At 36.6% G+C, this 144,179-nt stretch overlaps 8 protein-coding genes and 3 pseudogenes across 8 annotated transcripts; 6 read left to right on the plus strand and 5 right to left on the minus strand.

The window, feature by feature from the left end:
- Window positions 1-21,566: 21,566 nt before the first annotated feature.
- LOC113338234 (putative disease resistance protein RGA4) lies at window positions 21,567-24,255 on the plus strand. The gene is made up of 2 exons (XM_026583688.1): window positions 21,567-22,595; window positions 22,690-24,255. The coding sequence occupies exons 1-2, from the start codon at window positions 21,628-21,630 to the stop codon at window positions 24,227-24,229; spliced, it is 2,508 nt and encodes an 835-aa protein (XP_026439473.1). The 5' UTR covers window positions 21,567-21,627; the 3' UTR covers window positions 24,230-24,255.
- A 12,434-nt stretch (window positions 24,256-36,689) lies between these two features.
- On the minus strand, window positions 36,690-39,664 carry LOC113338313 (peptidyl-prolyl cis-trans isomerase FKBP16-4, chloroplastic-like). The gene is made up of 10 exons (XM_026583756.1): window positions 39,527-39,664; window positions 39,308-39,442; window positions 38,855-38,910; window positions 38,698-38,753; window positions 38,298-38,355; window positions 37,978-38,052; window positions 37,589-37,678; window positions 37,336-37,413; window positions 37,167-37,207; window positions 36,690-37,048 (listed from the first exon to the last, which is right to left on the minus strand). Exons 1-10 carry the CDS (start codon window positions 39,588-39,590, stop codon window positions 37,021-37,023), a joined length of 681 nt encoding a protein of 226 aa, XP_026439541.1. The 5' UTR covers window positions 39,591-39,664; the 3' UTR covers window positions 36,690-37,020.
- LOC113338533 lies at window positions 39,622-43,004 on the minus strand (annotated as a pseudogene).
- Window positions 43,005-43,856: 852 nt separating this feature from the next.
- LOC113338534 lies at window positions 43,857-45,802 on the plus strand (annotated as a pseudogene).
- Window positions 45,803-46,843: 1,041 nt separating this feature from the next.
- LOC113339080 (putative leucine-rich repeat-containing protein DDB_G0290503) lies at window positions 46,844-48,821 on the minus strand. The gene is made up of 2 exons (XM_026584480.1): window positions 47,596-48,821; window positions 46,844-47,456 (listed from the first exon to the last, which is right to left on the minus strand). Exons 1-2 carry the CDS (start codon window positions 48,439-48,441, stop codon window positions 47,001-47,003), a joined length of 1,302 nt encoding a protein of 433 aa, XP_026440265.1. The 5' UTR covers window positions 48,442-48,821; the 3' UTR covers window positions 46,844-47,000.
- Window positions 48,822-48,993: 172 nt separating this feature from the next.
- LOC113339081 (17.3 kDa class II heat shock protein-like) lies at window positions 48,994-49,686 on the plus strand. The gene has a single exon (XM_026584481.1). The coding sequence runs from the start codon at window positions 49,153-49,155 to the stop codon at window positions 49,618-49,620; it is 468 nt and encodes a 155-aa protein (XP_026440266.1). The 5' UTR covers window positions 48,994-49,152; the 3' UTR covers window positions 49,621-49,686.
- Window positions 49,687-70,014: 20,328 nt separating this feature from the next.
- On the minus strand, window positions 70,015-71,130 carry LOC113338535. The gene is made up of 3 exons (XM_026583934.1): window positions 70,824-71,130; window positions 70,596-70,742; window positions 70,015-70,454 (listed from the first exon to the last, which is right to left on the minus strand). The coding sequence occupies exons 1-3, from the start codon at window positions 71,128-71,130 to the stop codon at window positions 70,015-70,017; spliced, it is 894 nt and encodes a 297-aa protein (XP_026439719.1).
- Window positions 71,131-76,897: 5,767 nt separating this feature from the next.
- LOC113338837 (F-box protein CPR1-like) lies at window positions 76,898-79,546 on the minus strand. Its single transcript, XM_026584232.1, has 3 exons — window positions 79,359-79,546; window positions 79,104-79,237; window positions 76,898-78,628 (listed from the first exon to the last, which is right to left on the minus strand). Exon 3 carries the CDS (start codon window positions 78,557-78,559, stop codon window positions 77,342-77,344), a length of 1,218 nt encoding a protein of 405 aa, XP_026440017.1. The 5' UTR covers window positions 78,560-78,628; window positions 79,104-79,237; window positions 79,359-79,546; the 3' UTR covers window positions 76,898-77,341.
- Window positions 79,547-93,246: 13,700 nt separating this feature from the next.
- Window positions 93,247-94,695, plus strand: LOC113338536 (annotated as a pseudogene).
- Window positions 94,696-96,034: 1,339 nt separating this feature from the next.
- Window positions 96,035-101,404, plus strand: LOC113338537 (17.6 kDa class II heat shock protein-like). The gene is made up of 4 exons (XM_026583936.1): window positions 96,035-96,175; window positions 99,405-99,417; window positions 99,893-99,897; window positions 101,072-101,404. Exons 1-4 carry the CDS (start codon window positions 96,035-96,037, stop codon window positions 101,402-101,404), a joined length of 492 nt encoding a protein of 163 aa, XP_026439721.1.
- A 6,614-nt stretch (window positions 101,405-108,018) lies between these two features.
- Window positions 108,019-108,696, plus strand: LOC113338538 (F-box/kelch-repeat protein At3g06240-like). Its single transcript, XM_026583937.1, has one exon. The coding sequence runs from the start codon at window positions 108,019-108,021 to the stop codon at window positions 108,694-108,696; it is 678 nt and encodes a 225-aa protein (XP_026439722.1).
- Window positions 108,697-144,179: the final 35,483 nt, after the last annotated feature.

Below are 144,179 nucleotides of genomic sequence, written 5' to 3' on the forward strand. Positions count from 1 at the left end.
GGGATATTTGTTTGATATTCTACTTCACATCCTACCATTACTTTTACGAAATCAACTGTTGATGGCTCTTGATTCAAGTAGAGTCACGTCTCCATCTTCAAGTACTGGAATCTAAGCAAATGGGTCCTTGGAAAATGAAATCACAGCGTTTGCGTGCTTCGACACTAAGATCGACCAGACAAATCTCATACTCGACGTTTTTTTCTTCAAGGCAAGCCATCACATGAGCAGTATTTGTTGCAAAAGCTTCTCCATATAGCTTCAGGGGGTGGCAAGACAAATAGTCGTACGTTTTTTAAAAAGATGACTTATTTCCTCTCTAATCCTGCTTTTCTAGATCAGATGAGAATTTGGTGGGTTAACTTTGACTTTTTATGGCAGACTTAGTTATATTCTTGCGAAGAAATTACAAGGGCTAGATTTTTTTTATTAAGAAGTGGGAAGGGAGACTTGTGGATTTTTGCAAGATGAAATAGATAAGTTGGAGACTCTAATTGAGGTTTATGACTTGCTCGAGGAAATTAATAATTTGAATGAGGAAAATTTTGCAGTTAGAGAAAGGACTATAATTAATCATAAAGAATCTTCCTTAAATCTTTTTAGGAAATGGTTTGCAAGATCCAAGGGGTAGTGGCTCGCTGATGAAGAAAGGAACTCAAAGTTTTTTTCATAAAAATGCATCCTACAATCATAGAGTTAATTCGATTATAATTCTCTCTTAGTTGAGGGAGTTATGTGCCATGACATAGACATTATAAATGAGGAGGCAAAGAGATTCTATATGGATGTGTTTACAGAGAGAGCAAGTCAGACCAATTTTTGATGACCTTGAAATGCAGAAGATTAATGTGCAACAGAGCATTTTGGTGGAAAAACCCTTTAAGGAGGATGAGGTAAAGAATGTGATAGGGAGTTTTGGCAGATACAAGTCGCCGGGACCGGATGGATATACAATGGAGTTTTTCATGGCTGTATGGGATATCATTAAGCCGGAGCTAACGACAGTTTTGAAGGAGTTTGAGCGAACAAGCAACATTGATTGGAGATTGAACTACACAAACATCATCCTTATACCTAAATATGAAGGAGTTGTTAGCATGCACGATTTCAGGCCTATTAGCTTGATAGGGGGCATTTACAAAATCATCTCAAAGCTCTAGGAAGATAGGCTAAAAAAGGTACTTCCTTCTTTTATTCAAGAATTTCAGGGAACTTTTGTCGATAACAGGAAAATCACATATGGAATACTAATTGCATTCGAGCTAATTGATTCTCGAGAAAAGGAAGGTAAGCCTAGTTTGGTATTGAAGGTGGAGTTGGAAAAAGCGTTTGATAACGTTAACTGGGGATGCCTAGACTACACAATGTCCATATTCGGCTTTGGAAATATTTGGAGGAGTTGGATTAAGTGGTGTCTATCATCTACCAGGTTTTCAATGACGATCAATGGTACTGCATCAAATCTTTTTAGAATCTCAAAAGGCGTCAAACAAGGCGATCCAATGTCCCCATTTCTCTTCATTATGGTTGTGGAAGTGTTGTCTATTTTTGTTAGAGCAATGCTCGGACAAACTCTCAAGCATTGCTATCTCAAGCTTGTTTTTCAATGTTAATGATCAAAACTATAAGTCTTGATTTCTAGTCTACTTATAACTATGTCTCAGACTAGGATATATTGTGTAGTTGAGCTTTAGACTTCACGACGTTCATCAATTGAAGACGAAGAACTACTAAGGAGAGCTTGTGGAACTTCATCAACAAAAAGTATGTGGAGACTGAAACTCATCTATCACTCGGAAAGTCTATTTCTATTCTATCTCCTATATATTCGATTATACACATTTGATATTTCGAGCTGAGTTTAACTCGCGTACATATTTCTCGAAATATGTGCTGGTAAGCTTTCGCTTCAACCAAGTTCATCTTATATTCTTGAAGAAAGTCAAAAGATGATCATATGAAAATTACCTGGTAGCATCTTACATGATTTGTGTGATACAATTATTTGATGTAGACTTGGAATGTTTCGTAATGATTATTTCAATAACTTGAAAATTTCTTTGATGCTAATAGTTCGTGAAAACAAATATTGTCATCCTATATGAATGTTTCAATGATTGAAATAGAGTTTAGAACGCTTAACCATAATTGGGTTATACACATAGTATGCGTACTTGCATATATGTTGATCCAAGGCCGGTTTAGTATGCATGCCCGTATGCATACTGGCAAGGTCAGGTGAAGTCCGGGAGCCTTGGTATGCATACCCGTGTGCATACTGGCGAATTCAGTTGAAGTCCGGGAACTTTTATACGCGTACCCATACGCGTACTAATTCAATCGTTGTTTTGGATGTGTGGTAGTATGCGTACATGTATGCGTACTGTCAAACACAGTTTAAGTACGATTACTTAAGTATGCGCACCCGTTTGCATACTTGATTAGGTTAAAGTTATGTAATCGGTTGTGACATGAACTAATACATTTATGTAATAAGGAATGCAATCACTTGCAAACCGTGGCTATAATGTTCATGAATTGATTCTAATGAATCAAACTGATTTTGCTTCAATTGTGTTCTTGTATACTTCTATGCAAATATAGCAATTGAACAACTCTATAACTAGTTTCATTTGAGTCATTTGAACTAGTTGTGATTAAGATGAATAAGGTTGATATGAAAGTGTTCATATGGCTAACTTCGGTTAACTATTGTTGAGCCAACCTAGTGTACACGTTTAAGTATGGCTACCCATATCTAAATGAAGGTACATTTCATTTGTGTGTAACAAGCTAAGTTCATCTAACGGTAGAAAGATATTTCTTTGGTGTCAAGCAAACTTAGCTTGGCTCTTAGATCAGGTTTCATCTAACGGTGAATATTGATTGCTTTGTTCCGAAACTATCAAACCCTGATTTGAAGACTATATAACGGAGAACTCTAGCAATTGGGAAACCTAATCCCCACACCTTTTGTGTAATACTAGTTGCGACTAGAGTCGATTCTCTTTTAACCTTAGGTTTATTCCAAAACCCTGTAGGTTAACGACTTGAAGACTTCATTAGGATTGTGAAGCCAGACCCAATTATTTTCTATGTAGTTGCGTGTTTTGGTCTTACTTCTACTATCGTGATTGAGTATTATCTTTGCTAATATTGTCTTGAGATTTATCTCCGATAGGTAAGATTAAAAGAAGTCACAAACATATTCGTCTCATCGTTTGTGATTCCACAACATCTTGTTTCGCTTCCATTCGATTAAGATTATTATGAGGTGATTGATAATACTAGGTTGTTTTCGGGAATATAAGTCCGGATTATCAATTGGTTCCTGTGCACTTTAATTTATCATAAGATGGAACAAAACTCATAGGTATTTCTATGGGAGACAAATTTATCTATCTTAATAGACTTTTCTGTGTGAGACAGATTGGTTTATCAAGTCTTCGACTTTGGGTCGTAGCAACTCTTGGTTGTGGGTGAGATCAGCTAGGGAAATCAAGTGTGTAGAATCCTTCTGGGGTTCAGATACGTAAGGAGCGAAAATATACCTTGATCAGTGTGAGATTGGTTAGGGCTCAACTACATTCCAGTCCGAAGTTTATTGGTAGTATGCTAGTGTTTGTAGCGGCTTAATACAATATGGTGTTCAAAGATGGACTAGGTCCCGAGGTTTTTCTGCATTTGTGGTTTCTTGTTAACAAAATTCTGGTGTCTGTGTTATCTGACCTTTGGTTTGTGATAGCATCCAAGTTATTTCTCTTATTCAATCGGGCTCGCAAATTCCTATTTGTTTGATTGCAGATTGGATTGAGAAATTGAGATATAACTCTTTGATATAGTTTTCTAAAGATTGAGTCTGACTATCTAGTTGATTCTCTTGAAAGAATATTAGAGTTTGTCTACTCAGATTGCCGAACGAAATATTGAGTGTGGTTGTCGTAACCCCTCTTTTTCAATTTTGATTAAGAAGGCATCCTTAATGCAATTATTTTCTGGTTTCAAGCTATCACATGATGCACCTGAAATTAATCATTTATAATTTTCAAACGATCTCCTCGTATTCCTTGATGATGATGCAAATCAAGTAAGAATTTCATAAATGTTCTCCTCGCTTTTGAACTTATCTCGGGGTTAAAGGTAAATTTTTCACAAAAGCGCTTTGGTAGCCGTAGGGAATGCAGAAAATGTGGATGTGAGTGCTGAATTTTTTTTTTCCTATTGTTCCATAACTTCATTCCCAATGAAGTATCTCGGAATGCCATTGGGAAGTAATTCAAGTCTGTAGGGGTTTGGGATGTGATATTGCAAAAGTTTCAGAAAAAGTTGAGCATTTGGCAGCGAAAGTATCTTTTAAGGGGGAGTGGAGTGGGATGGGGTGGGGAGGGGGTTTCAACTCACGCTTATACAAAGTATTATGTGCAGTTTACCGACATATTACTGGTCACTTTTTCAAGTGCCATCCTCGGTAGAGAAGCAAATAGAAATAATAATGCACCAATTTCTTTTGGGTACCTTGAATCATGAACTGAAAAAGGGTTGGGTTGGCTGGAAGAAGATAAATCTGCCTAAGGAAGAGGGTGAAGTGATAATAAAGAAGCTAAGACTTATGAACACAGCCTTGCATGCTAAGTGGATTTGGAGATATGAAAATGAGAAAAACGCATAGTGGAGGAGAATCATACACCACAAGTTTGGAGGAAATAGTAGGGCATTATATCTTAATCCAACAGAATAAGCTGTAAGTAAGAGCTTATGGGTTGGCATTCTCAAATGTACTGATGAAGTGAGACAGAATTCTACATTGCAAGTTAATTCAGGGAACATGATTCTTTTTTGGAAGGATCCATGGTTGAATGGGCAAAAATTAAGTTCTTTGTTTCCAAATCTTTATAATATCAGTAGATTACAGGATGATATCATTGATGATATTTTGGAGAGAAACAATGGCGACATGAATTGGGATTTTGCTTGTTGTATACTTCTAAAAGAAAAGGAAATTAATGATATCGCTCATCTTCTGAATATGATTTCTACATTCTGAAAAAGTGGGGGTACAACAACCACACCCAATATTTGGATGAGCAATCTGTATGGACAAACTCTAATATATTATAAGAGAATCAACTAGATTCAATCTTAATAAAGTATATTAAAGAGTTATATCTCTCTTTCTCGATTCAATTCTTACTCAAGCAAATAGAAATCTGCGACTCTAATTGAATACAAGAGAAATCACTTGAACGGTACCAAAGACCAATGTTCAAGTATCAATCAATGTAAATCAACAACCAAAAGTTGGATTCAAATGAACAACCTGTGATATTTCAATTATATAACAAAATATAATGAGCAAAAGAAATAACACAGACACCAGAAGTTTTGTTAACGAGGAAAACGCAAATGCAGAAAAACCCCGGGACCTAATCCAGACTGAACACACACTGTTTTATGCCGCTACAGACACTAGCCTACTACAAACTAACTTCGGTCTGGACTGTAGTTGAACCCCAATCAATCTCACACTGATCCAAGTTACAGTTGCGCTCCTTACGTCTCTGATCCCAGCAGGATACTACACACTTGATTCCCTTAGCTGATCTCACCCACAACTAAGAGTTTCTACGACCCAAAGTCGAAGACTTTAATAAACAAATTTGTATCATACAGAAAAAGTCTGCGATAATAGATAAATCTGTCGCCCACATAAATACCTACGAGTTTTGTTCCTTCTTTTGATAAATCAAGGTGAACATGAACCAATTGATAAACCGGACTTATATTCCCGAAGAACAGCTCAGTATTATCAATCATCTCACAATAATCTTAATCGACGCGACGAAAGAAGATATTTTGGAATCACAAACGATGAGACGAAGATGTTTGTGATTACTTTTATATCTTACCTATCGGAGATATCAAATCAAGCCAATCGTTACGATTGTACTCAATACGATAGAATCAGCAAGATCAGATCTCACAACTACGAGAAAGTAGTAGCGGTCTGGATTCACAATCCCAATGAAGTCTTCAAGTTGTTAACCTACAGGGTCTCGAGAAGAAATCTAAGGTTAAAGGAGAATCGACTCTAGCTTATAAAACTTATATCACACATGAGGTGTGGGGATTAGGTTTCCCAGTTTCTAGAGTTTTCCCTTATATAGTATTTCAAATCAGGGTTTGCAATCAATGTTAGCTTAGTAACAAAGCATTCAATATTCACCGTTAGATGAAAACCTGATTAGATTCAAGCTAATATCTTTCAACCGTTAGATCGAAAACTTAGCTTGTTACACACAAATGAAATGCACGATTTTAGGTTTTTCTAACCGTACCCAAACATGTACATTCGTTGGTTCAACAATAGTTAACCAAATGGTTAGCTATATGAGCACTTTCATATAAGCCATATTCTTCTTTACGATAACTAGTTCAAATGACTCAAATGAACTAGTTAGAGAGTTGTTCAATTGCTTAGATCTTATAGAAGTATACAAGACACAATCGAAGCAAAAACGATTTGATTCACTCGAATCGATTCATGAACTTTATAGCCACTGTTTGCAAACTTGCATTCCTTAGTTTATATAAGTATAAGTTTCACGAATGATTGTTTTTAGAAAATAACCAACCTAAGTACGCGGACTAGGTACGCGAACTTAAGTACCCGGAATAAGTTTGTAAATGGTTTACAAACTCTAGCAGATTTTCTCGGGAAGAGAACCTCCAACAGTTCACGGACTGGGTTCGTGGACTCTGTTCCAGTTTTCCTGATCAACAAAGTACGCATACTTTGGTTCAATGAATAAGGACTTATACATATATGTGTTACCACACAATGCTTATATCCAACAATGGTTATATATTCTAAGCTCTCATTTCAATCATTAAAACATTCTTAGAGGACGTTAGATAGTTGTTGTTCACAAACTATATTTCGTCAGAGCCATTTTCAAGTAATTGAAACATAATATGACTTTCGTCACTTGGTAAAGATGAACTTGGCCAAAGCGAAAGCTTACCAACACATATTTCGAGAAATAGATAAGCGAGATAAACTCGGCTCGAAATAACAAATGTGTATAATCAAATTCTATATAGCAAAACGACTTTTGTCTCAAGATATGAGATAGAGTAGGTAGACTTTTGAGTGATAGATAAGTTCAAGTCTCCACATACCTTTTAGTCAACGAAGTTCCTTCAGTTCCTTGAGTAGTTCTTCGTCTTATATGATGATCGCCATGGAGTTCTTGAGCTCAACTACACTTTTATCCTAGTCTGAAACTTAGCTATAGTAGACTAGAAATCAAGACTTATAGTTTTGATGATCACTAACATTGAAAAACATGCTTGAGATAGCAACGCATGCGAGTTCGATTGAGCAGTGCTCTAACAATCTCCCCCATTGTCAATTTTTGTGACAAAACTATTAATACATATGGAATACAAAAATAGATAAATAAACTTTTGTAGCTCCTATTCCACATGCCTAATATTCAACATTACTCTAAATCTTCGTCACTTCCAAGTACTTCAATGATTCCAAAGGTTGTAAGTTTAGCATCATCTTTGTTGAAAATCCGTATCTATAACAATGAGAAAACAAGAATTCTCAATCATTGTTACATAGTGTCATAGTATTATTATACAGCATAAAAGTTCAATTGTATCACAACTTCGACAACAATATTATGGTGATATATATCATTCCCCCTTAGTCAATACTCCATCTCACATGGAAACCACTCTCCCTTACATAATGATCCGAAAACCATATGTATTTGTAGTGTGAACTACACATTAATTCTCCCCCTTTTTGTCAATAAAATTGGTAAAGGTACGAAAACGGGATCCTAATGAAAATTTCCATAGAGACATTTCATGACCAAAAGAAAGCACATATCAACTTATTTAGATGCACTCATAAAGCTGAAGCTAAATGCTTTCATCAAGGAGTTTATAAAGATACAAGATAACCCCTATAATATTCCACAGCCACACTCCCCACAAAGATTTGGCAATTAAGCACAAGTTCAATTAACAACTCTCCTCCATAAAATGTCATTCATGAAAGAACAACAAGAGCGACCTTAATTTCATAAGAAAAGAAGGATTTATTTGGACATAACAAATCACATACGAATATGAATTTGAATCCAAATAATACTCAATTAAATTAACCACAAGAAAACCCATGATTAATCTAATCGGACATGCTCAACATAAGAGAACTTACGGAGCCGCACAATATATACATAAAATATGGATCAGGGAAGATCAATACTGTGGAATAGACAATGATTCATTCTATTTTCCATCACTATTTACACAATGACATACAATAGACATAATCCTCGTAAACAAAAGTTCATCCTATCTTCCATCAATAATGACATAATAGGCTTCAAACTTTTGTAATGTCAAAAGCTCATCCATTATTTTATCAATACATGCATATCGACATACGAAAGACTTCACTTTTGACAAGTATTAAAACTTCTCATGGATGTAATACTTTTAGTATGAAGTAAAAACATTCAAAGCTAAATAAAAAGTTATTACAACCCTTAGAGTATCACTTAACAAAAGAAGTTTAACAAAAGAAGGAACTAATCTTGGTTGCGATTATATTTCTCAGCAATATTACACACATGTTCAGTTAATTCAGGATGAATTCCCAACACGTAACTCAGTTGTTCCTGTAGGCACTCGATTCTTTCATTAAGAACATTGTCTTCTGAAAGGACTGGCTTCTTCATCTTGTTGATGTCTGTCTGGGATAGAGGAGAAGCATAACCAGTGCAGGTGAACCTTAAATTGACTGCAGATTCTACTGATAAGGCATGGGAAACCTAGATTCTTTTTCTGTGAAACCATATGAATCATCTGACGAATAATCAGACCATAGAAATCAACCTCTTCACCCGAGATAAGATAGCAAACCATCTCAGCAAGGGTTCTGCTCCATAGATTCTTATAAAGTGTACTTGGAATCAGATTTGCAACAACCAATTTACTGAAGACCTTCAAATGAAAGCTAATGCTGTCAACAGACAACTTAATTGCCTCCAGACCAAGATTCACTTCTATTTAGAAGTAATTCAGGTAGCTGACCCTGAGTTGGTCTGTGATTCTCAGGTTAAGGAATTGCAAATGAGCGATCAAGTGATAAGTTCAACAAGTATGCAATCACTTCACTATTTACCTCAAATTGTATCCCTTCAACCATTGTTTTGAAGCAACAACTGACTTTATTGGCAGCATGCGAGTTAGCATAAACTGGCAAGTCATCTCAGGATAAGAAGACCGAAGACCATCATGAATATAACCCCACCCATGTTGTTCCATAAACTGGTGAAACTCAGGTTCGCTAACAGTACGATCATAAACCCTTTCTATGACAAACTTCCCTTTAAGAAACTTGACATATTTATTCCTAGCAAGAAGACTAGTTAAGCTAATTTGAGGAGCAGGGTCAAAAAAGGCTGTAAAACGTCTAAACCAATTTCATCATCTTCAAACTCATTATCACTGTCTAAATTTCGATTGGGTTTAGAACTTGAACTTTCACCACGGCTTAATCTTTTCCTAGAAGCCATTTTTGAACAAAAATACAACAGAGAGGATGAACAACTTACTTGGTTCGTGAACTATTGTTGATGGTGGATTTCAAAACTGGTGAGCAAAGTAAGAAACGTTCTTGACCCAACATGCAAAAGCTTCTTCTGGTTCTAATGGTACAAACCAATCAAAAATTAGTTATGAAAAGAGAAGGAAGTGAAAAAAAGGTACATGAACAGATAGGTTTCTCAATCGTACTCGAACTGTGAAAAGAGAAGGTGAAGAGAACGGAGAGAAAAGTTTTCTCTCTTAATGTGACAAACGGTGGAACTCGAACAGAATATGTTCGAACTGGAACAATAATTATTCATATGAGTTCAGAGTTTGTGAACTACATGTGTAAAGCAGGAGCTCGTTTGTTTTGTGAGTTATTGTAGAACTATGTACAAGGATGTTCGGAGCAAGGCTCAACAACACTTTTTCCCGCAGTTCACAAGAACATCATTTTGCACACCATGACACCAAGAGAGGGTTTCTTTCCAACAACTTTCACATTTTCTAGTAGCGAGAGACACCCAAGGAACTGTCTTTATAAGACTATCACAGAACTTCAAGAGATTCCCAAAAAAAAAGAGTTTGTGATTTCTTGTTTTCCAACTTATAAAAGATATTTTCTGCAGATAGTTTATATTACTATGAAGGGAAACTCTTTTGATAAAAGAGACGTCATATCTTCTTCACGAAGGAATGTAATACTACTATCTTGATACGAAGTATCAGTGATTGAGCGATGAATTGATTCATGCTTTGAGGTGATATGCTCAGAAGTCTAAGATTTAAACTCCTTTTGTAACACGTCTAGTTTGTTACCACTAATTGGTTTACACAGAAGAGGAGTATTGCACTCACTGATTAGTAAATCAATATTAACTTCAATATAAATATTATTCATCATAACTTGATTTAGCTTGTCAAGAGAATCTTGTTCTTTGTGGAGATATGAATCAACATCATAAGATAAGCTTTCAAGTTTCTTGTCAATTCCTGAAAAAAATTCAACGGATTTTAGACCTGGTGGAGGTTTGGACAGAATTTCTTCTAAGTATTTAATTAAATCAGACATGGAAGCAACTTATGGAACCCCTAGATCTGGTGGTGCATTTATTGAGATAGCACTGCTGTCCATAGAGTCATATCGCTACAAACACAGACTTGTAAGGTCTTTAGCGTGTTTGACTGCTCTGATACCAATTGAAAAAGTGGGGGTACAACAACCACACCCAATATTTGGATTAGCAATCTTTATGGACAAACTCTAATATATTTATAAGAGAATCAATTAGACTCAATCTTAATAAAGTATATTAGAGAGTTATATCTCTCTTTCTCGATTCAATTCTTACTCAAGAAAATAGAATATACGAGTCTAATTGAATACAAGAGAAATCACTTGAACGGTACCAAAGACCAATGTTCAAGTATCAATCAATGTAAATCAACAACCAAAGGTTGGATATTCTAATTGATTGATTCAAACGCACAACCTGTGATATTTCAATTATATAACAAAATATAATGCGGAAAAGAAAAAACACATACACCAAAAGTTTTGTTAACGAGGAAACCGCAAATGCAGAAAAACCTCGGGACCTAGTCCAGATTGAACACACACTGTATTAAGACGCTACAGATACTAGCTTACTACAAACTAACTTCGGTATGGACTGTAGTTGAACCCAAATCAATCTCACACTGATCCAAGGTACAGTTGTGCTCCTTACGTCTCTGATCCCAGCAGGATACTATACACTTGATTCCCTTAGCTAATCTCACCCACAACTAAGAGTTGCTACGACCCAAAGTCGAAGACTTTAATTAACAAATCAGTATTACACAGAAAAGTCTACGATAATAGATAAATCTGTCTCCCACATAAATACCTACGAGTTTAGTTCTGTCTTTTGATAATCAAGGTGAACATGAACCAGTTGATAAACCAGACTTATATTCCCGAAGAACAGCTCAGTATTATCAATCACCTCACCATAATCTTAATCGACGCGGCGAAAGAAGATATTGTGGAATCACAAACAATGAGACGAAGATGTTTGTGATTACTATTATATCTTGCCTATCAGAGATATCAATCTCAAGCCAATCGTTACAATTGTACTCAATACGATAGAATCAGCAAGATCAGATCTCACAACTACGAGAAAGTAGTAGCGGTATGGCTTCACAATCCCAATGAGGTCTTCAAGTCGTTAACCTACAGAGTCTCGAGAAGAAACCTAAGGTTAAAGGAGAATCGACTCTAGCTTATACAACTAGTATCACACAGGAGGTGTGGGGATTAGGTTTCCCAGTTGTTAGAGTTCTCCCTTATATAGTCTTTCAAATCAGGGTTTGCAATCAATGTTAGCTTAGTAACAAAGCATTCAATATTCACCGTTAGATGAAAACCTGATTAGATTCAAGCTAATATCTTTCAACCGTTAGATCGAAAACTTAGCTTGTTACACATAAATGAAATGCACTATTTTAGGTTTGTGTAACCGTACCCAAACATGTACATTCGTTGGTTCAACAATAGTTAATCAAATGGTTAGCCATATGAGCACTTTCATATCAACCATATTCTTCTTTACCATAACTAGTTCAAATGACTCAAATGAACTAGTTAGAGAGTTGTTCAATTGCTTAGATATTATATAAGTATTCAAGACACAATCGAAGCAAAAATAATTTGATTAACTAGAATCGATTCATGAACTTTATAAACACGGTTTGCAAACTTGTATTCCTTAGTTTATATAAGTATAAGTTCACGAATAATCGTTTTTAGAAAATAACCGACCTTATTAGCGGACTAGGTACGCGGACTGGTTTCGCGGACTAGGTTCCGGTTTTCCTGATCAACAAAGTACGCATACTTTGGTTCAAGGAATAAGGACTTATACATATATGTGTAACCACACAATGCTTATATCCAACAATGGTTATATATTCTAAACTCTCATTTCAATCATTGAAACATTCTTAGAGGACGTTATATAGTTTTTGTTCACAAACTATTTTTCGTCAAAGCTATTTTTAAGTAATTGAAACATAATATGACTTTCGTCACTAGGTAAAGATGAACTTGGCCTAAGCGAAAGCTTACCAACACATATTTCGAGAAATAGATAAGCGAGATAAACTCGGTTCGAAATAGAAAATGTGTATGATCAAAGTATATATAGCAAAACGACTTTTATCTCAAGATAAGAGATAAAGTAGATAGACTTTTGAGTGATAGATAAGTTCAAGTCTCCACATACCCTTTAGTCGATGAAGTCTCACCAGTTCCTTGAGTAGTTTTTCGTCTTTTATAATGATCGCCATGGAGTTCTTGAGCTCAACTACACTTTTTATCCTAGTCCGAGACTTAGCTATTGTAGACTAGAAATCAAGACTTATAGTTTTTATCACTAACATTGACAAACATGTTTGAGATAGAAACGCAGGCGAGTTCGGCCGAGCAGTGCTCTAACACATTCAATTATAGAATTGATGGGGATGACCAAAGAATTTGGCAGCAAGGTAGACAGAGTTTTTCAGTTGCAGAATGTTACAAGATGCTGGGGATAGATGGTTTATTATTATTTTCACGCAAGAGATTATGAACTCTAAAATACCGCACAAGATAATATTTTTTTTGGACGTTGTTTTACGTTGCATCCGCTACAATGGATGCCTATAAAAATTCTATTTGGGGTTAATGGTTGTATACTTTGTAAGAAGAAAGATGAGTCTAACCATCATTTATTTTACATTGTGAAACAATTAGAGGTGTTTGACTTTTTCTTTTCTGAACAGTTACAAATTACAATGGGTTTTTCAAGAGTCAGTTAGACAAACGATTTGTGAATGGAAACGAAGGAAGACTAAAATCTTTAATGTCCGAAACAACATATGGAATATTATACCGTTTGCAGTGTGGTGGACAGTCTGGATCGAGAGATATTCAAGGCTTTTCAATGGAAAATAAAAAACTCAAGATGAATTGATTGACAATGTCAAGATTTTTATTTATAATTGGTGTGCGGGTATAAATATTTTTCAGGGTATCTCTTTAGACACCTTATTGTAACTGGGAAGCGATCATGCAGTAGTATTTTTTTTTTCTTTCTTAGTAGCTCTATTATAATTGAGCTTGTTTTGTATTTTTTTCCGTTTTCTTGGTAAGGAATTGATTCTTTTCAATATATTGATCCCTTCTTGAGTCAAAAAAATAGAAAAATAAAAAAAAATAAGAATTTGACTAAAAGATGCTATATATTTGTAAGTGGAACATACAAAATGAGAAGATAAGTTTGAGTTTGATCATCTGCGCACAAATGTTCGATTTAGGAATTTTCTACGACAAATACGAATTTTCAACCTGTTACTTTGAACAACAACAGCAAAAAAAAAAAAAAAAAAAAAAAAAAAAAAACCAGAGAAAATGGAAACTCAACATGCCTCTATTAGGTCTGAGATGATCATGCACGACTCTGTTGTGTGTTTTTTCTCATGCACATATATATGTTACCACCAAAAAACTGTTGGTTTTTAATTTACAAAATTGTCCATGGCCTGTTTAATAATTACCACTAGTTAACATATAAAACGAAGTCAACCCGTATTTTCTATTTTTTTATTTATCAAATAACCAACACATAGGATGAAAAATGGAGACCGATTCTAAAACGGAGAATTACATCGAAGACGATATGCACAAATTGCTGAATATAAGTCTAATATATATTCTTGGGGAATGGGAAATAGTTTCATCCAGAAAGAATCAAATGATTTTAAGAGGATTATTATGAAGCAATCTGGGGATTTTAAAAAGATTAAGATGAAGGAATCAGTCGATTTTAGAGACATACTATCAAAGGAATCAACGGATTTTAAAACGATAATCAAGAAAAAAATTAGAGGATATGAATCAGACGATGAATATAGCATTAGTTATGTTAGGAGTTGGTGTTGCAACGTATGTGGTTAAGACAATCAAAGATATCGTCAGACCCTCAAAACCCTAGTCCAGTCTCGCGGTACCAATATGAACAGAAAAACTTTAATAATGTAAATGGTAATGAATTTACATTATTGTTTTAAGATTTTATTAGGGTTTTAGGTGTTTTTGATATGGTAATGAATTTCGGATTAACCAGGGGTACTGCTGATAATAATGTAAATGGTAATTGGGGCTACGGTTTTTGATATTGTTTTTTGGTTCAAGGTTACGTGACTTTTGCATGTCCCATGCTTTCAACTGTCATAGATTTAAAGGTCGTATTTGCAATCTTGAACCTCCTTAAAGTTCAAGACTGCTGATGGGAGTACCATTTTGCTTGGGGGTGTACCAACCTAAAGACAATTAATTTTTCGGTCCGCGAGTTATAATTCCAAAAGTGTCACTATCCATATACAAAAGCTCCAACAAAATAAATTGTTCACAAAAACCCCATTTAATATAAACTGTCTATATTACTCTTCTAGTTTAAATCACCCCAACAAAAACAAAAATCAACCACACTTTAATTCTTATTATATTGTCACTCCCAACAAGAAATAAACAACCACCAATAAGCACCGCCGCCACCGATAACCACCGCCACCACTTCCGACCACCGCCGCCACCGCCACCACCTCCGACCACCACCTCCGCCGCCGCCACTGACCACTACCGCCGCCCGACCACCGCCGCTCCGCCACCACCGACCACCGCCGCCGCCACCACCGACCACCGCCGCCGCCACCACCGTCCACCGCCGCCGCCACCGCCACCGCCGCCGCCACCGCCGCCACCACCGCCGCCCACCGCCGCCCACCGCCGCCACCACCGACCACCACCGCCGCCACCACCGACCACCACCGCCGCCACCGACCACCACCGCTCCGCCACCGACCACCACCGCTCCGTCGCTCCGTCGCCGCCGCCCGCCGCCGCCACCGATACTGCGCAATTGCACCACCACTGCCAGCCACCCTACCATCCAGCACCACCATTGTCGACCACCACCGCCACCACCTCCGACCACCACCACCACCCCACCACCGATACTACGTAATTGCACCACCAATACCAGCCACCCTACCATCTAGCACCACCACTGTCGACCACCGCCGACCAAAACAAGCACCACGACCGCCCACCACCACCACCTCCCAAAAATACGATGAAACCGATTTTGGTTTCATCATAAATACGATGAAACCGATTTTGGTTTCATCTTGGTTTCGTGAGAAATCACCTGCAAGAAATTTTTTAAGAGGTATTATACATCTTCATGGATAGAAATACATTGTTGATATACGATGAAACCGATTTTGGTTTCATCATAAATAAGATGAAATCATAATTGGTTTCTGCGCTTCAACAGCAATACCACCAGTTATGTCTCAAGACCCATTACTCAGCTTCACCTGGTATATCTTTCTATCTAGGTTTACATGCAATTCCTCATTGTATTGCAGCACTTCATTGCACCTGCAACTACAAATTCACTTCAAATCCCATACCCACTGCATTACTGCCTTTCATTTTAGTTCAAGCTCATACCTGAACACCACAAATGCTCCATCTCAGGCTCAGTTTGATCTTCAACTGGACCTGCAATATCCATATTAATTCAACCAGAGCAACACCAGTTCCTCCATGGATTCTGATTATCACCAGCTGCAGTTCATAATCACCACCAACATAGGCATCTCAGTTCTTCTCTACACTCTCAACCTGCAACTGTACTTAAAAACCATTCTCAAGCATCAGCTCAAACCATTCTTCATAGTAAATTCTCAATAGACAATCCAAAATCAAGTTGATCACCAATCCAAAGACAACCTAAAAAAAGTTTCAGCGCCTCACATATAGCCACAATCTTGCAAATTCATCGTCTAAAGTCTGAACTATCAAACTAACAAGACTAGCTAGTGCATCAATTTTATTTCTAAAAAGACATTTTGGATTGTGCTTACCCACTCTCGTGCCGGAGCAACGTTATTCTCTAAATAATAATGCGACGACTCAATTGTCCGAAGAATCCCAGGCACTCCATTACCAGGTTGACCAAACGCATCATCCGTAATCTTATCATCTCCACTTTTATGTCCAAAATTGACATCCAACAGAGCAAGTATCCCACTCCTGAGCCTATATACATATACAAAAACTAACCATTTTCAGGTCTTTTCTTCAATTTCATGTAACAAATCCTAGCATACATCTAATCCATTATCAAACAAAACAACAATTCAAACTCATAAACAAAATTCAATTTAAGTAAGGATAAGATTAGATGGAACCAATTTTTGGTTTCATCATAAATACGATGGAACCAATTTTTGGTTTCATCATAAATACGATGGAACCAATTTTTGGTTTCATCATAAATAAGATGAAATCATAATTGATTTCCTCAGAATTCAACTGCAAGAAAAATTACAAACCATGGTTCATTCTGTTTGACCACACCAATATCAATAACCTGTGTTGGCTTATAAAAAGAATAACTTGAAATTTGGTGTGAAGACCAATTTTGACAAATCCAGTTTCAATTCATACCAATTTTCAATTTCATTTTCAGTTGTTTGTAACGATGTTGCTTGTTATTACTGGTGGTGAAGAAGGAGGGTGGTGGTAAAAATTGAAGAAGGAGAAGTTAAAGTAAATTTAGGGCATGAAATTGAAGAAAAAGTTAAAGTAAATTTTGGTTGGTTTTTATAACCTGACTCATATTTAGATGTAGAGATCCAATTGCAGTCGTTCTGGATGACTGTGAGAATCGAGAAGGACTAGGTGGCACTCGAAATGGGCTGGCTGGCACACGAACTGGGCTGCCCGGGAGTTTTTCAGAAGCAGTACTTGCTTCTGGTAAGGATGCTGAATCTAATGCAAAAAAAAAAAAGTGAAGTATTGGGTAGAGGATTTAAAGAGTCTGAATTGACGTAAGTTGAGTTGAATAGTAAAAACCAACCAAAATATCTTGTAACAATGCAACAGAAGTGTAACCTAGTGTAATTAACGATCCTATTATTGGAATTTCATCATGATAGATTCAAGGTTTTCGGCGGAGTATAATAAACAAGATGACACAAAGTGTGTTTTGCCTGTGACCCAACCAACCCAAACTCTGAAAGTTTGTCTTGAGTGTTCACAGTGGAACCATATCCATTTGCACATTTTTACTTGTAATTTTTGAATCCTAGTCGGAAGCTCATTTCACAATGAAAGCATGTTTGGCCTATAAAATGTCCTACACCACAGGTTGAATCAGCGACAACAACTCATGCATACAAGACGAAAGTAACACCATAAAAGGAAAAAAACAGTTTTGACTCATTGGCAATGTGCTCCATGGCAAGGTTAACTTCAGATATATCCTTCTTTTTCTCAAACCACCATGGACAAATCATACTGAAACACAGAATGAAAATCCCAGCTACTGTCATCACTAGCGTTTCGGGTGGTTGCCGAAGACCATTGTAATTTGAACTCACCAAATTTTTCTTCTTTCGGGGGACTACTCAATTAAAGATATGTCTTTTCTCCAAGCCCTATGTGGCAAAACTCCTGCCAAGAACACATAAAATATACCAGCAACCATATTATGTGCTCCAAAACTAAAACAATGAAATCGAAAACTGAACCCTCCTGACGATAATGTTTCATCGGGCGCCGCCTAATATGATTGAAAAGAGCAACAAAGTAACCGATTCAAGATGTTGTGATCCTAGAGGTTATAAGACTAGTTCAAATTGAATAATAGTCACCAAGCTCTAACTGGTATATCAATTGCTGTGTGGAATTTGGTAAATCTAGAAACTCTAAAGCTTAAAAATTTACCACCACTATGTGAAATGAAAATAAAAATCCAAAAAACCAAATCAAACAGACACCAAACCTAGCTCAAATCCTTGATCTGTCTCCCTCTCTAAGCAAATTGAACAGTACAAAAACTATTCCTTTTATTCATTTCTACAAACTCAAACATGAAATTAGGATGAACCCAATGGAATAAAAATCTTACCTTAATCAAAATCATGCCAACAGCTTAGAATAAATGATGGTACACAATCAAATTCAATTCGATTCAATACAAGCCAAACTCTTGATTGGAAATCTTGAGACGATTTGTGTCTGTAAAGGTATTTTTAGGTGGGATATGATTGATCCAATTCCTCGGACCCTTGTTAGGAACATCACCACTTCGTCATCCCTTCCTTGGAAATTGATCTCAATCATCAATTCGTCACCAACCTGTCTCTGTTCTTCTTGTTCTTCAATTGCAGTTACAGTCGCAACCCTAATTTCAACAACTTCTTCATCTAATCTTACAGAAACATCGCAACATCACCAGATCCACCTGTGTTTCTTTCTGAATTTGAAGATGAAACTAGTAGGGTTTTGATTATAGTTCCTGTGAGGTGGAGAGGAGTTGGGGATAGTGGTGTTTACGGTGGTGGTAATGGTGTTGGTGGTGAAGGAATTGAACGAGGCAGAGGAGGGTGGTGGTAGTGGTGAGATACGAAGGTGCAGTAGTGTGGTCGGGGGAGAATAAAGTTGCTGCTGGTGTTCGTGGAGATCTATTGTTGCTGCTGGTGGTGATTGTGGTGCGGAGAAGGAGACGAAGAAAGAAATGAGAGAAGAAGAAGAGAATGTTAAAAGGGTATTTTTGGCTTTTTTTTAACAAAAATTAAATTTACTCATTATATTTTGATACGGGGTTTTTGTGTCACTTTTTAATCAAATGGTTTTTATTTATTAAAAATAATATGGCTGGATTTTTTGTACCACAAGTTTGATCACCTTGGTGTTCTATGACTAGTTTTGTTAATTTTTTGTCTTATTTGTATATTGGTACACCCCAAACGATATAGTACCCCGTTAACAGCCTTGCTTAAAGTTAGTAGGTGAATCTTTGTTTGCTTTATGGTACTTATCTGTCGTGACTAACTATTTAATCTTTTCCAAAGTCATACGGCAAAGTGGACATCAAGAAAGAAAAGACTTCCCACGCTTCTTTTGTCTTATCAAAATCTAGAGGAGGACTAAGTATGTGATCGAGGTAATCTTTGGCTGAAAACTAAGTTTGCTTAATTAAACCCATTACGGTTTTGATATCTTGTGCATTCATGCACAAGATAAGAGCTAATCATTGATATTGGAAATGATAAAAATCAATACTCCCTCCGTCTCCATTATAAAGGCGGAGAACTAAAAATTTTTAGTCCCTATAGATAGGCATAAAACCAATTCCAATGTGGTTTGTTCCATATTTACCCTTATTGAAGAACATGATATTAACAAACTTAGTTAATGCCTTTAATGATTCCCAAGAACAATTACACTTTTCAATGGATAAAAACTCTTAATAAATTGATATTTTCCGTATTTCCTAGATAAATATATTGGAATTGATGGGGTAAATCAGGGAGCATAAGGAAAATTTATAAAAACCAAAAACTTTCTTATTCTAAGAGAATTCCACTTTTCCGCCTATATATAGGGAACGAAGGGAGTAAAATAATACTCTCTACGTCCCCAATATATAGGGGGAATTGTAAAAATTTGTAGTCCCATTAGATAGGCGGACTTTAAATTCCAAGATGGGTTTTTTCATATAGTACCCTGATTTATTATAGGTAGTTATTATTATAATTAAGTTAATGTCTCTAATGTTGGAAATTGTACAAAGAGTGAAACAAGAAAGAGGATGGAAATGTAGGAAATCAAAAAACTTTCTTATTCTAAGAGAAACTCACTTCTCCGCCTATATACTGAGGAGGGAGGGAGTATGAGAAATGATGTATCTTGCATTGGAGAAGGTAAAGTTTGTACTTGTATAGAGAAAATTTTAAAAAATCCACGAATATTTGCTTTCTCCAATGCAAGATACATCATTTCTCATATTGTTTTATTGATTTTTATCATTTCCAATGTCAATGATTGGATCTTATCTTGTACATGGATGCACGAGATAACAAAACCCATCACATTACAAGCGTGCATGAATATGGCTATCATGTATATTATTATTATTAATACTGCAATTAATCGAGTTAATTAAGCAAGTTGCACTTCATGCCCTGCATGAATATTGCTATCTTATATTTAAGCTTAAATAAGAACTGTTAAACCAATCACATGGCTCGTGGCAGGCAGCTGAAAAAGGATTGTCAATCCTTTCTGTTGGCTTGTCAACCTTGTATATTTTCTCTTAACAGTTGAATTGGCGTTAGCCACTGCTTGTAGTGGTACAAAGAGGTTTGGAGTTTGATGAATACAAAGAAAATACAATAAAAAAGGGTTAAGACTTAAGATGATCTTTTGATTTAGAACATTTTTTACAAAACTTATGCCATTTCCTATAAGTTTCTTGAAAGTAACATTCTAACAGACAATATTCGGATCTATTATTTTGCATTTAGATTCCTCAAGGTGTTGCAACTTGCAAACTTAAAAGTAAAATTGCCCCTTAGGCTCTCCAGTCTCCATGGATCAACAAAGACTTCTAAAAACTAAATAATTGAGTATTCCTATTCTTTAGAAGTATCTACTTCTAATGTGCTAGCTTAACACAAAGAAGTAATCCTAATCCCACTGATTTTCTTGTGGGGTTTTCTCCATAGGACTTTTCCGGAGATGTAGCATTAAGTTGTCTGCGATAACTACATGCATGGTTGATGGGTCCCCTTCCATGGCATATGGTCGAATACACCCTGGAGAAATCGGCTAGATGGTGTTAAAATGTGTTAAAATGATCAAGTAATCGTAACTTCACATTCACATGACCTAGGCTAGCTAGACAATAAAAATTCAAAGTTTATTGTAACTTGACAATTTAACATGGCCTCTAGGAAGTCAACGTTCAAAGTTTATCGCCATGCAACTTGACATGTCCGGCTAGTCAAAGTTCAAAGATTCTTTTGCAACAGCTCCACCATTCTCCAAGGTGCTCACTTTGCATTCGAATCTGTTCCAAAGAGAAGGACAAATATAATTCCTCTCCTTCATACTGTTATCAGAGATTAGAAATGGCTGAAATTCTTGTAAGCGCTCTAAGCGAGGCCTTAATTGCCAAGCTGGTTGCCTTTGCCTCTGATAGGATTTCTCTTGATTGGGGTGTCCGAGATGAAATGTCAACACTTCAAAGAACTTTACGCAATATTCAAGCTGTGTTAACTGATGCAGAGAGGCAACAAGTAGAGAAAGACACAGTCAAGTGTTGGCTGGAAAATCTTAAAGATGTAGCCTGTGAAGCCGAAGATTTACTAGATAAATTTGAATACAAAGCTCTAGCACATAGACTGGAAATCGAAGTTTGCAAACAAGATAAGCTAAAAAATTTCTTCTCAGTGTCAATTCCACTTGGATTTCGTCGGAAGATGGCTCATAAAATTAAAAACCTTAGGGAAATGTTGGATCAAGTGTCAATGAATAAAGACAGATTCAGTTTTGATGTTTCTAACGGTTCTAGTGGTAGTAGTAGTCATAGAAACCGAGAAACTCACTCGCTCGTCGACGCTTCAATGTTTGTTGGAAGAGAAAAGGATATATCAAGGATAATTAATTTGTTGCTGGACAAGTCATCCAGTAACCAACATACTTATCGATTTGTTCTCATTGTTGCAATGGGAGGGGTTGGGAAAATTACACTGGCTAAAGTAATTTATGACGATGATATTGTAAAACACCACTTCGAGATAAGAATGTGGGTATGTGTATCAGAAAACTCAAACCAGAAGCAGGTGGTCAATCAGCTTTTAGAATCCATTCATGAAGAGAGAAAAGAACTTTCAAGTTTGGATGTCATGATCAAAATTCTCCAAGAAAAGCTCATTAAAAAAAGATATTTGATAGTCCTCGACGATATGTGGAACAATGAGTACAATGAATGGGATGATATGCTCACTACTTTGTCTCTCATTGGCGCTCAAGGCAGCAAAGTCATCATTACTACAAGAAGTAATGAAGTCGCGTCCACAACGAGTTCGTTATACAGGTAACAAATCTTATTTCTTCGTGTCATAGATGATTCGTCTCGTGTAGATTCTAATATTTTTATCCTTATCGACGCCTGTAATTTTTATCACTAGGTATAGTTTGGACTGCTTGTCTGAGGAAGAGTGTTGGAGTATGTTGGAGAAAATAGTTTTCGGTCACGATGGAGTAGAGAAGACCACAAACTTTGTAAATATCGGAATGAACATCGCCAAAAAGTGTGGAGGAGTGCCATTAGCAACAAAGTTTCTTGGGAGTTTGATGTACTCCAAAAGGAGTGAACGTGAGTGGCTATCGATCGAAAACAACAACATATGGGATCTACCCGAAAGCGAATTGAAGATTGCAAGGGTATTGAAGTTGAGCTATGATCGTCTTGAACCACATTTAAAACAATGCTTTAGATATTGCTCTCTTTTCCCAAAAGATCACATCATGAACAGAGAAAATATTATTCGACTCTGGATGGCAGAAGGGTTCATTAGCTCTTCAAGACCAAATGTTCAAATGGAAGACGTGGGTGATAGTTATTTTAACAGTTTGTTGAGCAATTCGTTCTTCCAGGAGGAGACGAAAAATGAGTTTGGAATCGTAAAATCATGTAAAATGCATGATTTTGTACACGATCTCGCACAATCTGTTGCTAAGACTGAATGCTCAATAATAACTTCTAGCAAGATGGTTGGAGAGGAAATCAGTAGATATCGCCGTGTGAATTTGGTACTTGGGAATGAGTTCTCACGACTGCCAAAGCCGTTGCGTAAAGTAAAGAAACTGCGGACATTCATATCCACTGCACGAAATTCTATTGACAATACCTCCGCATTGCACATTTTCAAAAGCTTCAGTTGCGTACGTGTACTGGACTTGAGCTATAGTCGGATCAATGATGTACCATTATCAATTGGCAAGTTAAAACACTTGAGGTATCTCAGTCTCTCAGACTCCAAGTCAAGAGAATTACCAAACTCTATTACTACTCTTTATAATCTGCAGACATTGATTCTAAAAGATTGTTATGAGCTTAAAGATCTTCCTCAGGACATGAAAAAGTTAATTAAGCTAAGACATCTTATAATCAACGTAGGATGTGGTTTTTGGAACATTCCTCCGATGCCAGAAAAGGTAAGCTCTTTAAGTTCCCTCACTTGCTTACCGGTATTTGTTGTTGGAGATGGATCTCTATTTGGTATTAAAGAGTTGGGAGGCCTAAATCTCCTTGGTGGTAAATTAAAAATTCTTCATTTGAAAAATGTCCGCCATAGAGAAGAAGCCGAAGGAGGGCGTCTAAAAGAAAAACCGAACATTTTAAGCTTGAAATTGCATTGGAGGGATGGTGAAAGCTTTAGTGATGTCTATAAAAAAAGAATAGCTCTTATTGATGATTCTGAAGTCAAGGATTATGGCCATGATTTTGGAGTGTTAGAAGGCCTGGAACCTCATCGAAACCTTAAAAGATTTGGAATCTACAACTACCTTGGTTCAACGTTCCCCACTTGGGTGACGAGCTTGAAGAATTCACTTCCCAATTTGGTGCATGTCGTTCTAAAAAACTGCAAGAAATGTGAATATCTTCCCCCGCTCGGAATACTTCCTTTTCTTAAGGTTCTAAGAATAGAAGATTTGAATCTGTGAGAAGTATTGGAAATGAGTTGTACGGTAATAGTGATGGCCGTGTGTCTTCTTTTCCTTGTCTGGAAGATCTCTCTATAATTTGCATGGATCACTTGGTAGAATGGTCAGATGCAGTTTCATCGTCTTCAAGTACTTCAAGTTTTCCTCGCCTCGAGCGGTTGAAAGTCACTTATTGCCCCAAGTTTACCTGCATGCCAACCCAATTTCCATCTCTGAAAGCAGTTTATTTTTGTAGATGCAAAGGGAAATCGATTAGTTCATTGGTGGAAAGCAATCTGTCATCTCTTATCAACATCTATATCAAGTTATGGGACGAGCTTGTGTTTCTTCCTCAAGCATTGCTTAGAGGAAGTGACATTCTTTACTTTCTTCAAGTTGAGAGTTGTGAGTCATTTCAAGGATTTACTCCCGACCGGAATCTTGAGGACGGAGAGGACGATGATGTGAAAGCAATTCGAAATCAAGTCATTACTAACAATTCTCTACATGTGTTGAAAATCTGTCACCTTAGAAGCCAAAAGTGTATGCTAAGCAGTATAGGATATCTCGCCAAACTTGAAACTCTGGATATTGGTCCATTTACAGAAGCGCCGGACTTCTTTCCGTTTCCAGGTGCCAATGTTGACGAAGAAGAAACTGTAATTGGCGGCTACTTTCCATCACTTCGCGAATTATCTATAACTGGATGGTCCACAGTTAGTTTGCCGGATCACATTCAACACATCACTTCCTTGCAGACACTAGAGATATGTTGTTTTGATTCTCTGGTGGCTCTGCCAGAGTGGTTGGGTGACTATGCTTCACTCAGGGAGTTGGTAATATCAGAGTGCACTAATCTCAAGTTTCTTCCTTCAAAGGAGCAGATGCAACGCCTCGCCTCCCTAAAACAACTGTGTGTTTTTAAGAGTCCAATTATGAAGGAAAGATGCATAAAAGGAGGAGAAGAGTTTTACAAGATATCCCACCTTCCTCCAATCAGATTCTGAATTCCCATGTCTTATTAGTTGATTATATATATTCGATGAATTCTTATTAGTTCCGAATCAAAATTCTAGTTTTGTTTTCATTTTGCACTACTTGGACAACTAACAAAAGCATTTGCATTAAACTCTGTTGCGAGTACACAGCATCTGATTATTCTCATCAGATTCCAGATTTTTAGCATTATTTTGTGTCGGACATTATTAGCACCTATGCTGCTGACATGCCGTATTCCATGGAATCCATAATATGCTTGTAGTAATGGATATGTACCGAAGACACGGCACAAAATTGGCTAAGAGCAGTTCCTATGGACTCAACAAGTTTGATGAAAAACTGCGCGGCTGCACCAAACACGCTGGCGTGTGATCCAAAACCGCCAGTTTTTCCTTCACACGCCAGCGTCTGAAGTGAATCCTCCAGCGTGTGATTCAAAACTGCCAACGGCTAAATCTGGACGGCAGAAAAGTCTTGTTATCCAACGGTTAGAATTTTGAGTTCTATAAATACTCTTCATTTCAACTCCAAATTCACACATTCTACACCTCTAGTCTTCTTTACTCTTCTTCTATGAGCTTAAAAAAAATTCTTCAATTCAACAAATTTGTCGAAAGAAGATGTCTTCGGCGATCTCCGTATACTGAAGAAGAAGAAGATGAATATATTTTCAGAAACTATGTTTTTTTATTTACTCAACTTGCTTCAGCAAAATATCAATGGGTGAATTTCTCGGCGGTTATTCACGACGGGTTCTTTAATGACACCCGTAATCCGAGTCGTCGTGCTATATACGTGTTATGTACCATAGTGGTGAGTAGAGGATGTCCCCATATCATATCTTTGGTAGTGTTTAGTAAAGACAATTAGTAGTTAATACTGTGCCTCAGATGGCAATGCCCTTCTCCAAATGCTCAAGGTTGCACATTCAGGGGATGGATTGCTTGGAGTTCATGGTTATATTCTTAAGGTGGGTCAGCTGACTAGTATCACTGCAACTTTCGACTCACATTTAATTGGTCTACCAACTGCAGAATATGTATATGCTAGCCGATTACATGTGATTAAACCAAGTTTGCATGTCACTGCAATTTCTGTTTTCACATTCCTCACAATATTCACAAATGAGGTGACGAGATATGTTGAGTTTCTCGAGCTATTCAGAGTTACAGTATGGCTTGCAGTCAATGGTTCTATTCGTATTTCACCTCTGGGAGCTAAAGTAATGTTGAGGAAGCTAGTTTATCTCCTTATATCTGAGGCCAGGACTGCGTTTTCAACTGTTAATATTTTTAGTTCGAAAGGTGTTCTGTCTCTGGGAATGATTAATGTTGGTATTCGTATAGTAACTGTGTGGATAGTACTGGTAATTGTGGATTTCAGGCAACTTATACCAAGGGTAGTCACCAATGTACAAGTGCAGAGTGGAGCTCATGCAAATGGCACATACCAAAAACTACTGGAAATTCCAATCTCCTTGGAGTCGGGTGATATGTTAACCAATTTCTGTAGGCTTTGGTGTGAAGTGGATCCGCAGGCAGTGTGCGGCTTGGAAGGGAGTCGCTTGCGGCTTGGAAAAGATACGCTGGCGACGTGCATCTTGGAAGGGAGTCGCTTGCGGATTGGAAGGGAAGCGCTTGCGGCTTGGAAGGGAATCGCTTGCGGCTTGGAAGGGAGCCGCTGGAAGCATGCGGCTTTGTCTAAATTAGGGTTTGATATGCCGAAACTCTAATTAGCGCCCTTTACTAGAATCGCTGTAGAATTCCCGTACGGACTCGGATCTTGACGGTCTGTCCCTCTATTCTGATCGGAAAAGAATTCTCTATCTCCTTACTCGGGAATATTTAGGTTTTGGGCTCGTTTAGGGGTGAAAACAGCCCGACAGTAAAACTCAGGAAGAATTCAAGAGGGATGTCGGCATGGCCAAAGTTAGGTTTTGGTGGCACAAGCCAAAGAATTTAGCGTTGTGGCCAAAAAAGTCGTCACAAGTCTTTTAGTTCGGTGGAGGATTTGGACGGCTGAGATTTGCATCTCAGAAGGAAGGGTAGCCGTTGATTGTGGCTACCTTCCGTTTGGCAGCCATCGGCATGGAGGCGTGGTCGGCATGGCTTTGTCATGTTTTAGGCGCGACCAAATTAGGGTTTTGGCATAAACCGTGGAATTTTGCATTGGGCCAGAAGTTTCCACGCGTTTGGTGGCGAACTTGTACGGCTGAGATTTGCATCTCAGAGGGAAGGGTAATCATTGATTGTTGCAACCCTCTGTTTTGGCAGCCATCGGCATGGAGGCATGGCCGACATGGCTTTGGCATGTCGTTGGCATGGAGGTGCGGCTGGCATGGTTGGGCATTTGGCGCGTGAGGTTGGCTGGCATGCCGTTGGCATGGTGGTGCGGCTGGCATAGTTGGCATGCCTTTGGCGCGGAGGTGTGGCTGGCATGCCGTTGGCACAGTGGTACGGTTGGCATGGTTGGAATGCCTTTGGCGCGGAGGTGTGGCTGGCGTGGTTGGCATGTCGTTGGCACGGTGGTGCGGCTGGCATGGTTGGCATGCATTTGGCGCGGAGATGTGGCTGGCATGCCGTTGGCACGGTGGTGCGGATGGCATGGTTGGCATGCCTTTGGCGCGGAGATGTGGCTGGCATGTCTTTGGCACGGTGGTGCGGATGGCATGGTTGGCATGCCTTTGGCACAAAGGTGTGGCTGGCATGCCGTTGGCACGGTGGTGCGGCTGGCATGGATGGCATGCCTTTGGCGCGGAGATGTGGCTGGCATGGTTGGAATGTCGTTGGCACGGTGGTGTGGTTGGCATGGTTGGCATTCCTTTGGCGCGGATATGTGGATGACATGGTTGGCATGTCGTTGACACGGTGGTGCGGCTGGCATGGTTGGCATGCCTTTGGCGCGGAGGTGTGGTTGACATGTCGTTGGCACGGTGTTGCGGCTGGCATGGTTGGCATGCCTTTGGCGCGGTGACGTGGCTAAGTCCATTTAGGTGTGGAAATTAGGGTTTAGTGCGTCGGAACCCTAGTTAGAATATACGGCATGCGCGGTTGGCACGCTTGGCCAGCATGCGTGACTGGCATGTGCGGAGATGATGCTAGTCAGTACTGAGGGTTCTGTCGTGGAACATAGCATATATGTATAAAAAAAAGGTACCCTGGTAAATTTCTCGTAGACGTATTGAAAGGCTCAATAAATGTGCTAGTGGAGATATTGGTACTCAAGGCTCCGTTTCCTTACAGAGTGACGCCAATATTAAGAATTTAGGGTTTGGTGTACGAAGGTGATGTCGGTCAATATTAAGGGTTCTACCATGGAACATGACACATATATATATGTAAAAAAAAAGGTAACCTGGTAATTCTTACCCAGGCGTGTTGAATGATTCAATAAATGCGCTAGTGGTCCTAGTGACGTCATGTCAGATGTAAGGTTTTACGATTTTAACCCTAAGCTAAAAACCACCATAAAAATTATGTCTCCTGCTTAGCATGGAACAAGAGCATTGTTGCGAGGTAAGCATAAGATGGTGACAGGCGAGGACAAAATCGAAATGACAAGTCGTGAAAAGATGGTCAAGAAAACCCGACTAAACTTTTTCGAGAGGTAAGGAGAGTTCGTGATTCTCGTGTTGGCGGCCTTGCATAGATTCTACTTGTGGTGTTGCTGGCTAGACCGTGAAGTGGTGAGATGTAGATTTTCGTCTTGGAATAGGAGCCGCAGGCGTTGGTCGGCTTGGAATGGGAGCCGCAGGCGTTGGGCGGCTTGGAATGGGAGCCGTATGCGTTGGTCGGCTTGGAATGGGAGCCGCAGGAGTTGGTCGGCTTAGAATGGGAGCCGCAGGCGTTGTTCGGCTTGGAATGGAGGAAACTGGCTTCGATCAGCGGAATGGTGGAAACTGTCTTCAGTCCGCAGAACGGTGTAAACTGGTTTCAGAACTTCGGCTACCAAACGATGGTGATGACGCTGGAACTTCGGTTATCAAATGGTAGTGATGGCGGCAACTTTGTCGAAATTAGGGTTTGGGATGCCAAAACCCTAATTAGCGCTCCTTACTAAAATCCTTATAGAATTCTCGTATGAACTCGGATTTTGACGGTCTGAACCTCCATATGACCGTAAAAGAATTTCCTATCTCCTTCCGCGAGAATATTTAGGTTTTGAGCTCGTTTAGGAGGTGACAACGGTCGGACAGTGAAACTCAGGAGGGACGTTGCGGGCCTGGGGTAGCATAGTCGCGCCGAGTCATCTGTTCCCGTTCATAGAGCAAGAAAGGAACTTTATTCTGTGCAGAACTCTAGAAACTCCGCCCGTATGAAAAGAGGTATTGACATTCTTCTGTTTTATGTTCCTCGTTTGTATCCGCGCTTTCGTCTGCAGTGTCTCTCTAGTGGATTCCAAAATTTACCAAACTCCATTGCATTCTTGGGACGTATGGATGGAATATATGCTCAACAACGATCATGTCGTTGTTAATCTTGGAGATTTTGGTTGCGGTATCGGTCTATCCTCGGCTTGAGGTTGTCCAGTGCCTGGACCTTCTGATCGTGATGATGATGTGTTGTGAATGCTTGTATGGTCGAAAACTTCTGGTGCCCCCGGATGAAATAGGGAGACGATCCGTTGCCGATGTGCTGCTATCAAGTCTTCCAGGACTTTGATCCAAGCGACATCCTTCGAACAATCTTCTGAATCTTGGACTATCGTATGGAATGAGATGTGGTAAGAAGTCCCCAGTTATACTTCGGTTTGATCCGATGGCATGGATGAATATGTGAATGTATCTTTCTGGCATGCTCTTGAAGTCTTTGGTGTACATGTACGGCTCCGTGTTGAGAAATTCCTGCGGCTCGTGAAACTTCGACAATGACGATGTTGAAGTCAAAAATAACCTGGTTGAGGGGAGTGAAAGCGTCTCATGATGGTAGTCCCTATGTGTATCATATTTTCATTGCATCGCCTTGAATCCACGTCCACGTTATTTGATACAAGCTTATCGTACTCTTCTGGATGTAACGCTGGGATGCTCAAGATATGGCATGGACGAAATATTCTGGATAGCGAAGATGTAGGAATGAGAGAGTTATGTTGTTTATCATGGATCGCTCTATTTCTTCAAGAAAATGTTTCAGTCGCGTCTCTGGAGTTATCTCATGAGTCTTTGATGGTCGTTTCCTCTGAGCAGGCTTGGGATCCTCCGCGGCCTCATAAAGTTTTGAAGGCATATTCTAGACAGAGAGGTGATGATATTCTTGCGCTGCACCCTCGAATAGTAGATGACCTTGTTGCGGCTATGGCCTTTTGGTTGACTGTTTCTTCTGAGCTTTGACAGTGAAGGGATTCCGTGTATATCCTCAGTCCTCAAGTATAGTTTACATGTTTCCATATTTGTAGTGATTGCTGCTGTGGTGAAGTTCTGGGTATCAACAAATGAGCGACAACAATTCTTGGTAGCATATGTAATCAGAAGAGACTACATTGTCGTGGTAACAAAGTAGGTTGGATGGAATTGTATGGCATCCGTGGAAGTAAAAGGATTGGATGGAGTTGTACGGGCATCCGTGGAAGTAAAATAATTGGCTGGATGCGTAAGCGAGCAAACTGTCCATGACTACGAAGATTGGTTGGCTGTGATCATGATCCTTGACATGGGGATCATGGTGGTACGACCCTTTGCAGGAAGAAGCGTTGTTAAAGCAGCTTCGGCTCTTGGAGAAGATGTTGAAACTTAAGAAGCCGAACGCTGAAGCCTCGTCTTCGGATTCTGGAGAAGCTTATGGAGAGAACGCTGAAACGGAGCGGGTGCTGGAGCGAGCGTTGAAGCGGATCGTATGTCGGAGTGATCGTTGAAGCAGAGTCGTTGCTGGAGGATGTTGAAGCGGAGCGGATGCGTTAATCAGTGTGCTGTCAAACTGGATACCCTTGAAGCGAACAATGGTTAGGAGTCCCCAGGTCCATCCATCAATCTTGCTTTCCAGGAGAGGTTGGGGTTTGGGAACGGCTTCTCTGGTTGGAAACAGCTGCTTCCCTGATGCAGTGCGGTTGAGGGCTGCAAATATGCCTTGACGTTGCGCCTTGGGGAAATATAGAATCTCACATAAATGTTTCATCATAGACTGCACGATTTTGCGGGCGAAGTCCCCAGAAATCATGCATATCCTGACTGGAAAAGAGTCTTTCTGAACTCAAGGGGGGTTTCTGATTTTTCTTTGCTTCGATTTTGGAGAAGTCGTTCCTGATCTTTTCGTGTAATGAAATTGGATTTTTGATTCCCTTCTACTGGGCGTTCAAGAGCAACGCTGGAAGGAAGCAAGTTGCTGGCGCAGGGAAGATGAAAGCTGTTGTAAAGATGCAAGCTGTTAGCGCTGGAAAGGATGCAAGATGCTGGCGCTAGAAATATGCAAGCTGGTGTAAAGATGCAAGTTGTTAGCGCTGGAAGGATGCAAGATGCTGGCGCTGTAAAGATGCAAGTTATAGCGCTGGATCAGCTTGGAATGGGCGCTGTCTTGGCGTGGACGCTGGCTTCGCATGGATGTTGGCTTGGATTTGGTATGGCGCGGACTGTCCGCTGGGCATGGCGCGGACTGTTGGCTTGGCACGACGCTGGCTTGGCGTGGCGCGGACTTGTTTTTGCGGTCCTAGTTGCCTTTTTCCATACGTATCTCAAATAAGAAATCATTTACTTATTCAAATTCCAAAAGTTTTATGCGTATGAAAGGGGTTGGCTCTCCTTTTTATCTCGTATATTTGTTCTCACGTCCTGGTGTTAGCGGTAGCAATAAAGTGGGCAAGCATATTCCAGCTATGTACTCCAGCGTTTCTCTTTCAATTTGTTTTCTTGTGTTGGTGCAAACCCTAGCCATAGGTATGCCCTCCACAAATCTGTAGAAATATTGTTCTTCTGAACTGGTGTAAACCCTAGTCGTGGGTATGCCTTTCATAAACTTGTAGAAACACTTCGTCATAAACAATTCCTCTTCGAATATCACTGTAGTAACGTCGGCTACCTCATGAATAATGGCGGGTAATCATTATTATGCAAAGTAGGCACGTATGGGTAGGTGACTTTTTTTTGTTCTTTGAAAGGAAAACAAAGCGCTTGGTTTATGGTTTTGATTTTCTGGATTTTTGGGTTGATAGACAAGTATTACCCCTGTGGGTTTTGGATTATTATTTGGAATGAACTGTTTTAGAATATTGATGTTTTTGGGTATGAATATAAGTGGCATGAGTACCCCAGGGAAGTCATGGAATTGTGAATGTTGTATGATAGTAGAAAGCATGAAACACGGGAAAAATATGGCTATCGGTTTTTTATCTCCCCTGTGAAGATTTGAAGTAGTAGACCATGTATTTTGTATAGCAAGACTTACTCGGTTTTTCGGATCTCCTGATGAAAAGGAATCTCCCGGTTGTAAGACCGAGTTTTGTGGGAAGCACCGCCGTGACTGTGGAAAGTCCCCAGTCATCCCTTGTCGTGTCATGACTGGTAACCGGGCCGTCTGGTAACTGAGCCGTCGATTCCTGGGCGGGTCATTTGGATTCTACCGTCCTGACGTCTGGGTCGAAATATGAGATCGAGGATTGAAAGTTTACATTGTAACTGAAAGATCAATCTCCCACTGTGGTCGCCAATTGTTTGAGGGTGAAAACGGTTTCTGCTGATTTCAGTAATTTCGGGTGTGTGGGTGAGAAAAGAGTCTAAACCCTAAACAATGTACTACAAGGGAGTAATTTAGATTCAAGATATCAATCTGTACAAATCCGGCCTAAATCAAGAAATGGTCGTTCTAGACTTGCTTCGGTCACAAAGATGAGGAGAAGAGTTGGTTTTGGGGAGGGAAGCGAAAAGAGTGTTGAGACCAGAATAGTTGATCCTAGAAGAGTAATTTTTTTGTAACTTGCATCAGAAAGTGGGAAGCTAACAGATGGGAAAGCTAGCAAACGTTTTCTGAGTGTTGTATGCTCCTGACCAGAACTTATTGTTCGGTGGAAATAGGTAAGACCTATTTATACAAGTCGAAGTGAAACGTACTCTGGTCTCGTAAGAAATGGAAAACGGATGAGTAAATGGGAGGAGGTGGTAACCGGTAACGCCTGGAATTGATGTTCCATAAAAGAAAGCGGTTTACCATTACTCCCTATATTTACTAACCGCCTCATCCTTATGACATTGTCTTGTAATGGGCGTAGCGTACGCCGCACGTTGTAAACCGCCAAACCAATACCCAATGAGCATCCCCCATTTTGTGACATGTGTTGATGTATCGAGTGTTTTGATGGAAAACATGTAGCATGTTACTGTTGTTTGGCAACTTGAGCTTGGGAGACTTGCCGGCTCGGTGGTGACCTTCGACGGTCGAGATTTTGCATCTTGAGAGGAAGGGTTGTCGTTGATTATTGCAACCCTTCGTTTGGTAGCCAGTGGCATGGATTTAATATGGCCTAGTTTAGGCGTGGCCAAAAGATAGGGTTTTGGCATTGTTTGGGCGCGACCAAAACTAGGGCTTGGCGTCGAGGCAAAATGTTGCCCTGCATTAGCTGGTAACCTTGGACGGCTAATATCTGCGTCTTAGATGGAAATGTGGACATCGATTGTTGCAAGCCTTCGTTTTGGAATACGTGAAGGGAAGGCCGGCATGGTATGGTTTAGGCGCAGCAAGGTGGCTGGCACGGCATGTCATTGGCACATGTGGCATGGTCGGCATGCCTTGGCGCGGTTTAGGCGTAGCCAAAACTAGGGTTTTGGCGTTGGGCCATAGGTTACCATGCGTTGGTTGGTGACCTTGGACCGCTAAGATTTGCATCTAAGATGGAAGGGAGTCCGTTGATTGTCGCACGCCTTCGTTTTGGCAGCCGTGAGGGGAAGGCCAGCATGGTATGGTTTAGGCGCGACAAGGTGGCTGGCACGGCATGAATTGGCACATGTGGCATGGTCGGCATGCCTTGGCGCGGTTTAGGCGTGGCCAAACCTGGGTTTTGGCGTGGGGCCAAAGGTTGTACCATGCGTTGGTTGGTGACCTTGGACGGTTAAGATTTGCATCTAAGATGCAAGGATTGCCGTTGATTGTCGCACTCCTTCGTTTTGGCAGTCGTAAAGGGAAGGCCGGCATGGTATGGTTTAGGCGCGGCAAGGTGGCTGGCACGACATGAATTGGCACATGTGGCATGATCGGCATGCCTTGGCGCGGTTTAGGCGTGGCCAAAACTAGGGTTTTGGCGTTGGGCCAAAGGTTACCATGCGTTGGCTGGCGACCTTAGTCGGCTAAGATTTGCATCTAAGATGGAAGGGTGGTCGTTGATTGTCGCACGCCTTCATTTTGGCAGTCGTAAAGGGAAGTCCGGCATGGTATGGTTTAGGCACGTCAAGGTGGCTGGCACGGCATGTCATTGGGACATGTGGCATAGTCGGCATGCCTTGTTGCGGTTTAGGCGTTGCCAAAACTAGGGTTTGGTGTTGGGCCAAAGGTTACCATGCGTTGGATGGTGACCTTGGACGGCTAAGATCTGCATCTCAGATGGAATGGTGGTCGTTGATTGTTGCAACCCTTCGTTTTGGCAGCCAGCGGCATGTAGCGGGGCCGACATAGCTTTGGCATGGAATCGTGGATGGCATGGTTTTCCATTGGCACGGTGGCGCGGATGGCATGGTTGGCATGCCTTGGCGCGGAGGTGTGGCTGGCACGGCATGCCATTGGCACATGTGGTGTGGCTGGCATGGTTGGCATGCCTTGGCGCGGAGACGTGTCTGGCATGGTTTGTCATTGGCACGGTGGTGCGGCTGGCACGGCTTGCCGTTGGCACGGTGGCGCGGCTGGCATGGTTGGCATGACTTGGCGCGGATATGTGGATGGCACGGCGGCTCGACTGGCATGGTTGGCATGCTTTGGCGCGGAGACGTGGCTGGCATGATTTTCCATTGGCACGGTGGTGCGGCTGGCATGGTTGGCATGCCTTGGCGCGGAGACGTGGCTGGCATGGTTTGCCATTGGCACAGTGGTGCAGCTGGCATGGTTGGCATTCCTTGGCGCGGAGACGTGGCTGGCATGGTTTGTCATTGGCACAGTGGTGTAAGAATATAGAGTTTGGTGTACGAAGGTGATGTCGGTCAATACTAAGGGTTCTACCGTGGAACATGACACATATATATGTAAGAAAAAGGTACCCTGTTAATTCTTACGTAGGCGTGTTGAATGATTCAATAAATGCGCTAGTAGTTCTAGTGACGTCATCTCAGATGTAAGGTTTTACGATTTTAACCCTAAGCTAAAAACCACCATCAACAGTTGGTTTGTGTTACGAAAATTATAATCGGTAGTCAAAATGATAATTTCGTTATGTTAATTATCTACCGATTGTGATAGTTGCCCTAAATTCGAAATTTTCAAAAACCAATGGAATTTTAAAATTCTCTATTTGCACAATCGGTAGTTTCGTGATGTTTATTATCTACCGATTGTACAAGTTGTCCTAAATTCGAAATTTTCAAAAACCAATGAAATTTTGAATTTCTCTATATTCGAAATTTTCAAAAACCAATGGAGTTTTGAATTTCTCTATTTGCACAATCGGTAGTTTCGTGATGTTTATAATCCATTTTGAATTTCTCTATTTGCACAATCGGTAGTTTCGTGATGTTTATTGCCTACCGATTGTACAATCGGTAGTCTAGTGACGTTCATTTATCTACCGATTGTGGTAGTTGCCCTAAATTCTACCGATCGTGGTAGTTGTCCTAAATTCGAAATTTTCAAAAACCAATGAAATTTTGGATTTCTCTATTTGCACAATCGGTAGTTTCGTGATGTTTATTATCTATCGTGATGTTATTTATCTACCGATTGTGGTAGTAGCCCAAGTCCAAATTTTTAAAAACCAATGAAATTTTAGATTTCTCAAAAAAGAGATGAACATAGTCACAATCGGTAGATAAAAAAACTAAACTATCGATTATGAAGGGCCATATAAGTATTTTCAACCTATTTTGTCTAAACTACCGATTATGAAGGGACATATAAGTATTTTCAACCTATTTTGTCTTATTACGTCGCACCTAATTCTTTTAAGGCCCTAATTCTTTTAAGGTCGTCCCTAATGATGCCAGGAAAATAAATAACAAAAAAAAGGTTGAAACCTCTTCTATTTTTTGTGTTAAAAATAACACAACAAATACTATTCTGCTATTTGTATGCCTGATATGTAGCTGCTAACTTGGAAGTTGATAACTGGTTACTATCATCATTCACAGAGATGGAAGTATAGATGCTTTTATACCCTTGTTTCAAAAAAACTTGCTTCTTTCAAACAAATTTGCTTTTCCCTCTAAATTGAAAATCAATGTTTAAAGATGAAATAATGATCGGTACCGATGTTTTGTAAAACTGATTTCACGGATTACAAACCTGTTTAAGTTTGAAGAGTAAATGGTACTGCATGAGATCATGCTAATACTAATGCAATGTATCCTATCAGGCGTTTGCCGTCATGTCATATTTGAAATTACCAATGAATAAATCGCAAGATTGTACGGTGCATACCTGAATATTACCGATATACAATACTACTTCAATCACTGAATTTTGCTGATTTAAAATACTACTTCAACCAGTTTCAAACCAAAGAAAAAAACTTGGTTGATCATTTACAGATGAACAGAACTTCTTGTGCCTCAAGTCCTGATACAATATGTACGTAATGACGGACCTGATAGTAGTAGAGACTAATACGAGAACCTTATCCAATAACCAATAACCAAAGCCCTTTTTCCAGTAGCAAGTACCAGGTAGGGCAGAGATAATATCTCGTAAAAATTATCATCCTTCGATAATTTTTACAGCAGACCTGCAGAAAGAAAGATAATAATTGACAGTTAGTTAATCCTTCTAAAACACGAAGAGAAAGCACTGTTGGCATTTGAACACCTTACTCTTCCATTTTACTGCTCAGATTCGAAACTTACCCGAATGGGCTTTGCTTGATAGACAGTAATTCAATGTCCAACTGCATATCAAAGTAGAAATTTCAAGTTATATGATAAACATTCAGCACGCAGAGTCTTGTTTCTTTTATATTTTTCAACTAAATGATGATAGAATGTTTGGGAACAAATGAATAGAAAAGCATGTTACTTCGATTGTTGCATTTGGAGGAATCTCTTGGACCCCTTTGCTTCCATAAGCTAGTTCAGGAGGAACTATCACCACTCTCTGTGAAACGTAACATATTTACAGAAAACGGATTTCAAGTAATCAGAACTCCTAGTTTGAACAAAGAAAAGAAATAAATTGGTAAAACGACAGACTTATGTAGTAATGCTATCTATATTCGCTATATTGAAGATCATGACACGGACGAACAGAATTCATGCTTGACATATCTAACCTGGCCTCCAACTCGCATGCCTTCAGTACCAAGATCTAACCCTTTAAGTACGTTTCCTCTCTCAGAATTACCAACATCAAATCCATATGGCTGCAAAGGACAAATATAACACCTTAAGGTTACAGAACAGTCTCATATTGTTTATTTATATACGCTGCAGCCAATTGCTCAAGTCTTTAAACACTAAGGTATATGAAAAAATTGAGTCATGGGGTGGTGGACTTGCATCTTTTTTACAAAAACCACAGAGATTAATTGTTAAATTTAATCAATAGCTCGAACATTTTGGTGATGAGTATACAGAACTTGGAAGGATTATAGCTGAGCAACTACAATCTAAAGGTAAAACTCTAACGGAGATGGCCGAAAGTGTCATTATTCAAACCTACCGTTCCCCCACCGACTCCAAGTCCTTGTCTGCTAGTCATAAAAGTTATTGCTTTCCACTTGGCTACGTAATGGACCTACATATCATGGATAAATGACATATACATTACTTACAAGCAGTCATAGGGTGAATGCAAAACAAAATTAGAAACCTACTCTTGATGGATATCTGAACTACTCTCACAGAAGAGTATCATTAGAAGGTTTTAACCTACACATAAGCCCATGTTGCACATATCATCCTTAACTAATAACAGGTAAGAACTGATGTTAACGTAAATTAAAACCATATCATGGAAATCTAAGTGGCATACAACCATACTGCAACTCGTGATCCTTTCACAGCTGTCGCTCCTTCTCCAACCTTCAAATCATAGTACCTGATTTGAAGGATATCACAATTAGAAATCGCGCAATGCCAAAAGTTTGAGACTAATCTCTATTTTACAATGTGAAAACATAAACAAACCAAGGTAACAGTTTTATAGAGATGGTTGAGATTCTACTCCACACACCCATATATCCAAAGTCAAAATATTAGGTGATATAAAGATTTCAGATGCTCGTTCTTGCACTGCTTTGAGTTGCATATGAAATGCAGATATGTACATTGCTATTTGGATTTATGGACAGACGCACTGATCTCAAAGTGAGGTACTTGTTTTGATAGAGGAAGAGCAAATGAAGTCTAAGTGAGCAAAATTTAAGTCTGGCATACTAACTTGAGACCGTTTGGGAGTGTAGTAAATTCACTCTCAGGTATTTTTGATCCTCTAAGCTGCCATAAACAAAAGAAGGGAAAAGTCAAAATTGTTTAGAGAATTCTGAACTCCACTAATAACAGTGCAAAGGGATCTAAGAGTAACAAATAGAACTTACAGCTCTTCTACTTGTGCTTACAGCCTCGGCCGCTTCGCAAATGTATACACTCGCAACTGATGCAAGAACCACAGGCAATGAGTGAAAGTTTAGCCTCAGTTATCGCCAATGTGAAACAAGTAGAAATCCAAATTTACATTCTAATACGAGAGAAATGAGTTCCCAAAAGAAAGCACCCACATTTGGCAAATACCATGATCAGAATTCAAATACACAAATTAAAGACGGGGAGATCTGAAATCCGATCCCTATAATTCACTCTCAAAGTGTGTTGGGTAGCCAATTTACACATACGAACAAAATTTACCATTCTTAATCTACAACCTACACAATTCACGCGAATTAATCACTGCAGGAACTAAAGCTTCCATGAATTTAAGTATTCAACGTTTGATGGTCGAATTAGGCTTCCTAAGTTGCAACATTTCTTTTTAGAGTGACAGAGTTACGAACCTGCTGCAAGAACACAACTCATCAAATCCCTCCTTCCATTGGATTGCAGAGGAAGAGTAGATAGTTTCACTGAATCATCGATTGAACATCGACATGTTGCCCATGATGAATTTCGATTAATGGGTGTTCTTCTCCCTATCAATTCAAAATGAAAGAATCATCTTGGGTCTTCTGATCACACAAATCCATTAAAATAACAAACAGAGAAGTATTTCTTACTTGAAACTGGATTGAAGGAGGAGACGAGACCTTGTCTACAGGAAGGGAGTATTGAGAGTTCCATTTTTCTCAGTGACCGTTATGGGTATCAGTTATTAGATGAAGAAGAGGAGAACCAAAATGTTATTTTTCTTTAGATTTATGGATAACATTTGCAAGAAATCCCAACCACACATTTGGTCTGCAATCGAGATATAAATGCGCCCACCATAACAAGAACACTCCCCAAAAGAGAGTCATATGTCCCATTGACCAAAAAGATTGTCTCGAGAAAAAGAAAAAGAAAAAAATACCCATATGTTTCTCAGATGCTTGTCCTTGGTTCCATTTCACAAGGTATTGAATCTCATACAAATTACCCTTTCTATGTGGAAACGGTATGGCGGATTCGTATATCGCGTTCATTTTTCCTCCGAATGGCTCAAGTATTAAGAATGTATTTGCTTCTAATTCAAGAACCCTTTTCCAAATGCCTGACAAGCCGTTTTCTGGAATGGGTTTTTGTACATAATCAGATTTGGCTTTGAAAGGCAATGTATCAGGGTGAGTTCTGTTCAGCAATGTCTCTATATTTGGAGTAAAAGAGAGCTTTAAGACTGATCCAATCCAATTCGTTTCGGTGCAGTCGTTTGCCGTTAATCCGAGCTCGGGGAAGCTTTTTTGCATTATCCTGAGCAGATCTCGAGTACCACCAAGGTACAATGAGTTGAATACAACTTGAACTGTTTTCTGTCCGTTCCAGTTTCCGGGCTGTATGACGGCTCTAATGAATAGATCTTCGGGAAGTTTATCTGCAATCTGTTGTCATTTTACAATAACTTTTGCTGCACCTTGTTCCAATGTTCTTGTAGGTGAAAAAACAGTGACTATTTCTGGAACAGGTACTAATTTGATTTTCCATGCAAGAATGATTCCGAAACTCGCCCCACTTCCACCTCTAATTGCCCAAAATAGATTCTCACTCATTGATTTCCCGTTGAGTAATCTTCCATTCACGTCAAGTATGAAAGCATCAATAATATTATCAGCAGCGGTACCATATTTCCTCACCAAAGCTCCGATCCCACCTCCACTAAAGTGTCCACCAACAGTGGCCGGCTTAAGGGCAAGGCAGTCTAGGCAGCTGCCTAGAGCCCCAAATTATAGGGGGCCCAAATTTTTTTCTTTTCATTTTACTATTATCAATATGTGACATTTATAAGTGTTACACTTATTTAAATTACAGATATTTGTTTACAGTTACAGTTGTTGCTAAATCTTTAATAACAGCTATAAGCATCACTCAAATTTCAATTTTCGAAACCAACAATCCATTATAGGGTATTTTTATACCAAATTACAGGCTGAGAACCCAAAATCTAATAAAAAAAATGCTGAATTTTTTTTTTGCGACCGAGTCCAAGTTATAATGTTAAGCTTCTTATAATTTAAATATCCAGCTCTCCCCTGATTTGTGAACTCATAAAACAGCCCCACAAAATTTGTTTGCCTAGAACACCCCAAATATATAAGCCCATTGGATCAGAAATCTTTACAATTACATGACTCCATATGTTTCGAGTAATCCGCGAGCTTCGTATGTCAACTATAGAGATCTTGATTTGGGTAAGAATGAGCTTCCAAACATGAGTTATATGAAAGCTGCTAGCTCATGGGGAACCAAGTATTTCAAAGGAAATTACAAAAAATTAGCAATGGCTAAGAAACAAGTTGATCCACAAAATTTCTTTAATGATGAACAAAGTATTCCACCCTATTCTGTACCAAGCTGTTGTTACTAAAGGAGTATGATTTTACTTGTGAATTAATAATTTTGAAATATTTCCAATGTATCATTTCAACAAAGCTGAATGAGAACTATTTGAACTGTTGGGATATACTCGAGTCAGATTTACATGCAATGAATCAGATCGAGACAAGTTGGATCAAAAAAATGAAACAGCCTATTAGTCTCCGGTTGACTGAAAGTTGACCGGCCCATTGCTGTCACTCTTGGAGTGGTGTAACTTGTCTTTAGCAATGTGCCTTGAAACAGATAATAATATCTTGAAGACTGCAACAATGCATGCCTACCACGTAATGTAGTTGGGCAGGAAATGAAAAGCATGAGCTAGCTCCACTTGTACATTTTCTACACGCGTCACTTGCACTTTTGGTTCCTCTCTTCCATAAAACCATTCTTTAGTTGCTGCTTAGCTAGAGATAATACAGAGAGCTAGCAACTATGCCTTCGACTACTAGTACTGTTGCGTTAATCTCTAAGAATTTTTTCATCAAAAAAGCTGTAATCCCATCCATATGTTCTTTTTCTTCATCAAATCCAACCACAACTGCTAAAAATTACTTACTCTACTCGATCTCTACTGCAAGAAACAAATATAGCGAGAAACTTAGCTCGTTGTCATGTATGTTCTCCAAGTCGACGTTTTCGTCGCCGATACCGCCGGAGTTTCCGACGCCACAACAAATACCAGAGCAAGAAGATCCTAGTTCATTTCCAAAAGAGATGCCAGAGATTCATACACCAGTACCAGAAATAGATCCCATACCGCCAGAAAAGGTACCTGATCATCCTCCGGAGTTTTCACCTGGGCCGGATCTACCAAGTCCTGATATTCCAAGACCACCGGTTCCATCTCCACCAGGCCCTGATATTCCGTTACCACCACCAGATACTTTGCCGCCTCCACCATTTCCTGATATTCCGTTGCAACCACCAGATATTTTGCCAACACCGCCAGATGATTTGCCGCCACCAAGGCCTCCGGGTTTCGTGCCACCACCTTCCACACCACCTGATATTCTGCCACCCATGGGTCTCTACTGAGTTTTTTCTTTTTATTGTTTATCAAATAATAAATGCAGATAATGTAAATATTTTGGAATGGCAAGTATCATTCTCTTTTCATTTGCTGTAGACAACACCCATTGTAGGACATATCCCAGAAGGGAACCCAAGAGTCTTACTTTTCTCAGCAATCCTATATGCAAGTTCTCCTACAGTTGCACCACTCTGAACCCATGCAGTTTGAGTACTAACATCGACAGAAATCGAGCGAAAATTCACAAGATCAATAACAATGAAAGCGGAACTCGACTTCAAAGACAGACCTTCATAATCATGACCTCCACTTCTGACTCTGATTTGTAAGCCATTTTGCTTGCAACAAAGTAGAGCCTTTGTAATCTCTTGTTCACTCTTAGGTGTAAGTATGGCAGTTGGCTTTTGTGCATTGGTTGAATTGAGCAACCTAAGGTGCTGGGTAGAGTATGAGTACAAAAAAGATGAATATGAAGGTATTTTTGGAGTGTGGATTTGTGATGAAAATGGATGAGGTTTTGAAGACATACATTTAAGAAAAGTATTCTTAGCATTGAATCCTACTAATGGAGTTGATAAACTAGTAGTAATTCTCCAAGAACTCGAAACTAAGAAGAGAAGAATAAGTAAGAGATCTAAGCTTCTTGCTAAACCCATTCTGTGTGTTCTTGTGTTCAAGGATTTTGATCAATGTGCAATAATATATATTTTCAAGAAATTTGTCACTAGTGAGTTAGTTTTGTGTTGCATACAAGACACTTGTATGGTCAAAGCAGATAAGGTAATTGCATGCCAGCAGTTCAGTCTTTTTCGGGGGTTTGCAAAGACTCAATTGGCAATCACGGAGAATGCAAATTAACATAGATTTAGGAAATGTATATTTATTGAGAGTGAAGTTTTACGATCTCAAATGCAAGATAACACGTCTCTTTTATTTATTTTATTTGTTTTTGCACCTTCCGGATGCATTCAGTTTTTTTTTTCTTTTTTTTGGGGTTTGCAAAGACACAATTGGCAATCACTATGTATACTGTCATGTAGAAATCCCCTGGCCTGCAGTGTTGTTGAGAGAGCCCATTGACTAGTTATATATATTAAGTTATTGGGTGTGGTTGGGATTGAAACTACTTATGATTCCCTCCATACAACTATAATACTAATAAATACTACTGTGTTATTGATGGTTGTCTTCTTATCTGTGGTGTCATTGTGTGTTCGGTTATTCTACCAACAATGATCGCAAGTTTGTGGTGTATATTTTGTGGTGTAAGTTGAGTGTAACTTTTGAGTTGTAATTTTGGCCGAACCGCAAGAAACCTAACTACTGTGGCATTTTATGCCGGAGAAAACTACTCCCGCCAGTCTCTCGTCAAACCTTACGCAGCACACTTTCTCAAACCTTACGCAGCACACTTTCTCCAGTGTCTATGATCTTCTCCAGGAAACCCATTTAAATCTTCTCTTTTTGTGCAAAACCTAATCCGGACCCTAAAATTTAATCATCTCGACATGTCTAATCCTTCATCACCACCACCAAAAGATGCTATCGCTCTTCTCATGGGCAACGCAAAGAGAAAACACCAATCTCCTTCTCCTTCCAAGAAGAACCCTAAAACCCAAACAGAACATGATGATGCTCCTCTGGCTAAGAAACCTAAAACCCTAGAAGAAGAGTTGAAGAAAGTCAAGGAGGAAGGAGATAGATCAGTTAATATAGATGAGAAGATTGCTTTTTTGAAAAAGAAAGAATCGGATTTTTTGCCCAAATCAGCTGCATTTTGGAAAGATGGTGAGTCGATTCCGTTTATGTTTCTTGCTAGGGCATTTGATTTGATATCTGTTGAATCAGCTAAAAATGTGAAAATAAATATTCTTTGTAATGTTTTTAGAACTGTAATTGCTACTACTCCTGGAGATTTGGTTTCTTTTGTTTATCTTTCGGCAAATAAGATTTATCCTGCACATGATGGAACTGAGCTTGGAATTTCAAAAGCTACAATTCTCGAGTCCTTTTGTGAAGCTTATGGGAAGAGTAAGGCTGACAGAAAAAGCTCTCAAGTGCGATGAAGATTTGGTTTTTGTAATAAAAAAGGGCCGTTCATCTCAACCTACATTTGGTTTTGCTCCATTAACTGCTGACAAGGTTTTGATTACATTTCGCGAACTTGCCAAGGATTCAGGGAAGAAAAGTCAGGAGAGAAAAAGGAAGGACCATGTCAAACCACTTCTTGGTGCAGCTTGTGATTGTGAAGCATTTTATATAATTCGTCTCCTGCAGTCGAAGTTGAAGATCGGCATGGCGGAGCAGACTGTCTGAGAAGCATTGGCTAGAGCTTCTGCATATTCTGAGAAACCGTCTGGCTCTCCTTCAGAAGCGACATTGAGTGACGCTGTGAAGGTTATAAAGCAAGTGTATTCTGTGCACCCTAAATACGATACCATTGTCAGTGCTCTTCTGAGTGATGGTGTGTTGAAGCTCCCAGAAATATGTACTTTCGTACTAGGTGTTCCAGTTAGTCCTATGTTGGCCAGTATTACAAAGGGGGTGTCTGAGATTCTCGACAAATTCCAGAATAGGGAATTCACCTGTGAGTACAAGTATCACGGAGAACGTGCTCAGATACACTACCTAGAAGATGGTTCAGTTCAGATATACAGTCGAAATGGTAAAACAAATACTGGAAAGTTTCCTGATGTTATTCAATCAGTGCAAAGGTTCAAGAAGCCTTCAGTGACTTCTTTTGTTCTGGATTGTGAAATTGTAGCATTTGACCGCAAAAACAGTAAAATTGCGTCATTCCAGAAACTGAGAACCCGGACTCCTAAAAATGCTTCTGAAGTTCCAGTTTGCATCCTTGCTTTTGACATTTTGTATCTCAACGGTGAACTACTTCTCCAAGAGCAATTAAGTGTCCGTAGAAAGCATCTTTACAACTCATTTGTGGAAGTACCAGGAGAGTTTAAGTTTGCGACACAAGTAACATCAAACGATCTTGACGCAATTCAGAGCTTTCTTGATACTGCAATTGCTGACAGTTGTGAAGGTTTGGTTGTCAAAACTTTAAGTAAAGAAGCTACTTATGAGCCCGCGGAGAGGTCAAACAACTGGCTGAAACTGAAGGATTACATGGACAACACTGGAGACTCCCTAGATTTAGTTCCTATAGGGGCATACCATGGCACAGGAAAACGTGCCAAGGGTTACGGGAGCTTTCTTTTAGCTTGTTACGATGATGAGAAGGAGGAATTCCAATGCATATGCAGCTGGTGTTTATGTTGCTGCAGCTGGTGCTGTGGATGCAACTAAGGGCATTTCGCTCCGGTTTCCACGTCTTCTCCGTGTACGAGAAGACAATAAAACAGAAGAAGCCACAACGTCCAATCAGATTGCTGATATGTATCGTGCTCAAAAGATCAACCACGGAAACAACCAAGATGAACCGAAAAAAGAATAAACAAACAAGATGACAACTGAACCGCTGAAGCATAAGGCAGTCTCAATTTTGTGATCAAACCCTGTAATATATGGCATATGCAAGAGTACTGCTTCGTAGGCACAACTGAGTAGGAGCCTAGGAGGTACTTACATGCGAGTAATAAACAGTACACACTTTACAATGTGTCGGTTGTTGTTAACTGGTCATTTAATGATATTGACTCGGAGCGATTCAGAGGCTCCGAGTGCTAGCAGTTCTGAGAGCATCAATGTAAGTGAGAACTCGAATTCTCAGTCATCTTCATCAATTTCAAGCTTCAAACTTTTATTGGCAAATCTTTATTGATGATTCGTACGGATTCTTTATGTTTATTGCTCTTTTAAACGCCATCAGTTAAGCTCTTTTTTGTGAATTTGAGCAAAATTTGGTTGAATTGGCTAATGTCAACTGCTTTCTCTATGTAGCTGGAAGTGGGTTTTGTTATGTAGTTGATGTTCCTGTGGCATATTTTGAATTGGGTGTCATTCTGAGAAGGTAAGGGGCATAAATAATTCACTAGCTAATGTCAGAATTGGTTTTAGTAAACATTTTATTGTTATAAGGTTTCTGTACTTGCTTTGAAAATCGTAACTTCTTGCTTATTGCTTATGGGCTCACTTGGTGTCAGGCAACAGACACTAACCAGCAATCCTGCTAGTCAAGACTTTATCAGAGAAGTTTCATCAATGCCACAACTGAGGCTAGTATTGGTTATGAGAGTGACAAGATATCTAACGGATCCAGTACCGGTATTAGAAGTATGGTCCGGCTGCTTTCTAAGAAAAAGTATCTGTCACTCATCGTGATCCGTAATTGCCTCTAGATGGGAAGTTACTAGACTGTATTTCCATCCGAAGCTCATTATGGACAGAATAAGGACTCGTCTTTCTAGCCAAAATCAAGGTATTAGTATCCCTTATTTACTTTATGTATTAAACGAGGTACTCTTTTATCTTTTCCTTCTACTAACTTGCTTGGTTGATGCTAGAACCATCATTTTCGATGCATTACTTTGTACCATGTCTCTTTATTGAAAATCTATATGTAGTTCAGACCATCAGCTAGATAATAAGAAGCTTGAAGTTCATGAACTATAATAACACATTTACACACGCCAAGTATAAGAAATTTACAGTTTTATTAGCAAGATTTACAATTGAAAGAAAATCCATGTATTTTATAAACTCGAGCTAGATTTCTTCCCAGCAACAAGTTGCTCATTAGCTTCGTATGAAACAGAATGTCGACCAAAACATTTATTTTGATAATCTTCTCCTTCTTCATTACATGTTGGCGAGTATCCTTTGCTTGTTTTCTCATGCCCTATCATCCATCGTTTCAACTTCTTCAGTAGTTTTGGTTTTCTTTGGTAATTCATATCAGTGGTTATATGTGTACATGACTCATCATTTGTAGTATCTATAGAATAATTGTCGGAATCATAACCTGGGTGATGATCATTCTCTTCATATTTCTGTTTGAAGTTCAATTCTAATGGATTATGTTTATCCTCTTGTTCATGGCTTTCCTGTTCTTGATTCTTCGTTGAACAAGTGTATCCTAGGTTACGAAGTTGTTCTAGTTCAGTTAACAATTGGTCCTCTTGATGTTCTGCAGTTGACACCTCCGCAATCTGAGAAAAAAAAAATCAAAATTCATATTTACTCAGTTAGAAGACATGATATCTGTGAGGGTTGATTTTACAACATGAATAAGAATACTTGCAGTGTACTGGATGAGTTTTGAAATAAAAAAAGAATTCAACTGCAAACCTTTGGGATTGATGAGGCACAGATTTCTGCCAACTCTGATTTCGCTGTCAAGCTGTTCTTCTCTAATTCTGCCAACTCTAATTTCTCAGTCAAGGTGCTCTTCTCTGATTCTGCCAACTCCAGTTTTTCTGTCAAGGTGCTCTTCTCATCCTCTAATCGATCAAGAATTTGTTTTAGCTCCTGAATTTCATTTTCCAAATCGTTTATCATATTGTCCTTTTGTTCCAACTTTTCTTGATTTCTCGAAACCTCAGCTTCCTTGGCTCGTAGCATCAGTGCCTGCTTGCTTGCAGCATGAGTATATTTCTTGCTTGCACTCAACAGCTTCTTTACTTTCATTTCAAGTAAACAGTTTTTCGTATTTGCAGACTCTAGTCTCCCACCAATTTTAAGGTACTCAACAACCATATGTCCAAACCGCTTGTTCTCTGATTCAATAAACTCAACCATCAACTTATAGAACTCAACATGAGCAAGCTCCAACTCTAACAAGTTCTGTAATTGACTAACTTTTAATTCCTGCTCTTTTAATCCACAGTACCGAATAAACCGCCTTTCCAGCTCCAACTCCCGGTTCTGAAATGAATTAACCAAATGTTTCAAGCCTAACATTTCTTCTTCTAACCGGGGTCTATCTTGAATCTGCAAACTTACTAATGGATTGAGAAGGTGGGTATTTGTCACTACTTCTTCTTCTGAATTAGTAGAATCAGAACCTGTTTCATCTGAGGTGTGTGATGAAGAACTCTTAGAATGTATTCTTTTTCTAGTTGTGATCATTGACAAGATGAAACCAGCGAATGAGAATGCTATAGGTATACCAGCTTTGAGTAGTATTGGCTTCATATTGAGTTGTAATTTCTCATTTAATGATCATATGAATTCAGTTATATAAGGAAGCTGATATTAGAATTGAATTGAATTAAATGTTAAGTTAAACTATGTGCTTGGTTTTCCTAAATCTTTTTCTTCAAGGAGAAGAAGTGAACTTATAAGTTGGTTCCTTTTTGACCATCTCCCTAAAACATCCCACGCTAACTTATTCCTTTCATCCCAGATTGGTATTGTTGGGAATCTTGTTCATTCAGTTTTGTTCGCCTACATTTTATTTCCTCACTTTTTCTTTTTATCAATTGCACTGTTGAGAAGCATAACGTACGTGGCAACTTTATTGCCGGAAGGAATGACCCCAGCCGAATCTGCTATCTTTACCGAATGCGGCAAATTTGTGGGCTGGATCTCCTTATCAAAGCCCATTTACTTTGCAGTTTCAACTGAGAAAATCTGGCCTTTTCTAGACAGTTCGAACTTCCAAGCGTCTTCTACATAGAAATCTGACACGATATGGAGGCCTTTTCTAGACAGTGCCAAGTGTCTTCCAGAATCTGACACGACAGGGAGGAAAATGAAACGATCGGAACTACCTAGAAGGATTTACCAACCTTCTATATAACACCAGTTTCACAATTTTGCTATCAATCAATCGGACAAATCTTGCAGTCAAATTGTAAGAAATCATCTCAAAATACACTCGCAGGGAATTTTGAAGACTAGACAATGGATTTCAAGATTTTTGGTTTTGGTGATCCATTTTTCTCAGACATGTTTGATGCATCAGATCATGAAGTTGAAAAGTCGGTGAACACACCATCAAAGAGATATGTAAGGGATGCAAAAGCTATGGCAGCAACACCGGCTGATATCAAGGAGTATCCGGACTCGTTCGTGTTTGTTCTTGATATGCCAGGGTTGAAATCGGAGGAGATTAAAGTTCAGGTTGAAGATAACAACGTGCTTGTTGTGACGGGAATGAGGCGAAGGAAAGACGAAAAGGAGAAAGAGGTTAAATACCTTAGGATGGAAAGAAGAATTGGAAAGTTTATGAGGAAATTTGTACTCCCTGAGAACGCTAATATTGATGCAATTTCAGCGGTTTGTGTTGATGGTGTTCTCACCATTACTGTTCAGAAATTGCCACCACCGGAACCCAAGAAGCCTAGGACTATCCAGGTTCATATTGGGTAAACTAATTTGGGGCCGGGCAATTACTAGTTTGGGTTCAATGAGAAAAATGAATGTATCTTTTAGTGATATCAGCGGTGTGTTCTGTGTTGTTTTTTTTTTTCATTTTGTGTATTTTGTTTTCTTAGATTTTCTCGGAATATATAAATAAATAAAGTTTATGTTCAACAAAAGTTCAGATCTGATTTGTGTTTTGGGCAAGCAGCAGGGTTTTGTCAACATTACCCTCTAGAGTTTTTTTTTTCTTTTTGTTAATCTGGATAACGTTAGTGCTCCAAATTTCCAATTTATCTTGAAAGATTCCGCAGAAATTGTGGGAAGAGTAAGTCATGGTAAAACATGGCGTTTATTAAAAGCTCTTATCCCAACAGAACAATTAGTTTTTCGCAGTCGTTTTGGGAAGTTGCAGTTGCACCTTCCTAAATAAACCTCTACGAAAATGGAAGCAATGGTCATGAGAGGAGCTGGCAAACCTGCCAAAACCAGCGGATAAATCCGACCCGGCAATGGTCATGAGAGGAGCTGGCAAACCCGCCAAAACCCGCGGATAAATCCGACCCGGCAATGGTCATGAGAGGAGCTGACAAACCAGCCAAAACCAACCCGCGGATAAATCCGACTCGGCCCGTGAAAATCCGTTTATTCGATCCGGCCCGTGAAAATCCGTACCCGACTTGGCTGGTTGTCTTAACAAGCCGGGTTAGGGTTGGAGAAATGACGGCTTGTGTGAGAACAGATAACTCCGGCCTGTCCTGTAAATCCGCGTACCCGCAGTTCCATTTATGCCGCGTGTCCCTATCAATTTTTATACGTGTCTGAGTATAAATAAAACATAAAAGACCCTAGCGTTATCTTCTCTGAATCTCTGCTTTCTACTTCTTTCTTCTTCTCCGTCCACAGCGGCAGCTGCAGATCCTCAGTTCACTGATTAGTTGAATGTTGAAATCGATCTTGAAAGACTTGACTTGAATCTTCACAATCACCGAACTCCTGGGTAAGTGTGATTTCTAATTGATTTTAATCTTCAAAAAAACGAGTCTTCTCTCCATCTTAACTTCTGCAGATAGTGATTCGATTAGTTTGAGTTTTTTCAGGTTTTGGAATTGGGGTTTTGTTAATAATCTCTGCTAATTCTTCATCTTGTTATGGAAGATTCAGAGTTGAGGACAGGTAATCTTCTAATCCTATCTTCTTTAGTTCTTCTGTGTACTACTGTGTTTATGTAATTCATGTCATGTCTGATAATTTCTCTAGATTGGTTATGTTTCAAACTTTCACTGCTCAATGACCAAAGTTGATGATTGAGTCATTTTGCAAGTCAATTGCTGATGTTAGTCCATGAACCATGATAGTAGACAGTAGTAACAATCTGATGGATTTTGTTTTCTTTTCTTGTCCAACTTATTTTCCCTTATTGGTTTGAATTCGTTGAGTGTTTTGTTATTGAACCCTGATAGTAACTAGTAAGTAATGTACTGATTTTTGTGTCTTTGACCTATTCTTTGTGGCTCCATCCAGATTCCAGGATGTCAAGTGTACAGGAACAAACTCATTATAACGATGTTATGAGTAGTGACGGTGAGGATGATGATGTTGAGATGGTAGATCCTTTGGATGGCTCTACAACTGTTGATTGTGCACCTGCACCAGTTTCAGGTGAAAAGGAACATAAACTTAGATATGATGTTTGGGAATATTTTGATCTCATTAAATATAAAGATGGATCAAAGAAGGGAGTGTGCAAGGATTGTAAAGTGGGATATAAATATGATAGCCAGAAAGGTGGAACCTCATCTATGAAAAGGCATAAGTGTCGTGTGCGTCATTCTCAGGACATAGGGCAAATGATTTTATCTGCAAAGAATGTCCAGTTGTCTTCCCGCGTACGCAAAATGGATCAGATGAAGTTTCGGGATCTTATTTCAGAATTACTCATTGCAAGAAATGTCCCATTGGCTTTGGTGGAGTGGAAAGAATTTAGGGACATATGTGCTTATCTAAATGAGGATGCTAAACCAATATCAAGGAATACTGGGAAAGCCGATATTGTCAAAAAACATAATGCACAAAAAGAAGTTATTCGAAACATATTGAAACTTGCTCCAGGTACGATTCAAAATTTCAAATCCTACTGACCCACACCATATGTTTTGTTTTATACTTTTATGTATGTGTAATTGATTATGATAAGATGTGATGATATGTATGTGTAATCCTTACAGGTAGGATGTGTCTAACATCATACATGTGGACCTCTGTTACGACTACAGGGTATATAAGCTTAACTGTCCACTTTCTTGATCAAAATTGGGAATTAAAGAAGTATCTACTGAATTTTTGTGAACTTCCACCACCTCATACAGGTGAAGCACTTACTTGAGTGTTCAGATATTTTATTTTATGTGCATGTGATATTTTACTTCAGTCTTGATATCTTCCACCACCTCATACATGTGAACTGAAGTACTTAATTAGGAGTTTAACTTTCGCGTTCCACTACCTCATACAGGTGAAAATCTTTCTGCCAAGCTATTTGCAATGATAGAAGATTGGGGAATTGAAGAAAAAGTATTCAACATCACCTTGGATAATGCTACAAATAACGGAGCTTGTGCTAGAATTATGCAAAGTAGACTTGTTGCAAAGAATATCCTGTTTAACAAGGGAAAATACTTTCATGTGCGTTGTTGTGCTCACATCTTAGCTCTTATTGTAAAAGATGGACTTGTGAAGATTGATCCAGTTGTGCTTAAGTTAAGAAAGTCAGTGAAGTCGCTTAAAAAGTCCCAAGTAAGAAAACAAAAATTCTTGGACATTGATGATACTTTAGGAATGTCTGCAGTAAGAAGGGGTATTCGTCAATATGTTAAGACAAGGTGGGTTTCCACTCTTATTTTGTTATACAGTTAAAGAATGGTATTATTGTTTATAATATACTCATTGAATGTTTGTTACTTTTTTTATACAGATGAAATTCAACTTATCTTATGTTATACAGTTGTCTTGTGTATAGAAGTGTTTTCGCTCACTTGAAGGAGGTGGATTCAGACTATAAAGACTGCCAACTGACGAAGAATGGGATCAAATTCAAGTGGTCACAAAGTTTCTCAAGACGTTTTATGATCTCACAACTTTGTTTTCTGGTAGTAAGTATCCTACCTCCAATCTATATTTTGAAGGAGTTTGTCAAGTTCAGGTGTTATTAAAAAAAGAAAGCACAAATGAAATTGAATTCATTAGGGACATGGTGAAAGAGATGCAAGAAAAGTTTAACAGTTATTGGGAGAACTTAAGTCCTAAATTGGCTATGGAACTTGTGTTAGATCCTAGATTGAAACTGAAGTATCTAAACTTTGATTATTCCAAGTTGTATCCTGATGTAAGACAATTAGAAAGGGAAGTTGCTGATGTGCGTGAAGATATGAAAAAACTTTATAATGAGTATTACACCTTGTCAAGAGCTTCTGGTAGTGGAACTCAGAATTTTGGTATTCAAACTGGTGCAAATTATGCCCATCAAGGAAGTTAGTGGATCCAGGTAATTTTAAAGCTTACTTATGTCAGTACATGTGGTCTTGTATTATTTTGTGTTTTAACCAAACAAAGTGCGTTTACGAAGTTATATTATATGTCCTCATAGAAGATAACTGGTCCTTGCACTCACTTATTACTTGTTTCATGCAGGAATATGCTGCAGCACAGGAAAGTGGTGGTGATCTGCAATCTGACTTGTCAGAGTTGGATCAATATCTTAGCGAGAAATATGGATTTGTTAATCAACCGCTCGATATCCTAATGTATTGGAAATCCCATGAACAACGATTTCCAGTACTTTCAAGAATGGCAGGGGATATTTTGTCAATTCCTATTTCAACCGTCGCTTCGGAATCTGCATTCAGCATTGGTGGAAGGGTAATTGATCGGTTTCGCAGTTCTATATTACCTGAAAATGCTGAGGCGTTGATAACAACTCGTGATTGGAAACATGGAGTTGGTAAGTGTGCCTAAGTGGCGCCGCGTAATTCAGTAATACTTCATTTAGTTGAATGTGTAAATTTCATATATAACTTTGATTGTTTTTATCCATGTAGGAAAAGAAGATATGGATGAAGACAATGGGATTATAGGAGAAGATGTATTAGGATTTGAACTTGGTGCAGTGGAGGATAGGACAGAGGAGAATGGGGAAGTAAGTTCTTATGCGTCTAATTAGTATGCGTACTTCTTCAATATAAAGCGGGGTAATTATGCAAATTTCATGTTTTTTACTTGAATATTTTCTTTTGTTTGATTTATTTTTGCTTGAAATTACAGATTCATATTGAATAGTTGGAGCTACTCAAAGATAGACATGGAAAATGAGAATTTTTTTGGACACACAGTTATCGCAGTGTCTCCAAATTTTGTATAAAAAAGAGATGGAGATGTTTTTTTGGACAGTTATCACTTTTTTTTTATTAACCACAATATACATTTTGTGCAGGAAGTGGTTATTAATATCTTTATTGTTGCACTTGGTGATACAAAGTACAAACAATGGTATTACTACGGTTTCGAAGGTTTTTTTTCTTTTTTGAAGATATCATGAACTAATGAGTACTAAACTACAATGATTAGTATACTGTGTATCTGTGACTCTGTGAGTCTGTGTTCCTCTCATTATGAAAAACTAGTGTCAAATTATTGTTAAGTTTTGCAATTTTTTTGATCCTTTCATTAAGTTTTTAAATTTTGGTGCGACACCGAGTCACTGATTGTTGAATCTGTAATCTGTTGATTGAATTGAATGGAAATGTCAAATGAATTAGATGAATGTTAGGTTGCAGAGAATGAGTTTTTGATGGCCTGAATGTCGTCGGAAATAATCCAGAAATCAGAGGAAACTCTGTCAATTCGTTCGTTGACTAAGCAGAAACCAGCTAACCCGTGAACCCGCAAGATTTACCCGTTACGGGCGCGGGTTGAAGAAATTACCACCCGTGAAGAATATCAACCCGCAGGTTTTGGCCCGTGTTAACCCGAACCCGTGTAACCGTAACATGCCAGCCCCGGCCCGCCCGTTTGCCAGCTCACGTCATGAGTCATGACTGATGTATTCGTGTGTTGGGTGAGAGTGATATGAGTAGAGGTGTCAGCACGTTTATGGCACCGCACAATACGTTAAAATTCGAGCACGGCCCAGCACGGGCATATCACGTTTATTTTTCTGACACAGCACGGCACGCCATTTAGCACAACACGTCTGAATCTCTGGCACGGCCCAGTCCAACACGCTAAGCATGCGATTTCATGGCTGCGCTGTGCCCCAGTCCAACACGCTAAGCATGCGATTTCATGGGCTACGCTGTGTCGGGCCGGCACGTTATACACCTCTCGATATGAGCATGGCATTCCTATCATGCTTTGTTTTGTTCTGCGACGTTGTTAATGTATGTCAAATAAATAAAATAATAACGAGAAAAGGTAAATTCCATGTGATACACGTATAGTATATTTCTAAGAGTTGGGGACGCAATTTACGCTTCAAAAGGATTAGTTATCTGGCGTCGAATTGATGTTGCTATATGTTTCTCATGAATTAATTTTGGAGAAAACAGAAGTTTTAGACGTGGAGATAAGATGTTGGTGGAAATTGACTCGACATCGCCTGTATTTGGGTGATCATGCCGTGGATTTAGGGAGAGATCCAAAATCTGTAACCTTGTATGCCAAACTAAATATTAGATGGCATATGCTTGAAACGGCTTTTTTTTTTTTTTTTTTTAATTTTTTGTGAGGGCAGTGTGTGCATTTCAATCATAATTAAAAAAAATAAAATTGTAATTCCAGTAATATATTATTTTATTTTATTACTTTTATTGTTTTTTGAGGAAACACCTTGATTTTATGAACCGGTAATGCTCCCCTCTCTCTTTAACACTCTATTCTGCACTCTCTTCTCCCCTCTCTCTTCCTATTGTTGGTGATCCTCGTATCTTGTTGCATGGACAACAACTCCATGGACTCTTCCTAGTAATCTTTGCTTGTGTGTGAATGCGAAATTTGATTATGTAAAGGTACGCAACATAACGTCTGGGTTAGTTATGTTGTTGCTAAATGCCGGTTATCCTAGCTGCCTAGTTAATCAACGAAGAAGTCTAAAACGGATGGGGCTCAGCCGATGTGAAAGCTTTCTGGACTGGTGCTTCCCCGGTGTGGTTGAGGTGAGCTTTTTAATTCTGACCTTCCTTCTTCCTTTTAGGATTTCCCCTTGTTATAAACCCTTGATTGTTAACAGTACTAGTTTTTCACCCGTGTGATGCTGGGTCTGTTTATTATATATAAAAACTGATGTATCTTAGTTGATGTGCAAAAAATAAAATGAACCAAAAAGGGCTAAAACAAGTATAAACTCCAATTGAGCCAATGTAATCAAAATTGAATTATTCTTAACAAAACATAAAATACCTAGAAAGGAAAGGAAAGAAGAAAAAAAATAATCCCATCGGCTCACCCATGAAAACCGATAAAAGGTATCACCAACAATTGCAATAAACAAAATCAAGAAAAAATCTCAAAACACAAAAAAGATGTTTTCATTATATATCGCATGAGTCTCTTTCATCGCCATAAATCTCCAAAAGAACCACCTCCACCGCAATCAGCAGCATGCTATATATTCGAGAAACATGCAAAGCAAACAACACCAAAAGAAGAAAAAAAATTACACAACAAAACCCTAAAGCGCAAATCTGGCATTCTCTCGAGAGATTTGTATAGAGAGTCACGACTCTCCAACATTAAGTTACCACAAAAAGGAAAATACTTCATTTTAGAAATAATATCAAGCAATATAAAATTCATGCAATTTATTAAATTTTGGATAACAACTTTGGATATCTCTATATTTACCTGTTGCAATATTTTTACTCCAAAAATATTCACCAACCATCATTAATTACACGTTTAGAATACAAATCCTTGAATTTCTTTTATCGAAACGACAATATTAAGAAATTTTCTACTAAAGATTCTATATTTCGACTATTTTTTAAGATTATCGTTTATTTATTTTTGTGGAAGAGGAAGCGTGTTCCAATCCACGGGTACGTATCTAATACTCTATGTTTTTCAATATTAAACTTGAATCACTAATTTCTTTTTGACAAAGGATTTTTTAATTTTATTCAAATTGCAATAGTAAATTTGGTTGTAATTAAGATGAATTTATAATTAGTAGAAGTGTAATCGGACATTGGATTACTTTTTCTATTTTCATGATTGATTTAATTTTGTGATTAAATTGTTATGAATGATTTTATCTAATTTATTAATTTTAATATTTAACTACGATGATTAGACTATTTTCTTTATTTATTTTTGTCATTTTAGAAGATTTTATTAGATTTTGCTGTTTTAGGTAATATTTTTTTGTTAAATGTGATTAGTTGAATATGTATATTATGGGGCACAAAGATTCTACAATTTGCATCCTCTTTGTCATGATGGAGGGAACGATGGTTTTTCGTGGATATAAAGCATTTCTTCATTTCACGTTAGTATCACAATTATTGACTTAATTTGTTTCCTGTGATTTCTTGATAAAGTATATTGTATCATCAATAATGTAAACTGTGATTTCTTGATATTGTCTTAAATCTCATAAAGTATATTGTACCATCAATAATGTAAACTGTGATTTCTTGATAAACTGTTTCCTGCAACTACTGTGCTATTGATCAGTGAACAGAAAAAAGCATTGGGTTTGTCAAGCGTGTCACATCTTAGTTTTTTTTTCTGTTTTACATCATATACTTGTGGGAAATAAATGAGTGAATTTACCTTTACATTTCAGTAGGTAAATGATCTTGCTTAGTGTAACATAACAATAAACTCACACAAAAGGAGAAGAGAGGGAATTAGTTTCATGAATCATAAATTAAAATTTGAACTAAATGCTCAAAGAAGTGCTTTCGCAAATCATGATTGCCATGTTAAGTAATTTTTGGAATACTAAATCTACTCATAAACAACAAAAGAAAAGAAAAATAATAAAAACAAGGAAAAATCAAATACAAGTGAAGCTAGCTTTACCATAAGAATATTTTGAAAGAATGTTCAAGAGGGCTCCTTTACCACCCTGAAACAATTGAGAACAGTTAGAAAACGATGAAGATTATATTACTTGTTTAATATATGAGGTAAAACAAATACAAACTTGCAGACACATAAACTCAGAGAAGTATTATAACTTGAGTGAAAAAGACAGTAAAATTAATCGAGTTTTTCTGACAGGAAACAATGTAGCATGTTTTTAATCTTTGTACGCAACAGTAAAAATTCCAATCGTATCAATCGGTTTTTCAGCTAAAAAGTTACTTTCATTCTCGGCTACTATTTACCATTGATTCTATGATTTTGCTTCAAAAAAAATTGATTCTATGATCTCCCAATAGCTGGCATGTATGTTAATTTGTCTCCTTTACCAGTGTAGCACTTATGCGCTCCTTCAAATCTGGATGTTGAGACTTGATATACTGAACTAAGAACTGCAAGCCACATAAGAGGGAAAAGATGGGAACTAAAAACAGTGATATATGTCAGACGAAAAAAATAGAACTGCAGTTGTGTCACCTAAAAATGTATCTAATACGGAAGAAAAAAAATAGCATTGTAATTACTCCTGAAGACTGCATGAACTTGATGATTATTACCGTAATAGCTACGTGAAGAGGTTTAATAAAAAAAATGATTTTAAGCGTATATATCAAAACCAAAACAATAAACAATTTGTGGACTACAAATCTATGTATCATAAAAACGAAAACAGATATTAATTACCTACCTCTGTAACAAAAAAAAGCAACAAAAAAAATGATTTTTATCGTATATATCAAAACCAAAACAATGATTTTATTTGTAAAACTATACATTATTTGATATCTAATAATACTCGAGTTTATACCTTCGTATTGATTGATTATGCCCGGTTACTACAGATACAATAGGTGCGTGATCGACCGTACCTGCACAACAAACAACAAAAATAGATCAGACAGAGAGCCCTAAAATTGTAAGGAAAAAGTCAAAATAACACAGCAAAGTCTTAAAAGAAAAAAGAAAAGTGGTAGCAATGAAATTTTTCTTCCACGCGAATGATTTATATAGGACACAAAACCTGAAACACTCCAGAAAAAGTCAGTTTTGTTTTGGAAATAAGATCAATCGGTATCAAAAAATATTTATGTTTTTTTATAGTTTTCGGTAACCAAAATGTACAAAATATATTGAGTATCTTTTTTCACACGGTTTAGGAACGATTTTATTTTATGAAATCAAGAAAAATCATGTTGAAAAATACCAATAATTTTACAATTTTGGACAATTATGATAATATTTTTGTTATCTTTTTCACACGGTTAGGATTAGAATATTTGTTTTTTTGTGTTAAATAAACAATATTGAAAAAAATTCATTCATCATGTTCAAATAATACTTTTATCAAAACTTTAGTAATGATAGGTTTTTGTTCTCCGCTTAATATCATGTTCAATTACTTCCACGATTTTTTATTACTGATTTCGTATTCTGAAATATTGGACAGGATAACAATCAATTTTTTGTGGAAGAGAAATCATCTACAGGTAAGCATCCACCTATATTTTTATTTGATTGTAGATCAGTTTGATCAAAAGTTTATTTTGATTTCTGAAATTGTAATTGTAAGTCATAATTATGATTAATCTAATTATCCGTAGATTGGAATTGTAATTAAGATTAGTTTTATTTAGTTATAAAAAGTGTAATATAATTGAACATTGGACATTTTTATGATTATTATTTTATGATTAATTTAATTTTATGATGAGAACATTGGACATCGAACATTTTTATGATTAATTTACTTTTATGATGAAATCTTGATTAGATAAAACTTTGCATATATTGTTGTGATTTTACTTTTATTTTTTCTATGAATTTGTATGTTATATGTTGGTGGACCCGGGAAAGCGTATAAAATTGAAGTGAAATGAAAACGGGCCTACAGTAATACCGCAAGTGCACGGTTGTCAGTTGTAGCTCGTGCAAGTACGGGTCGATCCACAGAGATTGGGAGTGTTTGGAGTTTCTAGCTATTTGGGCTCTAAATTGCTATTGGGCTTCTAATTGTGCTTTGGGCTTAGTGGGTTTTTGTAGCAATGAAAAGGTTTTGGGCTCAGTGGCTTTTGGATTGACTGTGAATTTATGGGCTTTTGGTCTTTTGAATTGCACTGGGCCTTAGGATCAAACCTGGGCTTTTAGCCTTTGGTTTCAATGAACTGAACTTGGGCTCAGTGTTGAAGTGAGCTTTGGGCTCAGTTGGCTTGTATGAGGATCTGGGCTTGACAGTGACAGGCCTTAGCTTGGAAAGTGAACTGTGAGCTGGGCTTGATAGAGCTATCAGTTTGGTTTTTGAATGAGTCCACAGTGAATTGGACTGGGATCTTAATGATCAATGCACTTAGGCCACAGTGAGCTTCAATGGACTAATGGGGAGCAAAACAGAGAAACTAGAAGAGCAAAAGATAGCAAAAGAAATAGAATAAAAGAGAACACAGACAGAGATGAGGAACAGGGAAGAATAGGGAACAATAACTAAGAGATTAACAATGGCAGTGCAACAAACTAACAATGATCATGGGAAAGAAGCAAACATCAGTGGCAAAAGGATGCAAATTTACAATGGCAAAAGCAAACAGCACAAAGTATTATGAGAAGGTGACAAAACAATGAAACTAAACAAAGAACAATGGAAACAAGGCCTAAGCCAAGGGCAGGGGTGTGAAGAAGTAACAAAACAGTTAAGTTGCAAGTGACTGTGAAAACAGAATGTGGGTTAAGCTAAGGCTTTGAATCCACCCTTGTGTCCTAGCCAAACAATGTGATCCTAGGTTGAGTTGAAAATCCTATGCATACATCTAGAATGGGAGGAAAACTAATTTGCTCACTAGTTTGCCCCTAGCATTGACTATCTTTTGACAGAACAATCAATCACAGGCACTATGAGCATCAATCTCTTCCCATTGCTCAAACAACACACTGCACTAAGGCTCTAACCTAGCATTCCACTATCTAACAGTCCACTAAAGCTTCATCTGAGCCTCAGCAGTGAACTCAGAACATGAGAAAACAGATGGAACAACACATGATTAACAGGAACAACACAACATTTAAACTACTAAACAGTGAATGAAAATTGCAAAAGAAGAACCCTAAAAATTAACAGTGAAATCAGCAAAGAACAAACATGAACAGAAATTGAAGAACCCTAAATATTCACCTGAAAATTAAAACTAAAATTAAACAGTGATTAACCCAAATTTGGGGGTATCTCGGCTAACCAAGAACAACCTTTAACATCCTACATCACTTCCTATTTATAGTTTACAACCAAATCCCTAATTTCACAAAACCCTAAATTTGTAAACCCTAACTTTTGGGGAAAAATCAAATTCGACATACCCATGTGTGAATTCTGCTCGACCCATGCCCTGTTGATGTTCTACTGCTCCTCCTCTAGCTCTTGTTGCGCTGTTGGCCTAGCCCTAGACGTCTGTGAACCCTAGCTTCTCTCACTGTCGAGTTTGCAGCATCAGGACTCGATGCTACAGACGAGAAAGGGAGAGACAAGGGTGGTGATTGACTCCTGAGTTTGTCGGGGGAAGGTGGTAGTGGTGGTGTTCGAGGTGGAGATGGAAGAGATGGTGGTGATGGAGTTGCAGAGCTCTGCAAATTTTTGGGAAGAAGGGGAAGAACTCGATGGAAATGGGATAAGGGTCTGTTTGTTTGGGGTGTAGGTGTTCGGTTGCTAGGGTGTGAAGCAGGTGCAGCGGAGTTTTATCCTCTGCGACAAGAAGCGATGGATGGGAAGATGGTAGGTGGATCCAACGGCGATACGGAGGTAAGCGTGGAGCGACCGTCGGATGAAGGGATGTAGCAAAACGGACGACCCAAGATGGAGATGGGCGTTGCGATGTAAAGAGGGGTCTTCGGAATTTGATGTGCGATGATGGAGCGACCGTAGGATGCTGAAATGCTTCGATCTGACGGCTGAAATCCAAGACGGGCTTGGATAGTGGAAATGTGTTTGAGTAAGGGTTTTGGGCCTTGGGTATGCCAAGCCCATATCTTCTTTAAGGACAATTCTTCTTCTTCAAGCCCACTTCTAGCCTTTTGGTCTTGTGCACAACATTCTTCGCGGCTTCCTTGTGTAATTCCTCCCGGCTTTTCACTACTTTTCTTCTCTTTTCCGCTCTGCTATTCATCCAAACTTTATTTATTACCTAAAAATGCAAAATTAATTAAGAAAAGTATTTATTCTTGAAAACAATGAAAATACAGAATATGGGATAAAATGTAGAATTAATGCACAAAAGATGAGTTAAATGCCAAGAAAAATATATAGAAATATGCACTTTTTAGCACTCATCATATGTCATGATTATACATATATTCTAGCCGGTTTTTATATATTTTTAGCATATTATGAGATTTTATTAGATTTAATTGTTATAGAAAATAACTTTTTTTTAAATATGAAAATATAATGTGGGGCAAAAGAATATTTTTTTAGATTTTTTGTTTGAAAATTTATTATATTACTAAAATAAAAAACTAGTCGGATCAGAATCAACCAGAAGCTCCGATTAACCACGTCGCTCGAAAAAACTCTGTTTTTATATAGAGAATGAACGATTTTTTTAATGCAGGTACACTCCCTTGTTTGATTATTTCATCGACGAGTTCTCAGATACTGATAAAGCGTTCACTGTAGTAGCAAATAACTACGTCGCTGATGACAGTGGTACTGGTATTGTCCACTGCGCTCATGCATTTGGAGAAGAGAATTATCGTGTCTGTATTGAAAATAGAAAGGTTTTACTGCTCGTACGTGCTACCTATGTTACTGGATATCTTATCCGAAAGGTTATACTGCTCGTACGTGCTACTTAGTCTTTCATTATGTTACTGGATATCTGTATCCGATCTGGAAAAACAAAATCGTGTATGAGTGTGTGCTTTCTGTGTATTCATACTAAGCTAAACGAATAACACTTATATGCATTGCTTGTCTGCGTAGGTAGATTATGTTTACTCATCGTATTTGGTTCGAATTATGTAGAAATGGTCATTTCTTTTGCTTCGTAAAAGAACATTAAAAAAAGAAAACATTGAAGAAAAAATAATGCAATTATATAATTTTTAAATTTTCATTGGGCCGACTGACGGGAGGGCCCGAAGAGGGGGAACTTCTTTTATAGCCATTTTTTTTGTAAAATGAAACCTAACACAAATGTGAAATTTGATAAAGAAAAATAGGAAATGGTTTGGTGGAAGTTTTTGGGACCTGAAAAGCCCGAAATGTCACTCACTTTTAGTCTAACTATTATAACTCCTTATGTATCATATTTTTCAGAGGTACAATTGGCAAGCAAACTAGAATATAACATATCTAAAAATCCGTGCCTTGAAATTTTACAAGTTATATCTTTTTGGAAAAATTTAATGAAATTTACACAATGAGTACAAACAACAGTATTAAATTTAGAGTTTTTACGAAAAAACTGGAGGTGTTTATCCTTTTAGGCACAATTTTCATACACAACCATTATGCAAACCACCACAAAGGATGAATAACACATTATGCATCCATATTTTGGTTTATGCATCAACTAATTTTCCGTTGCAATTAATAAATCGATGTACTCCCTCCATTTCAGTAAAGTGATACTTTCACTTTTTCAATTTGGCATATTTGTCTTTTGTTCAGTCGGCCCTCTCCACGGTGGCAGTGGTGTTCTAGTGTATGAAAAATACAACCAAAATTTTATGTGCTGAAGATAAATAATTTTATATCTTCTTCACAGTATATAAAGTTCAAATCTACACATTCTTTCCTTTTCCACCGCTAAATTATATGGTGTCCCCGTGAAGGAATTTGAGTTTCAGATTATAGATATCACTATCCATGACCATGATGCGTTTAACTACAAGTGAAACAGACTTCAGAACTCGAATTCGTAAAACTTATTCTAGTATTTAGGTCCAAGTCATCAACGTATTTAAGCTTGAGCCATGGCTATTTAGAGACTTCATTAGCCTAACCAAAAAGGTTACCGTTTACACCCCGAATGCTTTCGCTTAGGCCAGCCAGGCTCACCAACCAAAGCCTAGTATAGTCATCAAGCGTTTTCTTGTAAGTTCCAAATTTCAAGTGTTTTATTTCAACCTTCTACCAGCTTCTGGAATCGATGGGAAAAGAGATCAACAAAACTATCTAGACGCACCAACAATATATCATCTCTATATAAAGCCCATCTGCATTTGATTTCTATCAACCGAAGATCAAAATTAAATTATAAATCAAAATATCCACCAGCTACAATCAATTCAAGCACAATCCTCGTATTAGAACAACAACAACAACAATGGCTTTCGGAGTAATTGGTTTCAATGATCCAATTTTCTCAGGTCTTCAAGACATGTTCGATGTATCTGATCATGAAGTTGAAAAATCAAGGAACAACCGTTTAAGGGAACTTCATGATTTTTTAAGGGAAGCATAATACTTCTTATACGGTGTGTTCCCTGATTTTTCAACTTCATGATCAGATACGTCGAACATGTCTTGAGGATCTGGAAAAAATAAAATCCAGTTGGGTAACACCAACCTAACTGAACTAACAAGGATTATCCCAATTGGTCAGGGGTTTAATTCCCAAGTTATAAGTTATGGGTTCAATTCTCACTTCTGATCGGAAAAGGAAAAAAAAAAAAAAAAAAGACAACATAACTGTCGTCCGTTATTGTACCCAAGACCGATGCCAAGAATTATTAAACTCAGTCAAATCTCTGGTCCTCATTCCCAACCTTCAATTAAATAATACTGTATGAAATTAGGACAGTCACGCAGTATTTTGATAACCCCGTACAACATAGTTTTGGATGTGGGAAAAAAATTTGAGTTTGTACCATTTTTATTATGCTTTCTTCAGGACATTGTTATCGTATGACAAATAAATGAATAAATATTTAGAAGAAAGCCAATCATCTTTACATTTTGTATGCTTTTATAAATGAGGAAGAATCCCCTCACACTTTTATTATCACACTATATCACACGTTGGATGTTATTTTTGTGAATAAAAATCAAACTGTAACGGATTTGAAGCTAATACTTTGACGATATGTTCCTCTTATTCTACATTCCTATCAAAAATGAGCTCATTCCGAAGTATAAAACCTCGCGAACTACCGGTCTTAATTTCGATGGCCAGAAATCTGCATATTGTCAACGGCTCATTTTCAAAATAGTAGATGATGGTCTTATACGTTTCGGAATACGCTCATTTTTGGTAGGAAAGTAGAGTTATGTGATAATAACACAACCCCAAAGTATTAGCTTCAAACCCATTACGATTTAGTTTTAAATCGCAAAAATGACGTCGAACATGTGAGATAATGTGATAATAAATGTGTGAGAGGATCCCTCCACTTTATAAATAAATGAGAGTAGAGTACAATTTACACTTAGCAAAAACTGGTTAAGTTTTCACGTCCAAATAATTTTGGAGACTGCAAACAAGAACTATGGAGTAGGTCGGTAGGATGTTGGTGGAAATTGACTCTAGATAATATGAGATAAAAAGAAGTGAGATCTGCATGTAGATGTAATAAAATCTTTCTTTTGATTTAAGATGGATTCTATGAAAAGAAAAAAACATGAAAACGAAGTATCGGAAATGACATTTCAAGAATGGTAAACCCAAGAACATATTCCAAGAATGTCAAACCCAAGATCAATCAGTACATGTATCATTTCCTATCTTTTCTTTTAGATGAATCTCTTAGTATTTTTTATTATTTCTTTATTTTTTTTTGAAGCATGTAATTTTTAAACGAAGAATTAGGTTATAATTTGACGCGGGTATGTAGTACCCACGGAGTCATGAAAAAAATTGACTAATAAAATATGGGATTGTCTGGTCCCAAATTTTGGTTGAAAAGTTCCCCATTTGACTTCCATCTGTTGCATTATTGGCCACGCCATCTGCTGCTTGATTCCCTTCTCTGTAGTTATGTCGTATAACTGTCTGAGGAATCTGTTGCATCCTATTCCTTTCTTTAATTTATTGTTAAGTTAGTGATAAAAAAAATCTTAGTATTTTTGTTTGGTCTATGAACTTTGGAAAAGAAAAATAATTTAATTCAATTTTTAATAATATAAAAATCACAACTATGAAATTAATTTTGTACGTTAGAGGTAATAACTTTAACTCTTGTTTCATTTTTTTTTTAGTCAATCAACAATTTCGATTTATTTGTATTAAAATCGTGATTACATGATCGCTTACAAGAATAACAAAAACATCAAAATACAAGATAATTAAAACCCTATTACAAATATAGATATCAATTACAAGTAAATCGCGAAGAGAAAGAGACATAAACCGCAACGATATCCAATTTCTGTATATGTAGTGGGAAGAATGATGGTATTACCCGGATTCGATTCCGACCATTTAATATGATTTTCTTCTTCTTCAACAAGAGATGCTCCTAAAGAAAGGAGTAATTTTCCATAATCTTGTATATCCAAACGTACCTGGATCCCCTAAATCCCTTTTATTGAATATGGATCCAAAGAAATATCGTGTTGAATCAACGATGTTCTTGAATCGAGAATAGCAAGCCACGAACCAGCGATCGAGGTTTGAATAAATCTCTTTCAAAGCGAAGAGAAAATCGCCCTAAATGGCGAATAAAATTCGCTCTAAATAGCGAAGAAATATGTCGAATGACATAAAAACAAAAGAAAAATAAATTTTATTGAAAAGCTACCTACTAAAACTTGAAAAGAGAAGATGGCAATGGAGAGTTTTTCTTTTTCCTATAAAGAAGAAGAGAAAGAAAGAGAGAAATGAAACGTTGATTTACCTTCAACTTTAACTCTTGTTTCAATGCTTAAGTCTACCTTTTTCCCCTTTAACAGTGAAATGTAAAGAGTAATGAGTTTACATTTTAGTCCATAAATATTACTTCGAGATTTTATCTATTATTATTTTATTTATTTATTTTTTGACACAATCAGCGCTGATAGGTTGGAATCCCAACCCCTGGCCAACTGGGATAATACCAGTTGCTTATGATTTTACCTACTCAGGATATGTGTACTATTGACATTAAAATTTTGAATATAAAGTTTAATCATGGAACCCATTTTGAAAGCTTGCACTGCTAGTGCAATGGTAAGCTTTTAATGCTTTCGGGGAAAAAACCTCGTACTCCTTTTTTTTTTTCAAATGCAAGAAAACTCAATACATAAATTTTATTTTTGGTCAATTGAATTCTAAATATTTTAGAGCAATGCTCGGTTGAACCCACAAGTTTTTATATCTCAAGCTTGTTATTAATGTTAGATGATCAAAACTATATCTTGATTTATAGTCTGCTAAGTAAAGTCTCGGAATATGTTAAAATTTGGTAGTTGAGTATCAGACATCATTGTTGAATACTGAAGATCGACGAAGACATTTGGAGAACTTCTGTATCGGGTATGTGAAGACTGAACCATTCTATTTTACTTACTATCTTACCATTCTATCTTTTTGATACGTTGTCGTATGACTTCTAATAGACTTACAAAGAAGAAATTTCGGGTCAAGCTTGTTTTTTTAAAAGTCTAGAAATATGATTTCTAGAAAAGATGTTCGGCGATCCTTAACAATATTAAATCTAAACAATTTATTATGAGAATTAATTTGTGGATCAATTGAAATTTTCCCACGCAAATAATTTTATCACGTGGGAATGTTTCAAACATCATAAGAGAGAAATGTTGAACTATCTGATATTTAAGATCAGGGTAGGTTGGCGAACCAGTTCGCAAACCGTAGATATCTGAGTTTCACAAATACAGGAGGGGTAGCTAACCAGTTCGAAAACCGCAAGTTTAGATGGGAACAGTTCACGAAATATGGTCAACTGAGTTCGGTAGTCTTATAGGTTTGGAAAAACTGGTTCACGAGTTGTTACACCCTGACTCGTGAACAATCCTAACTGTTCACGAACCGTTGTACCAACTGTTCCAGTAGATTTTAGCATATGCTCAAAGTCTTCTTTTGTAAACATGTTTAGCATTGCTATAACTCTCTCAAATACTTCTAAAAATTCATTGATTTTTTTTCTTCTGAATCACATATTTTATTAATGAAATAAAGAAGGAGTTACAAAATTAAAACTAAATTTAAAAGAAGACAACTACGTAGGCTGAAAAAATGGAGAAAAATCTATAAAAGAAGACTATTCCTAACAAAATATATAGTATGTAACTCCTTGTATTTCAACCCTGGGAAGAAAATTTGGTCTTCCCATAAATACTTTCCTTTCTCCTGCACCTAGTCTTGCACTTTTTTTTGCAGCAATATCTGCTGAGAAATTAACTTCTCTAAGGTTGTGTTGAAAAATGACAGAGGATAACTTTCTTACTGCTCTCTGCCATCTTACTTTGACAAACCATGGAGCTTGATTTCTTGCAAAATTTTCAAGTACTGACTTTGAATCAGAACATACAATGATGTTCTGCGTTTTCCATTCTACGAACAATTCCACAGTACACACAATTGCATAATTCACAACCACATAATTGGTTGCAATTCCTAAGCCTCTAGCAAGCACTCCAACCACCGGACAAACATGATCTCTAATAACTACTCCAAATCCATCTGTTCCAGGGTTACTAAATGAAGAACCATCACAGCAAAGCATTATATAATCAATTGGAGGCGGAAACCAAAAGCATTCATTAATACTCTGAAACTTAATGGTTCTAGATCCCAGAGCAAAGAAAGATATTATCATGTGATCATAACTTTGATTCCAAATGTTACCTTTCATCCTGAATCCTCCTTCAAACACAAGTTTTATAATTGTGCTCTTAAAAATCTGCTCATTTGGCTTAATATTTTCAAAATATCTCTTGTTCTTTTAAAACCATAGCTCTTTAATAACAGAACATGCAGCTGTGATCCATGCTTCTTTTACTAATGGACTTTTATGTTGTGCACTTTCCATATGTCATCAAAAGATTTAGGCATGCTGAATTCAAAAACCTCACATAACCAACTCTAGATTTTTGTACTGAAAGTGCAGTCCCATAGAATGTGACTCATACTATCCATATTGTTCTCACAGATGCAACACCTAAAAGATAATTCATATCCATTTTTAACCATTGTTGTGCTAGGATGTAAAAAGGTGTTCCATTTATACTTAGAGCATTTAAGAATTGGTTCTTTATGTCTTAGTAATGAAATTGCTGAGGAAGTAGTGAATTTACCTTGCATATGACCAGTCCAAATGAGAATGTCTTGCTCTCCACCAATGTCAGGTAAACACATAGAGTTAATCAACTTCTGCAGTTCTGAGGGAATATTCCATTCACCATCATGGATCAGCTCTGAAACCTTCATGTTTAAGTTGTTCTTTGCATAGTCACTCACACCAATCTTCTCAGTTAAAGATGTATCACCAATCCAGTTATCAAACCAGACATTTATATTATTTCCTTTTCCTATACACCATTTGAGATTTTCTTTTAAGGAACTTCATGCCCACTTCAATCCAGGACAAATAGAAGATAATTTCCAGTTCTCAATCCATTGACCATTTTTGTTCATGTACTTAGCTTTTATAAACAGAGCCCATTCATCATTAGAGTTAATGATTCTCCATGTCATCTTCATGAGAAAAGCCTTGTTGATTACTTCCAATATTTGAATACCCAAACCCCCTTCAATGTAAGGAGTACATACCTTCTTCCAAGATAATATTGTATATTTTCTGACATGTCCATCTCCAGACCACAAGAAATTCCTTATAATTTTTTCACAGACTTTAATGACAGATAATGGCCATTTGTATACTATCATATTATATATTGGAATACTGCTCAGAACTGATTTTATAAGCACCATTGTATTTTGAAAAGAAAGTAACTTACCCTTCCAAGCTGCTAGCTTCTTTTGTATCATTTCTACCATTGGCCACACAATGGATACCTTAACTTTGCCAGGAGCAAGTATAACACCAAGATATTTATCAAGAAAGTGGCTTAATTCCATTTGCATGAGATCCTTTGTCTGATTCTTCCTCACAGCTGAAGTGCCATCAATGAATATCTTACTTTTAGTTTTGTTGATAATCTGTCCAGACCCGTTTTGATATTTATCCAACAAACTCATGAGATTCTCTACACTTTTCTTAGACCCATTACAGAAAATAAAAACATCATCAGCAAAGAACAAGTGTGTCGGATGTATACCTTTCCTTATGACCATTGGTTCTATCTTACCTTCCTGCACCATTTTATGAATGCATCTACTCAAAACATCTTCCATAATAACAAACAGAGTTGACAGAGTTGACAATAGAGAAAAAACCTTGTGGTCCACCATTTATCATTACTGAAATCTTGGCAGATTCAAACAAGGTTTGCAACCATTGACACCAAGATTTTGAGAAGCCATACTTGCATAAAACTTGAAATAAGAAGTTCCAATTTACTGAATCATATGCCTGGGAGATGTCAAGTTTCAGTGCCACATTTCCTCCTCTTCTCTTTTTTCTCATTTCATTCACCAGTTCAGATGCTAAAATGATTTTCTCTTGTATACTTCTTCCTTTAATGTATGCCACCTGCTGAGGACTGATCAACTTTGTCATCAAAGAACTCATTCTTATATTGATTATTTTGGTAATTTTCTTGAAATTGACATTACTAAGACCAATTGGTCTGAAATGATTAGGAGATTTAACACCTTCAATTTTGGGAAGCAGAACAAGAAAATTTGAGTTAAGCCCCTTTGATATGAATCTTCTTTGCCAACATAACTGAATAGCTTGAACAAAATCTTCATGAATTATATGCCAACAATCTCTATAAAAACAAGTTCAAAAACCATATGGAACTGGAGAGCTTTCTGGATCCATACTAAAAATAACTTCCTTTATCTCTTCAGCATTTGGAATTGCATCAAGCATTTGTTGATCTTGTTCAGTAATAACCTCTGGAATGACTTCAACAAGAGAATCATCTTCTTCAGTTTCTTGAAATTAGAACTTTTGCTCAAAATGATTAACTAAAGTATCTGCTATCTTCTTTTGATCTGAAATTATATCACCATTACTGTCTTTCATCTTAGTAATGAAATTTCTTGATTGCCTAATCTTCAAATTAGTATGAAAAAAGCTAGTATTGGCAGAAACCTCCTTAACCCATTTTGCTCTAGTTTTTTGTTGTAACATTGTTTTGAGAAGCACTTCTCTAGAACTATAAGTATTTTCAGCCATAACCAATCTATTCAACATTTCAGTATCAGCAGGATTGTTGTCTGATAACTCCATTGCTTTCTGAACTTCCTCTTCTGCTTCTTTAATTTTTTCATTTACATTACCAAACATACTCCAATTCCAGTCTCTCAAAATATTCTTCATTTTTTTTTAAATTTTTGTAGTAAAACAAAACAAGGATCACCAACAACTTCTTCATTCCATCAAGTAGACACTAAGTCCATGAAACCAATATGACATAACCACATTTTTTGAGATTTAAGAGGTATATTTGAAGGCCTGTGAATGATTGCACTTGCACCTAACAAGGGTGCATGATCAGAGGAAATTCTCAACCCAACTTTATAACCCCAATCAGCAAATTTTTGAAACCACAAATGATTATAGACTGCTCTGTCCAAATTACTCAAGATTCTTTTATTCCCATGTTGACAATTAGACTAAGAAAACTGTAAGACTTTGGAGCTTGTATTAATTCATAATTATCAAGACAAGTATTAAATTCTTGCATCACCCTTCTATTAGAAGCTCTTCCACCACTATTTTCTTCATAAGAAACTATACAGTTGAAATCCCCAATAGCTAGCCATGGTTGCTTTAAATCACTTATGAGCTTCATCTCACTCCATAAAAATATTCTTTGCACTACACCCACATGAGCATGAATTCCAGAAACAAGAACACTTCTAATACTAACAGTAATCATCTGACTTGACATTGAGATTACAGTTGGTTCGGGTAAAGTTTTATTCCAAAATAGCCATATATTACCTTTTTTTATTACCAACTGAATTATGAATCACTTTATTTTGCATTCCAGGAAGATTCAATTTATTGCATAAGGATGCACTACAAAAAACTTTAGGTTCAGCAACAAAAACTAACGAAGGATGAAATTGATTTATTAGAGACCACAACTTATTTTGAGCCCTAGATCTTCTAAGGCCCCTAATGTTCCAATATATAACTTTCATTTTAAAGATTGGAGGCCTTTTGTTCCTCCCTTGCCTTGATTCTTTCTAAAATTTTATTTAACATGAGCTTGTTGAGAATTTACCTTAGGAATTACATTGAATGAAACACTGGAAGAAGTAGTTGGTTTGGCTGCTGCTGGTTTCTGAATTATCTTGGACCAAGTAGTAGTTGGAACCCTGTCTTCTGATACAGAGCCATCCTTACCATTGATATATTTTATTACACTATGTTCCAAAGAATTGTCTTCAACAATTTGTAACACTTTTGCAGGAGTTAGAATTTCCTTATCATCATGAATAGGAATAGTTTCTTCAATATTCTGAACTAGAAGAGAACCAGACATCCCAGAAGTAATCACAATATTATTATTTGTTTGTTGAAAAATATTTGATGACTGCTGAATTTGAGATGGAGGTGGACAGATATCAAACTTTTCACCTACAGTCATACTCTGCATTTGATTGCCAAAACTCTGTGAAGAATTACTTGTTGAATGAAACTTAGGTGGGATATTAGAGCTCTTTCCTGCTCCTTGTGCTTTCTGAGATTCAAATTTGTCTTGACTCTTCATGGGTGTGGAACCAAAAAGTGGAGAGTTACTGATGTTTTGTTGATTGCTTGTTTCATTAGATACCTGCTTAACTCTGCATTCAGATTGGAGATGACCTACAATTTTGCAATTATGGCAGAATTTAGGTAGATTGGTAAGTAAAACATCTTGCATAAAACCTCCAAAATTTCTTTTGATCCAAAGTTTATGTGGCACCTTCTTTGATAAATCAATGTTGACTAAAACTCTTACATATAAACCACTTTCAAAATTTAATTTAGCTTCATCCACTTTAACAGGAGTACCCAAAGCTTTGCAAATGGTGAATAATGTTTGTTCATCCAATACTCTAAGCTTAACCCAGAAAGATGAATCCAAATGTTTGCACAAGAAGTACGATGATTTTCTGGACGGAAATTAGGTATCCAATTTCGAATCCATAATTCTTGATGACGAACTTCCCATTTACCAGCTTTGAAATAACCTTGATCTTGTTCATTATCTAGTTTGATGGTAAAGAATCCTTTTCCCAATGGAATTATTTTGCATTGACCAACTAATTTCCACTGACTTTTTAAATCCAAAACAACTTCAGAAAATTTTAAACGAACTAAATCAAGTCTTCCAATTAAGGAGTATTTCCAAACATCACATCTATCATCAGTACCTTATACAAGATCTATTGAGGGACTTTCCTCAACAAGATTGTTAAGATCAACAGAATGATTTGGATCGAGATCAGAAAAACCCATTTCTGAGTTTCAAAATTTTTCCATGAAAATTAAAGAAAACTACCTGAATTAAAGACTAAACCCTAACAACTGAAGAAGAAATAAACGCCAATCATTAAGATTTAGTCTGAAATCACCTGAATTAATGACGATGAACACTGAAATCAAAAACGAGAATGAAGAAGAAAAAAAGTGAGTTGGTCGCCGATCCTCAGAGCTCAACTCAGTCCGGTCCCCGCCAAATATCTAAAAAAAAAAAACTCATTGATCACTCAAACACTTATGTATGTGCGTCGTGATTAAATTCGTAGGTGTTTAAATGAACTTTTATGGCATACTTGCCAAACCGAACAATCATTATATACGATTCCAGAACCGATTCGTAGTGTATATTTTTTTATTTTATTTTCAAGACCTAAAAGTATTTGCTTGATTCTAAAATTATCTTAGCTTGAATTCTAAGCAATCCCTAGTCTTTGAAAACTATAATAATCTACGTTACATGCTACCTACAATTTTTAAGGTTTGGTTTTCAAATTGAGTTTGTAAATTATGAGAGAATTTAACACTCATCAAATGAAGTTCTCGTCGAGCCAATCAACTTTTGAAGTAAACTGGTCGTTTTAGGCGTGGTACACATATTTAACAACTGATAATCTCTTGGTTCTGAAATCATCCCAAGAAAAATTCAAAAAAAAAGGTAGGGAATGAAATAAGGCTGAATACTTAGGTGCAAGTTATTAACTTTCACCTGACACAGTGACATTGATTCTAAGGTTGGCCAGCTGGGTGCACTTGGTGATCTGATCAGAACACTGAATTTTTAAGCTTTTGTTCTTTGTCATTTCCCTTCGCCTCAGCTCATAGAATTCACATCATTCAGCTAAGGTGAAGTGTTGATAAAATTCATTAGCACGTCTCCTTTACTTCCAAGTTAAAAAAAAAATGAGGGCCAATAACCAAAGCTTGCATCTACCAAAACCCCAAAACAACACGAATAATATCCAATCCAATTCAGTATTATTTTATTTTTTGGTGACTCGGTCGGCTACCAATGCAGTCTTTGGACACGGCTTTATCAACATTTTAATAGAGAATTAGTGCTACGAGGATGGGTTCTCAATTTCATTTTACCAGTGTAAAAAGAAATTGTGATCGGTTTCTAAGCAAGTCAGGTTAGATGTGTACAGGTTACACTTTTAAGAAAAAGAAAATGAAATATTGTCAAATTTATTTCGGAGAACACAAAATTACTGGTTTGAGATGGCGGTGGAAATTGACTCAAAATTATCTTAAATACTGTGAAAACATAATAAAGAGGGGGAAATGGTTGTCAACAAATCAAAACTTAAGAGAAAAAAGTTACAGTAAATTTAAGTCAGATACAGGAAAAGGAAAACACAGTAAGTTTAAGTCAGGTAAGTTTGAATCCTGGTACCCCATTTTATGGTGAACAATGAAGGATTAAAGCTGCTGAACCGGAGGTTGAGGAACATGAGCCTAAGGTTTGAGATCAATCAGCTTTAAGTAAGTGTGTCGGACCAGCAGCAGAGCTATGGAAATTGTAGATGAAGACAGGGAACAAAGTAAGACTGAATAACTTGCAACAGGGCCCGCTGATCATTAACGCAATGGTTCAACATAAATCTTTTTTAGATATGGTGTTCCTGGTTGTGAATTTATAAAAAGAATAGGCACCTGTAAAACTGATCATCACATTATTAACTTAATTGGTTGGCCAGTTGGATGAACTTAGTGGTGTTCCCCAACATTGTTAGTAGGGGTACCAGTTTCTTGACAATTGATCAACTCGACCTAGACCTATTTTATGGTGATTCCGTGGAACTAATTATTGCAGTCTTTAGACATGGTTGGGAAGTTTCGGTCTAAAGTTGGATTTTCAATTTTATTTTTACCTTATATTGTAAAAACAAGATATGGCATTCATTACAATTATACAATCAGTTTTAAGCAGGCCAGGTTAGTAGTTTTAGGCATTTTACACCTGAAGCTCAAACTAACTAGTCGTGGCTCGTGACTTGATGTTTCTCTGTGCGGAGAAAAATAAGTAGGGAGTGATAAATCAACCGAGAGAGAACTCCCGAAATAATAACCGCCTGAAACAAAAGTCTGGACCCCACTTTTGCACGCGTCAATCCCAATGCCAAGCACGCGAATAGGACCATAATGATCCCATAGTATTTTCCGGCTAGCTTCGACAACCATAATGATTGCCCATGGGAAGCATTCCCTTCGCCAGTGTTGGGAGGGGTTCTCTGAGTTCATCTCTAAAGAAAGAATCATTTCAGCCCTTTGCTACAACAATTGCAAATCAAGGCTGAATTGGGGGCCATGGAAAATAATTAGGGGTCTCATCCAATTTATACCCACCCCATAAAAGATAGAGGACTTCCAAAATGTTGGTGAAAATACCAATTTAGCCTTCTTTAATAACTACCCTAAAATCTCATTAACCACTAACCTCGGTCCCCAATCTTCATTTCAATCAAAACTTCTTCTCCTCTCATTCTTCTTCTCCTCCTCCGCTCCCTCCCTCCCACTGTCTCCCATTCCATTAACGACTTCTGAGAAGAAAAAAATCACACCGATTCATCGTCGTAAGTGAACTAAAACGCCCTAATCTAAGTTGGGTTTGTGTTTAATTTGATTTGTTGATTGAAAATTTAGGTTTTCAACTGCCAAATTGCAGTTAGAGTTCCAGGGTCGTTAACCACGGTTTTTTATTGCTTAACGATTTTTGATATGCACATTGAATTGATGAAAAATCGTTAACCAATAGGGTGTAGTAGATAACGACCCTAAACCTGGTTTTCTGCCCTAGAATAGTGTCGTCCAGGAATTTCTAAATCGTTAAAAATTCTTCTCAACGACCCTTTTTAAATACGAACGACTCTGTCTTATGCAGAACCACCTCTCTGTCCCAAATAGTGATAGGGTCGTTGGATTCTAAACATATTAAGTTAACGACTCTGCGTGACCTAACTAGCTGGAGTCGTCAATTATATCACACTTGGTTGACGATTTTTCGTAACCTGCAAAAGTTGCAGGTTTGAGTAGTCAAAGGTTGTGTCAAGTAATTGGCGACTTCTTAGAGTCGTTCGTTTATTACCCTCTCAACTTAACGACCCTCACTCTGAGTAGTTGTATAGTGTACATGAATCGACCACTTGGAGCATCATTCATACAATTTGAAGAGTATAGGAAGTTTACATGATTGTTTTGAGCTTCGGGTTCTTCATTTTGAGCAATAGGATTCCTCCACTGGAATCACTCATTTCAAATAACCTTAAATTTCCCTCCCAAAACTCAATTTCTTCCTCTCCACAACACAAAAGCACAATTTTTCTTTTATCAAAATTTTATCCCTAAATCTGATTTTAATCTAACTAAACTAATTAATAATTAATTAACACTAATGATTTGGGGGTAATTTAGCCATTTTAAAAAAAGTGCGATAAGGGATAACTCCCAATTACTATTTTATGACCTTTTTTTGTCCTGTAGCTAGGATCCTCAATTATTTTTCCAGGACCCCAATTCAGCCTTGTTGCAAATCCATATAGTAAAGAGCTTGCCAGTCAACCATATTTGATACAAGCAAAGAAAAAAAGGAACGCAGAGGGTGAATGCACTGGCCAGAGAAAAAGAGAGAGCTGGAAAATTCATTAAAGCGAAGATGTTGTCGTAGCACCAAATTAAGCAATGTCCGACTCTTTCTCTAACACATTCAGAAATAAAGACCTGAGGGGCTTTACACAATTTAGGACTACTAACTTGAACTCTAGCAAACTGGGATAAAACATCAGTGATACCATTACAGACTCGATTTTTTGAAGCAAACATTAAAACACACTAAACTCTTTAGTAAAGAGTGACACTCATTGTGAAGATATTGATCTTCCCATTACATTGTCTGACTGATTGATTATTTCCTTCAAACATAAAGTATACGACAGCTCCATATCTTTCACCCACCTGGCAGCTTGCAGCATGACCATAGCTTCTGCCCGAGTAATGTGTCCCTTCTAGTTCTTGCTTACCTAATGCATCAACCCTTTTTCCTTTTGTAGGTGTTTCTTCAATCCCTTATGGACAATGCTCTCAGTTGATCATCTTTTAGCTTGTTATCCTTGACATGAGAATCAGAGTTAAGTCTGACTAAGCTCTTCACATACCTATAGGATACTGATCGTAAGATTGAATAATCCCCAAAATTTTTATACAGCTTCAAATACTTAGCCGTCTCATTCTTTGGGTCATATAATACCAAGGCCGCTGTCTTTGTATAGCCGTATTGAACCTCAAGTAGAACCTCACCAGTTTTTAAACACTCGATCTTCTTCATGTACACATATGTTTGGGCTTCAAGTTCTAATGTCAGTCTCGGTATGTTGTATACTTTGGTCCACGATTCTCTCATTCCATAATCCTTCATTAGCCATACTTCGTAAGCAGTAAAAAAACTACTATTAAGAATGCAAAGATACCCGTCCAAAACGTCAATATGTCTACGGTTTCCAAAATTTTCGACACCTTCTGGTTGTGGAATTTCTCTGATTCCCTCACCTGTCATATTAATAGCTATTAAGACTTTGACGCCATGTGTGAACCAATGAAGAGCTCCATTACAAAAGACCCCATTTGGTGCTCGAAAGCATTCGTCTTCAGTGGTCAATGCATATGGCATATATCTTAATTCCCATGTATTCGATCTGAATGAATACATGTGAATATGAGAATGGCTCTCGGCTGAATAATGGAAAATACGTACACACTTGTAATCATCACTCTTTGCATCATAACCAAACCCATGTCCTCTGTGTAGAATGCAGCGAGTCTCATTCACTGGAAATCCAGGTCTTGGTAGATATTTGAACTCATGGGTAGATGGGTTCCATAAACATGGGTTCCACGAAAAAAAGTGATCGATCTCTTCGCGATATAGGAAAAACAAGCCATTACAAGAACCCACAAAATTTACATTTTTAAGATCACAGTCCAAGGAAATGAGTGGACAACGAATCTTCTTAACACGGCCGTCGATACCATCAAATAACGATGATGACAATGAATTATTATCCAAAGAGAGCAGTCTTCTTTCACCGTCTATAAGCATTAGACTAAAGCTACTTTTCTTCACCTGGATAAGTTTTGGGTTATTATTAGGTAAGATACTCCAAGGTTTGCATACACACCTGGACTGTAAGAGAAACCTCAGCGGTAACCTCGAAAGGATTTCAACGATGATATCTTCGGGGAACGTTGGCAATGGTTCTTGTTTGTTGTTCCCGTTCATCTTCCTAATCTTCTTGTTCCCGTTCCTCTTCTTAACGTTTCTATTCTTTCAAAAATTGACGATTCATTACTGCAGTCAAATGAACATAACCATATCAAATAAATCTCTACAATCCAGAGAATTAAGAGAATTAACACCGCACTGAACTGAACCCAAAAATTAACTACAACATGTGGTCATAACAAAAGCACAAAGGAAAGAGTAGTTATTAGTTTACCTGTGAGAGAATACAGAGGAGGACAACTATGTTTGATATCCTTCCTGCTAAATTATCAACTTAAATCTACCTAGGAATCCAATTATTGTTTTTTTGGTCGGTACGTAGAGCAATTTCTGTTATTCAGATCGCTTGTACCAGTGGTTAATTAAGGAAGAAGTTGGTAAATTTTAAGGAAAAAAAGAAGAAGAAAACATTGAAGAAGAGATCATTACTAACGGGAAAACCAATTTAGTTGTAGATCATTACCTAAAAAACCCAAACATAAAACACAAAATCAACAACATTTTCACATCAATCTTCATCAAAATCTCTTTAATTGTTTACCTTCAAAGTGTCTAACAGGTTTCTGGACTTTCTAAGCAACAATAACAATTCCTTCATCTTTCTTTCCTCCTCCTTCGTTCTTCTTCTCTTCTTTCATGGTCTCTGCTACTGCTTTATCAATTTTTGGTATCCATCTGCAACACAAAAAAAGAATGAAAATTTTCAGTTAAAATCAATCGAAAACAGTAACTTCATTTTCATAAACTAATAGTAAGATCTAAGGAAATCCCCCCATTGATTAACACAGTTAATTACCTCACGCATTTCTTTTAGATGTAGAGATGGTTATGTGAATGATTAGAAGCTTAAAATCAAGTACATCCGATCATTTTAGGCTGGAATAGAACACTCGATTTTTATTTTTTAGAAATCTACGTTTTAATTCTAGTGAAAATGGAGATCTGAGATGATAGAGGAAAGACTGAGAAGAAAGACGCGTTACTTTATTTCTTTTATGATTTTAATGTATTTTCTGGAAAGAATTAAAATAAATTAAAATAACGGATTTTTTTTTTTTGAAACATTATTTATTGATTTTATTATATTACTAAAGAATCATATTATTGGGACTTACAGATGGGTTTTGGGGGGTTTTTTGGAGTCATGAAATAACAACCCATAGGACCCCTTATCTATATTTTTCTCTAGTGTCTAATTTACCCTTTATTTGATTAGTCCTAATTAAATTGATTAAGCTAACTAATTAGTCTTAGTGAATCGATTAGACTAATCAAAACACTAATCATTTGAAAATCAAAACTTGATTTTATTGAGTCTTGAAGAAGGATAAATGTTGATTTTGGAAGAAAAAAAATTGACAAATTTTGAAGACAAATGACGAAACCCTTCATCACAAAACTCAAGATAACCTTATAATCAACTCCCGACATCAATCTTATCAGTTCAAATTCGTCGAAAATCTGGAAAAAAAATCTGGAATTTGCTGCAGTAACGGCTGGGTAAACTTGTCGACCCGGCCGAAACACCGCATAACGGTTGGGATATTAAGAATTCCAAGCCGTAAATAACTAAAACGTCTGGGATATTAGGAACTCCCAGTCGTGATTAAAAATATCGGACGGGACACTACGAATTCTGGCCGGAATTCTTCCATGAATTACCTGAGTCTGCAAAACGGCCGGGTATATAAACTTTCTCGGCCGTAATTAGTTTTGAAAGTTGAAATTTTTTTGGATTCAACATGAATTCTTAATACGATTGAAAATTACTGATACTTTCATTAGCTAGACCACAATAAAACTCATTACGTGCTTAATATATCACCATTACAAAGTTGGTTTTAGTAACATCCCTTCCGATGTATCAAGAAATTTTTGATGATGGTCATTTGAGCTTCGAAGTTGAAATTGTAACCTTTCCATTTTCTCCATTCCTTGTTAGCTTGAGTTACGACTTCTTCATCAGTCTCACCTCTAAGTCGAAGTTGCTTGCACATACGAAGTAAAGTCATATACTCTTCCACTTTTTTGCGTATGTTTGAGAATCGAAGATACAATTCAATCCCATCGCGGTTGTTAGGGTTACCTGTTCTACAAAATTTTCAAAAACCGTCTTCCAATAAGATTGACTTGGTACACCACCATTCCTTCGTTCTTCTCCCTTCTTTGGATTGCATAGCACAAAATTTTGACAAAGAGATAAGTCTTCATCCAAATTAAAGTCGGGCTTATACTTTGAGTACATTGCATTGAGTTATTTAGGAGTTTTACTAGAGCTTGTAGTTGTGATTTTGATTTGGAATGCGTGGGTATATGGAGAACAAGTTATTTCAAATTTAAATAGGTGGTTGAACAGCTAGAACCTTTCAAACGGATCTATTTTTCAAAATTCAAGAAACTAGCCTATTTGAAATGGTACAAGTGAAATTACAGCGAATTACGGCTGAGAAATGCTAGGTATACCAAGCCGTAATTCTGTATGCCCTGCAGAGTTGGTGGTCTGTCAGAGTTACGGTTGGGATTCCCGGCCGAAATTCTGATTTTTTAATTTTAGGCAGAATAACGGCTGGGATTCCTGTCCGTGAACAACATTACGGCTTGGACATGTAGCCGTTTCTAGGAGCCTTTTTTGTTGGGTTTATCAGAGTACTAAACGGCTAGGAATGTCCCAACCGTAACCAACCACGGATGGGTTTCCTAACCGTGCGGAGTTTAACGACAGGGAATTGTGTAGGTCGGCCAAGATGTAAATATATTTACGGATATAATTCCTTACCGTGATTCCAACACGGCTTGGATATCTAGCCGTAAACATATGTCATTGTAGTTCAGGGAATTCAGACCAAAGAACGGCTAGGTGTTTCCCAACCGTGAACCTCTTATGGACGGGTTTCCTAACCGTTTTGAGTTTCACGGTTGGGAGTTCCTAACCGTTGTTCTTTTTACAGCTATGAAAGATTGCTTTTCAATATTTATACGCGTTTTCGGCTAGGTTTTGTGAAGCATCGACCTAGCCGAAAATGCCTGAAAAAAACCAAGATGTTGTTTTTTCCTCATTTTTCTTAGATTAAACATATTGAAAGACTAAAATTAATTCATATATGCAAAGTTATAAAAATCCATCCATCTCAATCCTTAACTAAACAACGAAAAACATTAAAATGTCAAAGGCTAACAAAATATCCATGAAGTAAAATACTAAAAAACGAGTAGATTGTCATTCACTTGAGTCCTCCCTCATGGACTCGTTCAGAAACTCATCCAAATCGTCAACCGGCGGCGGTTCAACAACTCTCGCCTTTTTACCTCCTTTACCTTTGGCACCTTGAGGTGGAGTCTTTTTACGTCCACCACGAGCACTTGTTCCACCTCGACCTTTCCACCACGAGCAGCACTTATTCCAGAATGACCTCCCTTTGTTCCTCCTTTTTTGCCTCCTTTAGCACTTGTTCCTCCTTTTTTTCCGCCTCTCCCTCGCTTTGATGGAGCTTGCTGACGGGGGTGGGGGGTGGGGGGGAGTATTCGAGTCGTCGTCGCTAGGAGAAGGAGACCTAGCCCTCTTATTTCTCCTTGATCGTGCACCTTCTTCAGGATATAAACCTCCTTTCTCAAGGAGTATTATGCCTTTGGACTCGATTCCGAAGTAATCTTAGTTCAGGGATTGTTAACATCTCCCCCGCATCAATCATACCGGTGATGTTGTTGGACATCCAATTAACTCGTTCAATCTATTTTTCATATCAAATACACTTATTCATAGCTAATCAAAAAAAATATATATATTTATAAACATAATTAGTAGTATACGTACCACCATGTTCTCCAATTCCTTTTGTTCATTTATCTCTTCCGCTGATTTTGAACTCTCTTTCGCCGCCTTCTTATAATGTTTCCGCGCCTCGGGATCCAAATTTTCCACATAAGGATGAGCCCACTCTTTATTCCATCCCATGTAATTAGGATCCGCTTCGGAAGTCCCGTGAGCAGATTTAAGCCCTCTTGTACTCATTTGGTTTTCCGATTGGGAACGAGCATTCCAGTGCTCGATCGATGGAGCTATTTCCGTTGCATAGTTCAATTTGACAGTACTTTCCTTAAAGATGGAGTTGGCTACGCTCAGTGGAAAACAAGATTCTTGAGGTACAATTTTCTGGAAAAAACCAACTTGGCGGAGCGTTCTAAGAGAATCCAAAATGACGAACCCGGTTGAATGAAACAAAGGGCCCGTAAAAGTCGCCACATTAAAAAATATTTTATCACAAACTTCCTCATCTCCATCCTCATCAAGTTTCAAATATGGATCAAACACAACATCATTAATTGTCAAAGCATCCAAATTTCTCCTCATTTCGACCATTTCATTCTCTTTATACTTGTGTTGGGTCCCGTTAAAGGGGTACTTCCTCCTGTAGATTTCTCTAGAGGCCATTTTTTATCCCTAGTAAGCCTCAAGGATTTGAAATGGTCGTAAATTCATGACTACGGAACAAAAATTAATCAATTATACACACAAACCAATATATATAAAAGTAAAATAAACCAACATTTGTTATATTAACACAAAAATATACCTGGATGAGAGCAACACATCCCGTGATTTGTGTTTCGTTCCACTTAGTAACTTTGCAAAGACTTTCCATCACACTAGCAAGGAAGGCGGTGCCCCACGAGTACCTAGGTACCTCATTTGTTTCCGGATCGAGACCGAGAGTCTTCAACCACTGCAAAAACACAAGCATTTACCTTATTTCCTGAGAAATCGGGAAAAAAGATGGTCCCAAGTGCGTGCAACAAGTAAGCTATAGCCATATGTCTAGTTCTTTCTCCGTCCATCACGAACTCTCCATTCTTGGTCCTACGGTCAGAATGCTCAAACTGACCCCTCAGACGAACCAGGTTAATCTTCCTTGACATATTAACACCTTCACGAGGTTCACTCGATTCTTTAAGTCTCCTTTTAACTCTGGGATGGTTTCCATAATCAATCTCAAACTCTTCTTCCGTTTGATCTTTGCTCCATCAAAGACATTGTCTAGTCAAGGCATAAAGCTCATCATAAGGTAGAGAATTGTTGAAACCCTCATACACAACCTTTCCTTCTAAAGAAAGACCGGTGATTGACTTTACATCATCCGGAATCATAGTCATCTCGCCGAATGGGAGTTGGAAAGTCATGGTTTCAGGCCAAAATCTCTCTAAAATTACAAACTGTCACAACATCATACAATTTCTGCAGCGCCTCGATTCTAGACCATAACCCCGATGATTTTACCAAAGCTACCACATCTGGATGCTCAGGATCATCACCCTCTAAAGGCCAAAATCTTGGTTGTTGGTGCTTTAGTTTAGGAACCGCTTTATCGGAAAACAACACATAATATAAAATTTTGGTTTTTATGATTGAATATCCATGATAAAATGAAAACAACATATATTAGGTTTGAAAACAACATATATTAGGTTTGATTTATTACCTTTGCCACACAGAGTCTAGCAGCCCATGAAGACTCGTAACCCATCAAGACGGAACGATCTCTTGGCTCACCCCAAGGTCTCCCATTACCCTTCTTAGGTATAAACTCCATGGCATCAATGATTTCTCTTGCATTTTCCTTTGGTGGATACTTCTTTTTTCCATCATTCTTGTCCTCCTCAACTACTGTTTTACCTTTATCAATAACAGAACCACTATAAGTGCCAACTTCAGTAATAGCAAGTACACCTTGATTTCCTCCACCTTCATTTCCTCCAGTAACAACAGCATCATCATTTCCTCCACCTTCATTTCCTCCAGTAACAACTAGACCATCATTTCCTCCACCTTCATTTGTTCCAGAAACAATTTCACCTTGATTTCCTCCACCTTCATTTCCTACAGTCTCACCTTCACCTTCATTTCCTACAGTAAGAGAAACACCATCATTTCTCCAGTAAGTAGACCGTCACTTGTATTCCTTGCGTTTGCACCCGATGGTTTTCCGTTACGGGGTTGCGGAGTGGGCTCACTAGAAGGTGTTACTTCTACTGATCTTCTCTTCCTCTTTTCTTCTTTTCTGTTCAAAGATAAACCAGACCAAAATGCAAAAGAAGATAAGTCACAACGGCTAGGATGTTTACAAAGTTCCAGACGAAAACAGAATTGCGGATGGGATAATTGTCAAAATTACAAGACGTAAATAAAAAACGTCTAGGATAAATAGAAAATCCCAGCCGAAAATATAATAACGGATGGGAAGTTGATTTATCGACAAAAACGTAAAAACCATAACGACTGGGATTTTTTTTTCATTGCTTTCTCATATTACGGATAGGAAGACCTAGCCGCCTAATAAAATCGGCTAGGAAACTATTATTTACGGTTTGGAAAACCAATTGATAGACACATTTTTGTGTCTACGTTGTCCTTAATTTCATGTATTGTTGGTACTCGATTTTTTGTACTTATTATGGTATTTTATGTGTTTTTAGGTATTTTTGGAAATAAACATTCTTGGAAAAATCGGCTCGAAAAGTCGTCTAAAACACCGTAAGGAGCGTGTTATTCAGACCCTCACTTGTGGATAAGGGGCGACCAAATGATAAGGGGTACCCAAAGGATATTTGCACCCAAGCAGCTGATCAGAGACACCCCTCATGGCATCTGCTATTCGCACCCCAGGACCGGATAGAGAGCACCCATCTTCTTCTTCACGGGAAAGATATTTGGGGGGAAAAGAAGTCTCAGCTGTGTGAGATTCTGGTCATGATATTATATGGGGATATTTGTGTCTTTACGACATGATTATCTTCTTACCATGATAATAAGATTTTGTACGTGTCTTGAATGGAAGGATCGTATACTTTTGGATATTTTCGAAAACAGGGAAGGAATTATTCACGGAATTAATTGAAGATATTCTCTTCATTATTTGCTCAATTAAATGAGAAGATTTGGATATACCATACAACTCAGAAGACGTGTGAAAATGGAGAGGAAATATTCCCGTGAAATACTTTCATTAACTGCAAAGATCTTTTGGAGTAATTGAGATGATTGTCGACCTAAGATTGGCTTCACAGTATAAATAAGAGTGTCTTGGGTATCAGTGAGGGGATGGAGAGTTTGGGGATCGTTTAGAGCAAACCCGGTTTAATCATTATTTTCTCCCATTTCATCACTTGTAAACACTTTTGAGCAATGAAAAATTATTCTGAGTGTGTTTCCAATATGCGGAGCTAAACCCAATCCTTGGGGCTATGGAGGAAGCCGTTGTTTCGGTAAAAGTGATATATTTTTATTAATTAATTACAACAACTATATTATGATTTTTGCATTGAACTAAAAATTGTTTATATGATTTTGATTAGTTAGGTGTATTTTCTCTTGATAGAATATGCTTGCTTTAGAGTTTTGATATTCTATGCTTGGATTAACATCTATTATTTTGGAAATCTACATGTCTAGGCAATACTATTAGAATCAATCTGAATGTTGAGTTGCATAATTATTGTTTTATTAAATCACTAATATCAACCAATGGTGGAATCCTAGTCCTATTCTCTCCATAATTTTCACAACATCTTTTTAATTTAGTTCGCTATTTTTATTTATTAAAAAAAAAAATCTAAAAATTCGCTTTCACAAGTCTTGAACGAATCATACTACTAGAACAACTTTGAAAACACATCACCAAATACGGACAACAAAACCTAGACATTACCACTGCCGCTGAAACATGCATTCGAACTCAGACACATATACGGCTAGGAAAGTCCCGGCCGTGATTCAGTCTTTGCGGATGGGAATAGTTTATCTCGTACGCATCGACCAGAATTACGGCAAGGTATTCAACAATTTCCCATCCGTGAAAATTAAAACGGCTGGGAGTTCTTATATCTCCCAACCGTGTTACAATTAAACGGCTGGGTATTCAACATATCCCAACCGTGATACATATTTACGGCTGGGAATCAAAGAACTCCCAGCCGTAATCAAATTCTGAAACTGTTTTTCCAGACCTAAAATCTTCTAAACCAACTGAAAGATCGAGAAAGAGATTAAATAAACAGTGGGTATTTCGATTCATACCTTATTGCTGTCATCTCAGGAGTATGGGAGGCTGGTCCATATCCTTCATTCAGTTCCTCTTCATCTTCACTTACCACTTCATTAGTTGAAGTTGGTTTCTCTGCTTCAATAGGAGGTTGATTCGACGAAGAATGACCTAATTTTTCCTTTGCTTTCATGCTTTTATACAATGAGTTTAATCGACGACGTAATTTTTTTGAATCCACGATTAATCGTTTCAAACGAAGAATGAAAACAGAAAGGGGAAAGTAAGGGAAGAAGAAGAAGAGAGAGGTGGTGGTGGGACGTTTTTTTTTCTTTTAATGATTTTGATTTTCAGTTTTTTTTTTTTAATTTAATGATTTTTTTATATTAGATTAATCAGTTAATGGAAGGGTAGAAGTGTCATAAACGAAAATTATTGAGGATGTTTTTGAACTTTTACATAAATCTGATCTCTCCCTATACCACTTAGTCTCCACATAATCTTTCAAGTCCCCAAAGTCCCACCCCTCAAAGTCCCAATAATAGAGTTCTTACTAAAGGGCTATTACAATAACGGAAATAATCGGTCTCAACATGGGTGAAGAATATTGTGGATAATTCATTTGCCCTATCATCAAGAAAAATTGAAACAAATGAAAGCTTAAACGTATAAACCATTCATCGACTTGAACTCGATAGACTGGGTGATTATCCACCCACCAACAAAATCGATCAGGTATTTAAGATATGAAAACATCCTTAACGGAATATTTGTAAATGGCAATGGTTTGTCTAAAGAGATGTTTAAATTATTGTCCAAATTTGTGCACCCTCCAAAACAGGGATGCACACTCCAGCCTCGCTTATTGGCTTATATTTACTTAGCAGGCAAAACCATGGTACGAAGAGAATGAAGATGTACATTCCCTTCTTCTCTCTATCTCTCTCTAATCTCTTCACAACGACAAACCCCAGTTTCCTCTTTACTCAAACAAGATGTACTGCTGGCAAAACCTTAGTACGAAGGGAATGAAGAGAAGAAAATGGGGATATGATTCTGCACTTCGGTTTTGAAGGGGTGCACAAATTTGGACTCTACAAGAGAATCCACTGACTAAAACACATAGATAGCTGATCTTATACTTGATTACTTCTAGTCTATTATAGACCATTCTGTTTATTTATTTTTGAATCGATCCAAGAACTGACCGAGTAACTTAATGGTCTAACTAGCCTCAATAACCCTATTATATTCCAAAAATTTGGTAGATGTTTTTCCTTTGCCTGGACCAATCGCTTGCTAGAAATGGATTTCTTCCATTTGAATTAAAGTTTAAGCCAGTTGTTGTTTATGATGATCTTGAGTCAATTTTCACCCCCATCTCAAGTACATGTAGTTTTGTATATTCTCTAAAATAACTCAACCAGATTTCTTTCTTTCTTTTATTTCCTTAAAAGTGCAAACTGTGCCCAAGTTTATAGGTATACACGTGCATGTGCAGGTTAAATATAGAATATATATATATGAAGGTGATTAGTTTTTGTCAAGGTTCGAAAAACGGGTCACGGTCCAGGTCACAGGTACTAGGTGTGACCGTTATAACGTGTTTTGACGGGTGTGAGCATGTTTTGGGTCAAAAACGCGTTATATAGGAATAAAACGTGTTTTTTTGACGTTTTTTTAAAATAACGGGTGTGATAACGGTTAAATAAGAAAAATAAATAATTTGTGATCTGAATTTCCTATGTAACGGTAATTACAGCTGTGAAAACGGTTACAACGGGTCTAAATAACGTTGTTACTACGTTTTTTCTTTTTTTTTTGGTTTAATTTATTTATTTGATTTTTTATTTATTTGTTTATGGGTTTTTAACATACAAATTTATGGATATCTAGTAAAATTCACAACCCTAAGTCTATGACTTATAACAATGCATTGTAGTTATCGTCTACCGACAATATTTATACACGCATACTATCACTATCCACTTGATATGTTCAAGTTGTCACTCGAATAGTTCAATGCATTCCCCAATATTTCAATAATCCATATTCGGATTCAAAAGCAGTCAAAACTTTGTTGTCAAATAATACTCCTAGGCTCTTAGCTACTTGCTACAAGACTAACCAACAAGGAATGCAATAGGAAGAGAGTCAGAGACTAGCTATAGAAAAAGAGAGTGAGAGAGGGAAGTCAGGGAGTCGATTTATCTTTTTCTTTTGCATTTGGAGGTGTGTACAGTATATGCTACATGTGGTCTGTACTTTAGAGTTCAGACTCAAAAGTTAAAGAAATAAAACAAAAACAAAAAAAGTAAAAAGAGTAGTTGGTTTCATGATCAAAGACATAGCTAGCATGTTCTTATATACGCATGCAACGAGATTCCAAATGTTTCAAAAATATTTCGATTTGCTAGCTATTATGTCTTCTTGCCGAAAGGAATGCTTTAAAAGGACAAGAAGAGAATTGAAATGAAATCAATACCTCTGGTTCTCTGGTTCTCTGCTTCTTGCTCAAAGGAATGCTTTACATTTTGAATTTCTCAAATACAAGTTTAAGAGGTAATATTAATTATTTTTTGTAGATTTTTCATTCAATTAGAGATATAATTTATTAATACGTTATTAATTTATTTATTATCGTTTTTTTCTTTCATGATGTTAGAGTAGTGAATATAGATGTTTGAGAAATATCGATGTTTTTTTCTTTCATGATGTTTGAGAAATATTTAAGAAATGTTAAGTGAAGAAATGTTTCATTCTATTAACGTATATTTACTTAATAAATGTTTCATTTTTATCTAAGAAATGTTTTAAGAAATATAGATTTTTTGTTCATTTTATTATCATTTATTAAGAAATGTTTTAATAAATGTTAATATTCATAATTAAATAGTCCATCAACTTGAATCAGTTGGCACGTAAAAAATCATTGTTTCTTTATAAAAAAAATGGCATGATGAATTGATGTATGGTATGTTTGTATTTCTGTTCTCAATCATGAAAAAATGAGAGGCTACACGATCCTTAATTTCAACTTTTAATATTCAAGTTGAGTAAATGACTAATGCAACTTGTGATTTCTAATTATAATGTTACTCTAACCATTTTTATATTGATGGAATATGTCCACTTAACTTGTATTTATATATGTCACTTATTGCTATGTGAAATTTCCTACTTACAAAATATAATGGAAGGATCAACATCTGCAAAACGAGATGTTTTTCATGCATATTGTACTGTAATGAGTGATGGTAAAAAGTTGAAGTGTAATTTTTGTGAAAAAGAAGTGTCTGCGGGAATTTCGCGTTTCAAAATGCATTTTGCACAACAAAGAGGTACAATTACTCCCTGCATGCATGTGCCACCTGAGATTAAAAATTTAGCAAAAGTATGGGTGCAAGACAGAAACAAAGCAAAACGGCAACGAGTACCAGAAACTGAATATGAAGATACAGAAATTCAAGATATGTATGAAAATGAACCGTGGAACCCTGTGCATGATATAGATGAAGAAGAACAAGCGCCGGTAACACAAAATAAAATGGGCGGGTTATCGAAGTTGAAGAACCTTTTTGGACGAAAAAGTAAGAATACTAATGCCGGAGAAGGTACATCACAGCGTCCACAGGCCTCTATGGACATACCTAGTTCTTCAATGCGTACACCACACCAAGCACCTAGGATGTCTGTAGATATGGGAGGACAATATAATACTAATAGGGATTCTCAACCTAGCATGGCGAATTTTGGGAGAAGTAAAACATGCCGGGAAAAAGTTGATTCTTCTGTTGGACGTTTTTTCTATGCTAATGATATTCCCTTGAATGTGGCCAACTCAACTCAGTACCACGAGGCATTCAATGCAGTTGCAAATTTCGGAAAATCATACAGAGCTCGTCTTCCTATAAGTTGTCGAACCCATTATTAAGGCAGGAAAAACAAAGGATTCAGAAGGATGTGGTGTCGGTCCAACGAAATTATTGGAGAGAGTATGGGTGTACACTCATGTCAGATGGTTGGAAAAACAAAAATAACCATACTTTGTAAACTTCTTAGTTTACAGTGGCCATGGGACAACATTTTTGAAAAGCGTTGACATCGAGCATAATCGGTTGACAGCAGAGTATTTGATGAGTTTGTTCAGACCGGTTATAGAAGATATTGGTCCGGCAAATATTGTTCAAATAGTAACTGATCAAGGATCCCAATTCAAAGCCGCAGGTAACTATTACAACTTAATTTAATTACAGTTGTTTATTTTTATATATTATTAATTCATTTCTCATTTTGTTTTAATAGGTATGAGATTGGCCATAGAGTATGGTACATTTTTTTGGGTACCTTGTGCAGCTCATGTGTTGGATTTAATGTTGGAAGATACTGAAAAGTTCCCCTTTGTTAAAAGTGTGATTTCAGAAGATAGAAAAATCAGTAAATTTATTTATAATCATGGTTGGGTTCTTGCTAGATTCAGACAACATTCTAGGGGACGCAATCTATTGCGCCCTGGCTTAACAAGGTTTGCGACAAATTTTATCGCAATCAAAAGTATCATTGATCAACGTAATGCAATCGAGAGTCTTTTTGTAGACCAAGAATTTGTGAACTCGCCAGAAGGAAAAACTCGTACGGGTAAAGATGTGAAAAACATTATTTTGAATGAGATGTTTTGGCACACATGCCAAAATGCATGCATGATGGTTGGTCCTTTATTGAAAATGATCCGTTTCTTGGATTCAGATAAACCTACCATGGGTTATTTGTTTCATGCACTTGCTACATGTGTGGAAACTATAGAAAGGGGTTTGGGTAAAACTCGAAATAATTCTATTGTAGGTGTGATTAACCGACGATGGAAAGATCAGTTGAGTTCTCCTCTTCATGCTGCAGCGCATTTTCTGAATCCATATTATATCTACAACCCAGCAGCCAATCTCATCAACAATGAAATTTCTCAGCCCCAAATTTGTCTTAGTGAAGTTATATCAAAAATGATTAGTAGCCCTCAAGAACAAGCGACATGCATGCTAGAGGTGTGAATTTTTATTAACAATTAATTTCGAAATTATATGAATTTCTATTCACAGTTTTTGATATTTTTAGGCGGGAAGAATGCAAATGATACAAGGCCAATTTGCATCACCATCAGTAAGATTGGCTGCTCTGCAAGGTGATCCTGTAAGCTGGTGGTTGTCATACGGTGCTCAATTTCCATCACTCCAGAGGATCGCGGTAAAGATACTAAGCCAGACAAACACATCGTCTGGATCCGAGAGGAATTGGAGTGTGTTTGAAAGAATTCACACCAAACTACGCAACCGTTTAGTTTCGTCAAGAATAAACGATTTGGTATATGTTCAGTACAATTTAAGATCGGAGCAGCAAAGAGTTCAAGGTAAAGAAAAGCGACATAACATCGATGTCCACGATGTTCATAGCCTGCTGACAGATGAAAATATGCTTGATTGGATAGCAGGGGATGATGAAACACAAGTTTTACCTCAGGAAGAACATTGGTTAAATGAATTGGAAGAGGAAGCAGCTAATAATCCAGAGCCTCTCCCCCCACCATACGAATGGCATGATCCAGAAGTTGAAATCTCATATCAAAGGTTGCCAGTGAGTAACTTTGTTTATGACTTTGGTAACCTAACATTTGGATACAATACACAAGGTCATGAAAATGAAAATCCCATATACAATTCTCATTACACTGAAGATCGTCCAGAAGAAGATACCCGAGGAATTAATGAAGAGTATAATTCCAATATTAATATCAATAATGAAGTAGATAATCGTAATGATAATGAGGAAGAAGACTATGGTTATGAAGATGACGATACTGTTAACTACGACAGCCAAATGCATTACGCGAACCAATATGAGGCGGAGGAAGAGGAGGAGGAATCAACTGAGAATCGTCGAGAAAACAGAAAATACTTGAATAAGTCGGAAAAAAATGCCGGTACAAGTTGGTTTGTCTAAGTTTAAAATTTCAAGCACTACTGTCACTAGGTTACTTATTGTAAGTTTATAAAATTTGAAGTGTTTAATGATTATTTATGAAATTTTAGTTGTAAGTTTGAAATTAAAAATTGTATAAGAATTTCTCCAACTCAAATTTTTTTTCCTTAAAAACGGGTTTAACCGGTATGAAAACGGAAAATACGGTGTAAAAAACGTGTGTTAAAATGTTATTTAGAAGAAAAAAACTGAAATATTAATTTTAGAAAAACGGTAATCATCGGTGTGAAAACGGTTATAACGGGTCTAAATAACGCCATTTTTTCCTATTTATCGGTGTTATTTAGGTAAGCGTGTTGGTGAGCCTCACGGGCACGGTATATGGGCGTGAGCGTTATAACGGACGTTTTTTCGGAAAAAACGGCCGTTTTTCAAACCTTGCTCGTATTATAGAAATAAAGAGTTACGGATTACAATTACATATTCATTCCGGCTTCGAATGTTCACATAAACTAATAAAGCATTTAAAGTAATGTCCTTCCATGTGTGTTGTATGTCATACTTGTTACAAAAAATTGATAAGTTTGCAGCGCAAATTATATTCATTCTTCCGACTAAATAAAATCTAGGGCTAGAAAGTTTATCTCAAACTTTGTCTTGTTTCCGAAATCTGCACTTATCATGTATCTCAGTTCCCTTGTTGTTGCATACTTTCCTATCAGCAACAATACAGTAGGTTCAGAATTGCTTCTAAACGAGATAGTGTGGCCACTCCATTCTGTTGAAAAGTTTGCAGCCAACATCAAAAGCACCAAAAGTATGTTCTACACAAACAATTTTTCAAGTTTTTCCGGTTAGGCAATAGCTTTCAGAATAATTGGTTTCAATGATCCAATTTTCTCAGGCCTTCAAGACGTTTTCGATGTATCAGATCATGACTTTGAAAAGTCAGTGAATACACCATCAAAAATGTATGTAAGGTATGCAAAAGAAATGGCAGCAACACCAGCTAATATTAAGGAGTACCCAGATTCATATATGTTTGTGCTTGACATGCCAAGGTTGAGATCATAAGAAATCAAGGTTCAAGTGAAAGATAACAACGTGCTTGTTGTGACAGGAATGCGCCAAAGGGAAGATGAAAAGGAGAAAGAGGTCAAATATGTTAGGATGGAAAGAAGAATTAGGAAATTCATGAGGAAATTCATACTCCATGAGAATGAAATGTTGTTGCAATTTCAATTGTTTGTGTGATGGTATTCTAACCATTACCGTTAACAAATTTGCTCAACCGCAATCTAAGAAGCCAAGGACTATCCAGGTTCAAATTGGGTAAGAAAATTTGGGGTCATGCAGTTACTAGCTAGCTTGGGTTGAATCATATATCCGTCCAATATGATCCAATATGAATTTCTCATAGTGATTGTATGATTTAGGCTTGAAATGCCTTTTTGTTTGTCCTTTTTCTCCGTGTTTCAATCCCAATGGAAAAGAAATGAGATTCATTTGTGTTCTAATTCAATCTTTATGTGCTTAGAGTTTGTGATTTAAGGCTTGATTTTTTTAATGTGTTTGTGAATTATAAATAAATTTGAAACTCTTCAAATTAAATTCTTATCGAGACAGAAAAATCAGGTAAGTCGGACCAGCAAAAAATCTTGCAGATGGACTGTGGGCAAAGGTGACAAAATTTCAGTTTGGTAAGATACTTGGATTTTGGAGCATAGCTTGGCAAAAACTTTCCTTGATAATGACTATAACAAGCAACATCTTCATATCAAGGTTAGTAGCTTAATTTCAAATCATCAGTGGTTAATTCCTGAAGACATGCTACATTTCTTTTCCATTGATGATCTACCATTTATTGCACCTGGTGAAGATAAAATGATTTGGACTCCTACTCAAAATGGTATTTTTACTGTGAAGAGTGTTGTTTCAGTTATTAGAAGAAAAAAAATCTTAAACTCAGATGGTATAAGCATATATGGAAGAAATGTGTTCATCCCTCAACAAATGCTAATATTTGGAAAATCACCAGAGGTGCATGTGCTACTGATGAAAGTTTCAACAAAAGGAGTTTTCAGCTTGTATCAAGATGTTATATATGTCATGCATTTCAGGACTCTATAAATCATCTTTTATGGGAATGCAACTATGGTCATCTTCTTTGAAATTGGATTGATGGTATCTTTGTATTCAAAAATCCACATTCCTTTGAGGAAGTTTTATCCTGCTGCAAAAATAAGAGTACTGTGGTGCAGGAAATTTGGTTTATTGTTGCTTTTAATGTAATGGTTGATATCTGGTTCACCAGAAATAAGGAAGTTTTTGAAGACATTGCTCCTGATTTGACAAATGCAAAAAAGAAGATTCTCATAATGGTCAAAGACTGTGAGGTAAGACTCAGAGGGTATACTAATAATTCTGATTATGATATTCAAATTCTACAATTCGTTAAGATTCATTACAGGAAAATCAAAATTCCAAAAATCATTGAATGTTACTTTCAATTACCAAATGAAAACACTATACTACTTTGCTATGATGGAGCCTCAAGAGGTAATCCTGGTATCTCTGGCTATGGATTTGTCATTAGAAACTCTTCAGGTCAATTCATTGCTGCTGAAAGTGGTGGTGTGGGCATAACAACAAATTTTGTAGCTGAAGTAATGAGAAAATTATGTGCTCTGGAATGGGCATTACAACAACATAAATTTCAGGTGGTGGTTAATATGGATTCTAATGCAGCCATGTCGGTATTCTCAAGTAACAACCATCCATGGTTTGTTCTGGCTAGATGGAAAAAGGTATGTGCTGCCTTAAAACAAATCCATTTCTATCATGTTTACAAGGAGATAAATTTCTCTGTGGATTTCTTTGCCAAAAAAAGTTGTCACCTTCAAAGAGGACAAGTACTTAAGTTCACTGAAAGACCATCGAATATGCAAAGAATAGAGATACCAGACACTCCTTATTACATATTTGTTTGAATTCTGTTTTTTAAAGATTTAGTCATTGGGCTTTAGGACATGTTGTCCATTTCTGGCCTTTATGTTCTTTCATTTGAGGTTGCATTCCTTTTTCTGTATTAAATTTGGTTATTCTTTATTAATAAATTGTTTTTTCAAAAAAAAAAGGCTATTTAGTGAGCCTGCCTAACCAAACAAGTTGATGTTCACTCCCCCATATGCTTCCGATGAGGCCCGCAAGGCTCACCAGCAAAAGCCCAGTTTAATCATCCAACATTTTCTAGCAAGTTCCAAATTCCAAGTGTTTTATTGCCTTTTATTTCAACCTTCTAGCAGCTTCGAGACTCGGTGGGAAAAGACATCAACATAATTATCTAGAAACACCAACAATATATCATCTCTATATAAACCCCACCTGCATTTGATTGCTATCCATCGAAGATCAAAATCATAAATCAAAATCTCCACAAGCTACGATCAATTCAACCACAGCAACAACAATGGCTTTGAGAGTAATTGGTTTCAATGATCCAATTTTCTCAGGTCTTCAAGACATGTTCGATGTATCAGACCATGATGTTGAAAAATCAGTGAACACACCATCAACGAAGTATGTAAGAGATGCAAAAGCCATGGCAGCTGTTAAGATATGGTCAAGATATGATATATCTTGACATTGTTGTGTTTGTTATTTGGTTGTAACTGCATATATATTCTTTCTGTATATATCCTAGATATTTTTAGGTGTATCTTTTATTTTCCTTATCTAGTTGTTAGGTGTATCTTCTATTTGCCTTATCTAGTTGTGTAAACATGTGTAGATCAGGCTTTTTCCTATCAATGAAGATACAAAGAATTATTCTCACAACTACATTAGAATCTCTATGCTCATGTTTATCATGGCATCAGAGCTAGGAAATATCTGAGAACCAGTTTCCGCTGCAATACAATCCAGAGAAAATACAACCCAGCGAAAACATAGTAATCATGTCAAAAGAAGATTCTCAACCCATCACTGTCCGTTTTTATGGAACCAATTACAATCACTGGTCATTCCTCATGAGGATTTTTCTTAAAAGAAAAAGTATGTGGAAGTATGTCGATGGTATAGAAAAGAAACCTACAGCAAGCAGTTCTGTTGAAAAAGGGAAAGAAAATGAAACACATAAAAAGGATCCAAAAGAAGAATGGGAGATTAACAATCACAGGATTCTCACTTGGATTGGAAACACAGTCATTCCTTCCATAAGCATGCAACTCACAAGTTTTGAGGTAGCCAAAGATGCATGGGATTTTCTTTCGAAAAGGTACACCCGAATCAACTTTGCTCAGAGGTATAAACTCGAACAAGATATTAGATCTATGAAACAATCGCATGATCAGTCTATTTCTGTTTTTCATTCTGAGATGTCTTTAATCTGGAATCAATTAGCACTCATGGAACCAATATGGACCGTAGATTTGGAATTATGGCAGAAGTATAGAGAGGAAACACGTTTAGTTCAGTTTCTATTGGATTTGCGTGATGAGTTTGAGTCTATTATAGCATCAGTCCTTCATCGTTCACCTCTTCCCACGGTGGAAGTTGCTTTGTCTGAACTTATTATAGAAGAAACAAGGAAAAGAATCACATCGGTGATATCAGGAGTATTTGTTGTGCCCTCACGATCCAGCCCTAACAATTTTCCAAGAAACTCAAATGCTCAAGTGCAACGTGATATGTCTCAAGTACAGTGTCATAACTGCAAGACCTTTGGACACTTGGCAAGGAACTGCAATCTCCCATCGGCCAATACATCACCTGCTGCCTCAATACCTGACACACCCACAACACAGTGTGGGTATTGTAAGGAATTTGGTCACTCATCTATATTCTGCACCTCACCAACCTCAAGAAACATGAGAAGGATCAATAATAATAGAGGAAACAAATTCAATACACCTACCAGATTTACGGCAGCTCCAGTTTTATCTGCAACAGATCCATACGCAACATCAACAACCTCATCTGCATTAGTTGTACCTAGTGGTGGTTCAGCACCAAACCTTGCTGATATTCAAGAGATGATTAAACAAGCACTCTCAATTGGTAACAACCCTACAGCTGCATCTGCCTTCGCTATCTCCTCAGGTATTTATTCAACAGAATGGTTTCTCGACTCAGGAGCATTAAACCATATGACTTTTAATCAAAAGTTTTTTGAAAGTCTTCATCCTGTCATCACCCCTAAGATTCATACTGCTGATGGATCAACAGTAACTGCAAGTCATATAGGCTTGGTCAACAATTCAAATAACTTATATGTACCAGATGTGCTTCTTGTTCTAAATATTACAATGAATCTTATTTCAGTTGGTCAACTGTGTGATCAAGGTTATAACACATATTGTTTTCCTTTTGGTTTTGCTATACAGGATCTCAAAACCGGGAAGCTAGTTGGGATAGGCCGTAGAGTTGGTCGGTTGTATCTCCTTCAATCTCTTGCTCTCTCAGCGGAATCTAAAAGTCATGTCGTAGATGCTACTCCCACTGCACCTGTTTCAATATCTCCCTTCATGTCTTGGGATTCTAGGTTAGGTCATGTTTCCTTTTCTCGTCTTTCATATATGATCAATAAGGGTTTACTAGGAGATACTCGGTTAGATAAAGAACCAAATTGCATCTCTTGTAGACTGGAAAAACAACCAGCTCTTTCTTTTAATCTTAACACTTCTGTCTCAACTGAACCTTTTGCTCTTATACATTCTGATGTCTGGGGTAAATCTCCAATTATGCCAAAGGGAGGTGCTTTGTATTATGTCAGTTTTATTGATGATTATTCGCGTTATACATGGGTATATCTATTCAGCTTTAGAGCAGATTTTCTTAAGTTATATGTTGATTTCTCAACCATGATAAAAACTCAGTTTGGTAAAGTGATCAAAGTTTTTCGTGCTGATCAAGGAGGGGAATATATTTTCAATCCATTCAAAGAATTTCTTAAAACCCAAGGCACCATTCTTCAACTGTCATGTACTGAAACTCCAGAACAAAATGGAGTTGTAGAACATAAACACCGTCATATTATAGAGACAGCTAGAACTCAGTTAATTTCTGGCTCAGTTCCTTCAAATTTCTGGGGAGAATCAGTTCTTACTGCAGTCTACATCATCAATAGAGTCCCAACAACTGTCATAGGAGGAATGTCACCTTATGAGCGTCTCTATGGTAAGAAATCAAACTATTCTGAGCTTCGAGTCTTTGGTTCAACTTGTTTTGTACTCCTTCCAGAACGTGAACGTCATAAACTTGGTCAAAATAATGTCTTGTGTGTCTTCCTTGGTTATGGTATTGAACAAAAAGGGTATCGTTGTTATGATCCAGTTAATAGAAAGCTTCGTGTCTCTCGTCATGTCACATTATAGGAGAAAGTTCCATTCTGGTCACTTCCAAGCAGCAAATCATGATCTTTTGAGTCTTTCACTTATTCTGATCCATTTCCCAGTGAATCCAATCCTAGCACTTTTCCTATATCTACTCCTTAAAGTCCATCTCCTCTAGTTGTTGATCCACCAAATACGAATGACCAAGACCACTCTACGACTCAACCTAACAGTGCAACTCAGGAACGAGATCCCGATTCTGAAGAAAATTCTTTGCCACCTCGCAATCGAAGACCACCAGCTAAGTATGCAGACTATCATTGTTCCTTGTCTTCTATTTTGTCATTTTATGAACCAAAAACATACAGAGAAGCTGCAGCCATTCCAGAATGCAAAGATTCAATGGATGATGAATTGGAAGCACGTGTAGAGGCAGGCACATGGGAAATGGTGGACCTTCCTCCTGGAAAATCAGTTGTTGGAAGCAGATGGGTCTATAAAGTTAAGACCAAGTCAGATGGTGAGTTTGAACGATGTAAATCACGAGTTGTTGCAAAAGGTTATACACAAGAGTATGGTGTTGACTATGAAGAAACATTTGCACCAGTGGCCAGAATGGTTATAGTTCGTACATTACTTGCTGTTGCTGCAGCACGACAATGGGGGATTCATCAAATGGACGTGAAAAACGTGTTTCTTCATGGTGAGTTACAAGAAGAGGTTTGCATGCAACCTCCTCCTGGTTTGCCTCATGAACCTAATCAAGTATGTAAGCTTCGATGGGCATTATATGGACTCAAACAAGCACCTCGTGCTTGGTTTGAGAAGTTTAGCAATGCAATTCTCCAGTATGGCTTTACACAAAGCTTCTGTGATTCAGCTATGTTTGTCAAATCGTCAGAAAAAGGAATTGTCATTCTTCTCTTGTATGTTGACGACATGGTTATTACTGGAAGTGATCTACAAGGTATTACTGAACTCAAATCATATCTCAGTGATTGTTTTAAGATGAAAGATCTTGGATATTTAAGTTACTTTCTTGGCATTGAAGTTGACATGTCACCCACTGGTTATTTCATATCACAAGTCAAATATGCATCTGAGATTCTACAGCGTGCAGGGCTATCTGACAATAAGGTAACTGACACACCTCTTGAATTGAATGTAAAATACAGTCCTACATATGGGACTCTATTGTCTAATCCAACACTGTATCATCAACTAGTAGGGAGTCTAAATTACTTAACCATTACGAGACCAGACATAAGTCATGCAGTTCACATAGTCAGTCAGTTTATGTCTGCTCCAAGGTCTACTCATTATGCAGCTGTTCTCAGAAGTCTAAGATATATCAAGGGGTCTCTTCATCAAGGTATGTGTTTCTCATCAAAGTCTGATCTCACTCTTCAAGCTTACTCATATTCCGATTGGGCTGGGAATATTACGGATAGAAAATCTATTACAGGCTATTGTGTGTTCTTGGGAGACTCGTTGATTTCATGGAGAATTAAGAAACAAAGTTTGGTTTATCGTTCAAGTGCTGAAGCAGAGTATAGAGCACTTGCTCACACCACATCTGAACTCATTTGGTTACGGTGGCTACTTCGTGATATGGGAGTTCTAATTTTTGCTCCTACACCACTGTATTGTGATAACAAGGCTGCTATTCAAATTACACACAATGATGTCTTTCATGAGCGTACAAAACATATAGAGATAGATTGTCATTTTACTCGTCATCATTTCAAGAAAGGTACAATCACTCTTCCGCATGTTAAATCAGAATTTCAAGTGGCTGATCTTTTCACCAAGACTCACTCTGCAGCTCGTCTTCGATTCTTAATTTCCAGACTCAAGATGTGTACTCCACCACCTTGAGTCTAAGGGGGGGTGTCAATATATGGTCAAGATATGATATATCTTGACATTATTGTGTTTGTTATTTGGTTGTAACTGCATATATATTCTTTCTGTATATATCCTAGATATTGTTAGGTGTATCTTTTATTTGCCTTATCTAGTTGTTAGGTGTATCTTCTATTTGCCTTATCTAGTTGTGTAAACATGTATAAATCAGGCTTTTGCCTATCAATGAAGATACAAAGAATTATTCTCACAACTACATTAGAATCTCTATGCTCATGTTTATCAGCAACAACACCAGCTGATATAAGGAGTATCCAGATTCATATGTGTTTGTACTTGACATGCCAGGGCTGAAATTAGAAGAAATCAAGGTTCAAGTGGAAGAGAATAACGTTCTTGTAGTGACCGGAATGCGACAAAGGGCAGACGAGAAGGAGAAAGAAGTCAAATATGTGAGGATGGAAAGAAGAATTGGGAAATTCATGAGGAAATTCATGCTTCCAGAAAATGCTAATCTTGATGCAATTCCAGCTATTTGTGTTGATGGTGTTCTTACCATTACCGTCCAGAAATTGCCTCCACCGGAACCTAAGAAGCCAAGGACTATCCAGGTTCAAATTGGGTCGCGCTGCACTTGCTAGGTTGGGTCTGTTCGAAAGGAATGTTTCTTTTAGTGAATGTTTCATCATGAAATGAGTTTCGGCTTTTTTGTATGTCCTGTTGTTTTTGTGTGTCTGATCGGAAATAAACAAATGCTAAAAGATCTAAAATGTAATTTGTCTTTCTCCATTGTGAGCTCTGAGCACTTCATTGGCGTTTTAGTTTAACCTGGAGAAATTAAGCTCCTAACAAGCCAGAACAAATAAGTTCTTCTGATACATTTCGAGCAATTTCTAAACAAAAATTCACCTGGCACTCATTCAACAATTGGGTGCGCTTGATGATATCCCTTGTGCTTTACCATTTCCTTGTGCAACAGGAACATATTGGATGTGGATCAGTGGGCGGAAAATTGACTCATAAAGGATTTGTTGCTTTTTTCCTTGGCAAGACAACTGGCGCCTAGTTTTTGGAGCAGAATTCTTTAAAATCGTAGAATGCTTATTCAAATTGTGGAGATTATTTGTTTCCTATAAAAGGAGACTCCAAACTAAAACCGTAAAACAAAACGTCTTTTTTTGCGATCTAGGATGAAAACGATAAGTCAGAGAATGCGTAGATCAGTGCCAAACGTTACAGAAGATTTGATCACTGAAATTCTTATACGCCTACCGCTAAATTCTATCGGAAGGTTCAGGTGCGTATGGTTGGAAGATATATATATATATTTAAAAACATAGTTTTTTAATTTATATCAAATTTAGAGAAATAGTGTGGTGGTATTATTTTGGGCTCCCACACTATAGACTTTGGTTCAAGTTTCACCCCATGTATTTGACTAGGTATATTTATATTATTTATTTAAATCCGGAGAGCGGGGCCTTGGAGGTCTGGTGATTCAGAAACTGATTTTTTGCAGATTTAATTCTTGATTTTCAAAAACGGTTTTTTCAACTTAATATTCTGCAATTAATTCTATTAATTTTTGGTAATTATATTGTTACTGTTTTGTGACTGTTATGGAGGATTTTCAAAGAGCACTAATTGTAAAATTGATTTTCATTAAAATCGTATTAATTTCTTTTGAGTTATAAAAGAACGGTTTCTGGAGAAGATGGAACACAATTGTTTTTCATCTATTTGGAGTCCTGAGCAAGTGTAGAAAGAGTTGTTGTTGGTTCGATTTCTCACAGTGCAGAGAAATCGAACAAGAGAGTTATCAACTGTTTTATCCCATAGGGTTTTCGACAAGAATCGACTGTTAGCACACAATCAAGAGGCAGAGTCGTGAAATACCTTAAAGATAGCGACCTAGTCCGCGACTCAGCTGTTTGAGATCCGTTTTGATTTTGTAAATGGTCTCCAACAAATTTTAAGGTGTTTGATTTTGCTATGGAGGTTGAAAAGAAGCGCGTTGATGATACCAACAAGCCTTTCAAATTTGAAAGGTTGCATTTCAGAAGATGGAAGCTGAAGATGTTCTTTTATCTCAAACTGATGAAGCTGCATATGATTGTGTCGAGTGTTCATCCTGGAACCCTGGAACTTGCTGCTGATAAGACTGCCGTTGCTGCTGATGCTGGTGGTGCTGCTACCGGTCCACCTCCTACCGGTGGTGCCAAAGAAGTTGTTCCTCAAACTCCTGAGGAGAAACAGAATTCCATTGACAAATGGGTCGATAATGACTTCCATTGCAAAAACTACATTCTTAACGCATTATCTGATGATTTATATGAGTATTATTCAACTTTTGAAACATTTAAAAGATGTATGGGATGCATTACAGAAAAAATATGACACCGAGGAAGCTGGTTCAAATAAATATGCTGTGAGCCGGTATGTGAGATACCAAATGGTGGATGATAGATCACATGTTCCACAGGCTCATGAACTTCAAAAAATTTACCACGAAATTGTGGCCGAAGGTATGAAAACTGATGAACAATTTCAAGTTACTGTAATGATTGACAAGTTTCCACCTAGCTGGAAAGATTTTCGTAATACTTTGCGTCACAAGACTAAAGAATTTTCCATTGAAATTTTGGTTGTTAAGCTCAGGGTTGAGGAAGAAGATCGGAAACAAGATAGAAGGAAGAGATTCTCATTGTTTCTAACAATAAAACTCATCCCAGTTTGAAACCTAAGAAAAAGGATATGAAACCTAACCCGAACCAGAAGAAAGGAGGAGGAAGGCCTAATCAAAACAAGAACCAACACCCATCGAAAAATGGAATGAATTTTAATTCTGAGTTTCTTTGTTATACCTGTGGTAAACCAAACCACATGGCTAGGAATTGAAGGTTTAACAAGGAAAAGAATAACGCACAAGCTAATGCTGTGAGTGACGTTATAATTGCCATGGTCTCTGATCCAGAGTTCTACATGGTTGGTGGATCCGATGGGTGGTGGATAGATAGTGGTGCTTCGCGTCATTGTTGTTTTGGTAGGTCCATGTTTAAGACTTATGCTGAAACCAAGGATAAGAAAGTGTTGTTGGGAGACTCTCACAACACTATGGTGAAAGGTTATGGTACGATAGAGTTGAAGTTTACTTCTGGGAAGACACTCATGCTGAAAGATGTCCTTCACACTCCAGAAATGAGAAAGAACCTTGTTTCCGGCTATCTTCTCAACAAGGCTGGGTTGTATCAAACTATTGGGTCTTATATTTACACTATAATTAAGAATAAGAGTTTTGTAGGAAAGGGTTATGTTACTGATGGAATGTTTAAGCTTAATGTTGATGCTATGAATAAAATTGAATCTTTTGCTTATATGGTTTGCAATTTTAATGTTTGGCATGATATGCTTTGTCATGTGGGTAAAAAGTTAGTAAATAACATGAACAAGTTAGGTGTCCTCCCTGAATTTTCTAAAAATGAATTTGAAAAATGTGAATACTGCAGTCAAGAAAAAATAACCAAAACTTCACATAAATCTGTTGTAAGAGAATCTAAACCACTAGACTTAATACATTCTGATTTGTGTGAATATGAAGGTATCCTAACTAGAAATGGCAAGAGGTATATCATGACGTTCATTGATGATTGTTCTAATTATACTTATGTTTATTTGTTGAGACATAAGAATGAAGCTATTGAAAATTTTAAGATCTTTATTGTTGAAATTGAAAATCAATTTGGTAGAATAATTAAGAGGTTTCGTAGTGATAGAGGCACTGAATATGATTCTGCTTCTTTTACTGAAATTTATCAAACTAATGGCATAATACATGAAAGAACTGCTCCATATAATCCTCAAGTGAATGGAAAAGCTGAAAGAAAGAATCGTACACTGACTGAACTTACTGTTGCTTGTTTGCTTAGTTCTGGTGCTGCTTCCCATTGGTGGGGTGAATGTTTGACTGTTTGCCATGTTTTGAATCGCATTCCCAATAATAAAACCAAGATATCTCCTTATGAAATCTGGAGAGATAGAAAACCTAATGTCTCTTAATTTAGAGTTTGGGGTTGTTTAGCTTTCGTTAGGAAAACCGGATCCTAAAAGACATAAGTTAGAAAGTAGAGCTTATGAATGTGTTTTTATTGGTTATGCTCAAAACAGTAAAGCTTATAGGTTATTTGATATTAGTAATAAGGTTGATATTGAATCTGTTGATGTTGATTTCTTTGAAGAGAGATTTCCTTTTAAATCTAGAAACAGTGGGGGTAATAGTGGGGGTTCTTTACCTAGTACTTTACCTAGTTCTGATTCTGAACCTAGATTAGAAGAACCTAGAAGTGAAGAAACTAGGATCACTGAAGTTGAAACTAGACGTAGTAAAAGATCTAGGACTGATACAAAAGATAAAGATCCCGATTTTGAATTTTACGCTATAGAGGAAGAACCTTCTAATTTATAAGAGGCGTTTAGTTACGCAGAGTCTAGTTTCTGGCAAGAAGCTGTAGATAATGAATAGGATTCTTACATGTCTAATGGAACTTGGTGTATAGTAGATTTACCTCCTGGTTGTAAGCCTATAGGTTGTAAATGGGTTTTGAAAAGGAAACTCAAACCTGATGGAACAGTAGATAATCACAAGGCTAGACTGGTTGCTAAAGGATTTAGGAAACGAGAAAACGTAGACTTTTTTGATACTTATTCTCCTATTACTAGATTAACATCAATACATGTTTTGAATGGTGAAGTAGAAGAAGAAATTTACATGGAACAACCTGAAGGTTTTGTAATTCCTGGACAAGAACAAAAAGTATGTAAGCTAGATAAATCTCTTTATGGTTTGAAACAAGCTCCTAAACAATGACATGAGAAATTTGATAATTTAATGATTTCAAATAACTTCAGAATAAATGAGGGTGATAAATGCATCTATTATAAATCTGAGAATGATGTGTGTGTGATTGTTTGCTTGTGTGTGGATGATTTGTTGATATTTGGTTCCAATTTATCTGTTGTCAATGAAACTAAAAGCATGCTTAGTTAGAATTTTGACATGAAATATTTGGGTGAAGCTAGTGTAATCTTGGGAATCAAAATAACTAGAACTGATAGTGGTATTTCTTTAGATCAATCTCACTACATTGAAAAAATTCTGAGGAAGTATGAATATTTTGATTGTAAACCTGTTTGTACTCTGTTTGATCCTAATTTGAAATTGTTTAAGAATACTGGAGAAAGTGTTAGACAATCTGAATATGCTAGTATAATTGGAAGTATGCGTTATGCAACTGATTGTACTAGACCAGACATTGCATATGCAGTGGGAGTTCTGTGCAGGTTTACCAGTAATCCTAGTTTGGAACAATGGGATGCTATTGAGAGGGTTATGCGTTATCTGAAAAGAACTACAAACCTAGGATTACACTATAAGAGGTATCCCGCAGTCCTTGAAGGATTTAGCGATGCTAATTGGAACACTCTTTCAGATGATTCCAAGGCCACCAGTGCATATGTTTTTACTATTGTTGGGGGCTCTGTATCTTGGAGATCAAAGAAACAGACAATTACAGCCCAATCTACGATGGAGGCTGAATTGATGGCACTAGCAGCATCTAGTGAAGAGGCAGGATGGATGAAGAGTTTTTTTTCAGACATTCCAGTATGGGAAAAACCGATACCAGCCACTTTGATCCACTGCGATAGTACTGCAGCTATCGGGGTAGTAGAGAATTGTTATAATAACAATAAGAAACGACAGATACGTCGAAAGCACGACACAGTTAGAGAATTTCTCACAACAGGAATTGTTAGAGTAGTTCATGTGAGATCTGAAGGAAACTTAGCTGATCCTTTGACGAAAGGATTAACAAGAGAAAAGGTATGGAATACCTCTAAAAGCATGGTACTTTTGCCCGTTAGAAGTTGATTCATTTTTAATGGATACCCAACCTATAAATAGGTTCAAAGAAACTAGACAAAGTTATAAATGATATGATAGAGTCATGCATTCCCATAGCATGATATCCTGAAGTGGGAAACATGATGAGTTTTAACTTTTAATGATGTCTATAGATATTACGTTAGAGTGGGATACACAAGAGTATTCTTGATAGACTCACCTATACGAATTTCAAGGTGTGGCCACCTTCTATGAGAAATTGGGCATTTCTCTAGATCATTTGTTAAAAAAAAGGGATAAGCACATGGCCTTAATGTGCGAACTTAAGGACTTTACTCTAGATATAGTTGTTTGTGTTAAACAATCTAATATTAGTTAGAGTTCAAGACGCAAGTCACTCTAGTCACCTGGTACTTAGAAAGTTTAACACTATGCAGAGGTTCAAGTCGAAAGGCACCTTTGTAGATGCACAACTATACAACACTTGCTCAATGTTTTTAAAATATAAGTGGGGGATTGTTGGTAGATATATATTTTTAAAAACATAGTTTTTTAATTTATATCAAACTTAGAGAAATAGTGTGGTGGTATTATTTTGGGCTCCCACACTATAGACTTGGGTTCAAGTCTCACCCCATGCATTTGACTAGGTATATTTATATACTTATATTATTTATTTAAATCCGGGAGAGCGGGGCCTTGGGGTCTTGGGAGGTCTGGTGATTCAGAAACTGATTTTTTTGCATATTTAACTCTTGATTTCCAAAAACGGTTTTTTCAACATAATATTCTCCAATTAATTCTATTATTTTTTGGTAATTATGTTATTACCGTTTTGTGACTGTTATGGAGGATTTTCAGTGAGCACTAATTGCAAAATTGATTTTCATTAAAACCGTATTAATTTCTTTTGAGTTATAAAAGAACGGTTTCTGGAGAAGATGAAACACAATTTTTTTTCATCTATTTTGAGTTCTGAGCAAGTGTAGAAAGAGTTGTTGTTGGTTCGATTTCTCACAGTGCAGAGAAATCGAACAAGAGAGTTATGAGTTGTTTTATTCCATAGGGTTTTCGACAAGAATCGACTGCTAGCACACAATCAAGAGGCAGAGTCGCGAAATACCTTAAAGATAGCGACCTAGTCCGCGACTCAGCTCTTTGAGATCCGTTTTGATTTTGTAAATTGTTTCCAACACGTATGCAGATCATGGTTTCAGTTAATCGATCCTAATTTTCTTCGTAGGAAACTTAAGTATGACATTGAACATGAAAATTTTAGACTACTTGTGACCAAAAAAGAACTGGTAAAATATCATGGTTATGTGTACAACGTAGAATCCAAGTCATTGATATCTAATGAGGATGCTGCAGAGACTGAGTACCCACTCAAGAATCCCGCTGAGGGCGGAGGTATTCAAATTGTGGGTACTTGTAATGGTTTGGTTTGTGCAAGCCAGTTTGGTTACATGTTTTTACGTTTGGAATCCATTCACTGGAGAGTACAAAGTAATATTACGAACCAGGGATGATGGTTGTTCACGAAAATGCATTATCGTTACCGGATTTGGTTATGACCCCAGAACTTGTGATTATAAGTTTGTAAGAATTTTTCATAGACCAGATTCAGATGTTTCTGAAGTTGAGATGTATAATTTAGGTTCAGATTCATGGAAAGCATATAATTCTTGCATCAACTATGAGTTTTCCAGAGGAGAGACTTGGGTGTTTCTAAAAGGAGCTCTCCATTGGCTAGCATATTCGCATATAAGTAACAAGTATGGACAACTAAGTTTAGTTTCTATCGATTTGGAAGATGGGGTATTCAAAGAAATACCACTACCTAAACACAAGGACGATTTCGATTATATATTTGTTGACGTGTTCAGAGGTTGCCTTTGCTTGCTTTGTAGTGTTTCTGAAGTTAATTTTGAGATATGGGAGATGAAAGATTACAGAGTGAGAGAGAGTTGGTCTAAGGTGTTTAAAACTTGCTGGCAGCAACGGATGATAAAAGGTATTCGATCCAGGGATTAATAAACCAGAAGCGTAAATCATATCATCGTGAGGAGATTGATGTTGTGAAAATCCACTTGGAAGAAAGGAAAAGACGCCATGGTAGAAGAAGGTACGAGTACATGAAGAATATCTTATGGATGGGCGCTTATGTGGAGAGTCTATTTTTAGTTAATTCAGGTACATTTGTTGTTCGGGGATGAAAAATAAGATACGACGGATGAAAATATGGTCAATGATATTACAAGATGTATTATTACAATTGAGTATTTCGATAACCTGTACAAACACAGGTGAGAGGTATTTATACAGAGATGTAATGACAGGCAATAATCAAGGTCAACAAGACTTGACCATAATATCCTAATACACCCCTCTTAAGTGTTACAGGTAGACAAGTAATAGTTGAAAGAAAAACAAAAAAGCAAATGCTCAACAAGAGCCAACAGTCTTTAGTAAAGAAAAATAAAAGCTACAAGAGCCAATACTCAACAAGAGCCAGCAGTTGCAGTAGATATCAAGTTTTATGAGAAGAAGTAACATACTAAGTAGTACTGGTTGAAGTAGAAGATGTAGTTGAAGGATGTAATAAATCTGAAGTAGAAGAATAAGCAACCAACCCAGATATCAACCTTGAGAAAGTAGGAGAGCACAAACCCTTTATAAACACATCTGCTAATTGATCTTCTGATCTCACATGAACAACTTTAAGAGTTTCATCTTCCACCAGTTCTCTTGTTGTGTGGTAATCTACTTCCACACGTTTTGTCCTAGCATGGTTAGAAGCAAGACAAATAGCACTCTGATTGTCACAGTTTATTTGAAGAGGATAAGAAATAGATATATGTAAATCTGCCATAATATAGGTGAGTCACTGTAGTTCTGCAGCAACTGCAGTTAGGCATTTATACTCTGCTTCAGCTGAACTCCTTGAAACTGTTGGTTGCTTCTTTGAAGACCAGGAAATAATAGAATTACCCATAAAAGACAACATACCCAGAAGTAGATCTCCTTGTATCAGGGCAACCAGCCCAATCTGAATTAGTGTATGCTAGTAAAGTGTGAATATCACCTTTGTATTCCAGTCCGTAATGTTCCCTTTAAGTATCTTAAAATCCTCTTAACTAGTAACATATGTTGATCAGTTAGGGCATGCATGAATTGAGAGACATAGTTGACTCCAAAGCATATGTCTGGTCTTGTATGTGTAAGATGTTGTAAGTTATGGTTCTGTATTCTAGAGGATCTGACAGTAAGACTCTATCATGAACTGAACATATCTTACTCTTGGGTATTGGTGTGTCACATGGTTTGCATTCAATCATATTGGCCTTTCTTAACAAATCTAAAATATATTTCTGTTGTTTAAGAACAAAAGCATCATCTGATATTGTGACTTAAATTACCAAAAAATAGTGAAGTTCCCCTAAATCTTTCATAGCAAATTAAAGCATCAATCAATGTGTAAAGAAGAGTAACTGAATTTCCAGTAAGTAAAATATCATCTACATAAAGTAATAAGACCATCATATCTGTATCTGTTGTGTAAGTAAACATGGAGTGATCATTTTTAGACTTCATAAATCCAAATTGAATTAAGAAAGTTGTAAATCTATGGAACCGGGCCCTTGGTGCCTGTATTATCCCATACAACGACTTCTTCGGATGACAAACATGATCTGGAAATTCAGGGTTAGTGAAACCAGGGGGTTGTTTCATATACACATTTTCAGATAGATATCCATGCAAGAACGCATTGGATACATCAAGTTGTCTAACTACCCATCCATTTGTAATAGATGGAGTAAGGATAACTCTAAAAGTTGTAGTTTTGACAACTGGTGAAAAGGTTTCACCAAAATCTACTCCATCCTGCTGATTGTAACCAAGTGCAACCAGCCTAGACTTTAATCTATCATTGGTTCCATCATCCTTAAGTTTCACTTTATAAACCCATTTACAACCCAGTATATTCATGTGAGGTTATGGCTTTACATAAGTTCATGTTTCATTCAATCTAAGAGCTTCTTCTTCTTCTTTCATGGATTCTACCCATTCAACAATCTTAGATGCTTCCATATAAGATTTTGGCTCAGTAATAGTATTTGAAGAACAAACAAAAGCATTTGAGATGGGATGTTTGACCGAATGACTTGAGACAAAATCAGGAAAAAAATTCGGTTTTGAAAATTCCTCTCATTGACCTTGTTACAACAGAGGGTTGAGGAATAAGAGTAGAAGGTGTAGAATAAGTAATATCAGATAAGGGAGAAGATGATGATAAAGAAGAAGAAGATGAAGTAGAAGATGCATAATAAAAATAACTTTCGTCAAAAATTACATGGCGAGATATATTAACTTTCTTATCAACTGGATCATAACATCGATAACCCTTATGCATAGGGCTATATCCAATAAAGACACACTTAACACACTTTGGAGATAGTGTATCAGGTCTGTAATGACCAAGATAAGAAAAACACGTGGAACCAAAAACATGTAAAATCGAATAATCAGGAGAAATTTGAAAAAGCATTTCATAAGGAGAATTCATATGTAAAACAGGAGTAGGAGTCCTGTTAATGAGAAAAGTTGCAGTAAGAAAAACATCATACCAAAAACTTTTGGGACATGAAGAATGAAATAGAAGTGTATTTCCCATCTCTGTGATATGTCGATGTTTTCGTTCTGCCAAACCATTTTGTTCTGGCGTATTTGGAAAAGAAAGTCTAAGATGAATACCTTTTGAGTCAAGAAATTGTTTAAAAACTCCTTTTGCAAGTTCACAAGCATTATATATTTGAAACCAAAGAATTTTTGTTGAGAAAAGGTTTTCAGTGAGGGTTTTGAAATGTGTAAAACATTCTAAAGCATCAGTTTTTAGTTTCATAGGATAAATCCAGTGAAATCTGGTTGCACCATTTATGAAAACAATATAGTATTTGTAACCAGCAAGAGAAGATATTGGTGATGGTCCCAAACATCACAGTGAATAAGAGACAAGGGTTGAGATTCATGAGATTTTGAAAGATAAAAAGGAAGTTTTCTAGTTTTCACAATCTGACATGGATGACAAAGATTTTCAGAAGTGTCATGTTTCAATGAAATAGACTTGTTAGAATTCAAATGTTGTAAAATTTTCTTAGATGGGTGTCCAAGTTTATTGTGCCAAAGAGATGAAGATACAATCATAGAGGAGAAGGAAGTAAAATGATTATTGGAAGTGAAAGACAAATTTTTGATTGGATACAAGTTATTTACCATTTTTCCCTGAGCCAAAACTATATGGGAAGTTAAATCTCTAATTTCATAACTACATGGATCAAACACAAAATAACAGCAATTTTCCCTAGTGAACTGAGCTACGGACAATAAATTCTGAGCTAATCTGGAACTAGTAAGACATTCTCCAGTTGAAAACTAGCAGTAGAAGTATTTAATGTAGAACAACCAGTCTTGGAGATTGCGAGAGCCTTACCATTGCCTACGACCACTTTGTCGGATCCATAATACGCAGAAGTATGATGCAAATCAGATTGATCACCAGTCATGTGTCGAGAAGCTCCAGAATCTGAAATCCATGTATAGGCAGCAGCAGAAGGATCATCACACATATCAGCTGAATTAACCTGATAACCACTAAAATCTTGTTATGTATTTTGCACAGTTGCACTATTTGAGGACTCAATACTAACTGGTGGATGATAGCGGAAAAAGCATCTATTTGCCCAATGTCCAGTCTTTCTACAAATCTGACATTCTACTGTTGAAAAATACACAAAAGGTCCTCTAGTAGCACCATCAGTCACATCTCCACTAGAACTAGTAGAACCAGCTCCACTTTTGAATGATGTAGAACCATTATTTCTTGTATTTGAACCATTCTTTGAATTTTTAGGTTTACCCTTGCCATTCTTGTCATTATTTCCCATAAAAGGATGTAGGATTAGAAGTATCAAAGGTAGAACCTGTTTCCTGAGATTGATGTTGATCTTGTAACCATTGCTCATGAGTCAGTAAGCGTGCCTTCAATTCTCTAAAAGAATAAGGTTTTTCTATATTTTGAGCGGCTATAACAAAAGTATCATATTCTCTACCCAAACCATTCAATACATACATTAGAATATTCGCATCAGACATCCTATCATTGATAGCAGCTAAAGAATCTGTAATTGACTTTAAATTGTGCAAGAAAACAGTTATAGATTGAGACCCACGTTTTAACCCATGTAACTGAGTCCTAAGAATGTTTCTTCTTGCACCAAATTGAGACCTAAAACTTGACTCAAGATATTGCCATATTTTCCTAGCCGAAGTCATTCCAAGAACATCACCAGAAATTGTAGGTGTAAAAGTATCCTTAAGACAACTTATAACAAATCAGTCTGCTTTCCTCCAATATACCCATCTCGGATTAATACTTCGAACACCATTAACAGATACCTCAGAAGGAGGTTCAACTATTTCCCCTTCACATAACCATAAAGATCGGTTGAGATTAATACAGGCCCTGATGGCTTCTCTGGTTGTTTCTATAAAGCATGCTGGCAGATTATACAATACGATATAGTGCAAGTTGTGCAGTTTTGTTGGAGGAGAAAATTTATTCCAAAAGTCCTTAATTCAAATTTTCTTGTTCTTTTACCTAAACAGAAGTGCAAAGACTCCCAATCAATTTAGACCAATTGGTCTGAGTAATGTAAGTTTCAAGATTTTTACAAAGATCATAAATACAAGAATGAGTTCTCTTAGACATAATAAAAATTATTTGCATAAAACTACTTAACAATAGTTAAATTAAATACGCAAAAAGTGAAGAGAATTATCCTTTTCCGTTTCGTCCGCCCCACGTCGATTCCACAAAACAATTCATGCTGATAACGTGTTACGAAGTCACAGTACATATTAGTCATCCAGTTCATTGAGATCAACTTCTAGCCCAATCTAATATTAGCACTAGAGTAGCACGTTCAACAAATGACACGAACTAAGATAACTAATTAAGATATATAAATTAAAGAAGTTGAATGGACACAAAAAGAGGATATGAGAACTTATGAATTGTATTCCCTTCTTATTAGTTTTGTTAAGTCTCTCGGACCATTACAACAGACCACCAAGAGGGATATATATAGGTGCTGTTACAAAACACTAATGTGCCACGTTTGTAGTTAACGTGTCACAGTACATTAACGTTTTTCTGCTAATGTTTATCAACTTGGGATTAGTTGACCAAGTCAATACACTATCCACGAAAGACTGGAATATTCTCGATGGTGGGCCACCAGTCTGTGTTTACACAACAATTACTCTAATCTAACCATACCACAGATCAAGACATCAATATATATGTTGGATGCTACGAAGGAAAATCCTAGCTTGGACTATGAATACTATCAGCAAGATACACAGATAATTTTGTCACTTTGAATGGCAATCTAACACGTCAATTATATATATTGCCGAACATGTAATAATACTATAAACTAAGCAAGTTACAACTCCATATGAACACACAACTATGTGAATGTGATAGGAAAAAAAGAAAACGGACAATCAAGCGCTTAGTCAAGCGAAAAGTCAACTTTAGTCAACTGATTTTTCACTCTTCGTTTTTGATTTAATCTGGTTTTATCCTCTTCAATATTTTCTTTCTAGTTGATTTATGTCTGAATTCTTCACTGATCGAAATTATTATGCTTTCAATTTGTCTAATTTCCCCTCTTTTTTTGCTCTAATTTTTCAATTCTGTCTTAATGATTCTGTTTGTCTCTCTTTAATGGCAGATTATATTCAGTAATTCTTCTTTGCCCAAACATCAGTGTCTCAGCTATGTCCCATTACATCAATTGGATGGATTTGAGTTGGCTTCTCAACAGTTGGCATCTATCAAGTTGGCTTTGTTTCTTTGCAGTGGTGCATCGGTATGTATTTGATCTAATCTTCAAGATAACTTTTACCTGGATATATCAGATTGGGTATTTGATCTTTTCCCGTGAGCATCTTTATCTTTTTACTCTTCAGGATAACTTCAATTTTTATAATTTTCCTTATTGCAATACTTTTCATCCCTATATTCATATTCAGTAAACTTATGTTACTTTCCTTAAGACACCTCTTGCTGAAAATGTTTATAAATTCCATCATCGTCTCAGTAACTTTCATACCCTTAGTTGTTTGTCAAACTCTCTTACCCGCACCATGGTTAGACCTTATTTTAATCATATTATCCAACAAATGGAGGATGCATTTATATCTGATGAACCTATTTGTAGAAGGGTTATATCTCACTCGAATTCTGCAATCCTTACTGGTATCAGGGATTGGAGATTTGCTTTAGCTGGAAAGTTGTATGCACCGGGTATAATGATATGGCAGGATGCTGAGAGAGCTGCAAGGGCTATTTGGCCTCATCTTAGAAGAAATGATCAATGGTATGTGCAAGTTAGATCACTTGACCCTAATATTTTTAGTATCAAATTTCATAATTCTTCTGACAAAGATTCTATACTATTTGGAGGATCTTGGAATCTAGATGGTCATTTAATTGTCCTTAAAGATTGGAATCTAACTTTAGACTATCATGATTTGGATTTTACTGTTTCCCTTTCCTGGATTGAGTTTAAGAATATGTTACCTGAGTTTTCTTACCCTGAGATTCTTAGAATTCTCGGTAACATTGTTGGTGAAACTAGATTGGTGGAACCTGATGGTATAAATCCTCCTACTTCTAATAAATGCAGAGCTTTGGTTTCGATCGATGTTAGAACTCCATTAATCTCTGGCATTTATGCTGCGAGTGCTGCTGGTATTACTAGATGGGTGGGTTATTTTTATGAAAAACAACCTTATCGTTTATGTCAGGAATGCAGAGTGGTTGATCATTCAGATGCTGATTATGAAGAGATGAAAGCTCGTAGGTTACAAATGGAAGAAACCGTTAGAAATTTTGGCTTTGCTGAACCTATTCTTCCTCAAGTTAGAGACCCTCAAGAGGAAGCTCAGTTGTTCCTTCAACATGGTTCTGCTTGTCGTTCTAGGCTCCGAAAACCTACTCAGATACAACCTAGACCTCTTGATGGTATGCACATCTCATATTTTACTGCCACTGATAATGATGCTGCTTCGTTTTCTTCTTCTGTGTCACAAGTTGATTCTCTTAGTGTTCCTAGTGCTTTTGTAAGCACTAGTGGTAAAAAGAAAAGAACTAGACAGTGTCTTACTCTTGTTATTGTTGATCCGACTCAGTCAGACACCATGCTTCAAGATCTTGTTGAAAGTCAGGAATCTAATGTTGAGACTAATGTTTGGGACATAGCTGCTGAGGCTTTACAAACTCAAATTCGCACTGCTGCTTGGGTTCAGGTCTATTTTTTTCATCTTTTCTATATTTATTTTAGCTTTTTTTCTTTTACAACTTCTTTTATTTGGTGTTCTGCATCTTTGTTTTCTTACATTCTGTTTGATCTTTTCTTCTGGTTTGTTATAATGAAAGTTTTCTCGTGGAACTTCCAAGGATTTAATAACCCTCATACTAGAGATTATTTTAAATTTTGCTTGAGTCAGTATGACCCTGATATTTTTTCATCTGTGAAACCAAGTCTCAGGCTGCCAAGATGCATTTGTATTGATCTCATACTAAATATCCAAATTATTGGTTTCATCCTTCTATAGGGCTCTCTGGAGGTATTTCCTTTGCATGGAAAAATGGTATTGATTTAAAAATTATGCACGCTACTCATAACACTATTCATGCCATTATTACCTCTCATAATCATAAACCTAATATCCTTATTACTTGTATGTATGGTGACAACAATTCTGTTGAGAATCAAGTTCAATGGAAGTATTTATTAGACATGAGTCATGATGTTAACATTCCTTGGGTGATAATAGGTGATTTGAATTTCACAATGGATGATTCTGAAACTAATAGTAATCATCCTTCTACCAATTATCATTCTAGGCATATTAGAGATATTTTCAACCAATTAGGCCTTATTGATGTAGGTTTTCATGGTTCTAACTATACTTGGTCGAATCATAGAGCAGGGGATAACCATACTTCTGTTAGGTTGGATAGAGCTCTTGTGAACTCTCTTTGGATTACTAGCTATAATATGGCTCATCTCCAACACATTGCTCCTCTTGCATCTAATCACAGCCCTATTTTGTTGCACTCGATACCTGATTCTAGTAGATCATCTCCATTTAATCTTTATAAATGTTGGTTTCAAGTGCCGTCTTGCTCAACCACTATTCACAACAGTTGGAATCATTCATTTCAAGTGTCTCCTTCTTATCAGTTCTCTTGCAAACTTAAATTTACAAGAACTGAGCTGCAGAAATGGAAAAAAGTCTCTTTTGGTAATATTGAAGCTCAAATTCATTCTCTTCATCAACAACTTCAACTTTGTCATGACCAGAATATGCCCGTTACCCATCCTGATGTTCTGCAATTAAATTCTTCTCTTCAACAATGGTTAACAATTCAAAAAGAATTTTTCATGCAGCAAGCAGGTGCACATATTTTTGAGGAAAACAGGAATACAAGTTATTTTCATACAATGGCTAATTTTAATAAGAGGAAATCTAATATTCAGGCAATTAAAGGTCCTCTTGATATTTGGTATGATACTAAACCAGAAATTGAAGACATATTCCTTAAGCATTTTTCAGCAATCACTACTACTACTGGACCTCTTCAGAACATGGAAATTTTGAATAACTTTTCCCCTTGTGTTTCAGATGCTGAAAATTTAAGTCTTATAGCTGTTCCAGATATTGCAGAAATTAAAGAAGTTGTTTTCCGAATGATATCATGGGCTTCTCCAGGCAATGATGGGTTTCAAGCTGCTTTTTACCAGCGTTGTTGGGACACTGTTGGTTTAGAGGTAACTGCTATGGTTCAACATTTTTTTACTACCCATCATATGCTTAAAGCCATGAATCATACTTACCAGGTTTTAATTCCTAAAATCCCTTACCCTCAAACCCCAGCAGATTACCGGCCCATTAGTCTTTGTAATGTCAGTTACAAAGTCATTTCAAATATTTTATCCAATCGTTTGAATGTCATTTTACCAAAAATCATTTCACCTACTCAGACTGCTTATATCCCTGGCCGACACATTTATGACAATGTAATCATTGCACATGAACTTCTTCACACCATGAAAACAAAGAAAAACAAAGATGTTTTAGTGGGTTTAAAGTTAGACATGTCTAAAGCTTTTGACAGATTAGAATGATCTTTTTTTACTATCCATTTTATCTCGTCTTGGTTTTCATGTTGATTGGATTAAAATGATAAAGAAGTGCATTTCCACTACGAATATATCCTTATTGATTAATGGATCTCCTAGTGCCACTTTTGCTCCTTCAAGAGGTGTTCGGAGACCCTTTCTCCCCTTATCTTTTTCTCTTTATTATGGAGGCTTTATCTAGATTTCTGCAGCAACAAATTGATTCTGGTCATCTTAGAGGTATTCAAATTAACAAACATTGTACTGCAATTAACCATCTGTTTTTTGCAGATGATTGTTTGTTATTTTTGCAAGCATCTTCTACTCATATGAGGCATCTTCAACATCTTCTTACTTCTTTTGGTCAAGCTTCGGGACAGGTCATCAACATGCAAAAATCAACAATATTCTTCAGAAAGCATACCCCTCCTTCTCATAAGAACAATATCATTAATATTTTGCAAATGAAATGTATGGGGCTTGGTGAAAAGTGTTTGGGAATACCTCTTCTTATGCACAGATCAAGACAGAAAAATTGTTAAGGAATTTTAGATAACATGAATTCTAGACTGCAGGGTTGGCAAAGTAAATTGATTCCTCAAGAAGGTAGAACAACTCAACTTAACTCTGTTCTTAGTACTATGGGTATGTATCAGATGCAAATTTTCAAATTACCGGACATAACTGTTGCTCACATGAATAGGATTCAGAGACAGTATTGGTGGCATAATTATACTAATAAGAAGTCTCATCCTGTTATTTCTTGGGACAAAGTCAGTTTGCCTAAGAAGCTTGGAGGTCTAGGTTTGAAGAATCTTAAGAACTATAACTTGGATTTTTTGGCGAAGTTAGCCTGGAATCTTCTGCATAATCAAGATGCTTTATGTGCTAAGATATTAAAGGTAAAGTATTTCCCTTTTCATGACTTACGTTATCATCCACCTCCTTCGGAAAATAAAGGTAGCTGGATTTGGCAGAGTATTGTTCATGGTCTTCATGTTGTTCTTAGACAGGCAAAATGGCAAGTTGGTGATGGTACAACAATCAACATCTGGACCCATAACTGGATTCCAGATTTAAATGCTCCTCTTCAAAACTGGTATGATCTACATCTCAGTAATTATCAGTGGGTTTCTCAACTTATTGATATTTCTTCTTCACAGTGGAATGTCCCTTTACTCAGGCAATTATTTACTTCCTCTCAAGTTGATTCGATCCTTACAATTCAAATTCAGTTAGATCAACAAGATTCTTTGATATGGCCTCTCACTGCTGCTGGCATTTTCATAACTAAATCTACTTATAATCATCTTTGTGAAAGTAAACATAGGGTTGTTGTAGCTACTAATACCTTGTCAACAAAATTTTGGCTGAAATTCTGGAAGTTGCAGATTCCTTATAAGCTACAACTTTTTCTTTGGAAGATTTTTCAGAATTACCTACATGTCAAGACTAAGTTGGCTCATCAGAATATACTCGCATCTTTTGTTTGTGTTCTCTGCAACAACAATCACTTGAAAGTTTGGATCATATACTTTATCAATGCCCTTTTGTTGCTGCCATTTGGAGATATTTCATTCCTCAGTTCTATCATGACTTAAGTCAGCATCAACATTTTATAGATTGGATTCAAAATTTGCAATCTCCTGACTTTGAAATCAACATTTATCACTCATCTAAGATCATCCACATCATTGCTTGCATGTTACACAGTATTTGGAAACATAGATGCCAAGTTATTTTTAACAATACTACTCCTAACATTACTGCAGTCATTCATAGCATTACAAATTACTTGCATTTCCATCATCTTACGTTATCTAACAATACTGTCAGTCCTGCTAGAAATAATCTTAGACTTCATCTTTCTTGGCAGCCTCCTCCTCCTGATTTTTTGAAGATTAATATAGATGCTTCATTTCATCCTAAATTTTATTTAGATGGAATTGGTATCCTAATTCGAGATCATGAAGGACGCTTTGTGGCTTCAAAAGGAGCCTTGAAGAGGACTCATAGTGCATTTCAAGCAGGGGCATGGGCTCTGGTTGAAGGTATGAATTTTGCTCTGTCCCATGGGTGGCATAAATTTATCTTTGAATCAGATAACTTAAATATTTGTAGGTTTGTTCAACAACATCCTCCTCCTCCTTGGAGGAGTTTACCTCTTTTGAGGAGTTGTATAAATATGTGTAATAATAATACTCTAATTTGGTATTGTTCTCATGTTTATAGGTGTTATAATAAAGCAGCTGATGCTTTAGCAAAAGCTGTTAGAAGGTTGTATCTGAATGAGGAATGGTGGTTTCACCCACCTGGCATGTTAATTCCTCATTTAGACTCTGATGTAAATTATCCTCTTGTTTAATATATTTTCCGCCTTGTTCAAAGCCAAAAAAAAAAAAAAAACTCCATATGATATTAGATCAATAGTATCTCGCCATGACATCAAACATGTAGCAGGTATATGATGCTATGAACGGACCAAATTAATCCAATGTAGGAACACGATCAACACCAAGAGCTTGCAGTAAAGACAAAAGAAGTAATCAATTTTTATTATTCATTCAAGCAGTCAATACATCGCACACAACTGTCTGCATAGAATCACATCAATAAAATTAAAATAAATGATGTTTAGTCAAACCTGTTTGCCTGTTGAAATTGAAAATGTTACTTAGATTAAGTGATCCAACAATTGCCGCAATCGTATCCGACTCTCACAAATTATATTTATCTCGTTGATTACTATCCAAAAGGTTTTCTCTCATATATCTTCCTCCACAAAAGTTTGCCTCAAAGATTTTTCTCCCTAAGGATTTCTACGGAATATTTTCCTCCCCTAAAATTTTCTATCGAATGTTTTTCTTCTAAAATTCTCCTCCTCTTGACACCAAAAAATGGCTTCCTATTTATAGTCTGACTCCCTCAACTATTATGACCTTAGGATTAAATGACCTAAATCCATCGTCTCTTAAATATCATTTCCATTTTTAACAAATATTATTCTTATATTCTTTATATTATCCAATTTCATTTCCTAAACTGAAAGATTTTCATTTAAGCCTAAAATGTAAGCTAGGGAGGAAAGTCTTGGGAATAAGGTAAATAAGTGTCGACACATTTCTTATGGATGGACGTCCAACCTAGACTTAGAATTGGTGGACAGTGGTCGGTAGGCTTTGGGTTTATCCTAGGGCTTAAATCGGTTCCATACACGGATCTCATTTTGGGCACTTGGTGCATACGGCTTGGTTTACTAGTTATGGACCATAATCCTGAGATTTTCCTAACACAAGCTATTAAGTCCTCTTTAGACCAAAAAAGATGGGTGGTCGCATAAGCTGGAGGCAGACATATACACGGTTAAGCATAATATTCTTCCGATATGACTTCGCGGCAACATTCGTCACCGTTTAAAATTGGGGTGTCTACAAATGGTCAATGGAGGGCCTCATGGATTCTTTTCGGTTGGAAGGGGTCTAAGGCAAGGTGACCCATTATCACCAATTCTATTTGTTATTATGGAGGATGTTCTAAGTAAAAGCATTCATAAGAAGGTGGCAGAAGGTTTGATTATCCCAATGGTAGTTAGGAAAGGCATTCATCCAACTCATTTATTTTTTTGCAGAAGATGTTTTCCTCTTCTGTAATGGAGCTAAAAAAAGTATCACTAATCTCATGAAGTTATTGGATGATTATCAAAAAGGATCAGGTCAAATCATAAATAAAACTAAAAGTAAGCTTTTTATTGATGGTACTTCTGCTATAAGAAAAAAATCAGGTTAAGGAAATTCTGCAGATGGAGATCAGTACCTTCCCTGACAAGTACTTAGGAGTTATCTTATCTCCTGGCAGAGTTAAAGTATCTACAATGTGGCCTATGGTAGAGTTAATATAGAGAAAACTTGCATCTTGGAAGGGGAAACTACTATCTTTTCAGGACAGGTTGGTTCTCATAAAATCTGTATTATTCAGTATCCCAATTTACAATATGGCTGTGTACAAGTGGCCTGCATCAGTAATTAAGGTCTGTGAAAAGGTGATAAGAAATTTCCTCTGGTCTAGTGATGGAGATGTGAGAAAGTATACAATTCTAGCTTGGAAAAAGGTATGCACTCCTTATAGTGAAGGTGCTTAGGAATGCAAAGGATTGAAATCATCAACAGAGCTCTGCTAATGAAAATGATGTGGAGAATTATAAATTCAGAGGATGAATGGGCCTTATTCATTAAAGCTAAGTACTTAAATAAACATGGGAAATGGAATGAAAACTGGAAACTTTATTCTATTTGGCTTGGACTGAAGTGGGCTTGGGAGGCATTGAAAGAAAATATTAGATGGTGCATTGGAGATTGGAAGAAGGTCAATGTATGGCATGATAACTGGATTGGAGATGCTCCTCTAAATGAAAATCTTAATACTAATACTTATGCTAAAGCCAATAAGCATTTAAAAGTAGCAGACTTTATTCAGAATGGCAGGTGGTGCATACCTAATGAAATTCAACCAATCATCAGTTCTTTGTGTTTACCAGATATAGGGGAGGGCGGGACTCATTGGTGTGGACTGGTGAAATGTCTGGTAAGTTTACAACATCTTCTGCAATAGAACTGCTAAGACATAAATAACCCAAACTACATTGTGTATCTCATATATGGAATACATTTCTCCATCCAAGTATAGCTAGTAATGTATGGAAAATTCTTCAAGGAATTTATGTAGATGATACTGTCATGCTTGGTAATGGTTATGAACTTGCTTCAAGATGTTGCATATGCATGAAACACCAAGATAGTATGCAACATCTTCTTTGGGAATGTCAATTCAACATTAAAATCTGGGCATGGGTGTAATGTATTTTCTACTAGAATTCCAAAATTATTTGATGATGTATGGAACAATGCAAGGAACAAGAGCCCAATTGTCAGAGAATCTTGGATCACAACAGCATGTTCTGTAGTCAGAGAGCTATGGTACCAGAAGAATAAAAAATTCTTTTAAGAAATCAAGCCTAATGAACTTCAATTTAAAAACAGAATTAAAAAGCTGTTGTATGAAGGAGGCTACATGATGAAGGGGAATAGGTGGAATCAAGCATATGATATCCAGGTAATTTCCTTTTTTAATCTGGGTATTAGATAGAGCAAATTTCATTGCATCAAAACCTGTTACTGGTCTCCTCCACCAATGGGATACACCATGTTCTGCTGTGATGGATCTTCTTTTGGTAACCCTGGAGTAGCAGGATTTGGAGTGGTAGTAAGAAACTATTTGTGCCGGGTGATTGGAGCATTATCAGGGGGCATAGGAATCACAACCACTTTTGTTGCAGAAAATTATGCAGTGCTTTGTGCAGTGGAGTTGGCAGGTGAATGGAATTTACAGAATATTATCATATGTTCAGATTCAAAAACAGTCATTGAAGGCTTTATCAAAGGGCAAACTCCATGGTTTATAAGGGTGAGATGGAAAAAAGCAGTGAGTAGAGTATCTTCCATTATATTCCAACATTGTTTTCGAGAAACTAATTTCTCTGCTGATACAACTGGAACAAGAGGATCTAGATTTGCAGCAGGAGAAAGACATTTAATTCTTGGAAGACCTAATTTATTAATAAGGGTAGAGATGCCAAATGTGGAATACTTTAGGTTCAGCTAAAAATTGGGCTTTTTTCAGTTTTCCTTAATTCTCTTCTGGGCCTATGTAGTTGGCCTTTTATCTTTTGATTCTCTAGATGGGCTGTAATTCTTTAAAAATTTATTCCAATAAATAAAATAAATGTGATTTAGAAAAAAAAATACAAAAAAAAAACAAACAAGAATTTTGTATGATCTAATTTGTGTTAGATGAAATTACCATTGTTATTGAATGTAAGAGGAAAATATCCAGAATCTCCATGAGATGAAGTATCAACAGCGAAAGGTAAAGAACCACCATCTTGATTAAATTGTTGTTGATGTTGTTGTTGTCGAACATTATTCATCATTCCTCTAGTATTCGGCATGAGGTTGAATTAGAGAAGGATAATGTATGGGTGTAAATTTTTTAAAACGTATTGAAGAACCCAAAATTCCAAGAACCCAAGAAACTAATTGAAATTTCAAATCAATAAGTGGGAGAAGACCATAAAGTTTTTGAGACTAGTTTGATCTAATCGTGATTGAATCACTCTGTAAGAAAGACGTATTGAAAACTTATTAACTTCAGAGAAAAACCCAGATGGACCTCAATGATACCATGAAATTGTGGTAATGATATTACAAGATGTATTATTACAATTGAGTATTTCGATAACCTGTACATAAACAGGTGAGAGGTATTTATACAGAGATGTAATGACATAAAATAGTCAAGGTCAACAAAACTTGACCATAATATCCTAATAACGGAGTTGGAGAGGTTCGGGGTTGTAGAACTTCCAGAGCAGCGTTCTGTCTGTATTTTAATTGCACCAGGGACGTCGGCCATCAAAGTAGGACTAGTTTCAGTTGTGGTTAGGGGTTGCGTTTTCATTTCGGTGATTAGATTATAAAAGGAAGCCACTAGTGAAATCAATTTTAAGAAGGTCAGATTAGCAATTTTAAGCATTGCACAGTTTCAGTAGGGTAACACCAACCTGACTGTCGTGACTTATTGTATCCGGGACCGCTGCTGGGGATTACTAAATTTAGCGAGATCTTTAATCCTCATTACCAACCTTCAATAAAATAACACTCCCTATGCTGAATTGAAAAAGAGATAATAACTTTTTTTCTGAAACATAAGGAGTACGAAGTTTGGACGATCACATGGTATTTAATAACCCCTTACAACATTGTATTGGATGTTTTTGTATGTGTGGGGGAAAAGAAAAGAGATTGTCCAAATTACCATTTTTGTTATGCTTTCTTCTGGACATTGGACATTATTAACGTATGCCAAATAAATGAATAAATAGTGAAAAGAAAGTCATTGGGTTTACATTTTGTACGCTTCAATAAATGAGAGCAGAGTACAATTTACATTTTACGAAATTTGGATAAATTTTCACGTTCATATAATTTGGGAGAATGCAAACAAGAACAATGGAGTAGGATGTTGGTGGAAATTGACTCTAGATAGTGTAAGTAAAAGAGAAGGGAGATCCGCCAAAAGATGTAGTAAAACCTTTCTATTGATTTAAGATGGTTCATAAGGAAAAAAAGAAACATAAAAACGAAGAATCGAAAATCAAAGATGTGTTACTGATAGTTGAAATTTGTAGTTCACATTTGGAGAATGGTGAACACAAGATCAACAAGTGTGTTTCTTTTGTTTTTTTGTTTTTTTTTGTTTAAGCATGCATATTATATAAACTTATAGATTTTTATTACACGAGAATTTGGTTGATGAAAGGTGGGATTGTCTTGTAGCGCCCCCTAAGCTGGCAGCTGACTAATCCAACAGATTAGCTAAATTAAGAGGCACTACGAATCCAATTCAAATACTTAAACATTCAATTTTTAAGAAATATGCTAAAAAACTTATCCCAAAATTAACCCCGCTCAGAATATATATACATGAACTTCTCTCAAATGATACATATACAATAGTCAATTGGTTTACAGATAAAATAGACAACATAATAAATATAGCAAAATTTAACTAATTAACGGAGTCAATACTTGTGGCTTTCGCTGCGCAACTCTGATTTGTCTCTGAAAACTGAAAGTGAGAATAATTAACATTTAACTTCTAAGTAATCATAAACAAGATTAAGAAAAACAATAATGTTTTCCCAGACATTAAATAGTGACCAAGTCACTGAGATACACAAACACGAATATGGACAAGATCTTTCTTCAAACAATGTATACTATGGTTGTGCAATTCCGAACTCGTAAATCCACACCTAATCGTAAATATGGATGTCGAAAATTTCGAACTAGCAAACTGTCGACCGATATAAGCATAAAAGCTGAATTCATATAGATATAAATGTGAAAGAGAATATCCTCACAGAAGTAAACAAACATGTATATGGACAAACTCCTTCTTCAAACAATGTATACTATGGTTTTGCAATTCCGAACTTGCAAATCCACACCTAATCGTAAATATGGATGTAGACAATTCCCAACTCGCAAACTGTCGACCGATATAAGCATAAAAGCTGAATTCATGTAGATATAAATGTGAAGGAGCGTATCCTATATACCACAAGTGGAAATTCGTATTTCCCATAACAATTCATATGACAAACAAACATTACAAGTCCTTTACAAACCATGGAAAGATTCAAAGAATCAACATAATTATCATAATGCAATTGAAGTAAAGCATGGAATACATAGACAGACAACGCATGGTTTGTTAAATATAAACTCTTGTAAAAGAAACAACAATGGTTACAAAAGAGTCAAATGTATTTCCACCTATTTTTATGACAAGCCACGCCTACCTCGAGATCCACGATCCACTGGTTCATCATTCGAATCGATCATTGTTAATACATACTAAATGTTAATCACACAAGAAGTCTAAGAATCTAAACAAATGGCTCATACAAGAATCATATAGTTCTATATGATGGTTCCAAGTCCATTTATGGTTCTACACCCTTTTATTATCTATCTTTAATACATCTAAGGTTTACTAATTCAATTAGGTTGTAACTATAGTCCATTGATAGGTCTTAAGAAGATATACAACTCTGTAAAAGAAACCAAAGGCTAATCAGACCATAAGGGTCCACTACATCAAAATAGGAAAACCTAAGCCCAAGTACATTAAAAAAGTCCATTAACTTAAATGGCCAATCGTTCAACTCGGTCAAAGAAGATAACTCAGTCAAGGTCCACTGAGTCAAACCGATTTAAGACTGGTTAACAGGTTAACTCAACTCAGTAAGCTAGAGTTAGATCGTGACTAGGCTGAATGGCACAAGGCTAATATTCTCGCACAGTCCAGAGCCATTGCTCAGGCCAAAGATTATAAATGCACACTCATTGTGCAGTACAACTCCATAATCTAAACTCTAAACAACTTCTTCATTCTTATTTCAATCTTACTAGATTATATAACTTCATCTAATCAATGCAATCATACAATCAAAGCATAAATACTTCATGACTCACTTCAAATTCAAATACAGATTACCTGCCATTGCAGTTCCAAGCTTTTACAGCAAAACTCTTTCTATAATATCAATTCAACATTCACTAATCCCTCCTACACCCAAATTTCACCTATAACAGCTCATACACCACATATCCATCACCACCAGCATTAAAACAGTATACCGAATCCAAGTAAACTTCAAAAGAGCATTCTTAATCACAATTCATCTTACCCGAAATTGTAGTTACAAACTTCTACAGAGGGTCCAACTCCATATAATCATCTAACCCTCATAATAACACTTCATCCACACAACATCTCATACAACTAGTTCATCTTTCATCCTGAGGCCTCATTACAGCTCTGTTCTTTCCTGCAACTAATTGTTCCATTTAATAAGAACAACTCTGAAATCTCAATTCAACATAACACCATCACCAGAGCAGCCACTACCTTCTCTATCTCAGATTCAGAAATCCATGTGAAACCCTGTAACTTAATTACCACTTGCAGTATCAGTTCATCCAACTGAGATACAAATTCAACAACTCTTTTTACTATCTCTACCACTTCTAACTACAATTACAGTTTCAATGATTAATCATCTGAACCTCAGTTAATTTCAGAGATATTATTGTTTCAATATAACTGCATAACTTAACAAAAATAATTGAGAAGAACAATTACCTCAGACATATGTCCAGCATCTTAAAACTAATTCATCTTCTCTGCCAATCCAGTTCAATTTCAACCCACACCATAAACCCCAATTTATTTCTCAATCCTCTTTAGAACCCTAACTCACTGATCTTTTAACAGAATCACTTCACATCTTCAATCAAACCACAACCCAGTTATTCTTCATCCACCACAACTCAGTTCATCATCTAAACATCATCACCAACTGTTCTTGATTTCTTCATCTGAGAAACGTAAACCCTAACCTCGGTTAACAGCAGCAACTCAATCTTCTTCTTCTCAGATTCAAACTCAAACATCAATTAAACTCTTCAATTAAGTAAACCCATCTTGTCATTCTGTCTAAATATCCTTAATCTTTACTCAAGTCGAACTCCAATGAATTCACAGAAACCCTAACTAACTATTTTACTTCCTCCTTCGATTTTGAATCAACAAAAAACCACAACACCGTCACTACGTAATCCATATCATAATTATTCATCTCCTAATAACTGATTTAATCTCTCAACCATCACTCGGCTGAAGAACAGGGGAAGACATAGAAGAGATGAAGGAAGAAGAAGAATGAGAATGAGAAAGAAAAAGAGAAATGAGTTTCTCTTTCGATTTCGTGAAGATAAGGCCGGCGAGGTTGTTAGATGCACCCAAGAATCTGATAAGGTAAAGGCAAAACGTGTCCTTGTTACATCAAAAGCGTTTTTCCAGAAATGACCATTTTACCCTTCAGAACAATCTGATGATATCTTTTTCGTCCGGTGTCCGGATGAGACGTTCGAGTAGTCCATTTCGCGTAACTTTTCAAGATCTATCCAGTGGTACTAGTTTCGTATCTAGGTCGTTGTTATATTAATTCCTATTAATTAACATTCGTGTTAAACTAATCGAGTTATTATCGGCTAATACATCTCTTGACTAGTCTAATAGCGTTGACGAGCTTGAGGGTCCTTACATTCTCCCCAACTAATTAATTTTCGTCCTCGAAAATCAAATCATTCTTTTGGTCTTCAGAAACTCCCCACCTTATAGAATAACCGCATCTCTTATCTAAGCGCAAACAACATAAACAAAGCACAAACCTATATGGCTCTATAACTAAAATCTAAATTTTGTAGCTCTAAGTTCAATTACACTGAGCTAAGTTCTATCAAATACGGAAGTCTAAGTTTCTTACACTAATTTCTATCTTATAAAATACTTGTCTCTAATTACAAGGGAGATTCCTACGAATTTTCTAAGTGAATTTATATCTATCGGTTTCCTAAAGAATAATACTAAGCTTCTATAATCGGTCATCTCTGAATGCAGTTTGCCTGTCAAGGTTGGCCAATCCCAACAATGCCTTTCTACGAACAGAGAAAACACAACCTTCACCATTCGCCAGTGCTGGATTAACTAATTATTAATTTATTAAAATTAATTAGTCTCTAAAATTTTATCGTAATTGGTGTAAGTCTGATAAATTTACTTCGTAGAATATATAAATAGTTCACATCATTTTAAGCAATTTAGTCATCTAAATTTATTTATTAAATAATCTTTATTCGATTTTACGTCATTTATAATATTTCATAATTTTAACTTCACTGTAATACCATATATATATATATATATATATATATATATATATATATAATTTTCCAAAATTATCCATTATAAATTTACTACCAGCCTAACTATTTGCATACTATTATTAATTGTATTATTATTTTGATAGTCCGGCTGACACACTAAGCCTTAATCTTGTAAATATAATTCTACTTTTACGTAAAGATTGTTCGGATTGAATCGATATACTATATCTTGTTTTATGTTGACGTTGGTAACTTAATATGATCTAAATTTGAGTCTGCATAAAATTATTATATATCCTAATAGTCTTTATATTTTGCTATTACTGTAAAGTATCCTATTAATATATGAATTTATTTTCTTTTAATTCTACTATTACACTAAACATCCGAATACTATTATTACTATTTCATGTATATTTGTTTCATTATAAAGATTTACTGGATAATTTTGTTAGACTAAAGATAATTTCGATACAATAATTCTAACAAGTGTTTTTTATTTTATCCATTTTAAGTATTATCTTAACCGTCTAGTTAAAATACAAAATAACTATTCCTAATTTCTCATTAGTTTAATTTATAAAACTTGACCATATGTAAGTGTTAACAATTTTCCGTAGCGATTTAATCATAATCATTATTTTTCTTTATCGTTAAATACCCCCATTGACATTTTAGTTAAGTTCAACTCAATATGATACTAATAGATAAATGCTAACTACTTTATTAAAATTATTATTACTTTGATTATCATCTGTAATTACTATTATAATATTTTCTTCTTAACATGGATGGTCAAACTATTATTCTAACTACTCTTACAAATATTATTGAGTCCCAAAAATATTACTAACATTTATGTGATTATAAATTATTGACCCTACGTATAAGTCAAGGTGCTTAATAAGTTTATACGTGACTTCCAAGATTTATAAATAATACTAATCTCACTATTTTTATTGTATTAGATTGTTTACGTGTTCATACTATTTAGATCAATTACTCTCAAATCCTCATCAGCTAAATTTATTGATGTACCCTACAATTTTTACCTCATTACAAACAAACAAATCAATCAATCAAATAATTCTTTTAATTGTAGATAGTTTTTAGTGATTAAGATTTATCTCACAACCCAACCCAGTTCTAAACTAATCTAGTTCACTAAATGGCACTGGCTATTCATATTGTCACCCATGTAAGATCTAATAGTGAGCTCTGATACCAACACTGTAGCGCCTCCAAAGCTAGCAGCTGTCTAATCCAAGAGATTAGCTAAATTAAGAGGCACTACGAATCTAATTCAAATACTTAAACATTCAATTTAGAAATTTGCCACAAAACTTATCCCAAAACTAACCCCGCTCGGAATATATATACATGAACTTCTCTCAAATGATACATATACAATAGTCAATAGGTTTACAGATACAATAGACAACATAATAAATAAATATAGCAGAAGTTAACTAATTAACAGAGTCAACACTTGTGGCTTTCGCTGCGCAACTCTGATCTGTCTCTGAAAACTGAAAGTGGGAATAATTAACATTTAACTTCTAAGTAATCATAAACAAGATTAAGAAAAACAATAATGTTTTCCCAGACATTAAATAGTGACCAAGTCACTGAGATACACAAACACGAATATGGACAAGATCTTTCTTCAAACAATGTATACTATGGTTGTGCAATTCTGAACTCGTAAATCCACACCTAATCGTAAATATGGATGTCGAAAATTTCGAACTAGCAAACTGTCGACCGATATAAGCATAAAAGCTGAATTCATATAGATATAAATGTGAAAGAGAATATCCTCACAGAAGTAAACAAACATGTATATGGACAAACTCCTTCTTCAAACAATGTATACTATGGTTTTGCAATTCCGAACTTGCAAATCCACACCTAATCGTAAATATGGATGTAGACAATTCCCAACTCGATAACTGTAGACCGATATAAACATAAAAGTTGAATTCATGTAGATATAAATGTGAAGGAGCGTATCCTATATACCACAAGTGGAAATTCGTATTTCCCATAACAATTCATATGAAAAACAAACATTACAAGTCCTTTCAAAACCATGGAAAGATTTAAAGAATCAACAGAATTAACATAATGCAATTTAAATAAAGCATGGAATGCATAGACAGACAATGCATGGTTTGTTAAATATAAATTTATGTAAAAGAAACAACAATGGTTACAAAAGAGTCAAATGTATTCCCACCTATTTTGATGACAAGCCACGCCTACCTCGAGATCCACGATCCACTGGTTCATCCTTCGAATCGATCGTTGTTAATACAGACTAACTGTTAATCACACAAGAAGTCTAAAAATCTAACCAAAATGGCTCATACAAGAATCATATAGTTCTATCTGATGGTTCCAAGTCCATTTATGGTTCTACACCCTTTTATTATCTATCTTTAATACATCAAAGATTTACTAATTCAATTACGTTGTAACTATAGTCCATTGATAGGTCTTAAGAAGATATACTGCTATGTAGAAGAAACCAAAGGCTAATCAGACCATAAGGGTCCACTACATCAAAATAGGAAAACCTAAGCCCAAGTCCACTAAACAAGTCCATTAACTTAAGGCCCAGTCTACCTGAGTCAACTAACGGTCAATAACAGTTAAAGGGTCAACAACCATCCAACGTCCAGCCAAAGGTCAATGTCCTGGTCAAACGGTCAACTCGGTCAAAGAAGATAAATCAGTCAAGGTCCACTGAGTCAAACCGATTTAAGACTGGTTAACAGGTTAACTCATCTCAGTCAGCTAGAGTCAGATCCTGACTAGGTTGAATGGCACAAGGCCAAAACTCTTGCACAGGCCAGAGCCGTTGCTCAGGCCAAAGAATATAAATGCACACTCATTGTGCAGTACAACTTTATAATCTAAACTCTAAACAACTTCTTCATTCTTATTTCAATCTTACCAGATTATATAACTTCATCTAATCAATACAATCATACAATCAAAGCATAAATACTTCATGACTCACTTTCAATTCAAATACAGATTACCTGCAATTGCAGTTCCAAGATTTTACAGCAAAACTCTTTCTACAATATCAATTCAACATTCACTAATCCCTCCTGCACCCAAACTTCACCTATGACAGCTCATACACCACATATCCATCACCACCAGCATTACAACAGTACACCGAATCCAAGTAAACTTCACAAGATAATTCTTAATCACAATTCATCTTACCTAAAATTGCAGTTACAAACTTCTACAAAGGTTCCAACTCCATATAATCATCTAACCCTCATACTAACACTTCGGCTACAAAACATCTCATACAACTAGTTCATCTTTGATCCTGAGGCCTCATTACAACTCTGCTCTTTCCTGCAACTAACTATTCCATTCAATAAGAACAACTCTGCAATCTCAATTCCACATAACACCATCACCAGAGAAGCCACTACCTTCTCTATCTCAGATTCAGAAATCCATATGAAACCCTGTAACTTAATTACCACTTGCAGTATCACTTCATCCAACTGAGATACAAATTCAACAACTCTTTTTACTATCTCTACCGCTTCTAACTACAATTATAGTTTCATTGATTAATCATCTCAACCTTAGTTAATTTCAGAAATATTATTGTTTCAATATAACTGCATAACTTAACAAAAATAACTGAGAAGAACAATTACCTCAGACATATGTCCAGCATCTTAAAACTAATTCATCTTCTCTGCCAATCCAGTTCAATTTCAACCCACACCATAAACCCCAATTTATTTCTCAATCCTCTTTGGAACCCTAACTCACTGATCTTTCAACAGAATCACTTCACATCTTCAATCAAACCACAACCCAGTTATTCTTCATCCACCACAACTCAGTTCATCATCTAAACATCATCACCAAATGTTCTTGATTTCTTCATCTAAGAAACGTAAACCCTAACCTCGATTAACAGCAACAACTGAATTCACAGAAACCCTAACTAACTGATTTACTTCCTCCTTCAATTCTGAATCAACAACAAACCACAACACCGTCACTACGTAATCCGTCTCATCATTATTCATCTCCTAATCACTGATTTAATCTCTCAACCATCACTCGGCTGAAGAACAGGGGAAGACGGAGAAGAGATGAAGGAAGAAGAAGAAAGAAAACGAAAAAGAGAAATGAGTTTCTCTTTTGATTTCGTGAAGATAAGGCCGGCGAGGTTGTTAGATGCACCCAAGAATCTTCTAAGGGAAAGGCACAACGTGTCCTTGTTACATCAAAAGCCTTTTTCCGAAAATGATGATTTTACCCTTCAGAACAATCTGATGATATCTTCTTCGTCCGGTGTCCGAATGACACGTTCGAGTAGTCCATTTCGCGTAACTTTTCAAGATCTATCCAGCGGTACTAGTTTCGTATCTAATTCGTTGTTAGATCAATTCCTATTAAGTAATATTCGTGTTAAACTAATCGAGTTATTATCGGCTAATACGTCTCTTGACTAGTCTGATAGCGTTGACGAGCTTGAGGGTCCTTACATTCTCCCCACTTTATTAATTTTCTTCCTCGAAAATAAAATCATTCTTTTGGTCTTCAGAAACTCCCCACCTTGTAGAATAACCTCATCTCTTATCTAAGCGCAAACAACATAAACAAAGCACAAACCTATATGGCTCTAACTAAAATCTAAAATTTGTAGCTCTAAGTTCAATTACACTGAGGTAAGTTCTATAAAATACGGAAGTCTAAGTTTCTTACACTAATTTCAATCTTATAAAATACTTGTCTCTAATTACAAGGGAGATTCCTACGAATTTATTTCTAAGTGAATTTATATCTATCGGTTTCCTAAAAAATAATACTAAGCTTCTATGATCGGTCATCTCTGAATGTAGTTGCCCTGTCAAGGTTGGCCAATTCCAACAATGCCTTCCTATGAACAGAGAAAACACAATCTTCACTATTCGCTAGTGCTTGATTAACTAATTATTAATTTATTAAAATTAATTAGTCTCTAGAATTTTATCGTAATTGGTGTAAGTCTGATAAATTTACTTCGTAGAATATATAAATAGTTCACATCATTTTAAGCAATTTAGTCATCTAAATTTATTTATTTATTTATTAAATAATCTCTATTTGATTTTTACGCCATTTATAATATTTCATAATTTTAACTTCACCGTAATACCATATATATATAAATTTTCCCAAAATTATCCATTATAAATTTACTTACAGCCTAACTATTTGCATACTATTATTAATTGTATTATTATTTCACTATTCTTAAGTTGATAGTCCGGTTGACACACTAAGCCTTAGTCCATTGATAGGTCTTAAGAAGATATACAACTGTGTAGAAGAAACCAAATGCTAATCATACCATAAGGGTTCACTACATCAAAATAGGAAAACCTAAGCCAAAGTCCACTAAACAAGTCCATTAACTTAAGGCCCAGTCTACCTGAGTCAACTAACGGTCAATAATAGTTAAAGAGTCAACTAACAGTCAACGTCCAGCCAAGGTCAATGTCCTAGTCAAATGGTCAACTCGGTCAAAGAAGATAACTCAGTCAAGGTCCACTTAGTCAAACCGATTTAAGACTGGTCAACAAGTTAACTCAACTCAGTCAACCAGAGTCAGATCCTGACTAGGCTGAATGGCACAAGGCCAAAACTCTTGCACAGGCCTGAGCCATTGCCCAAGCCAAAGAATATAAATGCACACTCATTGTGCAGTACAACTCTATAATCTAAACTCTAAACAACTTCTTCATTCTTATTTCAATCTTACCAGATTATATAACTTCATCTAATCAATACAATCAAAGCATAAATACTTCATGACTCACTTTAAATTCAAATACAGATTACCTGCAATTGCAGTTCCAAGATTTTACAGCAAAACTCTTTCTACAATATCAATTCAACATTCACTAATCCCTCCTACACCCAAACTTCACCTATAAATTCAGAGGATTAAGTAATCATAAACAAGATTAAGAAAAACAATAATGTTTTCCCAGACATTAAATAGTGAAAAAGTCATTGAGATACACAAACACGAATATGGACAAGCTCTTTCTTCAAACAATGTATACTATGGTTGTGCAATTCCGAACTCGCAAATCCACACCTAATCGTAAATATGGATGTCGACAATTCCTAACTCGCAAACTGTCGACCGATATAAGCATAAAAGCTGAATTCATGTAGATATAAATGTAAAAGAGAATATCCTCACAGAAGTAAACAAACATGTATATGGACAAACTCCTTCTTCAAACAATGTATACTATGGTTGTGAAACTCCGAACTCGCAAATCCACACCTAATCGTAAATATGGATGTCGACAATTCCGAACTCGCAAACTGTCGACCGATATAAGCATAAAAGCTGAATTCATGTAGATATAAATGTGAAGGAGCGTATCCTATATACCGCAAGTGGAAATTCGTATTTCCCATAACAATTCTAGCTTGGAGAAACGTATGCACTCCTTATAGTGAAGGTGGCTTAGGAATACAAAGGCTTAAAATCATCAACAGAGCTCTGTTAATGAAAATGATGTGGAGAATTATAAATTCAGAGGATGAATGAGCCTTATTCATTAAATCTAAGTACTTAGATAAACATGGGAAATGGAATGAAAACTTGAAACTTTATTCTATTTGGCCTGGACTGAAGTGGTCTTGGGAGGCATTGAAAGAAAATATTAGATGGTGCATTGGAGATGTGCAGAAGGTCAATGTATGACATGATAACTGGAATTGGTGATGCTCCTCTAAATGAAGATCTTAATATTAATACTTATGCTAAAGCCAATAAGCATTTAAAAGTAGCAGACTTTATTCAGAATGACAGGTGGTGCATACCTAATGAAATTCAACCAATCATCAGTTCTTTGTGTTTACCAGATATAGGGGGAGGGCATGATTCATTGGTGTGAACTGGTGAAATGTCTGGTAAGTTTACAACATCTTCTGCAATAGAACTGCTAAGACATAAATAACCCAAACTACATTGTGCATCTCATATATGGAATACATTTCTCCATCCAAGTATAGCTAGTAACGTATGGAAAATGCTTCAAGGCATTTATGTAGATGATATTGTCATGCTTGGTAATGGTTATGAACTTGCTTCAAGATGTTGCATATGCATGAAACACCAAGATAGTATGCAACATCTTCTTTGGGAATGTCAATTCAGCATTAAAATCTGGGCATGGGTGTGTAATGTATTTTCTACTAGAATTCCAAAATTATTTGATGATGTATGGAACAATGCAAGGAACAAGAGCCCAATTGTCAGAGAAGCTTGGATCACAGCAGCATGTTTTGTAGTCATAGAGCTATAGTTCTAGAAGAATAAAAAATTCTTTGAAGAAATCAAGCCTAATGAACTTCAATTTAAAAACAGAATTAAAAAGCTGGTGTATGAAGGAGGCTACATGATGAAGGGGAATATGTGGAATAGAGCATATGATAGCCAGGTAATTGCCTTTTTTAATGTGGGTATTATATAAAACAAATTTCATTGCATAAAAACCTATTACTGGTCTCCTCCACCAATGGGATACACCATGTTCTGTTGTGATGGATCTTCTTTTGGTAACCCTGGAGCAGCAGGATTTGGAGTGGTAGTAAGAAATTATTTGTGCCAGGTGATTGGAGCATTATCAGGGGACATAGGCATCACAACCAATTTTGTTGTAGAAAATTATGCAGTGCTTTGTGCAGTGGAGTTGGCAGGTGAATGGAAGTTACAGAATATTATCATATGTTCAGATTCAAAACAGTCATTCATGGCTTTATCAAAGGGAAAACTCCATGGCTTATAAGGGTGAGATGGAAAAAATCAGTGAGTAGAGTATCTTCCATTATATTCCAACATTGTTTTAGAGAAACTAATTTCTCTCTTGATACAACTGCAAAAAGGGGAGCTAGATTGGCAGCAGGAGAAAGACATTTAATTCTTGGAAGACTTAATTTCTTAATAAGGGTAGTGCCAAATGTGGAATATTTTAAGTTCAGCTAAAAATTGGGCTTTTTTCAGTTTTCCTTAATTCTCTTCTGGGCCTATATAGTTGGCCTTTTCTCTTTTGATTCTCTAGATGGGTTGTAATTCTTTAAAAATTTATTTCAATCAATAAAATAAATGTGATTTAGAAAAATAAATAAATTGTATGAGCTAATTTGTGTGAGATGAAATTACCAATGTTATTGAACGGAAGAGGAAAATATCCAAAATCTCCATGAGATGAAGTATCAGCAGCGGAAGGTAAAGAACCACCATCTTTATTAAATTGTTGTTGATGCTGTTGTTGTCGAACATTATTCATCATTCCTCTAGTATTCGGCATGAGGTTGAATTAGAGAAAGATAATGTATGGGTGTAAATTTGTTAAAACATATTGAAGAACCCTAAATTCCAAGAAACCAAGAAGCTAATTGGAATTTCAAATCAAGAAGTGGGAGAAGACCAGAAATTTTTTGAGACTTGTTTGATGTAATCGTGATTGAATCACTCTGTAAGAAAGACGTATTGAAAACTTATTAATTTCATAGAAAAACCCAGATCGACCTCAATGATACCATGAAAATGTGGTAATGATATTACAAGATGTATTATTACAATTGAGTATTTCGATAACCTGTAAAAACACAGGTGAGAGGTATTTATACAGAGATGTAATGACAGACAATAGTCAAGGTCAACAAGACTTGACCATAATATCCTAATAAGAGAGTTGGAGAGGTTCGGGGTTGTAGAACTTCCAGAGCAGCGTTCTGTCTGTATTTTAATTGCACCAGGGACGCCGGCCATCAAAGTAGGACTAGATTCAGTTTTGGTTAGGGGTTGCGTTTTCATTTCGGTGATTAGATTATAAAAAGGAAGCCACTAGTGAAATCAATTTTAAGAAGGTCAGATTAGCAATATTAAGCATTACACAGTTTCAGGAGGGTAACACCAACAGTCAGGTCGTGACTTATTGTATTCGGGACCGCTGCTAGGATTACTAAATTTAGCGAGATCTTTAATCCTCATTATCAACCTTCAATAAAATAACACTCCCTAGGCTGAATTGAAAAAGAGATAATAACTTTTTTTCTGAAACATAAGGAGTACGAAGTTTGGACGGTCACATGGTATTTAATAGCCCCTTACAACACTGTCTTGGATGTTTTTTGTATGTGTAGGGAGAAAAAAAAAGAGCTTGTCTAAAGTACCATTTTTGTTATGCTTTCTTCTGGACATTGGACATTGTTAACGTATGCCAAATAAATGAATAAATAGCGAAAAGAAAGCCATTGGATTTACATTTTGTACGCTTCTATAAATGAGAGCAGAGTACAATTTACATTTTACGAAATTTGGATAAGTATTCACGTTCATATAATTTGGGAGAACGCAATCAAGAACAATGGAGTAGGATGTTGGTGGAAATTGACTCTAGATAGTGTAAGACAAAGAGAAGGGAGATCCGCCAAAAGATGTAGTAAAACCTTTCTATTGATTTAAGATGGTTCATAAGGAAAAAAAGAAACATAAAAACGAAGAATCGAAAATCAAAGATGTGTGACTGATAGTTGAAATTTGTAGTTCACATTTGGAGAAATGGTGAAGTCAAGATCAACGAGTGTGTTTCTTATGTTTTTTTTTTTTTTTGTTTAAGCATGCATATTATATAAACTTCTAGATTGTTATTGCACGAGAGAATTTTATTCTTATTGAGTCATTTAAGAGAATTTGGTTGATGAAAGGTGTGATTGCCTGGTCCCATATTGTAGTGGAGTAATTTGCTGTTTATGAGAGTTGAACTTGAGTACCTGTAGTCGACTTGTTTTGTAGTGTTTCTGAGGTTAGTTTTGAGATATGGGAGATGAAAGATTAGGGAGTGAGAGAGAGTTGGTCTAAAGTGTTCAGAACTGACTGGCAGCAGCGACGGATGATAAAGGGTATTCGATCCAGTGATTACAGAAGGATAGTTCTGTCTTTAAGAAACGGTGAAATTAATTAATAATTATTAATAATATGATTTCAGGTGATTTTCCTATGTCGTGGTTAAAAGCTGAATCAAGCTCGATTTCTAGAGCTTCTGGCTCCACTTAAAAATATAGACCAGTAGGATTCTGTGTTTTGACTTTTGAGAACTTTTCGTCATTAGATACCGACCCTAATTCTTTTCGCTTTTCTCTTTTCACCGCTTTTCTCCTCCCTCTCTTTTCGTTTTACCCTAATATGGATCATGGTTAGTCCTTTCCTTTCGTTTGTTAGTTTTTCTGTAATTTATTTACACTGTCAATAACATCACGTGCTATTGGGGCTCCGTGGTATTATCAATTCCTTATCTCTGTTCTATTTTTGAATTCGCTGTATGTGGGGTTTTGCATCATCATCTGGTATAATCGTGGTTTTCATAATTTTTCTTCTCATTCTATATTTGTTTGTTTTTTTCGGATTGCAATATTATTGTCCAGTTTTTTTTTTTACTAATGTCTCAGATGCAGGTTAAAAGCGCATTTTCATGATTTTGCCATGGTCTCTTCTGCTTCTTTTAGTTGGTTATTTTCTGCACCACCTTCGTGAGTAAACTGAGAAATAGAGTGATCCGGTAGAAGAAGAAAAGGGCGCATGTTAATACTTCTAATCTAATGACAATTCATTTAACAAACTCATACTAGGGTCTTTACTGAAAAGGGCGCATATTAGGGTCTTTACAGATAAAGCATATCACAAATTCATTTAACTTTTGTATCGTATATTTGAGCGAGAGAAGCACACATGATTGATGCATACTGTAAAGAAGCATAGATTATTTTACTTAGTTTTCTATTCAAGGTTAATCCTTTGAATTTTTGGGTTTGTTTGTCATCTTCTTCTTTTTTCCATTCACTCCCTGTGTTGTTCAAACTTCTAAGCATTTTATCTATGTTTGTCCTTTTTTTGATGTGTGATATTAGCCCGCGGCTGCCCTCTCTCTCATATAATCATTATTTTTGTGAATTAGTGGTTGAATTTACAGGATATCGATTATGGATTATGCATTTAAATTGGAAGCACAATGAAACACTATTCTAGAAGTAGTGACCTGTGAGGTTTGTGTTTATATAGAATTTTAAGCGTGGGGATATTTATTTGCTTCTGTCCTCTCCGGTGGAGAAGCATACCAGGAAAAATCAGTTTTTTGTTGTTGATCTCTTATTATATCTTTTGACGTTGTTTAAGAGAAATGATATCTGATATATAATAGGGTGCATTTGAATTTTGCAAATACTATCACCTATTTTTAATTGATATCTGATATCTAATAGAATTGATATCTGTATTCTCCTAAGTCACTTGCATTTGTTTCTGGTTTGTTGTAATTTGTTTTTGCTTTTCACAGTCTACCATTGGTAGACCTGTGGAGACTTTGTAAATTCTCCTCTCTTTAATAAATTTCTCTCTACTCATCAAAAAATAAAATATCTGACACATTTCATAAAGATGTGGATATCTTTCGTCTCCCGTCTCTTTAAATTTGCAGAGTGCTTTCTTTTTCTTAAACGGAATTCTGTAGAGTAATCTCTTTCCTATTACTTATAAGTTTGTTATCGATTTTGGGCATGTGCCATGTTGTTTAAATATACAAGAACTATTGTGTTGCCAAAGAGAACAAACAACTAAATTAAGAACAATTTTGAAATTAATTTGCCCTTTGTCCGGAGAAATCTCTATTGCAACGAGTTTTTTTTTATGATCACTAGTTGTATGATGACAAACGCTAACTTCTTGAACCTTTTAACTGTGTTTGGAATGTTTGGAATGACAAGAATAACTATGTGCATGAAAACACATCTTTTTAAATATTTTTAGCCTTCACATGTTAAAATGCGAAAACATGATAGTTTTTGGATAGGATCATAAGAAAAGTCGCCGTAAAGAAATTTACTCAGCCAATATGTCTCCAAGAGCTTAATTTATTTTGAAAAATATTAGTATGAGTTAGATTCTTATTTTATCGTAAAAATTGTATTATTTTATGCTAGATTTTATTATTTTACTACTTTTAATGTTATTAATTGGATATTTTTATTGCCTATTTTTCTGTTTCATGCTTCAAACTACCATCGATAACATACTTTTCTCTGAAAAAATAATTTGGCCCGTAAAACTAGTCCTATTAGAGGTAATGAACAAGAAGCGTAAAGCATATCATCATGAGGAGATTGATGTTGTGAAAATCCACTTGGAAGAAACGAAAAGACGCCGAAGTAGAATAAGGTACGAGTACATGAAGAATATCTTGTGGATGGGCGCTTATGTGGAGAGTCTAGTTTCAATAAACTCAGATACATTTGTTGGGATAGACAAAAAAATTTAGGAGAGGTCCGGGGTCGTAGAACTTCCAGAGCAGCATATACGTTCTTTCACTTACTGTCAACATCTGATGTGACTTTGGTCAACAACCGACGGCCGATTTGATCCCCCATTTAACAAATTTTCATCCCCTGCAGCCATCTGGGTATCATTAAGTTTTGGAAATAAAGATGGTGACTGAATTTAGGAGTGGTTTGGGGTTGCGTTTTAAATTTGATGTTTATTTACTAATAGATTGTAAAATGGAAGGCACTCATTGTTGGTTAAACTTCAACATAGAAGTCACTAACAAGATGGTTAGGACAAGATTAGGAAATTGATGTAATCCTAAGGGAATTAGAAGTCATCTAGTTCTAAGAAAAGGAAAGACATGTAATAAGGTAATAGGACTAGGAAAAGGAATTCATAGTTCTATATATATATATGATCACCAAAGTTGTGGTTGATCATATGAGCAAGATTAGAGATTGTGTTTAGTTTTGAGAGATTTTCTAAACATCAATAAAGAGAGTTGTCTTTATATAAGCTAAGTTTCATCTTGCAGTTCCATTAATTGGTATGAGAGCTTGTTTCTGAGCCATGGAAAACGAAACCACCATTGTGGGTGCAAAACAGTTCACGCCACCATCAATACAAGTTCCAATCCTCAAGGCCAAAAACTACACAGTTTGGGCCAGGAGAATGAAGGTACTGATGAAAATCTACAAAGTTTGGGAAACAATTGATCCTGGTACATTGGACCCATACAAAAACAATGTTGCCATTGGATTACTCTTTCAAGCAATACCAGAATGTCTTGTTCTACAAGTTGGTGAACAGGAAACTTCAAAGAAAATTTGGGATGCAATAAAGGCACTAATATCGGAGCTGATCGAGTTAAAGAAGCCCGTCTGCAAACCTTAATGTCTGAATTTGAAAGAGTGAAGATGAAAGACACTGATACTATTGATAGCTTTGCAGGAAAGCTATCAGAGATAGCCTCAAAATATGCGTCACTTGGACAATCCATTGATGAAGATAAACTGGTAAAGAAGTTTCTCAATACTTTACCAAGATCCAAGTATATTCATATCATAGATTCTCTCGAACAAGTCTTAGATTTAAAGAAGACTAGCTATGAAGATATAATTGGAAGATTGAAAGCATATGAAGAAAGAATCCTTGATGAAGAAAACAATGGAGAAACTCAAGGAAAACTCTTGTACACAAACTCTTACCAACAAAACTCTGCGACAAGAGGAAGAGGTCGTGGAAGAGGTGGTAGAGGAAACAGAGGCCGAGGAAGGGGAGGAAGGTTTAACTCACGAGATAGAACAACAAGTCAGAATGATCAAAACCAAGGGAAAGAAAAGAAGGATAGATCAAACATTATTTGTTACAGATGTGATAAACCAGGACACTTCTCCTATGTATGCCCTGAAAGAATACAAAAGATGGAAGAAACAAACAAGAATGAAACAAGGGAAGAAGATACAACTATTTTCATGCACAAAGTTGTATTCTTAAACGAAGGGAAACTAATACCAAAGAACTACGAATCAAAGGATGGAGAAGAAGGAATCTGGTATTTAGATAATGGAGCCAACAATCACATGACTGGTAAGAGACACTACTTTTCTGAACTCAATGAGAAAATCAAAGGACAAGTGAAGTTTGGGGATGGATCTTCTGTAGAAATTGAAGGGAAAGTATCAATTATATTTCAGAGCAAGACCGGAGAACAGAAGCTTGTCACAAACATCTACTTCATCTCAAACTTACAAAGAAACATTCTAAGTTTAGGACAAGCTACAGAAGTTGGATGTGATGTTAGAATGCGACAAGATTATCTAACAGTTCATGACCCAAGTGGAAGACTTTTAGTTAGAGTCTCACGCTCACAGAATAGACTCTACAAGATAAGTCTCATGATTGGAAGGACATTGTCTCTGAATATGAGACTGGAAGATCAGACATGGAAGTGGCACGCAAGGTTCGGACACATAAGTTTCAGAACCTTAAAAACTATGTCTCAGAACAAGATGGTTCGAGGGCTACCACAACAAAACGGAGTGGTGGAGAGGAGAAACAGGATTCTAATGGAGATGACAAGAAGTTCTTTAAAGGCTATGCGGGTACCTAATTATCTATGGGGAGAAGCTATACGACACTCCACATACCTGATAAACAGGATACCTACGAAAGCTTTGAAAGACATGACTTCATATGAAAGTTTGCGAAAGAGAAAACCAAACATATATCATTTAAGAGTGTTTGGTTGCAAAGCATACGCAAAAGTTGATTATGCAACTCTTAAGAAACTGGATGATCGATCTCAGACTCTTGTGAATCTAGGAATTGAGCCTGGATCCAAAGCTTACAGATTATCCAATCCAACAACGAAAAGAGTGATAGTGAGTCGAGATGTGGTATTCGATGAAAAAGCAAACTGGAACTGGAAAGAAACTAATGATGGAACAAGTAGGGATCCAGGAATGTTTCACATGAGATGGGGTCAAGTAATTGATGAAGGCAAAGGACCCATAATCATCAATACCA

This window comes from Papaver somniferum, unplaced genomic scaffold (assembly GCF_003573695.1).
Source record: "Papaver somniferum cultivar HN1 unplaced genomic scaffold, ASM357369v1 unplaced-scaffold_19, whole genome shotgun sequence".
NCBI classification, from domain to species: Eukaryota; Viridiplantae; Streptophyta; class Magnoliopsida; order Ranunculales; family Papaveraceae; genus Papaver; species Papaver somniferum.

Excerpts from the sequence above, each read along its gene's own strand:
- LOC113338537 (XM_026583936.1), top strand. The coding sequence starts at position 96,035 with ATGGCTTTGAGAGTAATTGGTTTCAATGATCCAATTTTCTCAGGTCTT.
- LOC113338535 (XM_026583934.1), bottom strand. The coding sequence starts at position 71,130 with ATGAAGAATATTTTGAGAGACTGGAATTGGAGTATGTTTGGTAATGTA. Across the intron at positions 70,743-70,823 it reads CATTACTAAGATGAAAGACA|AAACTGAAGAAGATGATTCT; the intron begins GTAATGGTGATA and ends TCTAATTTCAAG. Across the intron at positions 70,455-70,595 it reads AAGCTCTCCAGTTCCATATG|GTGTTAAATCTCCTAATCAT; the intron begins GTTTTTGAACTT and ends CCAAAATTGAAG.
- LOC113339080 (XM_026584480.1), bottom strand. The coding sequence starts at position 48,441 with ATGAAGCCAATACTACTCAAAGCTGGTATACCTATAGCATTCTCATTC. Across the intron at positions 47,457-47,595 it reads GTGCCTCATCAATCCCAAAG|ATTGCGGAGGTGTCAACTGC; the intron begins GTTTGCAGTTGA and ends TTTTTTTCTCAG.
- LOC113338234 (XM_026583688.1), top strand. The coding sequence starts at position 21,628 with ATGGCTGAAATTCTTGTAAGCGCTCTAAGCGAGGCCTTAATTGCCAAG. Across the intron at positions 22,596-22,689 it reads ACAACGAGTTCGTTATACAG|GTATAGTTTGGACTGCTTGT; the intron begins GTAACAAATCTT and ends TTTTATCACTAG.
- LOC113338538 (XM_026583937.1), top strand. The coding sequence starts at position 108,019 with ATGAGGATGCTGCAGAGACTGAGTACCCACTCAAGAATCCCGCTGAGG.
- LOC113338837 (XM_026584232.1), bottom strand. The coding sequence starts at position 78,559 with ATGAACGGGAACAACAAACAAGAACCATTGCCAACGTTCCCCGAAGAT.
- LOC113338313 (XM_026583756.1), bottom strand. The coding sequence starts at position 39,590 with ATGGAACTCTCAATACTCCCTTCCTGTAGACAAGGTCTCGTCTCCTCC. Across the intron at positions 38,356-38,697 it reads ACACTCCCAAACGGTCTCAA|GTACTATGATTTGAAGGTTG; the intron begins GTTAGTATGCCA and ends CCTTCAAATCAG. Across the intron at positions 37,414-37,588 it reads GCATGCGAGTTGGAGGCCAG|AGAGTGGTGATAGTTCCTCC; the intron begins GTTAGATATGTC and ends TACGTTTCACAG.
- LOC113339081 (XM_026584481.1), top strand. The coding sequence starts at position 49,153 with ATGGATTTCAAGATTTTTGGTTTTGGTGATCCATTTTTCTCAGACATG.